General features: G+C 46.0%; 3 protein-coding genes across 6 annotated transcripts; 2 read left to right on the forward strand and 1 right to left on the reverse strand.

The window, feature by feature from the left end:
• The first annotated feature begins 17,349 nt into the window (after positions 1 to 17,349).
• ITIH2 (inter-alpha-trypsin inhibitor heavy chain 2) lies at positions 17,350 to 73,255 on the forward strand. Of its 2 annotated transcripts, XM_063134676.1 has the most exons (23): positions 17,350 to 17,571; positions 22,433 to 22,507; positions 24,114 to 24,149; positions 28,806 to 28,978; positions 30,789 to 30,893; positions 34,148 to 34,310; positions 35,107 to 35,214; positions 37,399 to 37,527; positions 39,692 to 39,808; positions 43,172 to 43,340; positions 45,478 to 45,603; positions 47,224 to 47,405; positions 49,466 to 49,651; positions 50,845 to 50,984; positions 52,482 to 52,654; positions 53,107 to 53,223; positions 60,539 to 60,661; positions 63,389 to 63,484; positions 65,796 to 65,909; positions 68,981 to 69,179; positions 69,950 to 70,122; positions 71,317 to 71,428; positions 72,708 to 73,255. In XM_063134676.1, the coding sequence occupies exons 1-23, from the start codon at positions 17,491 to 17,493 to the stop codon at positions 72,853 to 72,855; spliced, it is 3,045 nt and encodes a 1,014-aa protein (XP_062990746.1). In that variant the 5' UTR covers positions 17,350 to 17,490; the 3' UTR covers positions 72,856 to 73,255. The 2 variants fall into 2 exon arrangements, with proteins under 2 accessions (XP_062990746.1, XP_062990747.1); XM_063134677.1 differs by lacking the exons at positions 60,539 to 60,661; positions 63,389 to 63,484.
• A 2,270-nt stretch (positions 73,256 to 75,525) lies between these two features.
• On the reverse strand, positions 75,526 to 96,264 carry KIN (Kin17 DNA and RNA binding protein). Its single transcript, XM_063134678.1, has 13 exons — positions 96,089 to 96,264; positions 93,420 to 93,514; positions 91,489 to 91,532; positions 91,261 to 91,383; positions 89,705 to 89,886; positions 89,341 to 89,389; positions 89,078 to 89,135; positions 87,011 to 87,137; positions 86,513 to 86,563; positions 83,561 to 83,629; positions 81,341 to 81,440; positions 79,462 to 79,562; positions 75,526 to 77,567 (listed from the first exon to the last, which is right to left on the reverse strand). Exons 1-13 carry the CDS (start codon positions 96,200 to 96,202, stop codon positions 77,505 to 77,507), a joined length of 1,176 nt encoding a protein of 391 aa, XP_062990748.1. The 5' UTR covers positions 96,203 to 96,264; the 3' UTR covers positions 75,526 to 77,504.
• Positions 96,265 to 96,690: 426 nt separating this feature from the next.
• ATP5F1C (ATP synthase F1 subunit gamma) lies at positions 96,691 to 112,789 on the forward strand. 3 transcript variants are annotated; one of them, XM_063134679.1, is made up of 10 exons: positions 96,691 to 96,866; positions 98,923 to 98,957; positions 100,533 to 100,664; positions 102,399 to 102,603; positions 103,619 to 103,762; positions 104,320 to 104,384; positions 106,613 to 106,768; positions 109,216 to 109,312; positions 111,062 to 111,107; positions 112,643 to 112,789. In XM_063134679.1, the coding sequence occupies exons 1-9, from the start codon at positions 96,808 to 96,810 to the stop codon at positions 111,066 to 111,068; spliced, it is 900 nt and encodes a 299-aa protein (XP_062990749.1). In that variant the 5' UTR covers positions 96,691 to 96,807; the 3' UTR covers positions 111,069 to 111,107; positions 112,643 to 112,789. The 3 variants fall into 3 exon arrangements, with proteins under 3 accessions (XP_062990749.1, XP_062990750.1, XP_062990751.1); XM_063134680.1 differs by lacking the exon at positions 111,062 to 111,107 and having other exon boundaries at positions 96,692 to 96,866; XM_063134681.1 differs by lacking the exons at positions 111,062 to 111,107; positions 112,643 to 112,789 and having other exon boundaries at positions 96,692 to 96,866; positions 109,216 to 109,316.
• The last annotated feature ends 1,329 nt before the right edge of the window (positions 112,790 to 114,118 follow it).

Consider the following 114,118-nt stretch of genomic DNA (forward strand, 5'->3'; position numbering starts at 1 on the left):
GTATGGGAGAGAAATCCATTCAGGTCACATTCTGATACAAGCTTACCTGATTTCTTACTTTTGAACCACCCTGCAGACCGAAAGTGGGTTCTCCTTTGAAATTTGCACTTTGCCGAATTTTTACAATGCAGTTCTTCAATCAGAAAAGGGGTACAAAAATATATATATTAGGGGAAATCCTGTTTTAAAAGTGCCTTATGTTAGGAAAACCGCTTGCAAACAGAATGTGTGTATTAGGAAGCAGGGAATGCAAAAACTGCATTATTGGGAGAATTGTGCGCAAAAAGGCTTACGCATTTTCATACAAATGTTTACAAAACAAGATCTCAAGAATCGGAATGAACCGATCTTTAAAAAGAGAGACTAAGGCCTTAGCTAAACCTAAGGTTTATCCCGCGATCGTTCCGGGGTCATCCCTGTTCATGTAAATGACACACAGGATGTCCCGGGAGCAGGCAGGGACGACCCCGGGACAACCCTGGGGTAAACCTTAGGTCTAGCTAAGACCTTAGAGAAACTGAAATCAAGAGATTCACCCATGACAATTTGAAAGCCTTGGATTATGCAAAGTGAGACTAAGGGGTGCCTTTGAGCATGTGAAGAGTGACTTGTCTTCACATTGGTACCGCAACCAATACCAACACCCCTGAGTTTAAGGACCACAGCTGCTAGGTCAGCGGAAATGAAGCAGCACATATATTAGGAGTTACATTAAGGGTGCAATCCGATGTATGTTTAGACAGAAAAATTGCAACAACTCCCAACTATGCTGGCTTGGAAATGCTGGGAGTTGTAGGACTTTTTTCTGTCTTTAAAAACAAAAACAAAAAGGATTGCGTCCTAAGGCAGTTTAGCAATTCCCCTGATTCTTTTCTTCCACAGCAACAACTCTTTTCACTTGACACCTACCTTGCAGGGCTGTTCTGAGGATATGAGGGAGTGCACCTATGTATGCTGCCCTAATCAATTTTGGGGCAGTGTGAAATATATGAAAAGGAGGACAGGGCTGTTGTATCGGCAAGGGAATTTCAGCAGGTGTCATTTGTATGCCTGCAGCACTTGGGGAAATTCCCTCTTCATCACAACAGTTAAAGCTGCAGCAGCCCTGCCTAGCATGTCCAGATACAAAAGAAAACACCAATTTTCAAAAAGGGATCCGGGGGGGGGGGATCCAGGAAATTACAGGCTAGTTAGTTTGACATTTGTTCCAGGTAAATTGGTTGAAAGCATTATTAAAGACAAAATTAGTAAGCGTATAGAAGGGCAGGTCCTGCTGAAGAAGAATTAACATGGCTTCCACAAAGGCAAGTCCTGTCTCACTAATCTACTAGAATTCTTTGAGAGTGTCAACAAACATGTAGACAGGGGTGATCCGGTGGACATTGTTTACATGGATTTCCAAAAGGCCTTTGATAAAGCCCCCGTCAAAGACTCCTGAATAAACTTAGTAGTTATGGAATAAGAGGAGAGGTCCTCTTATGGATCAGTAACTGGTTAAAGAACAGAAAGCAGAGAGTAGGAATAAATGGTCAATTCTCCCGATGGAGGGAAGTAAATAGAGGGTCCCACAGGGATCAGTATTGGGACCAATTCTTTTCAACTTGTTCACAAACGATCTGGAATTAGGAGTGAGCAGTGACATGGCGCAGAGTGGTAAAGCAGCAGTTTCTGCAGCTGAAACTCTCCCCACGGCCTGAGTTCGATCCCAGTAGAAGCTGGTTTCAAGCAGCTGGCTCGGGTCGACTCAGCCTTCCATCCTCCCGAGGTCGGTAAAATGAGTACCCAGTTAGCTGGGGCAAAGGGAATCACGGCCAGGGAAGGTAACGGCAAACCACCCCGCTATAAGGCCTGCCAAGAAAACGTCACAAAAGCTGGCGTCCCTCCAAGAGTCAGTAATGACTCAGTGCTTGCACGAGAGATTCCTTTCCTTTTCTAGTGAAGTGGCCAAGTTTGCTGATGACACCGAATTATATAAGGTTGTTAAAACACAAAGGGATTGTGAAAAGCTCCAAAGGGATCTCTCCAAGCTGGAAGAGTGGGCGTCCAAATGGCAGATGCGGTTCAATGTAAGCAAGTGTGAGGTGATGCACGTTGGGACAAAAAAACCCAACTTCAAGTATAATCTGATGTTATCTGAGCTGGAGGTGACCGAACAAGAAAAATATCTTGGGGTTATAGTGGACAGCTCCATGAAAATGTCCACCCAGTGTGCGGCCGCTGTAAAGAAGGCTAACTCCATGTTAGGCATTATAAGAAAAGGAATTGAGAATAAAATGGCCAGTATCATACTGCCCTTATACAAATCTAATGGTGCGACCACACTTAGAATACTGCGTACAGTTCTGGTCACCACACCTAAAAAAGAATATTATAGAGCTGGAAAAAGTGCAGAAAAGGGCAACTAAAATGATTAAGGGCCTGGAGCATCTCCCCTATGAGGGAAGGTTACATCAACTGGGATTGCTTAGCTTGGAAAAAAGGAGGCTAAGGGGAGATATGATAGAGGTGTACAGAATTATGCATGGTATGGAGAATGTGGAGAGGGAGACATTTTTCTCCCTCTCTCAAAATACTAGAACCTGGGGTCATCCCATGAAACTGATTGATTGGAGATCCAGGACAAATAAAAGGAAGGACTTCTTCACACAGCACATAGTTAAATTATGGAACTCACTACCACAAGATGTAGTGAGGGCCACCAATCTGGATGGCTTTAAGAGGGGATTGGATAAATTCCAGGAGGCAAAGGCTATCAATGACTACTAGTCCTGATGGTTGTGTGCTATCTAGTAGGGATGTGCTCCGCTTCTAATCAGACCGGCGAATTAGAAGCGGAGCGGGGTGCTTCGCCTCCCCTTAAAGCGGAGGTAAAGAGGATTGGGGGGCCGGCGGAGCGTTGCGAAGAGGATCGAGGTGAAGGCGGATCCTTCGCTTCGATCCGGAGGTCCGCAAGAAAGGTAAGTGGGGTTTACCGGGCCCTGCCGCTGTCGCTGTCGCCCATGCGGCGACAGTGGCAGGACCCGGTAAACACCCCCTCCATCCTCTCCCTTACCTGCGTCCGTCTGCGGTCCCTCGGCTTCTTCAATTGAGCCCGCAGCTCAACCAGGAAGTCTAGGCCGCACGGCCTAGACTTCCTGGTTGAGCCGCGGGCTCAATTGAAGAAGCCGAGGGACCGCGGACGGACGCAGGTAAGGCCCCCCTCCCCCTTGGTCCCTTACCGGGCTCTGCAGGTAAGGGAGAGGAAGGAGGGGGGCCTTACTTGGCGCCACTCCCCTCCACTGCAGAGCTCCGATTAGGAGCCGGAGCTCCGCGGCGAAGAGGAGTAGACTATGGGCAGAGCGGCACGGAGCGGAGTGGGCTGATCCGAAATTTTCAGATCGGCCCGCGGGGCGGATCGGGGGGTCCGTGCACACCTCTACTATCTAGTCAATTTTGGGGTGGGTGGGGGTAAAAAAAAATGCAGTTGGAAATGCATTATATTAGGAAGACTGCTTGACAAAAATGTATATGCCAGGCAAATTGGTGCACAAATATGCATGTATTCAGGAAACACACGCACACACATATGTACACATTTTCATGTGATTTTTTTTTTAAGAAATGTGTCCGCATCTGGAATGAACTGAATTGAAGAACGGAAAAACGAGAAATAGAGAGAAACTTCCCAAGGGATTAAACTGTGTGACTTCGGAATGCTACCATACCCAGCGCTTAAATCCTTCGTGAGCTTCCCTCCCGCCTGCCTCGTTCTCTTTAATCTTTGAGGAATCCTTTCAAAGTACTTTGGGAAAACGCAGGTGAGCATTTATCCGTGAGCACTGGCTCCTTCTGAGTGAGGTTGTACCCAAAACGGACAGGTGGGTCTTCCCTAAGAGGGTCTGTGTTCAAACGCTGTGTTTTTGCCTGGACAGTCACTATAAGTGTGCCCTGTTTCATTCCGCCTCTGTAATGAAACCTCTGCACGTGGCTGCAGCAATGCGAGGATCTGGGCGGAACTACCTACGTCTGCTTTCTTGTGTTAGCAGTTGGCAACAGGGGACTCCTCCGCTAAGTCCAGACTGCAGCTGCCAACTGGCTCAGGGGTCAAATATGAACGCACGTCCTGCCCATATTGTACAGCCAGCTGCTGTTACTGCTTCAGTCATATCAACCGGGGGGGGGGAATTAAGTGGGGGGACCCCTTTCCTGAACCCAGCCTTATTCCAGCATGGAGCCAGCTGACCAGAACTGCACAGGCATACAGGCACACACACCCCGCCCCAAAGGCCTAGGCTTATGTCTTTAACAGCAGCATGACGTGCCCAAAACAAGCAGGCGACTCATGGAGACAAGCATGGTTGCTAAAGGTTCCGCACCAAGCCACTGTTAAAGGTGCAGGTGCGGCTGCTAATCCGAACGTTGGCAACCTTCATTACCAGCATGGCTCAAAGGACAGAGCGGATCAATGTAGTGCAGAGACCTGATGCGAAAGACAGATCCTTGATGGGACACCGAAGGGAAGCGATAACAGGCTGTGTTGTTGCTGACATTCGTCACTTCTGGCTTGGAAATCCCAAAGTTGGTGGCTTGAAATATTTGCCCCAAATACAAAGTGAGCGTAACAAGTGAATGCCTGCGTGCCTCACAGCCAGAGGCCCACCGCCAAACTCGTCCTTCCCAGTGCCCCAGTTATTTCCCTTGATGCTCTGGTGGCCGTGGAAGGGTCTCCTTTCCCCCTCCTTTTACTGATGCCAGGTATGCTGTTACAGTTGCGTGCCGGAAGCCCTGGGAAATGTAGTTTTTTCCAGGGGCGCTGGGAAATGTAGTTTTTTCCAGGGGCGCTGGGAAATGTAGTTTTTTCCAGGGGCCCTGGGAAATACAGTTTCCCCAAACTTCTTTTTAAAAAATATTTTATTACAAGATAAAAATATATTTACAGTTGTTTCTACAAAACATGATTACAGCCTTTAAAAATACTAAAACGTTTTAACAATAAAGCATTATCTTATCCTATATATATATATATATATATATATATTCCAATCCAGTTTCAACCTCATTGGAAAGTAGCAATCGTGAAGGAGAAATTAGTTATGTAGAATCTTATAAAAGGGGACCATATTGTTTCAAAAGGATCAGCTGGACATCAAGAAAAACTTCCTGACTGTTAGAGCAATACGACAATGGAAGCAGTTACCTAGGGAGGTTGTGGGCTCAAGGGTCTGGAAACAAAGCCCTATGAAGAGAGACTGAAAGAACTGGGCATGTTTAGCCTGGAGAAGAAAAGATTGAGGGGAGACATGAGAGCACTCTTCAAATACTTAAAAGGTTGTCACACAGAGGAGGGCCAGGATCTCTTCTCGATCCTCCCAGAGTGCAGGACACGGAATAACGGGCTCAAGTTAAAGGAAGCCAGATTCCAGCTGGACATCAGGAAAAAATTCCTGACTGTTAGAGCAGTACGACAATGGAATCAGTTACCTAGGGAGGTTGTGGGCTCTCCCACACTAGAGGCCTTCAAGAGGCAGCTGGACAACCATCTGTCAGGGAGACCCTACAGTGGTATGTTAACTTTTCAGAACAGGCTATGTCCCATACTTTCCTCTTCTTGACAGCGAGTCAGGTAAGCAGATGGGAGTGATTTGGAAGGAGAGAGGACAGACAGGTGCAAGGGATTGGGGGCTAAAGAGGTGGTTATTGTGGGAGGGATCATACATGATGCACTCCTGATGACATCTTCAGGACTACAGGGGGACCCAATTTGACTTGAAATTGGGCTTGGAATCATGGGGTCACAGAGCTGGAAGGGATCTTGGAGGTCACCATAGGCATGTCTAGATGACAGCTTATCCCAGGGATCACCCCGGGATCATCCTTGTGCATCCACATGATGCACAGGGAATCCCGGGGGCAGAGAAGGATGATCCCTTCCTTTCCCCAAGATAAGTGGGACGGCTTTAATCATGACTTTTCCTGCGGTTTTGGGATCATCCTGAGACTGCGGGATGTGTGGGCGGCCATCCCGGTTCCTTCTTGGCTCCTTGTGAGTAAATTTATTTATTTATTACATTTATATACTGCCCCACAGCCGAAGCTCTCTGGGCGGTTTACAACAGTTAAAAAGGGTAAACATTAAAAGTATACAAAATTTAAAAACCATCAAAAACATAAAAACAACAGTATGAAAACAACAGTATCCATTTTAAAAAAAACAACAATTCTGGGGTCCATTAAAAACAAACTTAATGTTGTTAAATGCTGTTAAAATGCCTGGGAGAAGAGAAAAGTCTTGACCTGGTGCCGAAAAGATAACAATGTTGGCACCAGGCGAGCCTCATCGGGGAGATCATTCCACAGTCGGGGGGCAACCACTGAGAAGGCCCTCTCCCTTGTTGCCATCCTCCGAGCTTCCCTCGGAGTAGGCACTTGGAGGAGGACCTTAGATGTAGAGTGTAGTGAGTGGGTAGGTTCACGTCGGGAGAGGTGTTCCATCAGGTATTGCGGTCCCAACCCATGTAGGGCTTTATAGGTTAAAACCAGCACCTTGAATTGGGCTCGGAAACGTATAGGCAGCCAATGCAAGCAGGCCAGAATCGGTGTTATATGCTCAAACCTCCCTGTTCCAGCTATCAATATGGCCACCGCATTTTGCACAAGCTGCAGCTTCTGAACCATGTGAGGAACCGGGCATGGGGTGGGAGGCGGGAGGGTTGTGTGTTTTTTTAAAAAGCCTACCTTTTCTTTGGAGTGCTCAAAAGCTCATTTTCGATTTTAAAAAAATCCAAAAGGGCTCCTGCAGCTTTAATGGTTGTGATGAAGAGGGAATTTCACCAGGTACTGCACACTTGCTGAAATTCCCTTTTCTAGACAACTATTAAAGATACAGGAGCCCTGTTCTCCTTTCCATATGGTCACCCTAGCATAGAAGCTAAGTAATTGGGGCTTGATCCTATACACAGTTCCCTGGGAGGACGCCCCACTGAACATTAAGGGATTTACTTCTGAGTAGACATACCTTATGCTGGAGGGCTGTGATCTTACCCACACTTACTTGGATGTGTGGCCTATACGTGCTTCCAAGCAAGCTAGCAGTATAGGGTCAGACTGTGCATTGCAAACTAGGAAGTTCCTTTCTTCTAGAACACACTTCATCAAAAACTTCTTGACGCTAAGATCTGTTCAACAGTGGAACAGTCTACCTACATAGGTTGTGGGTTCTCCATCTGCGGAGATTTGTGAGAAGAGGCTGGACAGACACCTCTCATGGATGGTTTAATTGGTTTTCCTGCACATTGCACAGGGTTGGGCTAGATGAAATTTAACACAACAGAATGAAATTTAATAGGGATAAATGCCAAGTTCTACATTTAGGGAATAGAAACCAAATGCACAGTTACAAGATGGGGGACACTTGGCTCAGCAATACTACAAACGAGAAAGATCTTGGAATTGTTGTAGATCACAAGCTGAATATGAGCCAACAGTGCGATATGGCTGCAAGAATGGCAAATGCTATTTTGGGCTGCATTAATAGAAGTATAGCTTCCAAATCACGTGAGGTACTGGTTCCTCTCTATTCGGCCCTGGTTAGGCCTCATCTAGAGTATTGCGTCCAGTTCTGGGCTCCACAATTCAAGAAGGATGCAGACAAGCTGGAGCGTGTTCAGAAGAGGGCAACGAGGATGATCAGAGGTCTAGAAACAAAGCCCTATGAAGAGAGACTGAAAGAACTGGGCATGTTTAGCCTGGAGAAGAGAAGATTGAGGGGAGACATGATAGCACTCTTCAAATACTTAAAAGGTTGTCACACAGAGGAGGGCCAGGATCTCTTCTCGATTCTCCCAGAGTGCAGGACACGGAATAACGGGCTCAAGTTAAAGGAAGCCAGATTCCGGCTGGACATCAGGAAAAACTTCCTGACTGTTAGAGCAGTGCGATAGTGGAATCAGCTACCTAGGGAGGTTGTGGGCTCTCCCACACTAGAGGCATTCAAGAGGCAGCTGGACAACCCTCTGTCAGGGATGCTTTAGGGTGGATTCCTGCATTGAGCAGGGGGTTGGACTCGATGGCCTTGTAGGCCCCTTCCAACTCTGCTATTCTATGATTCTATGATTCTATGATCCTTGTTGTCCCATCCAACTCAACAATTCTATGATTCTATGAACCCATGAACCCAGGGCTTTCAGGTGCAATTATCAGACTGCAACACCCATAATTCACCTGTCCCTGTCATGGGGAGTAAAAAAAAAAAAGGAGGGGAAAACTCCATTTGCTCTCTTGAACATTTTATGTCCTTCCTACAATTCTTTCATACTGTATCCTATTTAAAAAAATGTTGTTATTCAAGTGTTTTGCAAAAAAATAAAAATAAATAAAAAATAAACACTGCAAATAGTGTTTAAGCATCATGTGGCTGAAACAGGCTAAGCTGAATTAACGAACCACATTTCAAGGGGATCTCATTAGTAATTTTTTTTAATGGCTGCCTTTCTACATTACACATACCACGTCAACTGTGTTATTCGCAAGTTCAATTCAAATCAGTGGTGTTAGGGACAAAGTTTGGGACAGCTTTTGGAGTGGCATGTTGGTTTAAAACAATGGGAGTTGTAGTCCAACGCATCTAGAAGGCACCAGATTGAGAAAAGATGCTACAGATTCTAAATGCTGTTAAGTGTAAATGCATGTATAGAATTAAGAAAACCATTTCCCCACCTTAGATAAACAGAACTATAGATGAGCACAGCACGCCACCTAGTGGTGCTGTGGGGAAGTACTGTCATAAAAAAACCCAGCAAAAACTTTCAAGGACAATTCCCACGATACATATTTATTATATTTTTTATATTTGTATACCACCTAGTTGCTGAGACTTTCTGTGCAGTTAGGGCTGTCTGAAAAACTGGTAAACTCCAGATCCTGCCAAGCCATGCCCATAACACATGAGAGCTTTCATCTTCCAAGGTTCTGCTTTGACTTACCAACTTTCCTGAGATCCTTGTGATATAGGGCGGGATATCTCTATTTCAATAATTTTTTAATAAATAAATTCCTGGAGGAGAAGCCTCACAATGGCGACTATCTCTGGTGGCTATGTGCTATGGTGCCTGCCTGCTCCAGTCTCCCTTGCATCTTCTTCCCCTTCTTCTTATGTCCTGCTTTCTGGTCCCTGGTCAACAGCTTTGAGAACAGAGTGCTGAATTAGATGGACCCCTGGTCTGATCCAGCAGGGCTCTTCTTATGTTCTTACGTTCTTTGTTAACAATTTAGAGCCTGGATACATGTTACGTTCGTCATCATCAAGCCCAAAGTAACCACATTGGCTCTGACCATTGAGAATTCTGAAGCTTCCCTGCAGAATTAAAGATAAATTACAGGGAAGCAGAAACCCTGGTCCCTTTTTCTTCATCCATCGGTTTTGCTCAGCTTATCTTATGTTCTTATGTCCTTAACTTTCACCTCTTTCTGAGCTGGCTCTGCATGCTGCGTTTCCCCTTTGAACGCCAACTAGTGTGTCACAAAGTAAGAATGTAAGGAGCAATGCTGGTTAGAATTCATTGACCTGATTTCCACAACATGCCACGTAGGGGTGAAGCGAGACCCCAGCTGGCTCAGATTTGGCCCACATTGGCTGAGGTTCTGCAACTCAGCGCTATAGACATCTGAGGTGACTCTTGGGTGCCCTCAGCAGCCCTCAATAACATGGCAGAAATAGCTTTGCTGTAGTCAAGTCTGGGAGCCGTCGCGTGCCAGTGGATTGAGGTACCAGATACGGGCAGTACAGATCTGTGTTTTCAAATCCCAACTTAGTCAGAGAACGGGATCCTTCTTCTCAGTGCCCCTTCAGTTGAATGGACATTCTTGTGCCCAAAACAGCAATCTTTTGCTGGAGGGCCCCTGTGGTAACAGGCTTGGAGATTATGGTCTGAGACTCAGGGCTGGGAAGAGAGTGGGGGGGGGGGCAGTGGGGGCCCGTTGGCATGGGTCCATGATTTTAAGGGATCAACTCCAAGTCCCCCTGGGCAAAGTTGCTTGATTTTTCTGTTGTTGATGATGGATTTGCCCAAAGAAAAGCATCTAAAGCATTTCTGAATGGGAAGAAGTGATGTCTTAGAATCATAGAATCATAGAATAGAAGAGTTGGAAGGGGCCTACAAGGCCATCGAGTCCAACCCCCTGCTCAATGCAGGAATCCACCCTAAAGCATCCTTAACAGATGGTTGTCCAGCTGCCTCTTGAAGGCCTCTATGGTGGAAGAGCCCACAACCTCCCTAGGTAACTGATTCCATTGTCGTACTGCTCTAATAGTCAGGAAGTTTTTCCTGATGTCCAGCTGGAATCTGGCTTCCTTTAACTTGAGCCCGTTATTCCATGTCCTGCACTCTGGGAGGATCGAGAAGAGATCCTGGCCATCCTCTGTGTGACAACGTTTCAAGTATTTGAAGAGTGCTATCATGTCTCCCCTCAATCTTCTCTTCTCCAGGCTAAACATGCCCAGTTCTTTCAGTCTCTCTTCATAGGGCTTTGTTTCCAGACCCCTGATCATCCTCGTTGCCCTCCTCTGAACACGCTCTAGCTTGTCTGCGTCCTTCTTGAATTGTGGAGCCCAGAACTGGACACAATTCTCTAGATGAGGCCTAACCAGGGCCGAATAGAGAAGAACCAGTATCTCACGTGATTTGGAAGCTATACTTCTATTAACTCAGCCCAAAATAGCATTTGCCTTTCTTGCAGCCATATCGCACTGTTGGCTCATATTCAGCTTGCGATCTACAACAATTCCAAGATCCTTCTCGTTTGTAGTATTGCTGAGCCAAGTATCCCCCATCTTGTAACTGTGCCTTTGGTTTCTATTTCCTAAATGTAGAACTTGGCATTTATCCCTATTAAATTTCATTCTCTTGTTTTTGAATAATGCATTTTGCACTTATATGCATTTTGAATAAAAGTGCTTGCCATTACCTTTTTAAGAAATCATTCTAGTTCATATGTATTTAGAACTGATTAAAAAATACTTAATGAGCAGTTTGAAATGGGGCCTACATTTCCCATCTGGCCCGGGCCTATTACCAGCTTTGCCCGGCAGGGCTGTCTTAACAGCATTATAGGCCCCCGGGCAAAGCAGTGCACTGGTCCCTGCCTACACAACCACTCACAGGAATAAAAATGTAAATTATCAATAAAATAAACTTATAATTATTGATACCTTCAACAAAATCAGTGTTTTGACATTAAAAAAACCACTCTATACAGCAAAGATTATTCAATACAAACGTTTGGACAATATAACATGAGCCTTGAACTCAAAAAACAAAAAATTCAACATAGAAATGGTACTTAGTTGGTAAATCATACTGACAGGCGCACAGTATGAAATTACTATGAATTGTTTATCATTGATCAAATGTTGAACACAAACATTTGTGAAATTTCTTTGCAGAGAATTCCTTTAAAATTGGCTTGAAGTCAACGAAAGCCAGTTCAAACGCTGCTGCCCCGTTGTGCTGCGAAGCTGATTTTTTTTATAAGTTTCAGTCTTGAAAAATGAACGCTCTCCTGCACAGTTGGTCACCATCATGCACATGAACACTCTGAGTGCAATGTCAACATTGGGAAACACACAGATGTCAAGTTGTCCAAAATTATTTTTCTGTACAATGCAGGGAGAGTACCACAATTTTCATCAAGAACGATGTATTGCTTGAGATGCTCACTTTCATTTAAAAGGTCACCATAATCAAGGTCTTTGTGATTTGTGTGGTCTGTGCATAGATTAGCATGGGGGCCGTATGCTCGTGGGGGCCCCGGGCAACTGCCCAGGATGCCCATGCATTAAGATGGCACTGTTGCTCGGCCCTGCCGAGACTCTAAGCCCAAACTCCCAACCTTCCATGGGGCTTGAGGCCAAATTCTTCTGTCATGGTTGCCTTTCCCTTTGCACCCAACCTAAATCTGTTCAAGTGCCCCCGCATAAAAAACTGGAGCCAACTGTGGCTGTATGCAATATTGCCTTTTCTGCAGAAGTCTGCCTTCCGTTGATTTCTATGCTGCGTGAATGATTAACCAGAAGACTTGAAAAGCATAACAGTCCCATAATATTTATTTCTTGATTCGATCTACTTATGGCTTTGCTTCATCATGATGTCGTTGTTGTTGAGGTTATCAGTACGGGTGTGCATGGACCCCCCCGCTTCGGCCCGCTCCGCTCTGCGCCGCTCCGCCCATACTCCACTCCTCTTCGCTGCGGAGCTCCGGCTCCGAATCGGAGCTCCGCAGTGGAGGGGAGTGGTGCCAGGTAAGGCCGGGAGAGGAGGGCGGGGGGGTGGGTTTACCGGGCCCTGCCGCCGTTACCGCCCGTGCGGCGATGGCGGCAGAGCCCGGTAAGGGACCAAGGGGGAGGGGGCCTTACCTGCCTCCGTCCGCGGTCCGTCGGCTTCTTCAATTGAGCCCGCGGTTCAACCAGGAAGTCTGGGCCGCAAGTGCAGCCAAGACTTCCTGGTTAAACTGTGGGCTCAATTGAAGAAGCCGACGGACCGCGGACGGAGGCAGGTAAGGGAGACGAGGGCAGGGGGGTTACCAGGCCCTGCTGCTGTCGCCGCCCGTGCGGTGATGGCGGCAGAGCCCGGTAAGGGACCAAGGGGGAGGGGGGCCTTACCTGCCTCCGTCCGCGGTCCGTCGGCTTCTTCAATTGAGCCCGCGGTTCAGCCAGGAAGTCTGGGCCGCAAGTGCAGCCTAGACTTCCTGGTTGAACTGCGGGCTCAATTGAAGAAGCTGACGGACCACGGACGGCAGGTAAGGTAGAGGAGGGGGGGTTTACCGGGCCCTGCCACTGTCGCCGCATGGGTGACAGCGACAGCGGCAGGGCCCAGTAAACCTCAATTACCTTTCTGTCGGAGCTCCGGATCGAGGCGAAGGATCCGCCTTCACCTCGATCCTCTTTGTCACGCTCCGCCGGCCCCCCAATCCTCTTCACCTCCACCTTAAGGGGAGGCGAAGCACCCCGCTCCGCTTCTAATTCGCCAGTACGATTAGAAGCAGAGCACATCTCTAGTTATCGGTGAGTCATCAAACGTTCAAAATGCCCCTCTGCAGCTGAAAGACATGCTCAGAGTGTACATGTGCATGCATTAGCATGAATGTGCATTAAAGTTACATCTGTTCTCCACTGAGATTTAACTTCTCAAGACCGAAAGGAGAGAAGCGAGCACTAAAAGAATGACAAGGCTAGCAACACAATGTTAATAAAACTTTAACAAGGGATTTCGAAAAGTTAAAAATAGAGATTGTGATTTACCAAGGTGAGGGAGCAAGAACATGGGCCTTAGCTAGATGAGGCGAAATCCCAGGGTGATCCCTGGGATCGTCCCTGTGTATCCACAATATGCACAGGGGATTCCGGGATCAGGGAGAGATGATCCCTCCCTTGCCCGGGGATCTCGCCCTACACTTTAGGCCCGCTTTTTCCACGGTCTCGGGCTGAGCCTGAGACCGGGAACGTGTGTGCAGGTGTTGTGGTTTGTTCTGGTTCCTTGTGGTTCCTCACGAGGAGCCGGGACCTGCGCACGGGGCACAGAGCTCCATCGAGGTGGGGGTGGGGGGTGAGCAGAGGAAATATATTTTTAATTTTTAAAATATCTTTTGCGCACAAGTGCTCGTGCACATCTTCTTCTTTAAGAATAAAAAACAAAATGGCGGGCGCGACGCCTCTTCCTCTGAGGTTGTCACGTGCCACGTGTGAACAGAGGGGGCGATCTCGGGATAGAAATATTGCGAGATCTTCACCCCTCCATCCTGCTAGATCAGTAGGTCTAGCTAAGGCCATGGGCTCCCCAAAGGGACAACAGAAGTGTATGTTACAAGTCAAAAATAAACTGAATCATTCTTATCCCCACAACTGCCTCACTGTCTTGTACCAGGAATGATCAACTGGTAATTCTCCACTGAGATATGGTCCTCAGAGCAATTTTAGCTGGCCTCAGTGGCCTTACCAAAAAATTATTTATTTATTTATTGCATTTCTATACCACCCGATAGCTGAAGCTCTCTGGGCGGTTCACAAAAATTTAAACCATAAAGTACCATTTAAAATGTAAAACTTAAACCACAATATAAAAGCACAATATAGAAGTACAATCAGAATAAAACCGAGCAGCAATGCAGAGCTTTAAAATACAGATTTAAAACAGCAACGTTAAAAGACTAAGACGGTAAACTGTTAAAATACTGGGGAAATAAACAGGTCTTCCTCTGGCGTTGAAAAGAGTGTAACGTAGGTGCCAGGTGAACCTCTCTAGGGAGCTCATTCCACAGCCGAGGTGCCACAGCAGAAATCTGCAAGAAGTATTTCGGTTCTACACTAATATTTCCAGAGGTGTAGCCAGGTTAGTCTGTTGTGGTAAAATAACGAAGAGTCTTATGGCACCTTAAAGACTCTGACCCTGTTCAGATATCACAATAAGTCATGGTGGTTAAGCTCTTTGAGCTTAACATGATAGCTTAGCGTGTTGTGTGAACCATGACTTAGTATATGAACCATTTCTAACTATGGTGGCTACATAACCACGTTTTAAACATGCTCACTAACCATTTGCTACAAAAAGGTTAGCAGTCTAAACATGGTTTGTGCTGCCTAAACAGGCCCTAACAAATTTATTTTGGCATAGGCTTTCATGGATTATATGATATATCCACTCCATCAGATCCATGAAGTGTTAACCTCAGATTGGCAAATTTATACACCTTCCTATTTGACGTTAACACCTCGTGCATCTGATGACATGGACAGCATTCATAGAAACTGACGCCACAATAAATTGGCTGCGACAATGGACTGGATGCGACAATGGACTGGATGAGGGCTAATAAACTGAGACTCGATCCAGACAAGACTGAGATGCGGTTAGTAGGTGATTCCGCTGATAGGATTGGGGGGGGGGGGGTTCTACCGGTTCTGGATGGGTTTGCACTCACCCTGAAGGAGCAGGTTCGTAGCTTGGGGGTTCTTTTAGACCCATCATTGTCACTTGAGGCTCAGGTGACCTCAGTGGCACGGAGTGCCTTCTACAAACTCTGGTTGGTGGCCCAGCTACGCCCCTATCTGGACAGGGATAACCTGGCTTCAGTTGTCCATGCTCTGGTAACCTCCAAGTTAGATTACTGCAATGCACTCTACGTAGGGCTGCCTTTGACGACGGTTCGGAAGCTGCAGCTCGTGCAAAATGCAGCGGCCAGATTGATTTCGGGAACCAGAAGGTTTGACCATATAACACCTGCTCTGGTCCGCTTGCACTGGCTGCCTGTATGTTTCTGAGCCCAATTCAAGGTGCTGGTTTTGACCTATAAAGCCTTACACGGCTTGGGACCACAATTCCTGATGGAACGACTCTCCCGACATGAATATACCCGGTCACTACGTTCAACATCTAAGGTCCTCCTCCGGGTGCCTACTCTGAGAGAGGCTCGGAGTGTGGCAACGAGGGATAGGGCCTTTTCGGTGGTGGCCCCCAGACTGTGGAATGATCTCCCTGACGAGGCTCGCCTGGCACCAACGCTGCTATCTTTCCGGCGCCAGGTTAAGACTTTCCTCTTTGCCCAGGCATATGGCGGCACATCTTGATCACCCACATGTTTCGTTTTTTAATGGTTTTTAATGCTTTATGTGTGTATGTTCTGTGTTTTAGAATTTTAAACTTTGTATACTTGTTTTTATCTCAATTTTAGAATTTCTGTAAACCGCCCAGAGAGCCCTGGCTATGGGAGCGGTATATAAGTGTAATAAATAAATAATAAATAAATATTAAGGTGCCACAAGACCCTTAGTTGTTTTCACGTTTTTATTGTTGCATTTCTCTTTCAGTGTTGCATGCAACGTACAGATCTAGCTATTTGTACAGCATAAAGCAGTGCCTGCCCTAAATGTATCATAATTTTGATGCCATTGCTGTAAGATTTTACCCTCCTTCACGCATGACACTTGTGAAGGGGAGGCACATGGCCAACTGGCCTCAGACGTCACATTGCACAAGTGGGGTAGCCCTGTCCCAGATATCCAAGCATTGAACACCACTGTCTGAAAAGGAGCCCCTGAGTGGAGGTGGAGTCAGCCTAGCCCAGAGATGTCGGGGGTGGAGCTAGCAACCCCGCCCCCTCACTCATCATTCTACACATGAATGGGGCTTCAGGTGTCACTTAAATGGCTCTTCTATAATATTTGTAAATTATTGTGTATTTTCCCCTCAAATAAGTGCATTGTTTGGAACTTGTTTGGAAAAAAATAATAATTTACAAATTATAATTCAATGCCAGAATAGGGGACCAATCCACCCCCACAGAACCCACCAAAGTCTGCCCCCCTGCCCAAGTGAGATCAGCAACCCCTGATTTTGCAGAAAAACAAGGCCCATGGGGAGCACTCGCCTTGTTTTAAAGAAAAATCGCCAGGGCTTCTGCTGCCGTCACCGCCACAGCAAATGAGGTGGCGGCAGAAGGGGGGGGCAGGCCCACCGAAAAAGGCTAAGCGGGTCATGTGTAGGCCATGGTGTAGGCCAAGGCTAAGCGGGTCATGTGTAGGCCATGGGGCCATATGTGCCTACCTCAGATTTCATTAATTGATTTTTAAATAAATAAATATAATAGACGGGGGGAATTATATTATGGAGGGACTGCTGTCGGGAGAATCAGGTGTCCCCCTGACATAGGCAGAGGTTCATTGATCAGTGTTAAAGCCACTTGCTTTGCATGTAGGAAGCCCGAGATTCAACCAGTTTCTGGGGTACATGGGAGGGAGGGTGCTGTGGCACTCGTGCCCTGCTTACGCGTCCCTGGCCAACAGCTGGTTGGCGACTGTGTCAAAAGAGTGCTGGCCAAGATGGACCCCTGGTCTGATCCATCATGGCTCTTCTTACGTTCTAATCTCCAGTTGAAACTTGTCAAAAAAACCAACAACCCCAAGACTAGGAAAGATTTGTCTCAGCCTGATCATGCCAGGCAGATTTGGCAGTTCTGGGTAAGATCAACAGTTTTATACTAGGCTCAGTGTAGGAGAGCTTTCTCTGTTGGTATCTACTAGAAGATCATTTGATCAACGTTGCCAAGTTGGCCATCCTTGCTGTTTCCTGTGTTTTTCTCTCTCTTCCACCAGCCCCTGCGTATCCCCCACCCCTCAATGATTCCACCCACCCACCACATGGCCTCCTCCAAAAGTGATGTAGTCCAAAGGCACGGGGCAAAACTACAAAGCCAAATGAAACGGAACCTATCCGGGGCCGAGCCATTATCAGAGGCTACCAGAGGTGCTGTTTGCACAACCCCTGACCTTGTGCCCCCACTTGCGTTACCGGGCAAATATTTGCCTCAGCCCGAACAAAGTTAGCATTTCTAAAGAGCCTTTGAAATATACTACACAGTTCTCCCGTTGCTGTTTTCTCTGCTCCACTCCTTGACCTTGGTTCAGCACAGAAGAGCGATCCACCATCCGGTCTATGTACTCATTGCTTTCTGGAAGGCGAGAAGATGAAGCACTTCGCTTGTCTCCTCTTGCTCTTTGCTTCAGAAATATGGAGTTTCGACTTAATCGTGGAAGAAAACCCAGAGGTAAGCGTCCATCAAGAGCTCAACCGTCAGCCTCTACCAAGGCCTGACATTAATGTCACCTGAATAGCGAACAGGTGAAGAACAGGATGATGTATTTCTCCTCTTCTTCTTTTCTGGGAATTTTGATCAGCGTCCTTGCTTGAATTAAACCTTTAACCAGTTTTGTCAGTGTGTTAGTCAACTAACAGCACCATCCTGTACCTACTCAGAAGTAAGCTCCACTGAGTTCAAGGGGACTTACTCCCAGATAAGTGTGTATAAGATGACAGCCTAAGGCTTTAGTTACTGGTGGCCTGTTTTAGTTGCTTTGGGAAAACCTTAATTTGAGAGCACCGAGGCAACCTTAATTATTTACTACTCATATCTATCATACCCGTATTCCAAGGAGCTAGAGGCAGCACATATGTCCCCCCCCCCAATTTATACTCACAACCCTGTGAGGTAGGCCAGGCTGAGAAAGGAGACTGATCCAAGGTCACCCAATGAGGTTGAGGCGAGAATTTGAACCCGGATCACTCCAATTCAGGTTTTATACTACAATGTGTTATTGTAGCACAATGTGTTATTTTGATTATTTTTGGTTCTGGTGAGATGCTGTAAATGAGAATGAAATGGAAATGAGAACAATGTGTTTTGGGTTGTTGTTATTATCGGAGCCATCTTCCAAGGAGCCCAGAGTGGAATACAGGGGATCCCCCATTTTTTTTTTTTTTATCTCCAGAACAGCTGTGTGAGGTAGGCAGGCTGAGCGATCATGGATCAAGATCACCTTGGAAGCTTTATGCCAGAGTAGAGATACCCCAGTACCCTAACTACTGCACCATGCTGTCTTGCAAATGAAGTTAAATCAAATCAAATGGTTGTTTATCTCAGGCTTCTATCAGTCTCTCTCGCTCTCAAAAAAAAAAAAAAAAAAAAAAACCGCAACCTGTTTTGAGATCTTGGTAATACGCCAGTTGATTTACGGTTAACCACTTAACCACCCCTGTCCCACTCTGGGAGTCAGAGATGCTAGTATGGGGAAATAACCACGGCTCTGCTCGAGTAATCCTTCAAATATTAAAAAATGCTAAAATACTGGGAAAATAAACAGGTTTTCAGCTGGTGCCAGAAAGAGTAGAGTGTAGATGCCAGGCAAATCTCTCTAGGGAGCTCATTCCACAGCCAGGGTGCCACAGCGGAAAAGGCCCTCCTTCTGGTAGCCACCTGCCTCACTTCCCTTGGCAGGGGCTCACCAGTTAACCATCCCGGTACTGTCCCACTCTAGGGGCCAGAGATGCTTGTATGGGGAAGCAAGCTCTGCTCCAGTAATCCTTCAAATTTTACTGAAGAAAATCTCACACACACACCATTCCCAATTGCCCCTGATTATTATTATTATTATTATTATTATTATTATTATTATTATTATTATTTATTTATTTATTTATTTATTTATTTATATAGCACCATCAATGTACATGGTGCTGTACAGATTACACAGTAAATAGCAAGACCCTGCTGCATAGGCTTACAATCTAATAAAGTTGTAGTAAACAATAAGGAGGGAAAGAGAATGCAAACAGGCACAGGGAAGTGTAAACAGGCACTGGGTAGGGTGAAGCTAAACAGTATAGAGTCAGAACAAGCTCAATATTTAAAAGCTATAGGGAACAGAAAAGTTTTTAGCTGAGTTTTAAAAGCTGTGATTGCGTTTGTAGTTCTCAAGTGTTCTGGAAGAGCGTTCCAGGCGTAAGGGGCAGCAGAAGAAAAAGGACGTAGCCGAGTAAGGGAAGTGGAGGTCCTTGGGCAGGCGAGAAGCATGGCATCAGAGGAGCGGAGAGCACGAGCGGGGCAATAGTGTGAGATGAGAGAGGAGAGATAGGCAGGAGCTAGACCGTGAAAAGCTTTGAAGGTCAACAGGAGAAGTTTATATTGGATTCTGGAGTGAATTGGAAGCCAATGAAGAGATTTCAGAAGTGGAGTGACATGGTCAGAGCGGCGGGCCAAGAAGATGATCTTAGCGGCAGAGTGGTGGACAGAGACCAGCGGACTGATGTGAGACGAAGGAAGGCCAGAGAGAAGAAGGTTGCAGTAGTCCAACCGAGAGATAACCAGTGCGTGAACGAGAGTCTTGGCAGAAGAGACAGACAAAAATGGTCGAATCCTGGCAATATTATACAGGAAGAAACGACAATTGCCCCTGAGAACCCTGCTTTCTATTCTTGCTCCGTGTTTTCTTCTGCGGGAAGTTATGCGCAAGCCAGTTGTTACAAAATAATGTCTATCCATGATATCCCAATGATTTCTGAGAATCAAGGGCTCTCCTCTATCCTACTTTTGTTAGCCTCTTGTCATGTGACGGGGCTGTAGCTCAGAGGTAGAGCACCTACTTTGCATGCAGAAGGTCTCAGGTTCGATCTTCAGCATCTCCAGGTAGGGCTGGAAAAACTCTTGCCAGAAACCCTGGAGTAGGGTGACCATATGGAAAGGAGAATTGGGCCACTGTATGTTTAACAGTTGTATTGAAAAGGGAATTTCAGCAGGTGCCATTTGTATGCATGCAGCACCTGGTGAGATTCCCTCTTTATCACAACAGTTAAAGCTGCAGAAGCCCTGCCTAGTGTGGCCAGATACAAAAAAGGACAGAGCTCCTGCAGCTTTAACCTTTGTGATGAAGAGAGAATTTCACCTGGTGCTGCATGCCTACAAAAAGCACCTGCTGAAATTCCCTTTTCTATGCAACTGCTAAAGATACAGGAGCCCAGTCTTCCTTTCCATACGGTCATCCTGCCCTGGAGAGCCACTGCTGCCACTCAGAGTTGACAAAACTGGGCTAGATGGACCAAGAGTCTGAGTCTGTAAAAGGCAGCTTCTGATGTTGTTTCTTTTTCAAAGTCCTGTGTGCCGAGCAGCTCCTTCTCTTGAAGAGCATTGACAAGGCTTTGCTAATGGTGAGATGTCGATTTGCGGGGTGGGCAGGTGTTTTATGTAGCGTCCCAGGATAACACCCTCTGATCCTTGATCACATAGAGAGGCTTGATGTTTTGCAGTCCCATCTGTAATAGGAGAACATAAGAAGAGCCTTGTTGGATCAGACCAAAGACCTGTCTAGTCCAGAGCTCTGTTTCCATAGTGGACAGCCATTTGCTTATGTGACGCTCACAAGAAGGACATGAGTGGAACAGCACGCTCCCACTCATGTTCCCCAACAACTGGCATTAAGGTCGAAGCTACACTCTATGGGCTCATCTACACCAAGCAGGATATTCCACTCTGAAAGCGGTATGAAAGCGGTATATAAAAGACAGGAGCCACACTACTGCGAGGGAGACTGGAGCAGGCAGATACCATCAGAGCCTGCTTCAGTTGGACCCCCACCCCCCACAGGGCTAACTGCCATCTTCACCCTGTGGGGAAGAAGATGCGAGGGAGACTGGAGCAGGCAGGGACCATCAGAGCCTGCTTCTGTTGGACCCCCCCCCCCCACACACAGGGCTAACATCTTCACCTTGTGGGGAAGAAGGAGCTGTTGATCTGCCCCTCCATTGGGAGATGAGAGGACGGAGCAGGGCCTTCCCACCAGCCTAAGCAGTCTCCTTAATTTCTTTTTATTTTCTCCCTCTTCCCTCCCCATCCACTTTTCCTTGTGTGTCACGTCTTTTTTTAGAATGTAAGCCTGAGGGTAGGGACTGTCTTCTTTATTGATACGTTGTAAGCCGCTCCGAGTGCCTTTTGGCTGAGGTGCGGGATAAAAATACTCTAAATAAATAAATAAAATAAATAGCGGTACTGAAGTGCACTGACAACTGTTGGGGTCCGTGACACATCTACACCAAGCAGGATATAACACTATGAAAGTGGTATGAAAGCAGTATATGGTATGTGTCATGGGTCTCAACAGTCGTCAGTGCCCTTCAGTACTGCTATAAAGCAGTAGTGCGGTATATACCGCTTTCATATCGCTTTCATAGTGGAATATCTGCTTGGTGTAGATGAGCCCTAAGAGGCTTAGGCCGTAGCTAGACCTAAGGTTTATCCCAGGATGGTCCTGGGGGTCAAACCTGTTCATCTAAGTGCCACACAGGGCATCCAGCGCTCAGGCAGGGATGAACCTGGGATGATCCTGGGATAAACCTTAGGTCTAGCTACAGCCATATTGCCTCTGACCCTGGGATTGCACATAGTCATAATGATGAGTTCGTAGCCTTATCCTCCATCAAGTCCTCTAATTCCCCTTCAAAGCTATCTACGTAGGTGGCCATAGCCACACTGCAAGCTAGCAAATTCCATGGTTTAACTATGTGCTCTATGAAGTAGTCCTTTTTATCAGTCCAAATTCTCCTACCATTCATCTTCATTGAAAGACGCATTGGATCTAATATTATAAAAGAGGGAGAAAAATGTCTATCTATTTTTTTTTTTGGTACCATCCATAATTTAATAATCTTCTGTTATCATGTCTCCTCTTGGTATCCCCTTTTTTCAACTAACCCCCCTGTAAGTGTTGCAACCTTTCTTCGTAGGAGAATTGCCCCAACCACCTGATCACGTGGCATGTCCCTTTCTGCACATTTTCCAGCTTTACAATATACATTTTACGCTGCAGCACCCACTATAACCAAACTACATGTGGCGTAAACAGTATTCCACGTGTGGCCGTACCCTAATTTTGTTTAAGGGATTACAATATTGAAGTGCTGAATGTACATTTCTTCTACATCACGCCCAAAGCGAACCGCTGTAGCCTGGTCAACTTGGGCGGCTCACACTGTTGGCTGGACCATCTTTTCGCTTCGGCATGGCGAAGTCACAGGTAACGCTTCTGAATTAAGTACATATGCCCTGCTTTCCCTGATCTCGTCAGTGGCTCTCTTTACAGGATCTAGAAGAGCTGTTTGATTGGGAGGTGAATGGAATCCCTTTGAGATCAAGTCCACGAAATGGCAGATACCAGGTACAGTAGCTTATTTGTTGGGTTTTCAATACAGAAAAGGAGAACTGTAACAACGCTAAAGTGGAGTCCATTTGGCAAGTTCTGTTCTACTACAGTTATTACGAAGAGACCAGGAAAGACTTAATATGAGCTATTACACAGTTTTTCCCTGGTCGTTCTCCTGAGTCCCTTATGATTATTTTACCCCAGGGTACCATTTAGTCTATTACTGAGCAAGTGGCCAAATTTCTGAATCTGGTCAAATTCTCACTAGACCACTGGTGGATGTGGGATCATTTCTTTTAAATTTACTGATATGCATTTCCATAGATTTTGTATCCTTCCTTTTCTATCAACATGTATTTTTTCATTAATACGTGTGTACTTCACATGTTGTATTACTGGTCTGTTGACTGTAAATTAAGATTGGTTGCTTGAAATAAAACAATTTCAATGCTACACATAAATGATTACCGTATTTCTTTGATTCTAAGACCCCATCGATTGTAAGACGCACACTAATTTCAGTACCACCAACAGGGGAAAAAACCCTAAGACACACTCGCAATTCTAAGACACACCCCATTTTTAGAGATGTTTATATGGGGGGGAAGTGCGTCTTAGAATCGAAGAAATACGGTAATAGGGCACATTGCAAGCAATATATTTAAATAGTATAAACCAGTTAAAATATAACATACTGTATTGTTATAGCCCTTTGTAGAAGGCCTAATAAAAAGCAAGAGGATGAAATGCATCGGGCTTTTCGGTAATAAATTTGTTTATAGCATCTTGAAACTATTCCCTCTTTTTGTGTTCAGCTTGGATTCTCACTTGCTTTGCACCTTTATCCAGGTAACAGGACAGGGAGGAGGTGATGGGAAAGCTTCCCCCCCCCCTGAAGCCCTGCTACCATTCAGGGTAGACCAACCTTCCCCAAATCATGGACTACAACTCCTATCAGCCCCACACCATGGTGTCTGGGGATGATGGGAGTTGAGGCTGAACACATCAGGAGGGCGCTGGGTTGGAGGAAGCTGATGCCAACAATAACTGAGCTAGGGAATGTGCGAATCACTGAAACCCAAGTTCTGCAAATTCCAACTCAAAGTTCATTCTGACTTGAGTCCATATCAGATCATGAACTTTGTTTTTTTTTTTCTTTTCACATGAAAATCCATTAATATTTCTGTGGTTTCCCCCACCCACCCCCCAAAATGTACACATCAATTGTGCACATCTCTGGAAAGGATGTATTCATTTCCATTGACTTAAGCATATTTGTGCACATTTTTTGAAGGTACATATTTTTATGTGCATTTTTCAAATGCTGTTGAACACAAATTTTTTTTTGGGGGGGGGGGTGTCCACAAATTACATGCAAGCTTGGAAATATCTAGACTTCAACTGCATATTGTGTCTGAGTCCATGTTTTATCTGAAAGGTGCAAACCGGGTAAATCAAAATCAAAAACAAATTGAAACGAATTTCTCCTACATCCCTAAGATATCCTCCAATGATCCTGCTCAGTATGAGAAAGCCATTTATGTCCACGTTGAGTCCATTGTCTTTAATTAAATGGCTTCTGACTGTCTTTGTCTTTCTCTTTCTCTCTCTCTCTCTCTAGAGAAGCACGCCTGATAATGATGACTCCCGAGAATCAGTGAGCTTTGCTGTTGTTTATTTCTCTTTCCCTTCTACAAAGTGATCCCTTGCACCCTAGTTAACGATTAGCAGGAGATCAATCCCACCATTTGCTTAGAGGGTTTTGCTCTCCCCCTGCTTGCACTTGTTGAAGTACCAGGATATTAACCAGCTGGCTTTTTTAAAAAAAAAAAAACAGTTGCCTTCTACTGCCCAATATTGTCACGGAGGGCTGGAATGGAGTAGGGGTGTGCACGGACCCCCCCAATCCGCTTCATGGCCCGATCCGGAAAATCCGGATTGGTCCCAATCCTCTTTGCGCTGCTCCGCCCGTCTCCCACTCCACTCCGCGGAGCGAGATCCGGCTTTGCCGCCGTCACTATATGGACGGCGGCGGTGGCGACGCAAGATAAGCCACCCACCCACCCTACCCCCTTACCTTCCTCTGTCGCGGGCTTCAATTGAGGCCCTGGTTGAAGCCAGAAGAGGCCTCGGCCTTCACTTCTGGCTTCAACCAGGACCTCAATTGAAGCCCGCGACGGAGGAAGGTAAGCGTCCCTCCTCCCTGCTCCCTTACCTGGCGCTGCCGCCACCTCCGCCGCATGGATGGCAGTGCCGGCAGCGCCAGATTAGTCCCCCTCCCCTGCACTTACCTGCAGGCGAAGCTCCGGATTGAGGCGATCCTCTTCGCCTCGATCCGCAGCCCCCCTGACTCTCTTCGCCTCCGCCTTTTCCAGAGGCGAATTAGGCCGCCTCGCTCCTGCTTCTCTGAACCGAAGAGAAGCAGAGCACATCCCTAGAATGGAGGTTGACCACAAGTCTCAGCTTGGGGAAAATAAGCTGATAGCATTGCTGTTTTTATTTCGATTATCGTCCTGCAAAAGATTAATCCGTTTGCTTAGAAAAGGGTACCAAAATCTCAACGGTCCAGTCTTGGCTCTCAGGAATTTCTCAGCTGGCTGCCAGAATAGAAGAAATAGCCCCTGCCCCCAAGTAATTGGTGACTTGGGGGCTGTCAATACGCAAGGAAAGCCGCAGGGTGGGGCCGCGGGGGTGCTGCGTTGCCTATACAATGCAACAGCCACTGCGCAGCTACCCCAGACTTTCCCGTGAAGCTGTGAAGAAAAAGAGTCGTGGACTTCCTCCAACTTTTTTCTTCAGAGTGAGGCACGTACTGTGCATCCGCCTTCTAGCCTCGCTCTGGAGCCACGGCAGAGTCGTGGCCAGGTGGATGACAACCCCTGATTGGTCACCGTCCACCTGGGTCAAGGGCAGGGGGAAGGCCCAGCTGCCGGAAACCCTCCACTTTTGCTACAGCGTTGGGATTAGCTGTTGCCACCCCAAAGCAGTAAAAGTGTGGGGTTTTCTTATTGTGGTGGCAACCCGCTGTTGTATAGGCAGCACATAGGAGAGCATTCCGGCAGCTTCAGTCAGTTAAGATTTCCATCGGTGACTCTTCCTGAGAAAGGTGGGCCTGGCTTCAGTTTTACTTATTTATTTATTTATTTATTTATTTATTTATTACATTTTTATACCGCCCAATAGCCGAAGCTCTCTGGGCAGTTCACAAAAATTAAAACCATAATAAAACAACCAACAGGTTAAAAACACAAATTCAAAATACAGTAAAAAAAAAGCACAACCGGGATAAAACCACGCAGCAAAAATTGATATAAGATTAAAACACAGAGTTAGAACAGTAAAATTTAAATTTAAGTTAAAATTAAGTGTTAAAATACTGAGAGAATAATAATAATAATAATAATAATAATAATAATAATAATAATGTATTTAATAATAGGAAGGAAAGGAACCTCTCGTGCAAGCACTGAGTCATTACTGACTCTTGGAGGGACGCCAGCTTTCACTGACATTTTCTTGGCAGGCCTTATAGCGGGGTGGTTTGCTGTTGCCTTCCCCAGCCGTTATTACCTTTCCCCCAGCTAACTGGGTACTCAAATTTACCGACCTCGGGAGGATGGAAGGCTGAGTCGACCCGAGCCCGCTGCCTGAAACCAGCTTCCGCTGGGATCAAACTCAGGCCGTGGGGAAAGTTTCGGCTTCAGTAACTGCCGCTTACCACTCTGTGCCACACGAGGCTCATATTATTATTATTATTATTATTATTATTATTATTATTATTATTATTATTATTCCACCTTTTGTCCAATGCTGGGCCTCAAGGCGGCATTACAAAATTTAAAACATATACATTTAAAACCTATAAATAGAAATATACAAAGTTAAAAGTGTATTAAATACATTCCAATATTAAAACATTTAAAATGACAGTTTAAAAGTCCATTAGCACAGACAGAGGCCCCGATCATTCGCCAAAGGCCTGCTGGAACAAAAAAAGTCTTTGCCTGCCTACTAAAGCACATCAAGGAAGGAGCCAGTCTATCTTCCCTCCTTGCTGCTAGACTGCTGTAATGTTCTCTATGTAGGGCTTCCATTAAAGGCAGTTTGGAAATTTCAACTGGTACAGAGCGGAGCTGCCATGATGCTGATGGGCCCAGCCAGTTTGATCCTATTACACCAATACTGTGCCAATGGCACTGGGATGCCTATTAGTTTCTGAGCTCAATTGAAAATGTTGGTTTTGATCCTTAAGGGTGAGATCCTATGCATGTGTATATACAGAAAAAAGTCCTACAACTCCCAGAATGCCCCAGCCATGGTACAAAGATGCATAAGATTGCACCTTACAATAATATAAACATCTAAGAAACCCAGCATGCCCACGTGCTCCTGAATAAAGCAGAATAAAGCAGTCAGGAAAAAACTTCCTCACTGTTAGAGCAGTACAACAATGGAACCAGTTACCTAGAGAGGTTGTGGGCTCTCCCCACACTAGAGGCATTCAAGAGGCAGCTGGACAACCATCTGTCAGGGATGCTTCGAGTTGGATTCCTGCATTGAGCAGGGGTTGAACTCGATGGCCTTTTAGGTCCCTTCCAACTCTACTGTTCTGTGATTCTAATATTCTATGAATACTCCAAGGTCTGGCTGGGAGGCACCAGCATTGCCAAGCCTGAGTTTGACCTGAAATATGGACATTTAAAAGTTTTAGCTGCTGTTCTCAGGGTTGTGGGGGAAAGGAATAAAATGTTTGTGTGAGGGACACCCAGAATCGTAGAGGACAGGTTATTTTCTGCTTGGCTTGGGAGCTTTTCCTACTCACCCTGTCTCTCCTCTGGGCCACCAGACTTCATCCTTACCAGGCAGAATCAGGTTTGGTATTACCAAACTAGTAACGGTCCCTTGAAATAAGTGGGCAGCAAACCTTCTTGATAGATAAACACTACCCTTATTGCGGCAATATATATGATTTCCCTTGGGGAGCAATCCTACACTCCTGGGGAGAGCAGCTGAAAGGCTGTGGACCTCCCACTTCACAGCTGGTGGCTGCCCAGTGCCCTGGCCTATGGGTCCAAAAATGGGGCATGACAGGGACATGACAAGGGACTTATCAGGGGAGGTTTTGAGTCCGTCCCCCCCGTTCCCTCAACATCCCTCCCCTCCAGAACTGCCTGAAAAATATGCGAACCCTGGAATGGGTGAGCTAATTTCACCTTCTATAAGTATCAATAGGTGGGGAATTTTTTTAAAAAAGGCCAAATGAGAGGGGGATGCAAGATTAGGGTGACCATATGGAGGGCTCCTGCATCTTTAACAGTTGCATAGAAAGGGGAATTCCTGCAGGTGTCATTTGTAGATATGGGTAACCTGGTGAAATGCCCTCTCCATCACAACAGTTAAAGCTGCAGGAGCTATCCTAGAGTGACCAGATTTAAAAGAGGGCAGCTTTAACTGTTGTGATGAAGAGGGAATTTCACCAGGTTCCCCATATATACAAATGACACCTGCTGAAATTCCCTTTTCAATACAACTGTTAAAGATACAGGAGCCCTGTCCTCCTTTTCATAGGGTCACCCTATGCAAAATCTTCCCCCTCCCCGCCACCACTGTGAGTTTGACAACCCTTTCTTGAATCACCCCATCCTAGGGGCTGTCTAAATGTTGCCTTAGCCCCTCAGTGGCTGCGTATGGGACTTGCTTCGGTTATATGACGCAGCCACCGTGGGACAAAGAGACGAAGATGTGCAGCAGAAAAGTTGGGGACTCACCCTGACTTTTCCTTCCTGGGCAAGGTCAGCATGGCTCTTCTGTCATCTGTCCTTACTCCGGCGCCGCATAGGGGCGTTCCTGGGTGGAATGCCCCGAATGGCCTCCGGAAAGCCTGCACTGGATCCTGCGTCAGGATTACCTGATGCCACCCTGCAGCAGCAAAAGCATGGGGTGGGGTTTTTCTAAAAGCAGGAGCAACCTGGTGGCCCTTAAAGCAGCACCTATAGATCGCCATTAAAGCTGATCATGCCCCTGGTGCCATTTTACCAGCTCCTTTGCTGCCCCGCGACTGATCTTTGCCCGTCCGCCGTCCATACTGTCTCCCTGTTCATTTAACATAGACTGGAAGTCCTCTGAGTAGGGACCATGTGCCATCTTTGTTATGAACACCACCCAGCATCATTTCTGGTCCAAAAATTGGATCTACTTGATTAATACCAACAGTTTTTTTAAAAATGCATTTCTTGGGGTAACATCTGGGTGCCTATTTGGATTTGTATCTATTCCTTATCTGGATACTGCCACAATATTTTGATTATTCTAGGTTACAGGTGGTGACAGCATTCTCCTCCACAGCTACAAGGTCCAGTCCATCATCACATCTCGTCTGGCCAACACGATGGTCCAGACCAAGGTGGAAAATAACGCCAGGCATTCCCAGGATCTGGTCTTTGATGTCCAGATCCCCAAAGGGGCCTTCATTCACAACTTCACCATGTAAGTAAGAGCAGAGGTGGTCCGGGCACTTGGCACGTGCACAGGTGACTGCCTAGAGCAGTGCTCACCAAGGGGCAGCAATAGCATCCTTGGTGCAGAAGAACACCGTGCTTTCTCACCTTGCCTGGTGTGCACACATGGTCATAAGCCAGCATGGTAGACTTGGTAGGAGGCAAGTATTGTGAATATTTCTAACTTGATAGAGGAGATGTAGCGAGCAGGAGAGAGGGAGGGAAGGAGGAAGAGAGGGAGGGAGGGACAGAGATTGGGAGCTCCATTGGCTGCCGGTGGCTGCTAGGGTGCGCTACAAGGTCTTGTTGACCATGTATAAAGCCCTGCATTGCTTGGGTCCTGGATACCTGAGCACTCGCCTTTCTCCTGTGTCTCACCATTGGCAGACTTGCTCTCAGGAGCAGGGCGCCCTGATGGTCCCCCGCTACAAATTGGAATGTGCGGGGGCCAGGGCTTTTTCAGTGGCTGGCCCCCGGTTATGGAATAATGTGCCACTGGAGATTAGACAGGCTCCCACTCTCAATTGCTTCAAACGCCTTTGTAAGGCGTTTTTATTTTCACAAGAGTCTGGGGAGGGGGTGGTTTAAATTGGGGTTGAGGGCTTTTAATGGTTTGAGGGTGAGGGTTTTAATGGAATTGTCTTAATGTGGGTTGAGGGTTTAAATGGAATTGTTTTATATGTTATTGTAAAGCGCCTCGATGCCAAAAATGGTGAGGCGGCGCTATAAAAATGCTTTAAATAATAACAATAATAATAATAATAATAATAATAATAATAATAATAATGCAGAAGGATGAGAAATCAGATTAACGTGGTCATACCTCTCTGCAGTGAATAGAAAGTTCTCTTGTGGGGAATAAGATTGGTTCTGCTCCATGGCTTCCCTTCTGGATTTTAGCAGTGTTATTTTCACAAATCAAAATGAGTGATGGTGATGATTATTTCTTTTTTCTTGCTCATGGCGGACATGACGGGAGTTGCGAAGTCATGCTGTCTTTTACTGACTCAGAAACCTCCTTACTGTTGAACATGTTTTAAGTATGACTGCTTTCTGGATGTTGGTATGGATGTATTTTGGTAGGTCCAGTTTCTGAAGGTTTTCTGTATAGTTTCTTGATGTGATGCCAGTGACTGATGTTACTAACAAAATAATTGTGACCTTTTCCTGTTGCCATAGTTCTTTAACTTCCGTAGCCAGTGGTGTATATTTTTCTCTCTTTTCCTACAACATTTTTGTCATTAGGTATTGCTGTGTCAATGAGGTAAGTGTGTTTTCCTTTTTTTGTCTATAACTGTTATGTCTGGTTTATTATTATTATCTCTCTGTTCTCACCTGTGGTGGTTTTTATAGAAGGATTTGCCAGGTCATGCCGTCTTTTACTGATTGAGAAATTTCCTCGCTTTTTTTTTTTTTTTTTTAGCATTGCTATGTTAATTTAACACCTGTATTTATTATTTATTTATTTACAGTATTTTAAACCCACTCTTTACCCTGGGATATAAGGGTTGTATACAAAAGACATAAAAACCAAAATAAGCCACAACATAATGATACAATAAAACCACAAAAACACTCCATATAAACAAATCAGAACCATAAAACCAGCCAAGAAATGAAACAGAAGCCAGGTCATAGGGGAGAAAGCTATTTCTTTCTCCCAGGTCTAAATGAATGGGATCAAATGTACAAGGGCTGATGTAGTCATTTCAGTCAAGGCAATTCAACGGAGGTAATTACTTAGACAGGGCAGAACCAGAACCCAAACTCAACACAGCTTCCTTGTTTCCGCTCTACAGGAACGTCAACGGCATCACCTTCACTAGTTCGATTAAGGAAAAATCTGCCGCCAGAAGCCAGTATGCACAAGCCAGAGCCAAAGGTAAAGCTGCTGGAATACTGAGGTAAGATGAACCTGACTCTTCATCTCTGGGCTGTTGAATAGGGTGAACATATGGAAAGGAAGACTGGGCTCCTGTATCTTTAAAAGTTGTATAGAAAGGGAATTTCAGAAGGTGTCGTTGGTATGCAGGCAGCACCTGGTGAAACTCCCTCTTCATCTCAACAGTTAAGGCTGCCCCCTTTTGTATCTGGTCATGCTAGGCAGGGCTCCTGCAGCTTTACCTGCTGAGATGAAGAGGAGATTTCATCAGGTGCTGCATGCCTACAATTGACACCTGCTGAAATTCCCTTTTCTTTGCAGCTGTTAAAGATACAGGAGCCCTGTCCTCCTTTCCATATGGCCACCCTACTGTCAAATCGGGTGACCATATGAAAAGGAGGACAGGGCTCCTGTATCTTTAACAGCTGCAAAGAAAAGGGAATTTGTATATATGGGGAACCTGGGGAAATTTCTTCTTTATCACAACAGTTAAAGCTGCCCTCTTTTAAATCTGGTCACTCTAGTATAGCTCCTGCAGCTTTAACTGCTGTGATGAAGAGGAAATTTCACCAGGTTCTCCATATATACAAATGACATCTGCTGAAATTCCCTTTTCTTTGCAACTGTTAAAGATACAGGAGCCTTGTCCTCCTTTCCATAGGGCCACCCGACTGTCGAACCTCTTTCATATCAGGGCTATTGAACCTGAGGCCTGCATTCGATTTCAGAGGAGCACCTGGAGGTTGCGTTCCAGTGATGGGCAGGGCTAAATGAAAAAGGGGCATGGCTGAAGGCAAAAGGGGTGTGGCCAGAGATGCCAGCCTGTAGTACCTTCAAACTCTTCCTGCCAATAATTAAGCCTCAGGAGAGGCAGGTCAACCTTTGAGAATGGGGGGGAAGCTACATAAAATCCAGGAAAGCACCCAGTGATTGGTCGTTGGGGGAAAGGGGGTGTGGCCATCTGGGGAAACTCCAGATGGCTGAATTCAGATCCCAGAAGAGTCAGCTTGGGAGTCCATGGGCCTAGGATCCCATATCCAGTCTTCACCTTTCATCAAGGCAATCAGATGGTTATGAGGATACGTGGGGAAATTTTATTCATTTATTTATTCACTGCATTTTACTACGCTGCCAAACAGCCGAAGCTCTCCAGGCAGTTCACAGAAACTAAAACCATAAAATACAAGTATAAAATTTAATCCACTATATAAAATCACAGCATAAAAGTACAACCAGAATAAAACCCAGCAGCAATGTAGAGATTTAAAATACAGATTGAAAACAGCAGAGTAAATAAAGCAGGATGGTAAAATGTTAAAATGCTGGGGAAATTAAAAGGTTTTCACCTGGCATCAGAAAGATTATAACGTAGGTGCTGGGCGAACCTCCCTGGGGAGCTCATTCCACAGCCGGGGTGCCACAGCAGAAAAGGCCCTCCTCCTTGTAGCCGCCTGCCTCACTTCCTTTGGCAGAGGCTTCATCCATTTATTTAGGGTGACCATATGGGAAAGAGAACAGGGCTCCTGTATCTTTAACAGTTGCATAGAAAGTGGAATTTCAGCAGGTGTGATTTACATGCATGCAGCACCTGGTGAAATTCCCTCTTCATCACAACCGTTAAAGCTGCAAAAGCCCTGCCCTCTTTTGGATCTGGTCACTGTAGTATAGCGCCTGCAGGTTTAACTGTTGTGATGACGAGGGAATTTCACCAGGTGCTGCATGCATACAAATGACATCTGCTTAAATTCCCCTTTCAATACAACTATTAAAGATACAGGAGCCCTGTCCTCCCTCCAATATGGTCACCCTAATTTATTACATCTCTCTATTGCCCGATAGCCAAAGTTGTCTGGATAGTTTACAAAGATTAAAAACTTAAAAACAAAACACCAGTATTATGCAAATATAAAGAAAACATTTTAGCAGTGCATAAACAAAGAAAACCCACATACCCCCACACAAATCCAAACCATATCCCATGATTAAAAAGCTATCACAAACTGCCAAATCCCTGGGAGTAGAGAAAAGTCTTAACCTGGCACCGAAAAATTTGAAATGTTGGCTCCATTTGGGCCTTGCTGGGGAGTTCATTCCATAATGAGGTGGGGTCACCACCGGGAAGTCCCTGTCTTGTGTTGCCACCTTCCGAGCCTCCCCTGGAGGAGGCAGCTGGAGGAGGGCCTTAGATGAAGGGTGTAGTGTATGGGAAGGTTCGTACTGGGAGAGGCACTCCATCAGGTACTGTGGTCTAGAGCTGTGCAATAAACGGAAAGCAGAGCTATAAATGGAGCTAATGGGAAAGGTTTTTTCCTAAGCCTTGTAGCCACACAGTGGCTGAGTTCAGATGACGCGCTAATCAATGGCTGTTTCCCATTCTGTTCCTATTACACACACAAACCCTGTTGATCAGCGTGTCGTCCGAACACAGCCAGTGTGTGTGTGTGTGTGTGTGTGTGTGCGTGTGTGTGTGTGTGTGAGAGAGAGAGAGAGAGAGAGAGATTTTTATCTCTAAACGGTAAAACGGTAAGGAATACTGTGATCCAAATTACAATCCTGCTCCCCCGCACCTGTAATTCAGGTAATTCTCTCTGTAATTCAGAGAGAGAAGAAGAGAAGATTGAGGGGAGACATGAGAGCACTCTTCAAATACTTAAAAGGTTGTCACACAGAGGAGGGCCAGGATCTCTTCTCGATCCTCCCAGAGTGCAGGACACGGAATAACGGGCTCAAGTTAAAGGAAGCCAGATTCCAGCTGGACATCAGGAAAAACTTCCTGACTGTTAGAGCAGTACGACAATGGAATCAGTTACCTAGGGAAGTTGTGGGCTCTCCCACACGAGAGGCCTTCAAGAGGCAGCTGGACAACCATCTGTTAGGGATGCTTTAGGGTGGATTCCTGCCTTGAGCAGGGGATTGGACTCGATGGCCTTGTAGGCCCCTTCCAACTCTGCTATTCTATGATTCTATGATTAACGAAAAAATGAAGACTTAGCTGCATGCTATGTATTCAGTTCATGGTCCTCATCTTAATCTGTCTTTCGCCCCAGTCTTTAAAACCCCAGCACCCATCCTAGAAGGATTACACAAAATCATTTAACGGCAAATGTTTTAAGGGCTGGAGAACGTTAAGAGCCATTTGGTACCCACCACACACACCCCTCGCCCTGCCAAAATGCAAACCCTGTTTCCTGGTGGTGTTTTGATGGCACATTAAAGGTGTTTCGTTTGTTTGTTTGTTCTTTTCTTCTTGCTGCGCGTGTTGCTAACCGGACTCAGGAGCAATGCCCTCGACATGGAGAACTTCAAGGCTGAACTCAATGTCCCAGGAGGAACCAAAGTGCAGTTTGAAATCCATTATCAAGAGCTGATCCGGAGGAAGTTGTCAACTTATGAACACATCATCCCTCTCCATCCAGGCAGGCTGGCCAAACGGTTGGAGGTAAAGAAAAAGAAGCGTCTGGAAGGGGTGGCTATGAAGCAATATTTGCTGTGGGGGGGTGGGGGAATCCCTGCCCTGCCACTCCACGTGAGTTCCCTTTGAGTGGAGATTCTGGGAATGAAACGGGGGTACCTTCCTTTTCTATAGCTCCTCCCTGCAACAACATCCCTCTAGCAAGCTTTGGAAAGATGCACCCAGAGATGGTTTGTGGGGTGGGAGAGAGAGAAGAAGCTCCATCCGACGAGCGTTTTACTGCACGCTTGTTACTTGGCAGGGCCGGTGCCAGACTGTTTTGCACCCTAGGCAAGGCGGGCTACTTGCACCCCCCTCCCCCAAAAAATCCCAACTTCGATTCAGCTGTTCAAGAACAGTTTCTGAACTATTATATTTTCCTTTTATTGTGTTTTTTCTTAAAACAGCTAATTTGTATAAAACTGTGACCCTTAAAGGGCAGTGCTGCGGCCCTCGGAGGTCTGCACCCTAGGCGGCTGCCTAGTTGGCCTAATGGTAGTGCCGGCCCTGGTTACTGGGCACTCACAGATTGCTCAAATGACGTCATCTGCCTCTCTTGCGTCTCCCACTCCTTCTGGCCTTTGTTGTGCCACAAAAAAACTAGAAAAAATCTGGTTGCTGCTCTCTCCTACTGAACTGAATGGGTCTAATTACTTCCTGTTTTCAGACTGAGGTGATGGGGTTCAGAGAGAGAGAGAGAGAGAGAGAGAGAGAGAGAGAGAGGTCTGTTACTGGATTGTTCTATATACTGATTGCTGTCCTCTCTGTACTGGATTGCTTATAGGTGGACGTGCGCATCATTGAGCCACAGGGCATTAGTTTTGTCCATGTTCCCAAAACGCTTGGTGACACGTTTGCAGAGATCACTACCATCTCCAAAGGAGAGGAAAAGGTAACGCCAGGCAAAGCCACCTGTCCTGTGTGAAGAGCCTCTATCTCTTCCTGAGCGATTTGAAGCAGGTCTTCATTGGAGTTGGGGCTCACTTCTATCTGCCATCTCTTTTCCAATTCATTTATTTATTTATTGCATTTCTATTCCGCCCAATATCTGAAGCTCTCTGAGTGGTTCCAAGGCATCCCATATTTGGGATGTTTGAGCGTGTGTGAATTTCAATGCAATCTACCCTGATCAACACCACCGGGATTCATGTGTGGATCGGACCATAGGCGTCCTTCAGTTTTCATACTTCACCCAATGCTGTTCTCGGCTCAAAAACATTTTTTTTAAAAAAAAATGTACCGAAATGGTGTATTTTGAAAGAAAATGCATCTTCTAGAATTGTAAATTTTGAGAGAAAATGCATTCAGAACCATGTATTTCAATGTGAATTTTTCATGCAGTTGTTTTCTTAAAAATGCAGAAATGGGAGGGAACAGATGAATGAATGAATGCAGGTGAAAGTGACACAGATGGGAAGTATAATGATGCCTACATCCCCAAATATAGCACAGCCTAAGTAGGTCTCAGCTTGGTCAGTACTTTGCATTTTTATAAATTGTAAACCACCCAAAGAGCTTCAACTATGGGGCAGAATAGAAATAATAATAATAGACAAAAAGAAAAACACACGTACCTCATCGACATAGCAATACCAAATGACAAAAATGTTGTTGAAAAGGAAGAGGAGAAGAGAGAGAAATATACACCACTGGCCGTGGAAGTCAAAGAACTATGGCAACAAGAAAAGGTCACAATTATTCCGTTAGTCACATCAGTCACCAGCATCACATCAAAAACTATACAGAAAACCTTCAGAAACTGGGCCTACCAAAATACGCTCATGTTGATTAAGTCCTTGCCCTTTGTGCACACTGCCTGCTGCTACTACCAATTGGATGGTTTAGTGAGGTCCTTGGATTGGCCCCAACGGGGTCGGCCCTGGCCCTGGTGGAGCGCTGAGAAGATGGTCGAACTTGACTATCTAGAGCAGTGGTTCTCAACCTTCCTAATGCCGCGACCCTTTAATACAGTTCCTCATGTTGTGGTGACCCCCAACCATAAAATTATTTTCGTTCTTCTCTACACGATCCATTGTCATGGGATGGTTTGCTAATGAAAATAATACATAACAATAGCTTTAATAATACAAAAGATGATACATGACATAGTTCAGTCAATACAGTTTCCTAAGACCATCGGAAATATGTGTTTTCCAATGGTCTTAGGCGACCCCTGTGAAAGGGTCATTCGACCCACAGGTTGAGAACTGCTGATCTAGAGGAAGTAAAAGTCATAACACCAACATCCACAGAGCAGTCCTACTTAAAGGATGCTCAATTGTTAGGAAATTCCTGAATCAGTAAAAGACAGCATGACATGGCAAAGGTGTCTAGAAAAACCACCATGGGCGAGAAAGAGAGATAATAATAATAGATAGGAGACTGCCTAACCCCAGTCAAGATACATGTAACCTGTTTGTGTAAGTGTCAGACAACCCATACTGTACCTGTGGGCTACCATATTGTACCCCTGTGGAGCAAATAGCAATTTTTGAGGGGAGACTTTTTAATCAGTTAAACATCAGAGGGGGGAAATGGTTAAACCTTCTTCTCCAGCAGCACCTTCTTGATCTAATGTCTGGTTCTTACTGAATTAAACAACAACAACAACAACCACAACAACCCACCCACACAGGAGATCAAGTGATGGATCACCTGACATTGTGTCTACATTGTCTGTGATGGTAGGACTCTACTATGGTGCAGAAAGGATGATGAAAACCCTTATTTTCTTCTGGGTTACCAGAAGAGAATCTTTGGTCTGCAACAGGCAAACAAGTGAGGGATAGGAGAAAATCTAGGTTGGAGGTCCTGGAGAAAAGACCAGGAGGAAGTAGAAGAATGGGTAAGGGCGCAGTCATATTGATTGTACCCTTGATGATCAGAACTCCTGATCTTGGAAGTTTCTGATCATCCAGTTCAGGACAGGAGGAGCAGCGGAGATGATATTCTCCACCCTGTTCTCCTGCCCTGTGTTTTTTGCTAGATGGGCTTTTTTTCTTTTTGCCTGTCTAGCAATGGCACTTCGGCTTGTGAAAAAAATGCCTCACCTGTGCTGTTCTCTCCTCCCTTCCAGGCACATGTCTCCTTCAAGCCCACAGTGGCCCAACAACGCAAATGCTCCAATTGCTCTTCAACGGCAGTCGAAGGCAACTTCGTGGTGACGTACGATGTCAACAGAGACAGCAAAGCAGGTGAACTGGAGGTACGTTGGCTGCTCAAAGCAGGGCAGGCGAGGCGGAAGGGGGCGAGAAGGAACTGGGATGAGAAAGACGGCAAAGCGATGCTCGGCCTAGGACAATGAAGGCGACCCCAATATTTCAGGGTAGTAGTGGGAAAGGGATGTGGTGCCGAACCCTTTTCAGCCCAACGCCCAAATTTCATTTCAAAGAAGCTCTTCAGCTCCTGCTTTCCAAGGATGGGTGGTGCAAAGACAAAAGGGGGTGGATCTAAATACCAAAATTCATAGAATCATAGAATAGCAGAGTTGGAAGGGTCCTGCAAGGCCATCTAGTCCAACCCCCTGCTCAATGCAGGAATCCACCCTAAAGCATCCCTGACAGATGGTTGTCCAGCTGCCTCTTGAAGGCCTCTGGTGTGGGAGAGCCCACAACCTCCCTAGGTAACTGGTTCCATTTTCATACAGCTCTAACAGTCAGGAAGTTTTTCCTGATGTCCAGCTGGAATCTGGCTTCCTTTAACTTGAGCCCGTTATTCCGTGTCCTACAGTCTGGGAAGATCGAGAAGAGATCCTGGCCCTCCTCTGTGTGACAACCTTTTAAGTATTTGAAGAGTGCTCTCATGTCTCCCCTCAATCTTCTCTTCTCCAGGCTAAACATGCCCAGTTCTTTCAGTCTCTCTTTATAGGGCTTTGTTTCCAGACCCCTGATCATCCTGGTTGCCCTCCTCTGAACACGCTCCAGCTTGTCTGCGTCCTTCTTGAATTGTAGAGCCCAGAACTGGACGCAATACTCTAGATGAGGCCTAACCAGGGCTGAATAGAGAGGAACCAGTACCTCACGTGATTTGGAAGCTATACTTCTATTAATTCAGCCCAAAATAGCATTTGCCTTTCTTGCAGCCATATCGCTCTGTTGGCTCATATTCAGCTTGTGATCTACAACAATTCCAAGATCCTTCTCCTTTGTAGTATTGCTGAGCCAAATATCCCCCATCTTGTAACACTGCATTTGGTTTCTATTTCCTAAATGTAGAACTTGGCCTTTATCCCTATTAAATTTCATTCTGTTGTTTTCAGCCCAGCACCAGAGTACTTTATCTCAAAGGTCTTACTACCAATGGCTATGCTTTAGGATAGGCATTTCAACCTAAGCATAGATACTGGGAATCACTGGGCAGCGTTAACAGACTGCGTTCCTATGAAACTCAATAATGTGATTGGTTTTTTAAAAAATCAATTGCTGCTTGGGGAGTCCTGATTAGGACCCTGATCAGGGTGGAAGTCTGGGTGAGGGGTGCTTATCCCTCTGTTCCTTGCTGTGGTCTTGATCCAGATTGCCCCACTCCATGCCTGCGATTTAGTTTTAGAAGTCCAATCACGATTGCATGATTGGGTTCTTGCTTTGTTTTTGTTTTTTTATATATATATATTTATTTTTCTACATTACTTAAACATACACATTTACATTTCACATAAAAACAACAACAACAACAACAACTTACTGCATAATGTTGAATATTGAATACATAATATCTTATTTTAATAACATAATCAAAATTAACATACAAGTGCACCCCCCACCTCGGGATCTCATTCCTGATTCCAGAATCTCATACTTTCTTCTGCTGGTGGTTTCCCACTTCCTTTAGAAAACACAAATATTAGGAACTGTTTCCAAATTCCTTTCTTGCTTTGTTTGGGCCTGAGGGAGAGATCGTACATATGTTTAGACAGTGGGGGGGGGGGGAGTTGGCTGGGTTGGCTGAGGAATGTTCTGAGTTGTAGGACTGTTTTTGGCTGGCTGGGGACCGTTTTTCTGTCTAAAGGTGCACAGGATTGCACCCTAAATGTGTTGACGATTGAAGCCCTAATTCAGCCTTCCTCAACCTGGGGCGCTCCAGAAGTGTTGGACTGCATCTCCCAAAATGCCCCAGCCAGCTGGCTGGGGCATTCTGGGAGTTGTAGTCCAACACATCTGGAGCGCCCCAGGTTGAGGAAGGCTGCCCTAATTGCTTATGACTCAAGTTTCATGAACTTTGAGGACCAGACTTGACTGGTTGCAAAGTATTGTACTGTATCCGAAATTCCGTTGTTGTTGTTGTTATGTTATCACCATCCACCCTGTTTTATGGACACTTTTCCAGGAAATGAAACCTCTTGGGGTTTTTATTATTATTCTATCTTGCAGATCTTCAATGGCTATTTTATCCACTACTTTGCTCCTGAAAATCTGGATCCTCTGCCGAAAAACATCCTCTTTGTTATTGATGTCAGCGGCTCCATGTGGGGATTGAAAATGAGACAGGTAAACGGGGTGGGGTGGGGAAATGGAGCCCCTTATGGATAGGAGGCTGTTTGGGGTTGTTGTTCTTGTTTTTTTAACTTGAGTTTACCCATTGGATTCTGGGTAGGAAAGCCATTCTCGTGCTTCCCAACAATGGGTTTTCTTAATGGTCTCTGAACGACAATATGGAAAAGGTCAGCATCAGGTAAGGGATTTCTGTACTGCTTTGGGCAAAGGAATAATGGACCTTGGGATATGATGAGGCCGTGTAACCCAGGTGAGACTGTAGGTGTAGTGCTAGAGTGTCGGACTGGGAGTCGGGAGATCCGGGTTCTAGTCCCCACTCTGCCATGGAAACCCACTGGGTGTCTTTGGGCCAGTCACAGACTCTCAGCCCAACCCACCTCACAGGGTTGTTGTTGTGAGGATAACATGGGGTGGAGGTTTATGTACGCCACCTTGGGTTCTTTGGAGGAAAAAAGGCGGGGTATAAATGCAAATAAATAAATAAATATTTTATTTATTTGATTACATTTATATACCGCCCCACAGCCGAAGCTCTCTGGGCAGTTTACAACAATTAAAATAGTAAATATTAAAAGTATACAAAATTTAAAAACCATCAAAAACATAAAAAACTGTATAAAAACAAACAGTATAAAAAAACATGCTGTGTGCAATGTATTTGAACGAAAATCAATGGGGCTTACAGTGCAATCCTGCCTTATGGAGTTCAATGAGCCTTACTTCCAGAAAATTGGATATAGGATTTGCAGCCTTACCCTTCCTATGTGTTAGGTCTGGGCTGAGGAACGTGCAGCCCTCCAAATTGTGTCATCAGCCCCAGCCATCTTGGACAATGATCATGGTTGATGGGAGTTGTAATCCAGCAACATCTGGAAGCCACCTGTTCCCCACCCCTGCATACTTGCGAAGCACCTTGGAGAGCTTCTGACTGAAACCCAGAGCAGTTTCAGTGTCTCACTGACATCGGAGACGCCAGCCTCCACTGCCTGTACCCGATCCCAAAGGAGATACAAAAACAGATGTAGAACATCTCTCCAACCTGTCCCAGTTCCTACGCCATGCATCCTCCTACAATATGGGGAGGTTCTCCTTTGTTTTGGTTTAGGGATACACAGAAAGGAGGAGTGAGACCTGTCTGACCTAGGCCAGATCTACACCTTGTGTCAATTCATTATGGTCCCATCATGGTAATGCTACATCCCTCTTGCGCTTTTATACCTCGTAGGACCACACAGTGACATGTGTTGCATTTCTTTGGATAATGTAGAATTAAAAGCAGAGAATGACACTACGAAAGGGTATATGGAATACGTAAGGCACCCCAACAGTTATCGGAGCACTTCAATACCGCTATAAAGCTGTAGTGTAAATGCTCCATCCAATGAGCGTTTTACTTCATGCTTGTTACTGGGCACTCATGGATTACTCACATGACATTGTCTGCCTCTTGCACATCTTCTGCCCCTTCTGACCTTTGTTGTGCTGCAAAAAACCCCAGAGAAACTCCGGTTGCTGCTCTCTCCTATCACAATAAAAGAGGCCACACTCTTCTTCAGTGAATGAAAGAAAACAGTTTTACTCACAATATTGTTGCATACTGTGTTGTTGTTTATTCGTTCAGTCGCTTCCGACTCTTCGTAACTTCATGGACCAGCCCACGCCAGAGCTTTCTGTCGGCCGTCGCCACCCCTAGCTCCCCCAAGGTCAAGTCTGTCACCTCCAGAATATCATCCCTCCATCTTGCCCTTGGTTGGCCCCTCTTCCTTTTGCCTTCCACTTTCCCTAGCATCAGCCTCTTCTCCAGGGTGTCCTGTCTTCTCATTATGTGGCCAAAGTACTTCAGTTTTGCCTTAAATACCATTCCCTCAAGTGAGCAGTCTGGCTTTATTTCCTGGAGTATGGACTGGTTTGATCTTCTTGCAGGCCAAGGCACTCTCAGAATTTTCCTCCAACACCACAGTTCAAAAGCATCTATCTTCCTTCACTCAGCCTTCCTTATGGTCCAGCTCTCGCAGCCATAGGTTACTATGGGGAATACTGTTGCTTTAACTATGCGGACCTTTGTTGTCAGTGTGGTGTCTCTGCTCTTAACTATTTTATCAAGATTTGTCATAATTCAGGTACAGCATAGAGTTTCAAGCAAGAGTTTGTGTTCCATTACATAGGGTGTAGAAAAGGAAAAATCAGCAGGTGTCATTTGTATGCATGTCACACCTGGTGAAATTCCCTCTTCATTACAACAGTTAAAGCTGCAGGAGCTATACTGCAGCTATACTGTGACTAGATTTGAAAGAGGGCAGGGCACCTGGAGCTTTAACTGTTGTGATGAAGATTAAATTTCACCAGGTTCTTCATATTTACCAATGACACCTGCTGAAATTCCCTTTTCTATGCAACTTTTAAAGATACAGGAGCCCTGTCCTCCTTTTCATATGGTCACCCTACTATAGAGATCCTAAGACTAGCTGTGGTCAAAATTCTCATTAACTAATTGCAACACTGCCCCCTTCCAGTAAAGTGCAGGCGAGGTTGCAATATTCCCAGCAGTTTTCCCCGCAGGCAACCCCTTGGTTTGGGGAGGAGAATGGGACCTGGGTTCAAACTGTAATGAGATGGATGCAGGGGAAAGAATGCCAGGACCCGAAAAGAGTGTGTGGTTCCTTTAGCTCACCATGTTTCCTGAAAAGTGCTAGGGGAAATAACCTGCGAACACCTTAAAAGAATAGTGGGGGTGGGGAACAAGAGCTATATTTTATTTACGAGGGAGAAAAACAGAGAGGAAGGTGCCAACCCTAGAGCGGTCATATGAAAAGGAGGACAGGGCTCCTTTATCTTTAACAGTGGCATAGAAAAGGGAATTTCATTTGTATATATGGAGAACCTGGTGAAATTCCCTCTTCTTCACAACAGTTAAAGCTGCAAGAGCTATACTAGAGTGACCAGATTTAAAAGAAGGCAGGGCTCCTGCAGCTTTAACTGTTGTGATGAAGAGGGAATTTCTCCAGGTTCCCCATATATACAAATGACACCTGCTGAAATTCCTTTTTCAGTACAACTGTTAAAGATACAAGAGCCCTGTCCTCCTTTTCAAATGGTCACCCTAGCCAACCCCCTGCTCTTTTCTGTTACCCCTTATAACAGAGGTGTTAAAATCCAGCCCACTTGGGATCCTAAATGGGCCCTTCAAAATTCACAATATAGCTAGAGCATTTCCAGAATTGAATTTGGCCTTCAGGTGGGAGGGGCTCAACACCCCTGCCTTAAACTAAATATTGCGTATTACAACGAGGTGGTGTGAAGTTTACTCCAAGAGGAAGGCGATTGCTGTGGCTCTAAGCACATCCGCTCATTTTTCAGACTGTTGAAGCCATGAAGACCATCCTGGGAGATCTCCGTACTGAGGACCAATTTTCAATCATCAACTTCAACCATAACGTCCGGTGCTGGAGGGATACTTTAGTGGAAGCCTCCAAAATGCAGACAGAAGCCGCTAAGAAGTACGTCGAGGGGATCCATCCCAATGGAGGTGAGCAGAATTCCAAAGCAAGTGTATGGAAATGACCTTAGGGTGACCATATGGAATGGAGGACGGGGCTCCTGTATCTTTAACAGTTGTATTGAAAAGGGAATTTCAGCAGGTGCCCTTTGTATGCATGCAGCACCTGGCAAAATTCCCTCTTCATCACTACAGCTAAAGCTGCAGGAGCCCTGCCTAGTGTGACCGAATACAAAAGAGGACAGGGCTCCCCCATCAATTTCAGTGGAGGCCTGGAGGAAGAAGAACAACTTTAAATCACATTAAAGACACTTATTCCTGCATTCTTGTACATTCTTCTCCTTCTCTCTTTTCTTTTCCTTTTTTAAATTTTTAATGTCATTAAAAATCCCCAAAAACATTCAGAGAGGAGGAATCCAGATATAAACTCCAACACATTACAAGAATTAGTTGACAGTCTAATCTAAATTAACAAAGATTACAAATTATTATAAAATCATATGGAGGTGGTACCTAACCCCGGTTAGATTAAATAAGATAAATGAGCAGCACTCAGCAAATTGTTGGAGAGGTTGTGGGGGAAAAGGAACGTATTTACACATGTGGTGGGAATGCAAATTTGTGCAAAAATTGTGGAAGATGGTGTTCTCTGAGATTGAAGAAATTGTTGGAATGAAGATAGAAGAGACACCAAGAGTAGCATTACTTTCACTATTTGAAGATTTAAAGTGTAAAAAAGAAACTAAGGAATTGATAAAAAATTTGCTGACTGCAACAAGGTTAATTCTAGCTAGGAACTGGAAGATTCAAGGTGATTATTGTGTTGAAGAATGGTATAAAGAAGTATGGGATATTGCTATCAATGATAAATTGACGTGTAACATTAAAGTAAGAAGAGGTATAGCAAAAACGAACAAATTTGATGAAATTTGGAAACAGTTCCGAATATTTGTGTTCTCTAAGGGAAGTGGGGAACCACCAGCAGAAAAGGCATTAAGATTTTGGAAACAGGAATGATCCCGAATGGAAGGGGGAGCACTTGTTGGATTATGTTGGATTATGTTATGGATAAAGTATTATATGTTAACATTTATATATTCAAGTAATCTGTTATGTATCTGATTTTTTTTCTATGTATGGTATGTTAAATTGTTATATTTGTTTGTTTTTATTTAGTAGTCTAATAAAAAAATTAAAAAACAAACAAACCCAGTACCTAGAATGTTAATGTATCTAGTATATTAAAATATGAATAGGAAAAGAAAAGAGATAAAGAAAGAAAAAAGAAAAAAAACTACACATATATATTTACAATACAAACCACTCAGTGAAATTATACAAGACTGAAAGTTCTCTTCCTTGTCTTTGTCGAAAAATTACCAATCCAAGCATCATCAAAGAACACATATCAACTATCCGCTGCTGTAGGGCCAAGAGTGGATTTGTCCTTCCACTGCTGTATAATAATTCTCTTGGCACAGCCCCATGCCCCAAACGTCCGTAACTTTTGATCTGAAGATAGATTCCACATACTAGGGATATAGACTGAGCCCTTAGCTAGACCTACCTTTTGTTCTGGGGAAGAGGAGGGGAGATCTTGCATTGGGATTAATGCGAGATCTCTGTGCCATTTACACGTAAGGCGCGACGATCACAGGGAGAGAGGCGTCGTGCCCGCCATTTTTTTTTAAAGAGGAAGTAGCGCATGAATGCTCGTGTGTTAAAGGTACATCTTTTTTCAATTTAATTTGGTTTCCCCGCTCCCCCACACACACCCTAACCCCGATGGGCGCAGCTCTTGGCTCCATGCGAGTAATTGCACGGAGTGGGGTCTAGTCATGGAAATGGGCCACACGTTCCACGGTTTCGGCCCGAGACCACAGAAAAACCAGGCCTAAAGGGGAGGGCTATATCCCAGGGCAAGGGAGGGATGATCCCTCGCTGATCCCGGGATCCCCTGTGCGTCATCTGGACGCACAGGGATGATCCCGGGGTTCGCCCCGGGATATAGCCTGGTCTAGCTAAGGCCTGAGTGAACAGCTGTGTCTTTGATGAACAGCTCTTGTCGTGGAATCGTATTAACCATCCTGTGAATGTCAGTTCTACAAATGGAAGATTTGTAGAACAAGCCCAGACTTTAAAGTTGTCCTTTTCTGTTTTTTAACAGGAACAAATATCAACGATGCCATTCTCCGAGCAATCTTTATTTTAAATGAAGCGAACAAAATGAGAATGCTGGATCCGAGCTCCGTATCCATGATTGTCTTGGTGTCCGATGGAGACCCTACTGTGGGTAAGAATCATAGAATAGCAGAGTTGGCAGGGGCCTACAAGGCCATTGAGTCCAACTCCCTGCTCAATGCAGGAATCCACCTTAAAGCATCCCTGACAGATGGTTGTCCAGCTGCCTCTTGAAGGCCTCTAGTGTGGGAGAGCCCACAACCTCCCTAGGTCGCTGGTTCCATTGTCGTACTGCTCTAACAGTCAGGAAGTTTTTCCTGATGTCCAGCTGGAATCTGGCTTCCTTTTAACTTGAGCCCGTTATTCCATGTCCTGCACTCTGGGAAGATCGAGAAGAGATCCTGGCCCTCCTCTGTGTGACAACCTTTTAAATATTTGAAGAGTGCTCTCATGTCTCCCCTCAATCTTCTCTTCCCCAGGCTAAACATGCCCAGTTCTTTCAGTCTCTCTTCATAGGGCTTTGTTTCCAGACCCCTGATCATCCTGGTTGCCCTCCTCTGAACACGCTCCAGCTTGTCTGTGTCCTTCTTGAATTGTGGAGCCCATTGACTATTCAAGCAACGGTTGACTATTGTATCATAGAATCATAGAATAGCAGAGTTGGAAGGGGCCTACAAGGCCATCGAGTCCAACCCCCTGCTCAATGCAGGAATCCACCCTAAAGCATCCCTGACAGATGGTTGACCAGCTGCCTCTTGAATGACTCTAGTGTGGGAGAGCCCACAACCTCCCGTGCATTCAGGCTTGCATTTTGCATCACTAAAGCCAAAGAGGAGATAATAGCAAAGAGGAGATAATACCAAGCAGCAACTTGGGCCAGATCTACACCAAGCAGGATATAACACTTTGAAAGCGGTTTGAAACCTGTATATGTAATGTGTCCTGGGCTCAAACAGTTGTCAAAACTGTTATAAACCGTTATAAAGAGTAGTATAGGTCCTGCCTTGAATTGCTTTTGTTTCTGTTCACCACTCTGCCTCAAAGATCATCTTCTTGGCTCGCCGCTCCGACCATGTTACTCCGCTTCTGAAATCTCTTCATTGGCTTCCAATTCACTTCAGAATCCAATATAAACTTCTCCTGTTAACCTTCAAAGCTTTTCACGGTCTAGCTCCTTCCTATCTCTCCTCTCTCATCTCACACTATTGCCCCGCTCGTGCTCTTCGCTCCTCTGATGCCATGTTTCTCGCCTGCCCAAGGGCCTCTACTTCCCTTGCTCGGCTTCGTCCATTTTCGTCTGCTGCCCCTTACGCCTGGAACGCTCTTCCAGAACATTTGAGAACTACAAGTTCAACCACAGCTTTTAAAGCTCAACTAAAAACTTTTCTTTTTCCTAAAGCTTTTAAAACTTGATGTTGTGCAGACTTCTACTGTTACTTTCTACTGTTAGTTTTACCCTACCCTGTGCCTGCTTACCCTACCCTGTACCTGTTTGCATTCTCTTCCCCTCCTTATTGTTTTACTATGATTTTATTAGATTGTAAGCCTATGCGGCAGGGTCTTGCTATTTACTGTTTTACTCTGTACAGCACCATGTACACTGATGGTGCTATATAAATAAATAATAATAATAATAATAATAATAATAATAATCTTTTCTTTCTTCTTGAATTACTTTAATGGGGCAGCCCAGGAAGAATTTAACTCTCTCCTCCCTTTCTATTCCCACCAGGAGAACTTAAGCTGCCTACAATTCAGAAAAATGTGAAGAAAAGTATTCGCGATGACACCTCTTTGTTCTGCCTTGGTATTGGATTCGACGTGGACTATGACTTCTTGAAGAGACTGGCTCATGAAAACAACGGCATGGCACAGCGGATTTTTGGAAATCAGGATACATCTTCTCAGATGAAGGTGAATTCCCATTCCCTTGTATCAAATACAAGAAAGACAAAAATGATGTCATTGCTAAATCTATTTTTTTTCCCAATTTGGCAATTACGTTTTTGGCAGGTACATCCAAAGCACTTTCCACAAAAAAGGAAGACATTTATATTTTGAAATATTTTTTTATTTATTTTATTTATTGCATTTATACCGCCCAATAGCCGAAGCTCCCTGGGCGGTTCACAAAAACTAAAACCATTCAACGTATAAAACAAACAATATAAAAACTTGTTATAAAATACATGTTAAAAAGTGATTAAAAACATACCACACATGATTAAAACATCTTTAAAACATCCTTAAAACATCCTTGGAAAGGAAGGAAAGGAACCTCTTGTGCAAGCACTTGAGTCATTGCTGACTCCTAGAGGGACACCTGCTTTCGCTGACATTTTCTTGGCAGACTTTGTAATGGGGTGGTTTGCCGTTGCCTTCCCCAGTCACAGTTACCTTTCCCCCAGCTAGCTGGGTACTCATTTTACTGACCTCGGAAGGATGGAAGGCTGAGTCGACCTGAGCCGGCTGCCTGAGAACCAGCTTCCGCTGGGATTGAACTCAGGCCGTGGGGAGAGTTTCGGCTGCAGTAACTGCCGCTTACCACTCTGCGCCACACGAGGCTCCTTAAAGCATACTAAAATTTCACTGGATAGGCCTGCCAGAATAAATCAGTATTTATTGCTTTTTTAAGCTCTAAAAGACTGTAAAGTTGACGAATCTCCTCCGGCAGGCCATTCCACAATCTGTGGGCAGCAGAAGAAAAGGTCCTCTGGGTAACAGTTGTAATCTTGGATTATCATTGGTCGGGATGAATGTCAATATTATGGCCCTTTCTACAACTAAGGGTTATCCCAGGAAAATGGAGGGCTCATCCCTGCCTGCTCCCGGGATCCTCTGTATGGCATTTGGATGCACAGGAACGATCCTGGGACGATCCCAGGATGTGAACCGCCCAGAGAGCTCCGGCTATTGGGCGGTATAAAAATGTAATAAATAAATAAATAAATAAATATAGGGCTGGTGTAGACATGCCCACAGTTTCTCATTTTTCCAATAATTTATCCCAAATGTTATCCCAAATGTTCCAATAATTTATCCCAAAATTTATCCCAAATGTTGGGGATTTTTTTAAAAAAAATTGCATGAAAATTTCTGTGTGTTTTGTATGTAATTTGTCTAAAATACATTTTTGCAAGCATTTTTTCTAACATAATGCATTTTAACGTTATTTTCCCTACTATACTTTATTTTTTCTACTGTATACACTTTTTATGCATGTTATGATTGGAGATCTCCATTACAAAATTCAGGGAAGTGTGAACTTTGAAGAATAATTGGATTTTGGTTCGCATATTGGTTCAGAAGTGCAAAATTCGGTACATTTTCATTAAAAGCAAACTGAACAAATTTCTCCCCCACTCCAAATCATTCGTTCTTACTGAAATTTGTTCCACTACAACCTAAACCAATGTAATAATTAGAACTGTAGTTTCTTTCCTTCCTTCTGCTAGACTCATTTTTGCTGCTACTAATATAAGCAGAACCAATGTGTAAGTTCACATCCCATATTGTCTAGAATACATCCCAGTAACAGCATTTCAGGTGCATCTGATAGAGAATGCCCTCTCATGAAACTCATTATAAGAACTTCAGACCAAAATAGTCTCATCTTGGGACACTCTCACCATTCATGAAGGTACGTACAATTTTTGGTGGAGTATAGACATGGTGACATTACTATGAGTTGAACCTTTGGAATTTTTGGCCAATCTTATGAATACCCTGATATGTATGACTGTTTTGAAATCATGGCTTGTTGCTACCTAGAACAACCTTCAAAAAGTGGGTCAATCCATGATCTCATACTGCCATCAGTTTCCTACTTTTGTTATGAATGTGCTGCTATTCTTAAGACAGAGAGAGAGAAAACCTCCCAATATATCCAACACAGACATGAGTGTCTCATGCATGGCACAAGTTGCTTTTAAAACGAATCTGTCCTCATTTCGGTGCCTTTTTGGAATTTGCAGAAATTCTACAACCAGGTCTCCACTCCACTGCTCAAGAAATTGGAGTTCAACTACCCCCAGGGATTGGTGTCTGACGTCACCCACAACAGCTTCCAGAATTATTTTGGAGGGTCTGAGATTGTGGTAGCAGGAAAAGTTGACACCGAAAATGTGCAGCATTTGCAGAGTGTGATCACAGCTACTGCCGTGAGTACACAAGTTTGCCCACATCTCTCTTTCCCAAGCATGGTATATTTATGCAATGACTGAAGCTTTCTCAGACCCATTATGGAGAAACTGTGGACCTCCCAGGCAAGTCAATCTTCCAGAGATTCTCCCATAAGCCACTGGCCACTGCCATCACCCCCTCTACCTGGTTTAAATTCTATAGGGAATTCCAAGATCTTAGGGCCATTTTTCACATCCTAAGTCAAGTATATGCTGTATTGTGGTGAACATGTCTTCTTAACAGATCACCACATGGTGAAAACTAGAACAGCCTTCCCCAACCAGGGTTCCTTCTGATATTTGGGACGACAACTCCCATCAGTCTCAGCCAGCATGGCCAGAGTCAGAGATGATGGGAATGGTAGCCAAAACAGCTGGAGGGAACCAGGTTGGAGAAGGATGCACTAGAACATATACCTGAAGCTCATGTGGTAAATCTCAGAAGTCAGCATTTAAGGCCAGTTTGAATCAAGAGACCATGATTAACTGGGGTCTCTTTTCTTCACTGGCAACTTCCTTCAGTCTCTGATTGGATCCTATAAATAAATATCCAGCTGAAACCAGATGAAGGGCTAGGTAACAGATGACTTAAATTATTCCTGTGGATGTGTTTCATTGTGATCAATAATAAACTGTCTTCTGTGGAGATTTATTTGGACTTTTAGCTAATCTACTCCTTAAGGCTGAGGGTCAGTCACTAGTGTATAAAACACAGACAGTAAATTGTCCAACGAAAAACTTTGGTAAATCAAACCCACACTACTAATTTGAAGATAATGAATTAACCCTGAGTACCAAATGCCACCACAGGAAGCTTTAAAATAATTTACAAAAGAGCCTCAGGCTTTGGTGACTCTCCAAGAGAAAGGGGCCCTACAGATGTGGAGAAGCTACCTCTGTACATCTCTACCTGTCCTTGTTGTTCGGGCTAGGCACATGACCGAGACAACCATTTCAGCAGATCTTAAGACAACCTTTCCATACTGACTTCCCTCCAGCTGTGTTGGACTACAGCTCCCAGTCTTTTCACCATGCATGATGGGAATTGTAGTCCAGTAAATCTGGCAGGCAACAGGTTAGGGAAGACTGTCCTAAGCAAATGTCATAAAGCACCTACTTTGAATTGGCTCATATTTGCATTTGTATCTCTCTGGCTTCTTTTCACTGTTTAGTCCAATGCACAATTAGTCTTGGAGACCTTAGAAGATGTCGAGGGACTGGATGAATTCCTGAACAATGATAAGCACGCAGACCCCAAATTCACTGAAAAGCTGTGGGCCTACATTACCATCAACCAACTTATGGCTGAGAGGTGAGAAGGAAAGTATCCATTGGATTTCTTAGAGTCGAGGTGGGCAACTTGTGGCTCTCTGGGTGTTTTGGCCTACAATTCCCATCATCCCTCACTATGGATATGCTGGCTAGGACTGATAGGAGTTGTAGGCCAGACCACCTCAAGGGCTACCCCAACCCCCCATCTTAGAGCCTTCCCAGAAGAGAGAAAGAGAATATTTATTATTTTTAGCAATAAAGTAGTGCTAGCTTGGATCTGATGCTGGTTGGATCCCAACTATAGCAGCTTACCTAACCTGGTGTCCTCCCAATGTATTGGGCTGCAGCACCCATAATTCTCAGCCATGCTGGCTGGGAATTATGGGAGTTGAAGTGCAAGACTTCAGTAGGGCATGAGATTGGGGAAGGCTGCACTTTGGGCTCTGCGGGGTGGGGATATACAGTGGTGAAGGACATGTTGAGGGGTTTCACCTGTTTTCTTTTGACCACACACACACACACACAGGATAGATGTGGGATGGGGCAGGGGACACCCATAAGAAGTTGCCACCACCTAATGAAAACCTCAACCCAGCAACAAAAAACAGGCAGGGAGCAGCCTCAGTTAGGAAGTGTGGGTGTGCCTCACCCTCAGGGCCCTTTGATACCTAGCATCAGGGCTGGCCCTACCATTTGGCAGGGTGAGGCAATCACCTCAGGCAGCAGATGCTGGGGGAAACAGTGACAGCCACCCAGCTGTGCCTCCTGAACTGTTCCTCTCTGTTAGAGGACGGAATTGCATATGCCACAAAATTAGTGTACTCCCTGAGGACACTTTCCTATTGCTAGTGTTGAATTAAGGTTCAACTGCCATTCCAACTGAGTTCTGTACGTGGGATGGGAAGGGGGCGCCATCTTGTCCTTCACCCCAGGCAGCAAAATGTCTTGGGCCAGCCCTGTCCACCATTTTGTATTGACGTAGAAGAGGGCTCCTTATCGTCCCTGGCCCAGACTCAGCAGTTTCCCTTTATACTTACCCACACAGCCTCCATCTGAAATAGCTTTCATGCTTCTATCTGTATCTAGCAGTATCCAGGCTCCTGTGCCTACTCTAGAGTAAGAAATGGGGGGAATGTAGATGTTTGGCCCTCAGCATCCTTCACAGTTAAATCTGTTCTGGAATATTGGAAACTAGAACCCAGACAATATTTGATGGGTCTTAATGTCTTACAACAGGTGAAGGCAACCTAGTGCCCTCCAGGTGTTTTGAATTCCAACTTCCATAAGCCCCATCTAGCATAGACCTTGGTCAGGGATAATGGGAGTTGTAGTCCAAAACATCCAGGGAGCTCCAGTTTGCCTATGCTTGCCTTACAGTGTCCTCTATCCCACCCATTCCACTATTTTTCCTTTCCCAAATCCTCCCTGCTAGGAGGTCCCCCATATCACATCATATAAATATAATACAATCGAAATGCAATTCTGTTGTTCAGACTTTAATAGCTGATTGCTGTTTGGTTTTTTCGACACCACCTAGAAACTTGGCCACTACAGCTGCCCTAAAAAGGAACATCACAAAGACCATCTTACAGATGTCCCTGGACCATCACATTGTGACCCCCTACACGGCTATGCTGATTGAGAGCCCAAGTGGAGACGAGCTCATGTTGGCTGACTCCCCCCAAGACCGCAAGAGGACCTGCTGCCCAGGTGGGTCCCTTCGCTGTCTCTTAGCTCCATCAGATGAGTGGGATTTTTGCATGCTCGTTACTGGGCACTCACAGATTTTCGCAGGTCCCTCTCATGATGCCGTCTGCCTCCCGCCCCTTCTAGACTTCGTTGCACGACAAAAAAAACCCCAACAACCCCAGTAAGTCTGGCTTATTTTTAAAGATGAAATTTGCCGCTATCTCCTGCTATGTGCAGGAGAAGCGGCAGGATCAAAACGGCCCACTGAAAGGGCCACGTGCACGTTGTTTACTTCCTCTTTCGAAAGAGGAAGTAATGAGGAACAAATGCGCAGGCAGAGAAGCAAGGGTAAGCAAACGCGATTTCGCCCTGTGTGATGACGCTCTCTGTCTGTGGGTCCCACGCATCCGCCAGGAGTGAGACATGGTGTCCTTCGTCTCCATTCCAATTGCATTCCTTTCCTCCCCAAACAGGTGCGCTAACCATCGGCCAGCCAAAGCCTGACGGTTCCATCCCATCTTGGGCCAAAACCCCATCAAAGGATCCATTCTCTCTTGTCATGGGACCAACTGCAGCAGCTGTACACGAGGGTAAGAGAAGCTGAGCCTCTATTTTACACTCACTCTTTCTTCCGATAGGGAAGAGAATTCAAAAATCCAAGAACAGGGGAAGTTGTTCTTGCTGTTATTAGGAGAAGGAGGAGGTGCATTTGCAAAGCTTAGTCTAATAATCAATTAGATTAATTCCTTAAAAATATTCTCATTGACTAACAGTGTAATCCTATGTATATGTACTCAGAATTTATTTATTTTCAGTTCTATACCAGTTCTATACCCAATAGCCAAACAAAAGTAAGTGCTATTGAATTTAATGGACCGTATTCCTGCCAGTTAATGTTGTATAGGTAGACCTAGGGTTGTATCGCATGGGTTATATACAGCGTTAGTGTAATGCAAGTCCCATTCATTTCAATGGACCTGCTCTAAGTTGGACTAACATTGGATATAACCCCTACATGTCGGGAAGAAACGACCTTGAACTTAGTAGAGCTTATATTCAAACAGGCATACGTAGGATCAGGCTGCAAGGATTGCACCCAATTAATTGGGCAGCCAGTGTTTTTAAATGCCTAAATTGTACTTAATACAAGCACGTTATTTCGGAATTACATTTCTGTATAGTATGACCAACCACAATATATAAAATAGGGGTGTGCATAGACCCCCCGCTCCGCTTCACTTGCAGATCCGCCATTTTCCGGATCGGGCCGCTCCGCCCCGCCCCCGCTCCGCCCACTTCCGCTCCGCTCCGCCCGGAGCTCCGGATCCGGATCCGGAGCTCCGTTTCCCCCCCCCCATAGGCTTGCATTGAAAGCTAAAAAATTATACAACTTTTTTTCTGTTCAAGTTAGAAACCTCATGTTTGGCACCATGACACCTCATGGGGATATACACACGCATGCCAAGTTTCAAAGCAATCCCATCATCCCCTGATTTTTGGCGAATTTTTGAAAATCGGGCACCCCACACACAACATCCCTGCGAGGTGGGCAGGGGAGGAGGGAGGGAAGGCAGGCAGGCATGCAGCTGGCATTTCTGGGGGCATAAGGAAGTGAGCCAAGGATAAGCCAGTAATGCATATAAAATGGAATAAATCAATCAATAAACAAAGGAGGGGTGGAATTAAAAGCAGCAGTGTTGCTCAATAAACAACAAGAAGAACTTTTTTTAAAAGGCTATATCTGTCTTTTACCAGCAATAGGGGGACGTGCCCGGGGGAGGGGGAAGTAGCTGCCAGTTCAAGACACTGACAGCCACAGCTCCGAGAAGAAGTAAAACGCTCACTTCGACTCAGAACAGGCATTGCTCCACCACTGAAAAGTGACCATTCACTTCAACTCATGATAGGCATTGCTCCACCGTTTTACTCTCTTTGGAAGGCTCTAATGGCCTTCCAGTGCAGGAGAGAGTGGGGGCACGTCCACGATGAGATGCCCTAGGGGAGCTCATCCCCTTGCACCACATCGATTCAGTTGTTCCCCAAGGTTAGGGTGGGGAGCAGTGCTGTGTTTCTGTCTCTTATTCTTGGCTTAGTATATGATTTCAGGTTGTGTTTGTGCATTTGGTGGGGCTACTGTGTTAAAAAACACGGGGAAAAGCCCGTTCAGATGAAGAAAGAGAAGTTTCCCAGAATCCCAAGTTACCTGTTTTGCCTATGCCCTCCTCCAACTTTGGGATCATCATGACCGGGAGCTGACTCTGCCCCTCAGCCCTTTGAAAAAGGTATTTTTCCCGCCGATTTTTTAAAAACGTCTAGCCCGCGACCCGTACGATGCAGAAAGTTGAGAGTGGTCTCAAAATGACCCCCATCCACGACTCTCTGTGCACAAGAATTTTCAGAACGATAGCTTAACCCCCCCCCCAGTTATCCCCGATTCTTTCCCTCAATGCAATCCTATGGGCGAAAAGCCGAAAACGCAGTTTGAGCCGCGCGGTTGACCCGATTTTCACAAAAATATAGCCCGCGACCCAGACAACGCAGAAAGTTGAGAGTGGTCTCAAAATGACCCCCATCCACGACTCTCTGTGCACAAGAATTTCCAGAACGATAGCTTAAACCCCCCCCCCAGTTATCCCCAATTCTTTCCCTCAATGCAATCCTATGGGCGAAAAGCCGAAAACGCAGTTTGAACCGCGCGGTTGACCCAATTTTCACAAAAATATAGCCCGCGACCCAGACAACGCAGAAAGTTGAGAGTGGTCTCAAAATGACCCCCATCCACGACTCTCTGTGCACAAGAATTTTCAGAATGATAGCTTCAAAAACAACGTAGTTATGCGCGATTATTTGCCGCAATGCAATCCTATGGCGAAATGTTTTCAAGATGGCGACCGGAGCGCTCCGCCTGAACTCGGAGCTCCGAAAAATGGGCGCTTCTCTTCGCCTTGCTTCTAGGGGGTCCGCGGTCCGCTCCTACTCCGCCTCTGGGTAAGGCGGAGCAGGCCAATCCGCTACTGCTTCTACGCTCCTAATCGGAGCGGAGCACATCCCTAATATAAAACGTGATTGGTGCGCAACCTCTTGGAAGAGGCATTTCCTCCTGTGTGTGAGAGAAGGTGCGAGACCTCTTCTAAGAGCATGCATGCGCTGAGTGACACATGGGTGCATTGTCTAAGAGCATCTCAACATTAAGAGCTCCATCACAGCTATTTTTTTTTATCCGGTTTTCATCTGCGTTTCCCCCCTCCGTTTCCTTAACGAGCCGAACACTGGACACTTTCACGTCTGTGCGTTGTTGCGCTCTTTCAGCTCAGGTGTCTTTTCACCTGGACCACTACTATGCCAGCGAAATCTCCCACGCCACCCCTTACATTCTCCTTTCCCCTGCAGTTAACCTGGGAGTAAGTACTAACATGAACCAACAGAAAGAAGAAGAAAATAACTAAAAATAATCACATTGGATTGGGTGGAGGTTGGGGAGGTGGAAGACTGGATTTCCTTTAGGGGGTGGCGTAGAATTAATTCACTGTGCCTGAATACAACTCAGCAAGGATACACAGCTCCTGGGACCCCAGGACTTAATGTCATGTCCCTCCCAAGCCCTCCTATTTTCAATGGGAGGCAAATGATGAGGTTTGCAAAGTAATCCACAAAGTCTTTATTAAGCAACAAACGTCTCTTAACCTGAATAGAGTCTACCTCTTTGAAAAGACGCTCTAAGCAATTACTATGCAAACTAAGCAAGACAACTGTCTGTTCAAGAAGAGAGAGAGGAGTTACTTCTCAAATGCCTGTAACTTTAAGGCACCTGGTGCGCCGACTTTCTCACGGCCTCTTTATGCGCTGTGCATTTGAGCTTCCGGCGGACTCTAGCATCAGTTAGTGTTTCAGAATGCTCACCCCCGGAAGCTCCCTCATTTCCCTCTGAGGGTGTAGGATTTGGCCTTGAGGAGATAAGCTCTGGAGTGGGCTGATTTCCAGCTGAGGAATCTCCCTTGAAAGCTTTCTCCCCCACTGGTACGGTCTGGCTGGTGTCTGGTACTGCATCTTCTAGTTCTGAATCTGATTCTGATTGATTACCTGAAACCCCTTCTCCCGAAACAGGGGCAGTAGGGTTAGACATGACATTTAGGATGTATTTCTGCCCTACCACCCAGAACAACTTGCTCTTAGGGGAGGGGTGGGGGATCTGTGGCCTCTCTGATGTCGTTGGAGTACAGCCTCCATCATCCCTGACCTTTGGCCATGCTGGCTGGGGCAAATGGAAGTTGGAGTCCCACCCCTGCCTTCGACCAGTCCTACCCAGACTGTGATCTGCTCATCCCTCCCCCTTCTCATGGGTGCAGCTTCTCTCTTGCTCTGGTGTCCAGATGCGTGCAACTGGGACTTCTCTTGGCCCATTGGGGGGCTTTCCCCCATATTCTGTGTGTTTCTGTGGGAGGGGTTTGGAATGACTCCTGCGCTGGCAGAGTGGAGAAGCAGGACGCTGGTAACTGGCTGCTTGATAAACCAGTTGTATTGGATGCTGTAGGTAATCCGATGTAACATTATTTTTTTATTTATTTTATTATAGCACTTTTATCCCGCCTTTTAGCCAAAAAGGCTCTCAAGGCGGCTTACAAAAATATTTCTTCAGACAGTCCCTGCCCACAGGCTTACAAACTAAACAACAACAACAACAACATGACACAAAAGGAATGGGGATTGGGAGGGAGAAGGAAAAAAGCAGCAGCAGCAAATTCAAGCACTAGATTCTTAGTTGCAAAGTTCAGCAGCTGCTTCCTCTCCCTCTAATAGCCTCATACAGACCAAGGCACAATGGAAGGCTGCCTGGCTGCCGGTTCCTTTCCCTGCGACGGTCGGTAGCAGGACGGAGGGGGCTCTAACACAGGGAAATGTGTGAACCCCAACTTTTTTTTTTTACGCACCAAATTTGACCCAGGAGAAATGCAACCAAACGAGGATAATTGACTGCCACACAGGCCCATGCATTTGTAATCTGGAACATCTTTGATACCTGATTTCCAGATTTGCTGGGACTGGTGGTAAGGAGGAAGTTGCTACTCCATGCATGGAGCATCCTTGAGGCATTGTCTCACTTCTTTTTGGGGCGGCTCCTTCCATCACTTCTAGGTTTTCTTTTCCTTGAACCTCCAGATATTCTGGTTAGGTTCTGTAGGTGCGACCTGGGCTCTACTGATAAGAGCCATTCACGTTGCTCCTTATCTCCACATGCTGCCCCGTTTCTCCCTGAGGCTCCACCCCTTCTCTCAGAGGCACAGGACCGGGCTCCTGTATCTTTAACAGTTGTATTGAAAGGGGAATTTAGGCAGGTGTTATTTGTATGCACGCAGCACCTGGTGAAATTCCCTCTCCATCACAACCTTTAGAGCTGCAGGAGCTATAATAGAGTGACCAGATACAAAAGAGGGCAGGGCTCCTGCAGCTTTAACTGTTGTAATGAAGAGGGAATTTCACCAGGGGCTGCATGCATACCAATGACACCTGCTGAAATTCCCTTTTCTATGCAACTGTTAAAGATACAGGAGCCCTGTCCTCCTTTTCATATGGTCACCCTAGCTCAGGACCTCTCTTTATTTCTCCTCTCCTATCACCCCTGTTGTGGAGTGATGGATGCTCTAGCCAGACCTATCTATGCTCATCCTTCAGGGGCAATGCAGAGTCATCATAGAGAGTTTAGAGTGTTAACTCTTTGCTTTCTTTTTTTAATGGCTGTAGCCAACGCATGTGTGGTCATGAGATAAATCAGACTCCTACAACCTGGTGTTCTCCATAGGGGTTAGATTCGGTGGTGTAGCAGGGCCAGGGCTCACAGAAACGCAGCACCAGGACTCCTCCTCCTCCTCCTCCTCCTCCTCCTCATTATTATTATTATTATTATTGATTGATTGATTCTGCTGTCATCTGTCACCCTCCTCATATTTCCCTGTTTCCTCTGACCTTAGCTGCAACCCTCAACAGTAGCTGGGGGAATTAAATTTTCCAAACAACAATCTATTGTTCCCTGTTGCAATGCAAAGCCTTTGTGTGGGAGGGAAGGTTGGTTTTGAGTGGGAAAACTAAGACCCATTTGTTTTATCGAATACCTACTCTTGGCAAACACGAGAACAGCTAAAACTGGGGCTTGTCTGTATGGCCTGTCATGGCTGCGCAGTGGCGCTGCATTGTTTATATGACGCAACTGCAAACTAGTAAGCTATGTTGGGCTTCCCCTCCCCCTAAAACTGCGCTTTTTCGCAGTGTTGTTTCATTGCAACTTTTTCAGTTGCTCCGAGGTCACCACATTGTTTTCTCGTTTGTTGGTGGTGACTTCAGTCTGGGTTGAGAAAGTGGGCATAGCTCCAGTGCAAATCGACACTTCTATGGCAGGTAGTGACTCTGCTGTTTCCTCCTCCATGAGAACATAAGAAGAGCCCTGCTGGATCAGACCAAGGGTCCATCTAGTCCAGCACTCTGTTGACACAGTGGCCAACCAGCCCTCGGCCAGGGATGAACAAGCAGGACATGGTGCAACAGCACCCTCCCACCCATGTTCCCCCGCAACTGGGGCACACAGGCTTACTGCCTCAAGTACTGGATGTAGCACAAAACTATCAGGGCTAATAGCCATTGATAACCTTTGCTTCCAGGAATTTATCCAACCAACCCCCTTTTGAAGCCATCCGGATTGGTGGCCATCACTACATCTTGTGGTAGTGAGTTCCATAATTTAACTATGCACTGTGTGAAGAAGTCCTTCCTTTTATTTATCCTTGATCTCCCACCAATCAGCTTCATGGGATGAGCCCGGGTTCTAGTATTTTGAGAGAGAGAGAAAATGTCTCCCTGTCCACATTCTCCACACCATGCATCATTTTGTACGCCTCTATCATGTTTCACCTTAGCCTCCTCTTCTCCAAGCTAAACAATCCCAGTTGATGTAGCCTTCCCTCGTAGGGGAGATGCTCCAGCCCCTTAATCATTTTAGTTGCCCTTTTCTGCACTTTTTCTAGCTCGATAATATCCTTTTTTAGGTGCGGTGACCAGAACTGTACCCGGTATTCTAAGTGTGGTCGCATCATAGATTTGTATAAGGGCAGTCTGATATTGGCCGTTTTATTCTCAATCCCTTTTCTTATAATCCCTAACACGGAGTTTGCCTTCTTGACAGCGGCCGCACACTGGGTGGACATTTTCATCGAGCTCTTCCACCACAATCCCAAGATCTCTCTCTTGTTCGGTCACCGCCAGCTCTGATCCCATTAGGTTATACTTGAAGTTGGGGTTTTTTGCTCCAACATTCATCATCTTACACTTGGTTACATTGAACCCCATCTGCCCTTTGGACGCCCACTCTCCCAGTTTGAAGAGATCCCTTTGGATCCATGCCCCCTCTCCTTCTCCCTTCCTTCCTATTTTGGGGGTGTGGGGAAGAAAGGGGGAAGTTTAGCAGAGCGGCTGACATTTTTCCTTCTCAAGATCACTCCGGCCTGAAACGGGCACGAATGGAGCTGTTTTTTTAACCAGCGCTGTGATGGAACTGGGTGGCCCGCACTCACCCATGTGACTCTATTGCTGCCTTTTCACAGCAGCGATGCTGCAGGAGGTTGAGGAAATCAGGAGGAAAAGTGTCATAGTATAGGCAACAGTCTAGGTTTGTTGATATGCATCAACAACACAGCTGTCTGCAACTACGGCCTCTCCTTCGGGACTTGGCTATGAAGACTGTCATGATAAGCACCTGCACTTCAAAAAGTGGAAGTTACAAAGAACATTAATAATAATAATAATAATAATAATAATAATAATAATAATAACAACAACAACAACAACAACAACAACCCAAACACTCTGGACAATGCATTAATTACACATTACATCTATCTTCTTCATTTATCTAAACAGGATCCTTAGTTATTGGCCAAGCACCGACTGACAATCTCATCCCACCTTGGGTGAAGCCCACCACGAAACCAGGGGGTCCATTAGCTGTGGTCATGGGTCCAACTATTTCTGCCATACATGCAGGTAACAGACGTTGGACTGAGTCCCCTTTTTCACTTTCATCTGTGTTTCCTCAGCGTAACAACTCCGGAGGTATTTGTAAGAAGACAAAGTGGAAGGGTGTGGGTGACCGTGGCCTTCGTCCCATCCAGGCTTCATGACAGCCTGGTCTTGCCCAGGGAATTGGTCACTCGTGGCTGTTCTGCAGCTAATCCAACCTCAGAAAACATTTGTGTGACAGGAGAAAACTAATCTCTTGGAGAGAGGTCTAAACACAGCCAAAAAATCAGGATGGGGCAAGGTTTCTGAATGAGGATCTAGTTAGCTAGCATCATTCATTTCATTACTATCCGTCGCTCCAAATGACAGCCCAGATAGATGCGACAGCCAGGAGTGCCTACTATCAGCTTCGGCTGATATGCCAGCTGCACCCCTTCCTAGAGTTAGAAGACCTAAAGATGGGAGTGCACATGCTGGTAACTTTGAGGTTCAACTTCTGCAATGCGCTCTACATAGGGCTACCTTTGTGCCTAGTCCAGAAACTTCAACTAGTTCAAAATATGGCAGCCAGGTTGGTCACTGGTACATCTAGGGGTGATCATGTTACACCAGTTTTAAAATCACTTCACTGGCTGCCAATTAGTTTCTAGGCAAAGTATAAAGTGTTGGTTATTACCTTTAAAGTCCTACATGGTTTGGGTCCAAGTTACCTGCGGGATCACCTTCTCCCGTACAACCTGCCCCGCACACTCAGGTCCTCTGGGAAGAGTTTACTCCAGTCTGGCAACTGTTACCCAGAGGACCTTTTCTTCTGCTGCCCCCAGACTGTGGAATGGCCTGCCAGAGGAGATTCATCAGCTTAATGCTCTCTCTGAGATTCAGACAGCTGTAAAGACTAGTCTCTTCTGGAAGGCCTACCCAGATGAATTTTAAACCTAAGAATTTTAAGATGTTGTGATTGTTATTTTAATATTGTATTGGTTTTATATGTTCTTTTAACTAATTTTATGTATTATATTTTATTTAGTGTTCTTCCCCGCCTTGATCCAGAGGGAGAGGCGGGTACTAAATAAAATTATTATTATTATTATTATTATTATTATTATTATTATTATTATTATTATTATTCCAACCCATAGCTGAAGCTGTCTGGATGGTGTACAACAAGAAAGCTAAGGCATTTGGGATCCCCCCCTCCAAAAGGAATATGCAAGCACAGACTTGGGAATAAAGGAAGATCCCTGGGGGAAACAAACTGGAGTTCTTTGCTCTTCCTGACTCCAGTAGCCAGCATTTCTGGCTCAACATTTAAAATGCTTTTACACTGATCCATTGGCAGAGCAATCCTATGCCCATCCTACACTCTGCTGGCAGAGCAGGGGGAGCAATGGAGGCAGCGAATCTCTGCCACTCAATGCTCCTTTTGAGCGTATCTAGAGAAGTCAAAGGTGAGGACAGGAGCTGGGAAGCTTTAGGACCCCGAGGATCCTTGGTGCTTTTCCTCTGTGCCGCCTCCCTCCCTCATTTGCATCTTCACCCAAAGTCAGGACTCCGACCTCGGGTGAGGAAACACTGAGGTGCTTTCTGTGGCAGCTGCAAGGGGCAAGATGGTCCAAAGGCGTGAAATCCCCATTTGGATTTCTCCTTCCAAGGTCATAGCAGTGTCTACAGCCTCAGGGAGGGACTTCTGTACTGCCCTGTGGTCCTTGGGATGCTCTCCAAAGGAATATAAGGTTGCTCTCTAATTCTTCCAAATTCATATATATCATTTTTCGTGGGATGATAAGAATCATAGAAAAGTAGAGTTGGAAGGGGCCTACAAGGCCATCGAGTCCAACCCCCTGCTCAATGCAGGAATCCACCCTAAAGCATCCCTGACAGATGGTTGTCCAGCTGCCTCTTGAAGGCCTCTAGGGTGGGAGAGCCCACAACCTCCTTAGGTCACTGGTTCCATTGTTGTACTGCTCTAACAGTGAGAAGGTAGATCTAACTCCCATAAGCCTCTGCCAGCATGGCCAAAGGTCAGGAACGCTGAGAGATAGTCCCAAACATCTGGAGATCTACCTTCTGCCCACCCTTGACACAATTTATGGTCTATACATATACATGATAAGAAGGAAAAGCCAAACGGGAGCTAATAATGACCCAAATAAGTTCTGGTTTTTTGACATGCAGATTTTAACACAGATTTTCTGTGTGGTGCTGATAATGTCCAGGATTTATTTATTTATTTAAAGATGATAGACACCTTAACGTATTATGATGTGTTATGTTTCAATCAAATTAAGGCCATTTTTAATAAAATTGCAATTGCAGCATTTCAAGAGTTAATTTTATCTGTTTGGGTTTTTTTTTTTTTTACAAGAAACCAAACCAAACTTGAATTAAGGAATGCCATTGGAGACACACATCATACACGCATTCTTTGTTCTGCAATAAAGAAATGGTGATATTGACATTCACGCCACCATTGTCTCCTAGTTATTTCACAGCCTGCTGATGCCTTTGAGGCCTTTGAGATAGGGTAGGAAAGCCATCTAAAGGGCCTCATGCTGAATCAAGATGACGGGGCTGGTTTGACGCCGTTGTTATATGGATCTATCGCCAATCCTACCCCATTTCCACAGACAGATTGGGACAACCAGTAACTGAAACACATGTCATTCTCATTTTAACAGTATTGTCTTTTCCACAAGAGATCACAGCCAGTCAGTGGGATAACTAGATTTCATCCATCTTCTTCCATCACAGGTCCTTTAATTGTAGGGCAAGCCAAGGCTGATAATTCCACCCCATCTTTGGGCAAGCCCACAAACAACGCTGCTGGCACTAACCGCATTCATTCAGGTAGAAGATATTGTACTTTTTCTGTTTTACTGTCATTTACTTCCTTTGGTTTAGGGCAGGCCTGTACACAGTGTATGGGGGGTGGGCAGACACCTCCCATCTTCTTGAATCTGCTGTGTGTAGAGGCTTGCTTTTAGGTAGGGTGACCATACGGAAAGGAGGACAGGGCTCCTGTATCTTTAACAGCTGTATTGCAAGGGGAATTTCAGTTGGCATCATTTGTATTCCTGCAGCACCTGGTGAAATTCCCTGTTCATCACAACAGTTCAAGCTGCAGGAGCCCGGCCTTCTTGACCAGTTACAAAAGATGGCAGGGCTCCTGCAGCTTGAACTGTTGTGATGGAGAGGGAATTTCACCAGGTGCTGCATGCATACCAATGACACCTGCTGAAATTCCCCTTTAAATGCGACTGTTAAAGATACAGGAGCCATGTCCTCCTTTCCGTATGATCACCTTATTTTAGGTTGTTATATGCAGCTAGTGGATTAACACAGGCGTGCTGAATCTCAGTTCCCCAGAAGACCACACTGCTTTCCCTCAGTTTCAGAGCTTTTGTATAGCTTCCCCCCGCCACCAACTGTGGCCACTATGCGAACAAAATGTCAGACTAGATGGACCCTTGGTCTGAACCAGCACTACTCTTCTTATGTTCTATGAACATAATGTCCGGATCTGTGTCCGGATCTTCCTGTCCCCAAAGTTACCAGGTACCAACAAACTGCTGCAAGAGTGAATTGTTTCCGAGCCCAATTCAAGGTGCTGGTTTTAACCTATAAAGCCCTACATGGCTTGGGACTGCAATACCTGACGGAAAGCCTCTCCCGACATGAACCTACCCGTACACTGCGCTCAACATCTAAGGTCCTCCTCCGAGTACCTACTCCGAGGGAAGCTCGGAAGATGGCCTTCTCGGTGGTGGCCCCCCGACTGTGGAATAATCTCCCCGATGAGGCTCGCCTGATTTTCGCCTGAGGCCAAAAGGCATCGTATTTCAGTTTCTACCTCATTCCAATTAAGGTGCTGGGTTTGGAATAAGGAGTCCTCATGTTTGTGTGTGTGTGTGCTTTTCCTTGCATGGGAACCACTTGACTATGGCAAAACGTTTGCCTTGGTGAGTTACAACTTGGCGGGCAGGAGAATGAGATGGTGTTTGTGTTGTTTTTCAAAGGAAGGATGTGAATGTGGAATTGGGGAAGGGGGAGTTCCCCTGGCAAAGGAGAACCTTTCTTTCTGTGGTTCTTTCATCCTTCCTTCCTTTCTTGACTGCTTTTGCTTTTGTGTGTGTTGTTTTATAGCTGTATGTTAGTAATAAAGTTGTATTTTTGTGGCTGTAGGTTTGTAATTAAGTTGTTAACCCTGTTGGAGGTCTAAAAGGAGAGACAGAAATATTTTAACAAACAAATAAACTAGATTAGGGTGACCGTTTGAAAAGGAGGACATGCCTCATATATATACCTATATCTTCTCCCAGGCTAATAGCTTATGCTGAGTTTATTTATTTATTTATTTATTTATTTATCATATTTATACCCCGCTCCTCAGCCAAAAAAAATAAAAGGCTCTCGGAGCAGCTTACAATTAGTTAGCAACTTTCTTTTATCTGTCCTGAATCTCCCACCAATCAGCCCCATGGGGATGACCCCTTTGGGTTCTAGTATGCTGAGTTTTTTAACTGACTCCAGAATAGTTGTTTTTAATGGATATTATCTGTTTTTGTTTGTACTTTATGCTTTTTATGGTTTTAAATTTTGGATATTTGTTTTTAACGTTCACTGTTTTTAACTTTTGTAAACCGCCCGGAAAGTTTCAGCTATGGGGCGATATATAAATGTAATATATATATATATATATATATATATATTCTCGAAAGAGATGTATTAGCATATGCCCTTGACCTTCTTCATATAGAATCATAGGATCATAGAATAGCAGAGTTGGAAGGGGCCTACAAGGCCATCAAGTCCAACCCCCTGCTCAATGCAGGAATCCACCCTAAAGCATCCCTGGCAGGTGGTTGTCCAGCTGCCTCTTGAATGCCTCTAGTGTGGAAGAGTTCACCACCTCCCTAGGTCACTGATTCCATTGTTGTACTGCTCTAACAGTCAGGAAGTTTTTCCTGATGTCCAGCCGGAATCTGGCTTCCTTTAACTTGAGCCCGTTATTCCGTGTCCTGCACTCTGGGAGGATCAAGAAGAGATCCTGGCCCTCCTCTGTGTGACAACCTTTCAAGTATTTGAAGAGTGCTATCAGTGCATATAGCACTCTGGTAATATGAGTCTGGTAATATGCACTGCTTGTTTTTGTTTCCAGTGGACAACGATCCTCATTTTATCATCAACCTTCCAAGGCAACAGGAGAACATCTGCTTCAATATAGATTCTGAACCTGGTGCAATCCTGAATTTAATTTCAGATGCTGAGTCTGGTAAGATATATAAACTTCTCTTGTCGACCTACAAAGCTTTTCACTGTCTAGCTCCTTCCTATCTCTCCTCTTTCATCTCACACTATTGCCCCGCTCGTGCTCTTCGCTCCTCTGATGCCATGTTTCTCGCCTGCCCAAGGGTCTCTACTTCCCTTGCTCGGCTTCGTCCATTTTCTTCTGCTGCCCCTTATGCCTGGAACGCTCTTCCAGAACATTTGAGAACTACAAGTTCAACCGCAGCTTTTAAAGCTCAGCTAAAAACTTTTCTTTTTCCTAAAGCTTTTAAAACTTGATTTTGTTCTGACTTTATACTGTTAGTTTTACCCTACCCAGTGCCTGTTTACCCTACCCTGTGCCTGTTTGCATTCTCTTCCCCTCCTTGTTGTTTTATTATGATTTTATTAGAATGTAAGCCTATGCGGCAGGGTCTTGCTATTTACTGTTTTACTCTGTACAGCACCATGTACATTGATGGTGCTATATAAATAAATAAATAAATAATAATAATAATAATAATAATAATAATAATAATAATAATAATAGAAAATTACCATCTTGTGCGCTTAGAAAGAACGATAAAACGGTGGAGTTTGGGGGGGCTGGAATTCTGAGAATCAGAGGGTTGAAACAAACAAAACATGAATGCCGTGATTCCAAGCCCTCCCAACGAGATGTGAGATAATAAAGAGGCCTGCTGTGCAATCCACAAAGCTTTATTTAGTAAATAGACGTCTCTTCACACCTGAAAGGAGTGTGAATGCTAGGAGCTATCCTCTAAGCTTAATTAGCTTAACAAAGCAAGGCAGTTCCCTATCAACTAAATAGACAGTCTCCTGCAGTGCCCAACAGGCTTTAACTGAACCCCTCTTTCAGGGAGGGTCTTCAGTTTCAAACCTCTGTCAAGTGGCTAACCTAGTGGACTGCCTCCCACCTACTCTCAACTCCACCCTTTTGACTCCGTGATGGACTCTAGGATCTGTCAACTCTAATGTTCCCTCCTCCTTTGACAAAGACTGAGTTCCTAGGGAGGGGGAGAAGGGGGAGCTGGGTGTCCTGTTCGATAAGCTTCTGGGAAGATACTCCTTGACTCCTGGAGACTCTTGGAGAATTTCATTCCCCACTTCCTGACTTGACTCATCTACTTCTTCTTCAGGCTCTGAGTCTGATTTGGCGTATATACCAGGGAGACCGGGCCTGATCCTGACATTGAATTAGATAGGGTGACCATATTTTGGAAACCCCCAAGGGGGCGTGCCCACCAATATGTCCAGCAATTGCGCAGGCCAAGTAGAAGGCCCTATCGTGGCAGTCAGGGGGTTAGGGATGTGCTGGGCACCTGTTTCTCCCAGAATTTGGGGGCCAGGCCTGGTTGCCCCGGAGACCCTTCCTCTTACCAGAGGTCTCCAGGGTTTTCCTGGTCATATGGTCACCCTAAATTATTAGAGTAGAAATTGATTGATTGCATTTCTATAGCACCTTTTGGCAAAGCCACCCAGGGCAGTTTAGTTTTTAAATACCCAAACACAGAAATGTTACTAAAAACCAAAAATTCCCCACCAGAATACAGTTCTCTTAGGCCAACTGAAGGTTTGTTTAAGAGCTGATGGTTCAAGCTCCCCAGCCTGGGCTTCGAATTGAAATCAATTTTTGCAAGCCAGTTTTACAGGAGGACCCACTCACCTACCTGTTGTATAAATAACTCGTTTCAGGTGTACACGAAAGTCTTCTTTGTATGAACCAGTGGAATTTTAGGATGTTTTTAGGATGTTTTAATAATGTATACTATGTTTTTAATTCAGTTTTATGTATTTTATACGTATTGTTGTTCCCTGCCTCCATCCAAACAGAGAGGCGGGTAAGAAATTATTATTATTGTTGTTGTTGTTGTTATTATTATTATTATTATTATCCTGGAATCCAGAAGCAGCACTTATATGGGAAAACCAATTCATGTGCACTCATACTGCCATTCAAATACTCCAGAAGACACGCTTCATCAACCCAGAGATCATAGAATCAAAGAATAGCAGAGTTGGAAGGGGCCTACAAGACCATTGAGTCCAATCCCCTGCTCAATGCAGGAATCCACCCTAAAGCATCCCTGACAGATGGTTGTCCAGCTGCCTCTTGAAGGCCTCTAGTGTGGGAGAGCCCACAACCTCCCTAGGTAACTGATTCCATTGTTGTACTGCTCTAACAGTCAGGAAGTTTTTCCTGATGTTCAGATGAAATCTGGCTTCCTTTAACTTGAGCCCGTTATTCATAGAACCATGGAATCAGAATAGCAGAGCTGGAAGGGGCCTACAAGGCCATCGAGTCCAATCCCCTGCTCAATGCAGGAATCCACCCTAAAGCATCCCTGACAGATGGTTGTCCAGCTGCCTCTTGAAGGCCTCTAGTGTGGGAGAGCCCACAACCTCCCTAGGTAACTGATTCCATTGTTGTACTGCTCTAACAGTCAGGAAGTTTTTCCTGATGTTCAGATGAAATCTGGCTTCCTTTAACTTGAGCCCGTTATTCATAGAACCATGGAATCAGAATAGCAGAGCTGGAAGGGGCCTACAAGGCCATCGAGTCCAACCCCCTGCTCAATGCAGGAATCCACCCTAAAGCATACCTGACAGATGGTTGTCCAGCTGCCTCTTGAAGGCCTCTAGTGTGGGAGAGCCCACAACCTCCCTAGGTAACTGGTCCCATTGTTGTACTGCTCTAACAGTTAGGAAGTTTTTCCTGATGTTCAGATGGAATCTGGCTTCCTTTAACTTGAGCCCGTTATTCATAGAACCATGGAATCAGAATAGCAGAGCTGGAAGGGGCCTACAAGGCCATCGAGTCCAATCCCCTGCTCAATGCAGGAATCCACCCTAAAGCATCCCTGACAGATGGTTGTCCAGCTGCCTCTTGAAGGCCTCTAATGTGGGACAGCCCACAACCTCCCTAGGTAACTGGTCCCATTTTCGTACTGCTCTAACAATCAGCAAGATAAATGTAAATGTCTGATAACGTGTGAAAACAATCTAAGATATCGTGCTGAACATTGCAAGGACATTGAACCATTACCTTTTTCACAGGGATTGTTGTTAATGGGCAGCTTGTTGGGGCTAAGAAATCCGTGAACAATAGACTGAGCACCTATTTTGGCAAGATTGGGTTTTATTTTGAAAAAAAAGGCTTAAAGGTCGAAGTCAGCACTGAGTCCATCACCTTGAAGGACGGTATCTCCAGCACTTCCCTCTCCTGGTCGGACACCGGAACCCTCATTAGGAGAAGGTAAAAGGAAGACTAGGCTATGGACACATTGGTCCTTGTCTGGGCGTACTGAACTCTTGATGGGGGAACACCTTCTTATCACATTGAGTTAATTTTGGCAGCCTTCCCCAAACCGGGTGACTTCCAAATGTTTTGGACTTCCACTCCATCAGCCCCAGGCAGCATGGCCAATGGACAGGGATGCTGGGAGTTGTAGTCCAAATCATCTAAAGGGCACTGGTGATGTCCCAACTAGTGATGCTCAACTCTTCCAATTTGCACCTTGTTTCTGTGCTGTTCTGTGCTTGCTGATGTGTGCAAAGGTGAATGCAGAGATACTTGTGGGGACACGCACTAGCTTGCCTTGTTTACTTACTTTCATTTTATTTATTTACAATATTTATTTAGCCCAGCCTTCCCCAATCAGACAGGTACCTTACAGATGCATTGGATTACAACTCCCATAATCCCCCAACAAGCATAGTGTGTGGGAGCTATGCTTCAATGCACCTGGTTTCAGTTCAATCATAGGAACAGAGGAAGCTGCCTGATACTGAGTCAGACCATTAATCCATCAGACCCAGTGTTGTCGACACTGACTGGCAGCAACGGTCCTCCAGAGTTCCAGGCTGGAGTTTTTCCAGCCCTACCTGGAGAAGCCAGGGCATCGAGCCTGGGACCTTCTGCATGCAAGCAGGAGCTCTACCATCGAGCCACAGGCACCAAAGACTTCTTTGAGTTGAGGTCTAGGAACGCTGCCCATCTGATTCTCGGTTCCTTACTACCCTTAGACTGGTTGTCTCTGTGAAGAAAGACAGCAATGTTACGATCACTGTCGACGGCGACCTGTCCTTCATGGTTTTGCTTCACCGCGTGTGGAAGAAACATCCCGTCAACGTTGACTTCCTGGGGATCTACATCCCACCTGCAAACAACTTCTCATCCAGCGTGCACGGCTTAATCGGTAAAGTCCTCCCGGGGGGGTGGGAGGCAGTTCGACTTCTGCCGTGTACACACGGCAGAGTGTGACCGCAGAGAGCTGTTAGGAAAAAAGGAAATAATAGTAATTTAAAAGCAGGAGCAGAGAAGAGGATTTATTAATCCTGTATGGCTGAAGGTGGTAGTTTCCCTTCTGAATAACGGAATTGTACCATGAACCATTCTGAAATAGTGGGGTGAGTTCTCAGAAGGTTGTAGATACAGCAGTGGTAGCTGTTGTTCTAATCGCATCACAGGTGTACATTGTACACAGGTAAGATAGATCCCTGTTTTTAAGGAGCCTTACACAGAGCCTGGGGAAAGAACAGCGGGAGGGAGGGAGGGACCAGGGATAGAGAGCAAGGTTGCTGGGGAACATGGGCAGGAGGCATGCTAGTGCACCGTGTCGTGCTTGTGGGTTTCCCATCGGCAGCTGGTTGGCCACTGTGTGTGAACAGAATGCTGGACTAGATTAGAGTGACCATATGAAAAGGAGGACGGGGCTCCTGTAACTTTAATAGTTGCATAGAAAAGGGGATTTCAGCAGGTGTCATTTGGATGCATGAAGCACCTGGAAAAATTCCCTCTTTGTCACAACAGTTAAAGCTGCAGGAGCCCAGCGCTTTTTTGTATCTAGTCACTCTAGTATAGCTCCTGCAGCTTTAACTCTTCCGATGAAGAGGGAGTTTTACCATAAAAACGACACCTGCTGAAATTCCCTTTACTATGCAACTGTTAAAGATACAGGAGCCCTGTCCTCCTTTTCATATGGTCACCCTAGACTAGATGGACCCTTGGTCTTATCCAGTGGGGCTCTTCTGATGTTCCTATGAGGGCAACCAGGATGGTGAATGGACTGCAAACCAAGTCTTATGAAGGAACGGTTGAAAGTGCTGGGTATTGTTTAGCCTGGAGAAGAGATGGTTAAAGCGAGAGAGGATACAGGTGTCGTAATATCTGAAGATGGAGCCAACATATTCTCTGTTGCTTTGATATTCTTCCCTCTATATAGAATGGCAGGGTTTGTAGTTCTGTGTGTGTTGGAGAAGTCTCTTCACAGTATTTTCAGGCGTGCAAATGAGATGGGGGAAGGGTGTTGTGTAACCCACAACCCCGAGACGACGTAATGTCAAGCTAAAGATTAACCTCCTCAAACGTTGGCCAAACTCTCCTTCCCCAGGTCAGTTCACGCTTGAACCAGATGTCGTAATTTACAACGAACGTCCTGGCCGGGAACCAGGGAAATCGGAAGCTTCCATGGAAGTGAAGGGTCACAAGCTCACGGTCACCAGGTAAAGCAGCTGCTGAGCCCAACTGAAAACAAGCCTTGTACATTGGCAGCACGGGGCCTCTCTCTGCCCAAGAGGTGGACTCCATTGCAGAGAAGCTCTCAGGGGCCGCATTCCGGAAGTGGGTTGGACTGAAGGCAAAAGCGGAGGAGCCAAACACGCCAGCATATTCGAGCTCAAAACTCTTAAGTCCTAGGAGAGGCATTTTAACCCTTCAGAATAGGGCAGGGGCAGGATGAATTGCACAGAACCCAGGAAACGCTTTCCCCAAAGATTGGTTGTGGGAAAGGGTCATGGCCTTTAGGGACCTCTGGAGGGTTGGATTGGGGCCGTCAGAGGGCTGGATTTGGCTTCTGGGACTAGTTTTGCACCCACGCTGTACATGCTCCGAGAGGGGTGTGTGGGTGCAAAATATGTAGTTTTGCTTATACTCCAATTTCAGTATGTTGTTTAACCTCAAAGAAACCCAAGCGTTTTATTCAGGATACATTATGCCACAGGCCAGGGGCAATCCCCGAAACAGTCATTGCCCTTAGAGGAGGAGCGTCATTTCACTACTAGTGCAGTGCCCATAATTTCAAATATTCCATTTTCAGCATTTCATGGGGTGGGGGATAAAAACTCTGGCAAAAGAGGCTCCGAAAGGTGAGAATTTCAGAGAATTTTCTCCTTGGGGAAGGGAACAGGGTTTCTACATACTTTTTTTAAATATAGGAAGTTTTGAAGTGTCTTCTAGGTTTGTTTGTTTTTTTAAAAAAAACCTGCAGGAGCCCAGGAGTTCTTCCTGAATGCCCATTGGAGAGGGAGAGGTCACATGGTCTCCAATAGGCATTCAGGAAGAACTGCTGAGCTCCTCCAAGTGCCAGGGGTGTGTGTTTGTTTTTAAATAAGAAATAGGAAGAAGACCCCCTCAACAACCAGCCACACTTTTAAAAGGTATGTGGAAATGAAGTCTCCCACCCCAAGGATAAAAATTCTCAGAGATTTCCCCCTTCCCTGTGAAAGAGGCAGAAAAAACAATGTCTCTTTCACAGGGAGAGAAAAAGTCCCTCAAAATAGTGGGCAGGATTTGGCACAGCTCGACTCACTACTAGCCTTTCAGCGCTGGTGACGGTGGGACAAAAGAAACGAGCTTGCATATCGCAGAGGAAAGAACGCTTCTGTGATTCTACCTCCAGTTTGAGAAAACTTTTCCGTGGTCCATCTGTTCTCCAATTCCACTTTGTCATTTGTTATAACAGTGCTTTTGTTTTTATCTCCCCCTTCCCTCCCCACACGCAAGAGGCCTGCAGAAAGACTACCGCTTGGATCGTGTCTTCGGAACCGGCGTTCATTGCTGGTTCGTGCACAATAACGGGAAAGGTTTCCTTGACGGCTACTACAGCGAATACCTCGTCCCCACTTTGTACAGCTATCTGAAGCGTCTCTGAGGGGGCCGGGCCGAACGCACGGGTAGGAAACAGCCCACATCTGATTGGCCAAGGTTTTGATTCACACAGCCCTTTGCAGGGATTCATTTGTGAGCCCGTCGTTCCAGGTGATCAACCTTTTCCAAGAGGAACGCCTTAGCAGGGCCTCGGCATAACAAAGCCCCCTTTTTTCCTGAAGAAGACAAATTTCTCCGCTCACATCTGGAATCCTTCGTGACCGTTCTCCATGCGATCGACAGAGGCCACCGCTGCGGAAGTGGGAAAGCTCAAAACCAGCACGTGGGCAATATTGAGTTTGAAAGTAAGCCCGAGTAAGGGTGGCTGTCGGACATCAAAAATTCACTCTCTTGGTAGGGCAAACGCCATGTTTTCAAATAGAATAAAAAGCTCTCTGTTGGGATCTTGTATTCTGTTCAATTCGCTGGGTGAAGCTTCCAGGGCCCCAAGGAACACGCATAACTTACCTGTTATAAGATCTCACACAACCATGATGAATAAAGCAAAAAGGCTTATTCACTGTGGTTAAAGCCATGGTTTAAGGTGTCTTCTGAATGGGCCCACTGTAACTTCCACCACACGGTGAATGGCAGCTAGATGGGGAAAGGCCATAGGTCAGTGTTAGAGCACATGCATTGCCAGCACAGGTACACAGGAAGTCAGATCATTGGTCCATCTAGCCCAGTACTGTTGATCCTGATTGGCAGAAGGTTCCTGGTCCAATCCCCAGCATCTCCTGGTAGTGCTAGGAAAGAATCCTGCCTGAAACCCTAGAGAGCCTCTGCCAATCAGTTTAGACCGTATTGGGGTAGATGGACCAATGGCCTGATCCAGTATAAGGCAGCTTCCTATAGAATAGTAGAGTTGGAAGGGGCCTATAAGGCCGTCGAGTCCAACCCCCTGCTCAATGGCAGGAATCCACCTTAAAGCATCCCTGACAGATGGTTGTCCAGCTGCCTCTTGAAGGCCTCTAGTGTGGGAGAGGCCACAACCTCCCTAGGTAACTGGTTCCATTGTCGTACTGCTCTCACAGTCAGGAAGTTTTTCCTGATGTCCAGCCGGAATCTGGCTTCCTGTCGCTTGAGCCCATTATTCCATGTCCTGCACTCTGGGAGGATCGAGAAGAGATCCTGACCCTCCTCTGTGTGACAACCTTTCAAGTATTGGAAGAGTGCTATCGTGTCTCCCCTCAATCTTCTTTTCTCCAGGCTAAACATGCCCAGTTATTTCAGTCTCTCCTCATAGGGCTTTGTTTCCAGATCCCTGATCACCCTCGTTGCCCTCCTCTGAACACTCTCCTATACATTCCTTCGTACATGGATGCACACAGAACTTCCCATTCCCTGCACTGGCCCAACCTAGAACATAGGAAGCTCCCGTCTACTAAGTCAGATCATTGGCCCATCTATCTTGATACTACCTATGGAAGCGGGTGAGCAACATGTGAGCCCCACCATCCCTATAATTCAGCGGGAACCCCGTAACTTTTTGTTTTGAACAAACAAAATGGTGTCCAGAGCTAGTACAGATGCCATCATGGTCAAAATTGGCTTGCAAACAAGTTGATTTTGACCATTAGGGGACTCCGTAGCAACTACGGACGCCATTTTCTTTTTAATTTCCCCCCGTTTTCTGCACTTGTGGAAGTGGGTGTGGGGGTTGCAGTTTGCAGGAGCTGTCTAGGGTGTGTGTGAAAATGCCCCCCCCCCACGACCTCCACACACTCCCCACCCCTGATCCACACTGACTAGCAGACAGAATAGAACCCTGGATCTTTGGCTTGCAAAGTAGGTGCTCCATCACTAAACCGGGGATCCTTCCCCACCGCTTCTTGTATCTGTGCAAGGCTGCCTGGTGGGTGGAAAAGAAGGCCCTAATGCAGCCTTCCTCAACCTGGGGCGCTCCAGATGTGTTGGACTACAACTCCCAGAATGCCCCAGCCACCTGGCTGGGGCATTCTGGGAGTTGTAGTCCAACACATCTGGAGCGCCCCAGGTTGAGGAAGGCTGCCCGAATGGCTCAAACAGTGTATCATAAACCCGGATCGCTTCCTAACTCTTGAAGCTCAAGCCAAGCAACTCTCATACCTGCCGTGGCAACCATCTGAGGAAAGAGTGCCCAAGCCTGTAGATATCACACAGGCCCTGACAGATATTTTAAAAAGAGAAAAAAAGCACATCCGACTTTTCAATCTGAATAAATTAAATTAAAAACTTAATCAGATTTCCGAACAAGAAAGTTTAGCTCCAAAATTCAAAAGCTGAAATTTCCAGAGTGAATCTAGGAACTGACTTTACAGTGTCAGAAATGGGTGCTCTGGCTTCAGTAACACATCTGAATTTTTCGTGGTCCTTCCCCACCGAATGATATTTGTATTTCATAATCTGAACGTGGAAACTTTAAATCCTTGAAGGCTCTGAACTGAAATCGCTCATGGGGCTACTGCCATCTTCATTCACGTCAGGAAGGGCTTATGGATGCCAGTCAAGCTATTGAGGACCACTCCTATGGTCCGAGCTGAACCCGGGGGGGGGGGGGGGGGAATAAAACAAATCTCTTTCTGAAATTAAATTTAGACTTTCCAGCTCTTGAGGCTGAGTCATTTTACACTTCCCTTTGCTGTGTGAGAGACTCACCGGCAGACGCAGTGTTAAAGAAAACATCACACCCACGAAGGTTTACTTGTTCATTTCTAAACGGCAATAAAAATTCACTGTACAAGTCATTATACATTTTTTTTTTTTTTACAAATCTACTGAAGATGATGCCTGCGCTCTGGAAAAGCAGTGGGATGGGATTGTGGAGGACCAGATGCAGAAAACAGGATGTTTAAACACGTGCCCTGCAGCTTCCTCGGCATATTTTCTATTTTTCAACCAAAAAATATCTGTATTACTGTTTGTTCACAGATGTGTCCATAGATGGGGTGGGGTCCAAGGGGAAGAGGATCCAAATAGCTATGGGGCAGCCCTTCGGACCACATATGGGAAGTTCTGCACAGGCTCTAGGGCAGCCTTACCCAACCTGGCGCCCTACGGATGTTTGGGACTTCAACTCTCGTCAGCCCTAGGCAGCATGGACCCAATGGTCAAGAAAGTTGAGCGTTGTAGTCCAAAATATCTGGAGGACACCAGATTAGGGAAAGCTGCTGTAGGGCTGATGAGTATCCCATCCAACTCCTCCTTGAGCTTGACAAAAAGCTCCTGTAGAAACTGAGGGGTCCTTTCGTAGCCTCTGTTCCAGCAGGAGGTAATGTCAGAAAGGGAAAATGGGAAAGGCTGTAGGGGTGGCCCTGCTCGGGCACATGACTACGGCCATTTGGATCACGGGTAGATTCTCCTATTGGCTTCTTCTAGGTATACTTCGCTGACACAGCCAGAATCAGCTTCAGGTTAGACCAGCTTTCCCCAGCCTGTTGCCCTCCAGATGTTTTGGACTACAACATCCAGGATTCCTGACTGTTGACCATCTTGGCTGGGGCTGATGAGAGTTGAAGTCAAAAACCTCTGGAAGGCACCAGGCCGGGGAAGACTGGGTTAGACCAACTCAGAGCTGCTCTGGAACAGATTTTTCCCAATTCTTGTTCATTAATCGGGGGCGGGGGGATGGGAAAAGGTGATGAAAATAAAGGGAGAAAAAGATGGAGCCATGCCCCAACTGGGCCTCTCTTCCTTGAACACCTCTACTTGGGCCTACGAAATCTCCATCAGGACTAGCCCTGCACTGACCTGGCTAACACGGTGCAAAAGGCCTAGCTCCCCAGCAGGTGGCTGAAGGCCATCCTGGGCCAATTGAAATGCTGCCTCTTCCAATCAACTCTCTTCTTACAATCCCCTCTATGACTTCCTCATCTTCATACACACAGTAACCAAAGGGTGGTGGTGGTGGAGAGGAAATGGTGGCCAGGAATATGGCACCGACAGCCCTCGTGCACAGGATCAGAGAGGTGGTGACCGCACGTCCTCCAGGGCAGCCGGAAAAGGGGCGAGCCGGCCAACTAAAGCCTAGCTTTGGGATTTAGTGGGAAGGCATTGCCAGAAGGTCTTTGTGAGCTCATAGTCCTCTGGGATTATCGGTGAACTAATGAGATGGGAACTTAACTTAATATCGGAAGAGATGAGCACCGGCTTTCCCCAACCTGGTGCCCCATGGGTGTGTTGGACTACACTCCCATCATCCCCAGGCAGGCAGGTACCAGGTTGGGGAAGGCCAATATGAATGAAGTTAAGCTCTTCCCTGGCAAGCCTAAACCTTTATCCATAATCCTGAACTCAACCCTGCTGGTACTCATAACTACTCCTAGTAGCTTATTGGCTTCCGCTTTTGCAAGAAATATCAGCTACCAAGATTTCCACAGAGCATCTGAAAGGGCAGGACGATCTGCAGCTTGCAATATATTATACAGAGGGGTCAACTTAATGAAGGCTTCCAGAGAGTCAGCGCCAATGGAAATAAATATGGAAAGGACTTAGGAATGAGATCTATCTATCGGCGTCTAACGATACGTTTTTTTTAAAAAAAAATCCTGCTTGCTTTAGAAAGTATACAAATATCAAAACTCCGACATAGTGGAGTCTAGCGCAGAGGTGTCCTGAATCAGGGAATTCTACTGATGGGATGTATCCTGGAGTGCATCAGGTCTTCCAGTCATCTCAGGCCAACTTGGAAATATCTTCGTATGGAATCCCTTCAACCTGACGCCCTTTCAGAGGTCCCTGGAGGAAGAGATCAGACCAAAGGAAATCGTAAGACAGACCCATCTTCCCAAATGACGGCTTGTGTCAACGGGCTGAAACACTCGGGGATGCATGCAATGGAGAAAGGGTACGGTGACCTTTTGGAAAGGAGGACAGGGCTCCTGTATCTTTAAGAATTGTACAGCCAAGGGAATTTCAGCAGGTGTCATTTGTATGCATGCAGTACCTGGTGAAATCCCCTCTTCATCACAACCGTTAAAGCTGCAGGAACCTTGTATCTGGTGACTCTAGTATAGCTCCTGCAGCTTCAATGGTTGTGATGAAGAGGGGATTTCACCAGGTGCTGCATGCATACAAATGACACCTGCTGAAATTCCCTTGGCTATACAACCCTTAAAGATACAGGAGCCCTGTCCTCCTTATCATCTGGTCGCCCTATAAGTTAGAGTAATGGGAGACTTCAATCACCCTCACATAGATTGGCGAACTGCTTGTTTTGGTCATGCCAACAAAATAAAATCCCTAGATAACCTACGGGTCTGTTCTGGAATGGAACCAAAGGGAGTTCTAGTGTTTACTTAGAAGTGGGTGGGGAGCATTTTAATCTCTGGCGAACATTCTCAAACCAAGGTTCAGGCTGCAATCTTTATGCACATGTACTTGGGAGTAAGCCCCATGGATCACAGTGGGGCTTGATTTGAAATAAACAGTTGAGGACTGCCCTGTTAGCTTCCAAACAATTAAGCACCGACGAAGAGCCCTGCCGGATCGGAAAAAAGGGCCCCTCTAGTCCAGCAATCTATTCAATGAGTCGAGATCTCTGTGCTAGCAGTGGAATGGCGCCTCTAGAGGAGGAAGATGAAGGAGGCCACGTTTCTTGAACAGCTGACACCTGATGCCAGTGTAAAGGATGGGATGAAACAAGCCATGATGTCAATTAATGCGGCTTGATTGGCTGTTGAGTGCAGGCACTCACTGTTCAATCTTTGCTCCCCTCGCTGAGGTTGGGCTTGTTTCTGATTGGTTCTGGCTCAGCTTACAAGTGGTACTGTAATATAATCTTACTTGTAACTGAAGGAGGCAAGTTAGATTGAAACACTTAGGAACAGAGGAAGCGGCCTCATTCTGGCCCCGTTCAGACGACACCATTAACCATGCTGGTTAAGGGTCTTTGGTTAAGCAGCAGGGTTAAAGATGTCGCCAGACGTGTGTTTTCCTTAACCAGGTGCCTCCGTTAACCACACTGTGGCCGGCTTTACTTACCCTGTTCTGCAGTAGGGTTCATGGCACGACCTTTGGCTTCAGGTGTCGTTTGTCGTGCGCCTGTGGTTAAGGGGCCAAATCATAGAGCTAGCAGTATAGAGCGGCCTAAATCACGCAACTGCCGGCTCTCTTAGCACAAGGGCTGATGGGATATGGGGCGGAGCATTCGGAGGACTCAGGCGCTCATCTAACGCTTTGGGGTTAGCGTGTGGTTAAGGGAACCGGGAAGCGGACAGGTTTAAGGGTGTTGTGTGCGAGCGTACGGCTTGCGGTAAGTGCTCACCACAGAGCCCTCGGTGTCGTCTGAACGGGCCCACGGAATCAGACCCTTGGTCCATCTATCCCAGTATTGTCGACACTGACTGGCAGCAATGGCTCTCCAGGATTTCAGGCAGGAGGTTTTCTAGCCTGGGTTGGAGAAACCGGGGTCTTGAACCTGGGATTATCTGCATGCAAAGCAGGGGCTCTAATCACACTGAGCTACGGTCCCTCCCATTTTAAAATCTCTCTTTGTCTGCATGTATGTTTACAAATATTTAAATCTAGAAATTTTTAATTTTAAAAAAATATATGAATGTATAAACTGGATACACGACTGGTGGGCATTTGTTTTGTTTCCAAACAAAAGCATCTGATAGACATTACTTACGGATTCAATGAGTATCGTTGCCGAAAAGGTTTTCTCGCTGATGCACTCTAAGGTAGCTTTGCTGCCTCTGTAACCGCCGTTTAAGACCAACACCATTTTGCCTGAAACGTGAAGATAGGGGGAGTCTGCCTTATATACCGAGTCAAGGCATCGGTCGACCGAACCCACGGCTGCCTACTCTGGCTGGCAGCAGCTTCCTAAGGTCACGGGCACAGCCGCCCCCCCGGTTCTCCTACCTGCGATTCTAGCATCAGGAGATCCTGGGGTTGACACCTAGGACTTTCCGCGTGCAAAGCACGTGTTCTAACCACTGAGACAGCCTTCCTCAACCTGTTATCCTCCAGACTTTGGGGACAATTCCCAGCATTCATGACCATTGACCAAGCTGGCTGGGGCTGATGGGAGTTGTAGTACAAAACAACTGGAGGTTGAGGAAGGCTGCATTGAGGAATGCTCCCCTTCCCTTAATTTTGTTTTTGTTTCGTTTTACTAAAGGTGCACACACACACCTGTCTCTTGGCATCACATATGCTTAATAATGCCTGGGTCCAGCTCCTGCTGAGAGCCCCCTCCCTCCTGCTACCAACTGTCTCTGCAGAGGCCACCAGTGGGGGAGGAAGCAGCAGCCAGGCACCTCTCCACCGGGCCTGGGTCCAGCTCCAGCTGAGAGCCCCCTCCCTCTTGCTACCAACTGTCTCTGCAGAGGCCACCAGTGGGGGAGGAAGCAGCAGCCGGGCACCTCTCCAATGTGCCTGGGTCCAGCTCCAGCTGAGAGCCCCCTCCCTCCTGCTACCAACTGTCTCTGCAGAGGCCACCAGTGGAGGAGGAAGCAGCAACCAGGCACCTCTCCAACGTGCCTGGGTCCAGCTCCAGCTGAGAGCCCCCTCCCTCCTGCTACCAACTGTCTCTGCAGAGGTCACCAGTGGGGGAGGAAGCAGCAGCCAGACACCTCTCCATCGTGCCTGGGTCCAGCTCCAGCTGAGAGCCCCCCTCCCTCCTGTTGCCAACTGTCAACTGTCACTGCTGAACTTTGCAACTAAGATTGTAGTGCCTGAATATGCTTTCCTTTTCCCCCTCCTCCTCCCTCCCAATCCCCTTTCCTTTTGTGTCATGTCTTTTAGACTGTAAGCCTGTGGGCAGGGACTGTCAAGAATTATTTTTGTAAGCAGCCGTGAGAGCCTTTTTTGGCTGAATGGCGGCATAAAAATGCTTAAATAAATTAAAATAAATAAATAAATAAAGAGAGGAACGGAAGCAATCCAAGCAATGACATTTACAGCAACCTTGCAGGAGATATTTCACAGCACAATCCTACAGATGTTTCCTACAGACGTTTAAAGTCTCATCCTGCTTAGCAGGACTTCCTGCCAGCTAAGGCTGCAGGCCTAATAGCCCTGTGGATAAATATTTGCAAATGTCCTTGGCTGGACAAAAGGATAATGCTCACCCCCTAGTGGTCAAAAGACACAGATCTATCTTTATTGTGGCTGAAAGTTGGTTTTAAATGCATGTTGTCTTTGCATGCTGCCTGTTTTGCATTTTCATGGTTTTAAAATTTTGTATATCAATTTTCAATGCTTTACTCTTTTGTATACTGCCCACAGACATACGGCTATGGGGTGGTATAGAAATGCAATGGCTGCATTTCAAGTTTTTGCCACATTATCATGAGGACTAGAATTATTTTAGCTAAAGAGAGATTTCAGATCCTGACAAATATCCTAATTAGCTGAGCATGGCTTGCAAAGTCACATTTATGCAGGCTTTCATTTGGGGTTGGGGTAGCCACCAACCCCAAATGAAAAAAAGGATGAACAATCGTCCACAAATCAGACGTTTAAAATCGCTGCTCTGACAACCAGCTTGCAAGACGGCTTACCTGGTGCTGGGATCACCGTCTCCAGGTGCGTCTGGTCAAGTTTCAGTTTATCTCCGGAACCGATCAGCTTGACAACTGCTGTGTATTTGTCAATGACCTCCTGTCACGGGAATACACATTGATTAAAGGGGAAATCCATCACGGTTCACCCTTGGTGGGGAGAAAAGGTCACAGTGACAACGTAACCTAGAGCTAAATCTGCTTCTAAATCGAGCTCAATTTAGCAAATTCTCCGCAGGTGGTAGAGAACACCCTGTGATGGGCAAGGGGAACACAGACTTCCTCCTTCATCACTACAGAAGAGCCACAGTTAATCACAGCTAACCAAATATGCCTTGGGAACACCAGAATCTACATGGTTTGGGTCCAGGTTACCTACGGGATCGCCTTCTCCCATACAATCCACCCTGCACACTCAGGTCCTCTGGGAAGAATTTACTCCAGTCAGCGAAAACGAGGCTGACAACCGTTACCCAGAGGACCTTCTCTTCTGCCGCTCCCAGACTGTGGAATGGCCTGCTGGGAGAGATCCGCCAGCTTAACAGTCTCTCTGAATTTAAAAAAGCTATAAAGACGGATCTCTTCCGGCAGGCCTGCCCAGATGAATTTTAAGTAGTCTTAAAAGATTTTAATAATGTATCGGTTTTATGCTTTTGATCAGTTTTATGTATTTTATATTTTTGTATTCAATGTTGTTCCCCGCCTCGATCCAGAGGGAGAGGCGGGTAAGACATGGTGATGATGGTGGTGATGATGGTGATGGGGATTATGATGGTGATGATAATGATGAATCTGCCCAGTGGAGGCTGGTGGCTCCAATATTGGTGGGGCTATGGATGCATTCTGGGATTCAGTCAAAACCAGCCAGAATTCTAAAGAAGCTGCCCAAGGTGCTAAGCCCTTGCTCCAAAATCGGTTCAGCACTGTGGATAACTCTTTTAGAGGAGTTCTGGCTGGTTCTGACAGACCTGGATTGGATTCATAGCCCCACAGAAATCAGAGCCATCAGCCTCCACTGAATCTGTGTTAGACCACTTGATGCTAGTTCTCCATTCAGTCCAATCTTGTCTAGTCAAACTGGTAGTGGCTCTCCAGGGTCTCAGGCAGGGGAAGGTCTGTCCGCAGGGGCTCTATCACTGAGTTACAGCCTCTCTTCCATTGCACACACGTAGCCTCGTGCACAGCTAGTATATCCTGAGGACACTCTACGTACCTGCCGATTCTGTAATGTGTGGAATGGCCCTTGGTCCCACTATAACCAACTAGATCAAAGTGTGTTAAATTGCAGCTAGTGAAGTACAAAAGCCATGCTGCTGCATCACACAGCTGCACATAATAATAATAATAATAATAATGATGATGATAATGATTCTAATCTGCCTCTCCATCCTGATTGAGGCAGGGAACAACAGGTATAAAATATATAAAATATTAATCAAAACACAGTATACATTGTTAAACTTCCTAAAAAACATCCTAAAAACAACTTAAAAGCATCCTAAAATTCCACTGGATAGGCCTGCCAGAAGAGATCAGTCTTGATAGCTTTCTTAAATGCTAAAAGACTGTTAAGCTGACGAATCTCCTCCAGCAGGCCATTCCACAGTCTGGGAGCAGCAGAGGAAAAGGTTCTCTGGGTAATTCCTGTCAGCCTAGTTTTGGCTGGCTGAAGGAAGTTCTTCCCAGAGGACCCGAGTGTGCGGGGCGGATTGTACGGGAGAAGGCGATCCCGCAGGTAGCCTGGACCCAAACCATGTAGGGCTTTAAAGGTGATAACCAACACTTTATACTTCGCCCAGAAACTAATCGGCAGCCAGTGAAGAGATTTTAAAACATGCACTAGCCACAGCCTGTTGGGTGACGGCAGCACTGCTGTCAAAACTGATAGTTACAAGGACTGACCGAGAGCCCCCGTACCCACTCCAGGTAAGAGAAGACGGGAGACTTTTTGTGCCCATTTCTAGAGTGTGGGTCCCAAATACAACTTCCCGAAGGCCACTTGGTGCAACTTTCCCAAAGCCACCCAACTTTCCCAAGGCACGGCCGAGCAGTGGATCTGAACCCAGCCCTTGCTGGTCCAACACAAGATCTCACAGGGTCTCCCAAGCCATTGCAGCCCAGAGAGACTCAGAGCAGTGCCTGAGAACATCTTTTCAGTCCTCCCCTCTCCCTCAGCCACAACAACTTGTTCATTGATAAATAAAAATCTAAAGTGTTCACCTTAATAATTGCCTTCTTTTTATGGTATTTCTCACCCAGTTTCTTTGTTATGATCTTGACCACAATTTCCTGGAAAAGAGAAATTATAAGAAAAGACGAAATACATTCAAGTAGATCAATGTTCTCTCATTTCTAGCTCATCTCAGTTGACACTTCCTGCAATGAACTGCCCAACAGAGTTGATGCACTAGAATGCAATTGCGGGTACTCTGGCTTGGTTCCCACGTAATGACAATTATGGGTTGTTGTTATGTGCGGACCCTGCACTACCCCACAGTTTGTTGCTGGATTGTGAACTCTGGGTTGCTCATGGTTAACAACCCGTACTTATTTTATTTATTATTTTATTTATTATTTAGGATCTCAGGGCGGCGTACAGATAAAATCATACAATACAAAACAATAAATATACACAACTAAAAACAAATTAAACCATTAATCAAGTTAAAACCAATATATAATTTAAAAGCAGTAAAAACAATTAAAGCAATGTGCAAGCCAGGTGAATTTAAACAAAGGCTTTATTAAAAAGCCATGTTTTTACTTGGCGCCGGAATAGAGACAGCGTTGGCGCCAGTCGGGCCTCCAAGGGGAGGGCATTCCACAGTCGGGGTGTCACCACAGAGAAAGCCCTCTCCCACGTCCCACCATAGCGTATGTGTTGTGCCGGTGGGATGCGGAGATGGGCTCCTCCAACAGATCTCAAGTCTCGGGCAGGCAGATATTGAGCCGCTCCCTCAAGTATCGAGGTCCCAAGCTGGGTTCGCACGTAGCAACAAACCACGATTCAATGACAACCCATACTCAACCTGTACTCTGGGCTGTTGTGCCATCAGAACCAGGTCTTGTTTCTTTAACAGTTGTAAACGAGGATAAAAGCATGCCCCCTCCTGCCCTGGTCCTGTGTTGCTCCCCCTCCCCCTACACATACAGAAATGTAGCATAGGGGGGCGGGAATTCTAGCTCAAAATATTTCTGCCTGACTTGCAGTATACAGGAACTGTGGTGGGGAGGGGGTTTCTGGAGAAGAGTGTTCATTCATGCAAGATCCCACCTGCACTCTGAAGTGGTACAGTCCAGGGACAGTTTTTTCCCCACTCAAATTGGAAGAGAGGTAGAGGTTAGGGTTTGTTTGGTTATCCCGGGGGTGGGAGACAGGGGACAGTGAAGTGGGTGCAAGCGCTACAGTTTTGACTGCTAGCCTTTGAGACAGAGGCCTAATCTACATCAAGCAGGATATGGCACTAACGAAAGCGGTATACAAATGGCAGGAGCCACACTACTGCTTTATAGTGGTATTGAAGTGCACTGACAACTCTTGGGGCCCATTGACCTGTACCATATACCGCTTTCATACTGCTATATCCTGCTTGGTGTAGATGAGGCCCTAGAAGCATTTATCGGCCGCACCAAACTGTAATCTACACAGACTCCAAGTCTCTCCCTTAAACCAGGTTTGCAGAATCTCAGGCCCGGGAGCCAAAACTGGATCTCTGGGGTTGCCCGGTTGGCCACGCCCCCTTCCTTCGGCCCCTCCTCCTTCCCTACAACCATTGACTGCTTGATGGTTTCCCAGCTTTTGTACAGCGTTTTCTTCCATTCTAAAAGGTCAATTGCGTCTCCTAAGGTTTAGGAGTCCTGGCAGCAAGAGCTTTCAGCTAAAACGCGCTGCTGTCTTTGGATTTCTGTCCTCGCCCCTTTTGCCTTTAGCCCCAGACACCCCTGGAACGTGGCCTCCAAAAGCTTCTCCAAAATGGAACCTGGTCCTTGGCCGAAAGAGGTTCTGCACCCATGACTTAAACCACGGCTGAGGTTACAGGCTCTCAAATGGTGGTTGGGTTCCATCTAGATCAGCCTTCCTCAACCTGGGGCGCTCCAGATGTGTTGGACTGCATCTCCCAGAATGCCCCAGCCAACTGGCTGGGGCATTCTGGGAGTTGTAGTCCAACACATCTGGAGCGCCCCAGGTTGAGGAAGGCTGATCTAGATGGTCTGCAAAAAAGGCTGCAGTCAGGTGTAACTCCCATTGGCCCTGGCCTTTACAGCTTTCCCGATGACAAAGGTCAAGGCCGTACGGGCCAGGTGCTCAGAGAGGCTAACAAGTTTCTGCTCTTGACAATGGTGTTGGTGCGAAAGTAAAAATAATAAAATATGAGCAAAATAAATCAAAGTTTATTAACTGAGGACCAGTGTAGCATTGCATTGGACTGAGGCTGGGGAGATCTGGGTTCTAGTCCTCCCTCGGCCATGGAAGCTCACTGGGTGACTTTGGGCCAGTCACAGACTCTCAGCCTAACCTACCGCACAGGGTTGTTGTTGTTGTGAGGATGAAATGGAGAAGTGGCCCATGTCAGTGGACTTGGGTTTCTTGCAAGAGGGGAAAAGGCAGGATAGAAATCTAATAATAAATACAACTTTTAAAAAACAAAACGGGTTCTGCCAAAATGCACAGAAATTTTCAAAAAATGTCGGAGAACTGCTGCTTTAAGTGATTGGGAAAGAGCTGCAGGAATTATCAGGTCTGCATGTTTCCTCTCCTGTTTTGCATGTGAGACAAGGAAGCTGAAAGTTTCTGCTTGAGAAGGAAAAACAAGTTGTGTTACATCTGAAGCCATGAAACTCTGGTTTGTTAGCTGAAACAAACCAGGATGAAACCATGGTTTCAGATCCTGGTTTGTTAACAAGCTTTGATTGAGGTAACCATCTGAACCAGGACACAGGATCACGGAATGGTAGAGTTGGAACGGACTTGGAGATCATCTTGTCCAATCCATTGCTCAATACAGGAGCTACAACGCAGGATTCAGCCACAGCGTGGGCCGCATCATTTAGTTCATACACAAAACCAGCACAGGGGCAAATCAGTTGCCCATACAATAAAGCAATATCTTTTTGTTACAACTGGCCTGAAGGTTAAAACGACAGAATCCAGGTCACCATTTGGATACTTACAGGCTGTAGCCAGTGGTCTGTTCGGGCAGACTTTTTCTTCTCTTCTTCAAACTAAGAGAGGAAAGAACATGTAAGTTTGACCTTGAGAGTAAAAACAGCAGTAGAATGGCATTAGGCACGTTTGCTGCAACCCTAAAGGTGAGCTTCCCCAACCATGGCCATTGGCCATGCTGGCTGAGGATGGGACAATACTGTTTTGGGGAAGTCTGCCTAAAAGAAATGGACAAGAAAGAAATTTCAAGATTTCCAGAAAGGCAGGGGAATATCACCAATAGAGAGCACATATCCCCATTTGAGAAGGATGCCCCCCACCCCCAAATTTCAACAACTAGCACCTGGGCTTCTTTAACAAGATGATATTTAACACAGCTTCATGCTAAAATGCCCTTCTTCTATCAAAACTGGACGGCACTCTCAAATTTTAGCCAAGGTGCCATAAACATTTTGCCTAGTTTCTCGGGGGGGGGGGGGGGGGACGACACACGGGTCTTACTGCACCTGCATGATCTCATCGAGGGCCGATTTCTTCTTCTTCTCTTTAGACTGCCCCGAACTTGGCGGCGTTTCTTTGCGCTTAACTGTCAACGCCGTCCCTGCCGCCTTCAGTGCGCTGGATCCAAGCAAACTGGAAACAGAGAGCCGAGGTTCATAGGTCTGCGGCAGGCCTTCCCTCACGGCCTTGATCTCGAAGCCACGCCCCCTCACGGCCTTGAGCTCGAAGCCACGGGAGGAACTGGCTGCAGAGCGGGTCCCTGAGACCAACATGAAGGAGGAAGCAGCAGCCAGGCACCTCTCCATCGGGCCTGGGTCCAGCTGCAGCTGAGAGCCCCCTCCCTCCTGCTGCCAACTGTCTCTGCAGAGGCCACCAGTGAGAGAGGAAGCAGCAGCCAGGCACCTCTCCATCGTGCCTGGGTCCAGCTCCAGCTGAGAGCCCCCTCCCCCCTGCTACCAACTATCTCTGGAGAGGCCACCAGTGAGGGAGGAAGCAGCAGCCAGGCACCTCTCCATCATGCCTGGGTCCAGCTCCAGCTGAGAGCCCCCTCCCTCCTGCTGCCAACTGTCTCTGCAGAGGCCACCAGTGGAGGAGAAAGCAACAGCCAGGCACCTCTCCATCGTGCCTGGGTCCAGCTCCAGCTGAGAGCCCCCTCCCTCCTGTTACCTACTGTCTCTGCAGAGGCCACCAGTGGGGGAAGAAGCAGCAGCCAGGCACCTCTCCACCGTGCCTGGGTCCAGCTCCAGCTGAGAGCCCCCTCCCTCCTGCTACTAACTGTCTCTGCAGAGGCCACCAGTGAGGGAGGAAGCAGCAGCCAGGCACCTCTCCACCGTGCCTGGGTCCAGCTCCAGCTGAGAGCCCCCTCCCTCCTGCTACCAACTGTCTCTGCAGAGGCCACCAGTGAGGGTTCCAGCAGCCAGGCACCTCTCCACCGTGCCTGGGTCCAGCTCCAGCTGAGAGCCCCCTCCCTCCTGCTACCAACTGTCTCTGCAGAGGCCACCAGTGAGGGTTCCAGCAGCCAGGCACCTCTCCACCGTGCCTGGGTCCAGCTCCAGCTGAGAGCCCCCCTCCCTCCTCCTACCAACTGCCGCTGCTGAATTTTGCAACTAAGACTGTAGTGCCTGAATTTGCTTTCCTTTCCCCCCTCCTCCTCCCTCCCAATCCCCTTTCCTTTTGTGTCATGTCTTTTAGATTGTAAGCCTGTGGGCAGGGATTGTCAAGAAATATTTTTGTAAGCCGCCGTGAGAGCCTTTTTTGGCTGAATGGCGGCATAAAAATGCTTAAATAAAAAATAAAAACATTAAGGCTAGTGGACCAGAACCTGCAGGACCCAGGCCAGGACCCTAGTGGACCCCTTCTCCCAGACCCGGCTCGCCTGAGAAGTAAGAGGACCCCCAGCAAGGAGAAGCCACTGTCTTTGCTGGAAGTAAGAGATTTAAGCTAAAACATGCCTGCATCATCGGCGTTTTTTTGGTCCCTGCCCCTTTTGACTTCAGCCCAGACCACTGCAAGAATGCAGTCCCCAAGACTTTCTCCAGGAATTCTGGGAGCTGTAGTCCAAGACAGGTTGCAATTGCCAGGGAATGTGATGGGCCCTCCCTGACCCTCTGCCGGGAGCATCCTGACTGGGCCAGCAGAGCGCCAACACCACAGCTCCTGAGAAATCCCGGTGCTGCGCTCAGAAATAACAACTACATTCAGCGCAGCTACGAAACTGTGCCGATTTTGCTCAGTTGGTTTCGTTTCCCGGATAGCGACGGTGTTGCTTTTTGTTTTGAAGTCATTGATTCAATTTTTGGACAAGGGGCTGAAAATGAAGGGGGTGGGGAGGCAGGAAGGACTGACTGGGTTCAGAAGGCCGTTCAAGTCCACAAAGAAGGAAATGGAAGAGACTGGGAGGGGTCAGGGCATCCCGGGTGTTGTTGTTTTTTAAAATGAAAGCTACACAATCCCAAAGGATTGTTTTTCTGAGCAAGCCCCAGTGAGGTGTGAATAGGAGAAGGAGAACAAGAACTCAGGGGTAGTAGACAGGTAGGCAGACAACAAAGACGAGCAGGCTGACATGCACTCACCTGGCCTTCGGATGTGCAGCTGTCGAAGTACTCGCCCCTTTGTTCAAATTAAATACCACTAAAGGAAAAGGAAAGGTGAACGTTCGCTTTTTCGCGTTTTAGACACTGGGCCTGTTCAGAAGACACCTTAAACCATGACGTTAAGCCAGATCCTGTGTGTGATTGCGGCAGGAGGGGGGGGGGATCACGTCATGACAACAGCTCTCTTTTCCTCCTGCCCCACATAGTTGTCTAACAATACCCAGGACAACGTATCTATTTACCTTTCTCCTCCTCATTCTCTCGGTTTAGTTCCGTGTAGACTGGCTCTCCCTGCAACAGGAGATCAGAGCAATTTCAGGGCTTGGGTACACAACAGTTGAATGCCAACCGGTACCGTGATGCTAGTTTAAACTCGTTGCCGCTGAGGATGAAGAAGGGGAATGAAGCCCAGCTTCACAGAGAAAATGGAGTTGTTTAAAAGAACAGGGGAATTTTGGGCAATGGACGGCATAAGGGTGGCAGCAGTAAATGTCATAACCTTATTGGGAAACAGTGGCAGAAAGATGGCACCAACCTCAGCTAGCATTCTAGCAATGCAAGATCATCTTTGTACATGGCATCTGATGCTTGAAAGCCTTTGCTCACCTGTTCTTTCCCCTCTAAGCCTCTCTTGACTTGCTCTTCAATGAATCTGGCTGTTTTCTCTTCATCGTCAAGGTCCTGCTTTTTCTTCTTCTCTTGCTCTTGCTGCCTACGGATCGTCTCGGGGTCTCTGTCAATGTACTGGATGTACCAGCCTTTGGGCGTTTCGTCCACTTTGCAGAAGCCTTAAAAACACACACACATTGCAAAGGTGGTTGGGGTCTTTACAGAAGCAAGAGAGGGGGAAAAGAATACAGCTAGAAACTGAACACCCCTCCTTGGTCCAAGTCCAATACTTGCTGGAATAAGGTGACTACCTCTGGAGAAGTGACAAAGAGCCAACCAGAAGCACAAGAAAGTTTCTGCAGCCACCTTTCTGGCTTCAGAAATCTCAGCAGGCATTGCTCACACACTTTCAGGCACAACTTTGAAATCCTAGGGACTTGGATTCTAAGAAAGGAGATGCAGGCATGCAGTGGAAGAAGCCCCGATTTGCATGTCTCCCAGTTAAAAAGGGATTGGCTCGCAGTGGGTACGGACATTTTATCCTCATAACAACCTCGTAAAAGCTCAGCTAAAAACTTTTCTTTTTCCTAAAGCTTTTAAAACTTGATTTTGTTCTGACTTTATACTGCTAGTTTTACCCTACCCTGTGCCTGTTTGGTGCATTCTCTTCCCCTCATTATTTTATTATGATTTTATTAGAATGTAAGCCTATGCGGCAGGGTCTTGCTATTTACTGTTTTACTCTGTACAGCACCATGTACATTGATGGTGCTATATAAATTAATAATAATAATAGTAATAATAATAGTAACGTATTGGCTCAGTTCAGACAAAACGTTAGTTAACACAGTGTGAAAACTCCACTCAATGGTTGAGTTTTTAGGAGGTACTCCCCACACAACATGTTCTAACTCCAATGTTGTGTGACTGTGGGCTACCGTGGAGTTGAGTAAAATCCATTGCAACGTTTGATTGACAGTTCCTCTGCCCTCCCTCCTCCCCCAGTCCTCCCAATGGTATCCCATCAGCCATTGCTGCGAAAAAAACAATCCCGGCGGCTCTCCTAGAGTGGCACTCGCTCCTTTCGCCCTCTTGCCAGGGAACTCTGTAGCCAGTGGGAAAAGTCAACTCAACAAAACAGAAAACGCCACAGAGCCCGCCATACAACACGCAACACAATGGTTGTGCAGGAACTCTCCTCTGCACAGCGTGGATATTCAGCGTGGAGTGTTTTCCAAAAAAACTTCACCGTAGGGTGGAGTTTTCCTGCCAGACAACACATTTCTCAATGGTGGTGTAAAAACTCCATGGTGGAGTTCTAAAACCACCGTTGAGAAACGTCTTGTCTGAACTGAGACATTTTGTTTCTTTTGCTTGTCGCTTTTTTTTAATACATTTTTGGGAGATGAATTTTGCGCTGAACAACACCTTATTCAGGAGTTTGGAAGCCTGTGAATAAGAGATTCGAATAATTTGCATCAGCAAGTTGTTATTCTTGGCCATTCCTATTGTTGGGATCCGAAAGACACGCATCCGTCCAAGAACAGAGTTACCTTCTCTCCCCAGCCACTTGGTAAAATCTGTCAGCGTCTCCCATTGGGTGGCATTCATATGGATGTGTTCCCGGTGACTAATATATTCATTATATACTATATTATTGTGGACCCTCTTCGTTCCTAGAACAAAAAAGATTGCTGTTAGTTACAGGTCTGTCGTCGGATAGAAAGCACGTTTAAGTAAATGATCAGAAACGTGATGTTCTTACAACCAAAATGATTTACCAAATCGTCTCCTGAGTAGTTCTAGGAAATCGTTCCGGAATTCCCTAGGGGAATACGAAAGAGAGAATTGCAGCAATTGGGTGGCTTGTGATAAAATACATTAACGGAATTAGAGTATCAACATAACTGCTTCTGTTTATGTACAAGTGTGTTAGGTTTGGAGCAACACAGACCTCGTCTTTGGACAGAGTAGAATAGTGCTCTTCACTGCAAGGCCTGAAGGCCATTGGTGGCTCCCGGTCACCTCAGATGCAGCTCTCTGCCTCTCTCCCATTCACTCCCTCCCATCTCTCTCTAAGCAGTAACTGCTCACTCTCGTAGCTCCTCATTCTCACTGGCTTTTAGTTGTTTGCTTTAGTGGTTGGCTGGGATCTGGGCGACCGGAGAAGGTTTCTGGGGTGTGGATTCAGGGGACCTGAGACTCATCAGTTGCAAGGTGGCCGAGGTGGGGAAAATACAAGAGCATTCAGCTGATTAGCTGTGATGGACGGGAGCCCAAGAGGCAAAACGCAATGTCATTGGCTAGCTATAGTGGTGCGCTGTGCAAGCTTTGGAGGTGGACAGGGATGAATGCACACTGAATGCACAGGAGAGTGCAGTTGGAATAAGTACATAAGAAGAGCCATGCTGGATCAGGCCAAGGGTCCAACTAGTCCAGCACTCTGTTCACACAGTGGCCAAAAAGCTGTCGAACAGGGATCAACAAAGCAGGACATGGTGCAACAGCACCCTCCCACCCATGTTCCCCAGCAACTGGTGCACACAGGCCTACTGCCTTTAATACTGCAGATAGCACACAACCATAAGGGCTAGTAGCCATGGATAGCCTTCTCCTCTAGGAATTTATCTAACCCTCTTTTAAAGCCATCCAAATTGGTAGCCATCACCACATCTCATAGTAGTGAGTTCCATAGTTTAACTATGCACTGCTTGAAGAAGTCCTTCCTTTTATTTGTCCTGGATCTCCAACCAATCAGTTTCATGGGATGACCCCATTGGGTTCTAGTATTTTGAGAGAGGGAGAAAAATGTCTCCCTAGCCACATTCTCCACACCACACATAATTCTGAACACCTCTATCATGTCTCCCCTTAGCCTCTTTTCTTTTCAAGCTAAACCATCCCAGCTGTTGTAACCTTCCCTCATAGGGGAGATGCTCCAGCCCCTTAATCATTTTACTTGCCCTTTTCTGCACTTTTCCCAGCTCTACAATATCTTTTTTTTAGGTATGGTGACCAGAACTGTATACAGTATTTTGAGTCTGGTCGCACCATAGATTTGTATAAAGGCAGTATGATACTGGCAGTTTTATTCTCATCCCTTTTCTTATAATGCCGAACATGGAGTGCGCTGGGAGATCTTGCAGCACTGGGTGGAGCAGAGCATTCTCTCAGTGGTGGGAAAAAGATCCACCCCAACCCAAGGAACATGTGAGCCTGTGGGAACGTGCCTGCCCAGTGAGTGACTTACGAGGCCTTTCTTGGACGACATAGAGGGGGATGAGAAAGAGGGACCCGAAAAGGCCTCCAGCCAAGTCGGGTGCGCAGCGTCACCACTTTATGGGGGTGGGGGAGAGCCCCTTACAGCCCAGGAAAGGCCCCTAAGCATAGGGGGCAGTTCCTGGAACTAAAGCAGCTCCTGTCTGGAAAATAGTGAAGATCACTACACTGAGCTGAATTAATAACCTTACCTATTCCGACCTGCTTCGATAGTGAACTGCCTCACCATTCTGTACACGTTTTTGTAGGCACAAATCTTTGCAAGAAGGAGAAGCTGTTATTTTAAAAACAAGGCTGGTACTTTATGAAGTCTCAAAGGACAGAATCCAGTTGGGACAGTTAGTTTTGACGAACCTGCCAAATGGCAACGAAAGGCGAGCGAATGCATCAGAAGCAGCAGGAAAATCAGTGCCAAGATATTGACCAAACTCACTCTGAAAAGTAATCCATGAATTGCTGAGGATCTTCAGAAGCCAGCAGCAACTGTCGCTGGTGAGATTCTGACATGCAATGGCATTTAAAGCCGTTCTAGGGGGAAACAAAACAAGAACACCACACTCACGGAAACTGGCAAATAAATAGCAAAATTACATTCTAACCCCCCGTCACAAATCCTTAGGTGGGAATTCGAAATGGGTGAAGCTGTTTTCCTGGCATGGAGATGCAAGGATCAAGAAACCTTGTGGGTGGGTGGCTTTCTGCTGCTCAAGTAGGTACAAAAGGCAGAACCCTTCTATCCATAAAACCACGGCAGCAACCTGAGATATCTCCCATTTGACTGAAGTGTCCCTCCTGAACCGTAAGGATTTCCAGATCCCTGCCAGACACGTCATGGACTAACCACTCCCCAACCCCATCTTCAGGCCAACCCTCCCCCCACCCCCACAGCACTGCCTGCCTCCATAAGAATAGAAGAGCCCTGCTGGATCAGACAAAAGGCTCATCTAACCCAGTATTCTGTTTCCATTTCTGGACAGCTAGATGTTTCTGAGAAAGCCCACAACAAGGGCATGAAGACAACAGCCCTTCACTGTTGCCACCCACCCACCTCACACAGTCCCCTGCAACTGCTATGCATATGTTCGTATGTCTCTGAACATGAGGCCTCCATTTGGCTTTCGTAGCTAACCACCACAAACGTGACCACGGATTTATCTAATCCTCCTTTAAAGCCATCCAGGCACTTAGCTGTCACGGCATTCTTGTCATAGCAAATTCCACAAGCTAAATTATGTGTTGTGGGAAGAAGCCCTTCCTTTTTCCTGCCCTGAATCTTCGGACTGTCAATTTCGTTTTACGAAAATGTATGATCGCACAGATTAGACTGGGGATCCATCCAGTCCAGCGCTCTTTTCCCCAACAGTTGTTAACCACGAGCTTATGAGCAGGGCAGGAAGAAAACAGCTTAGAGTAAACCCGCTAAAATCAATGGGATTTCCGCTAGCCATTACAGATTAGAGCAGACCCACTGGAATCAATGTGACTTCAGTTAGGGCTCAGTCACACTTAGGGTAGACCCATAGGCAGGGCCGGTGCCACCATAAAGGCCAACTAGGCAGCCGCCTAGGGCGCAGATGTCAGAGGGGTGCAGAATGCCCCCTCTCCCCACTCCTGGGGTCGGAGGTTTTGGGGTGGGTGGGGGCTTGGCTTGTGTGCGCCCCCGCATGGCCAGCCTTTTCCTGCAGCTGCAATCCGAGGCCCCGGAGAGGCGCTACTCATTTCTGCTGTCTGCGGGGTGGGTGGGTGGGTGGTTGCTTGTTGCAAAACCCTCGGAGATGACATGGAGGCGATGGAAGAGGAGCAGGCTGGGGAACAGCAGAAGGCTCTGTGGGCCAGGGAGATGAGCGATGAGGACACAGAGGCAGGCAGCCCCGGTGAGCTGCCTTCCCCATTGGGGGCTGCAGCCACTGGAGGCCGAGAGGGGACTGTGGGGCAGAGACCACCACCCCAGCCAGCCAGCCAGGGCTCGTTCGTAGCCCCTCCTCTCCGGGCGCGCAGAGGTGCAAGGAGCAGCCGCACGCTTGGGGGCAGAAGCGGGGTGCCTGGCCTTGCCGCTACCGCCTCAAAGGAGGCTCGGACGGGCTGCGTGGAAGAAGTGCATGGTTGGTGCTATATAAATATAACAATAATGTAACATATTCTGTTTTTATTTTCATTTTATCTTGTACACCGCTCCGAAATTTTTCAATGGGGAGCGGTATATAAATATTCTAAATAAATAAATAAGTGGCGCCCACGGGCTGCCCCTCAGAATAAGGGGCACAGCTGCACCCCCAATAAGTTCTGGGGCAGTGCAAGTGACACCTCCTCACACACACCACCGTGAGGTAGCCCCCTGCTCATGCCCAGAGTGCAAAATAGCCTGGCACCGGCCCTGCCCATAGGAACCAATAGAGCTCCAGGTAGTCATTACAGATTTGGTCGTGCTTTTCTTCTGTCGCCCCCAGATTGTGGAATGGCCTGCCGGAGGAGATTCGTAAAATTAACTCTCTGTGTGATTTTAAGGCAGCTTTAAAGACTAACCTTTTCCGGCAGGCCTACCCAGATCAATGTAAAATCAAGAATTTTTAAGATGTATTGATTCCTGTTCTAATGTTGTTCCCCGCCTCGATCCAAAGGGAGAGGCAGGTAAGGAATAAATATATTATTATTATTATTATTATTATTATTACAAGAGAGCCGTTGGAATCAATGGTTTTTTGTTTTCCAGTTCATCACTACAGACTTGGTTGCACTCAGAGTAGACCCACTCAAATCAACGGTATCCCATCCAGCTAGTTGTTACTGTTTGGGTTGCAGTTAAGAGTAGACCCACTGGGGTCAGTGTGGCTTCAGGTGGCCATTCAGGACTCGGTTGGGCTCTAGAGTAGACCCATTGGGATCAGTGTGGCTTCAGGTGGCCATTCTGGACTCGGTTGGGCTCTAGAGTAGACCCAATGGGATCAGTGTGGCTTCAGGTGGCCATTCAGGACTCGGTTGGGCTCTAGAGTAGACCCATTGGGGTCAGTGGTTGGATCCCGCCCCTGTGAGGAGGAGGAGGTGGTGTGTGTGTGGGGGGGTCCCGTCCCCCGTCCCCCCCCCCACCGGCCGCCCCTCTCTCACCTCATCGCGGCACTGCTTTTGGCACATCTGGCAGTACCAGCGCAGCTTCTGCAGCCCCTTCGACTTGATGCGGTTGGCGATGGCCTTGGGGCTCAAGAAATCCGTCTTCCCCATGATGAGAGACCGGAGGGAAGTCTAACCCCCGCCGGGCGACGACAGCAACAACACGGCCACACTTATTTCCTGGTTTCGAGGCGACCCGGAAACGGAAGCGGCAAGGACGTCGCGCTCTAACCATAGAAGCTAGAAATTTAGAGTGTCCATGAGAGACAGTTCTCATCTCGCTGCACGTCTCTAATATTTACTAGCTCTATGCATTAATCTAGATGCGGCGCCGCTCTAGACTCTGCTCTCTATGGCGCAAAGCCGTATCCGCCTGGCATTAGAACCATAGAGGCGGGAAGACGCGCTCCGTTCGGATCCCGGAAGCGCGGTTTCAGTCCGGCTAAGAGAGACCAGAGAGAGAGAGAGAGAGAGAGGCGGGGAGAGACGGGCGCCCTTTCACCCGGAAGTGTCCTCTGCTCTTCCTCCCTCGCTTTTCGCTTCGGCTGCCAGCGGGCCTGGGCTCGTCTGAGGTGAAGGGGGCGGCGCATGCGCGGTGCGCGCGCTCTGACCTTCAGCAGCCGGGGCCGGGCGGGCAAGGCAAGGCAAGGCAGGCAGCTCGTGAAGGAGGCTGACGAGGCCGCAGCAGCTGAAGAGACCCCGCCGCCGGAGCCAGGATGCTGTCCCGAGGAGCCGCCCTGGCCGGTGGCGTCGCCGCCTTCTCCCAGCCGCAATGGTACCTCTGTGGGGAAGGGAGGCGGCCCTGGCCGGGGTGGTGGTGGTGGTGGTGGGAGGGCCTCAGGGAAGAGGTGCCGGGGCTCAGCGCTTCCCTAGGACGCCCTGGCCCTGCTCAACCCCACCCCGTCTGCACACCTACCTCCCCTGGCCCGATGGTGAGGAGAAAACACTCTGCACATGCTCAGAGGTGCCGGGGCTCAGCGCTTCTCTAGGACGCCCTGGCCCTGCTTTACCCCCCCTTGCACACCTACCTCCCCATGCCAGGTGGTGAGGAGAAAACACTCTGCACATGCTCAGAGGTGCCGGGGCTCAGCGCTTCCCTAGGACGCCCTGGCCCTGCTCTACCCCCCCTGCACACCTAGCTCCCCTGGCCAGGTGGTGAGGAGAAAACACTCTGCACATGCTCAGAGGCGCCCGCCCTGCGTGATAACAGTTTGTTTGCAGGATCGATGGGAAGGGGGGGAGCTTTATAATCATTTCTCCCTTTAGCGTATCTATTATTCCCACCCCGTCTTTGTAGAGCAAAGCAGTCACGGAGGGTCCATATAAAGCAAAGGCCAGTGGCCCTCCAGGTGACATTGCACTACAGTTCCCATCATCCCTGGCCCTTGATGGCCTAGCAGGAGTTGGAGTTCAATGACAGCCTCAAGTTCCCTCTTGGTCTTGTTTCTTGGTCAGGCCCGGGGTGCAATGGGTGTGTGTGTATTTATTTATTTATTTATTTATTTAAAATATTTATATCCCACCCTATATCACCAAGATCTCAGGGCGGCGTACAGATAAAAACATATAGTGTAAAACAATAAATATACACAGTTAAAAACAAATTAAACCATGATCCAAGTTAAAACAATATGTAATTTAAAAGCAATAGATATTATTTAAAAGCAATAGAATGTGTTGGGAACGGACATTGCGCTAATGTGCTTATATCCACAAAGGGATCCAGAAGGCCTAGGAAATGTCAACGCTTTGATGTATGGTATAGTTAATGAAAGTCAAGGGTGTGTTTGTCCATTTGTTGTGAAGGACAAGCGTGCGTGGAAGTGGGGAAGCTTGTATATTGCAAGGATCTTTGGAGGTGCAGTGACTGTCGATGTTCTTTGCACACACCCATCCTAAACACACACACACACACACAATCCTATCAATGAGGGTTTCAGGACACTCAGTTAAAAATGTTAGGGTGGAGGGCACATTTTCCCCTAGAACCTAGAAAGAACCATGCAGGATTTATTTATTATTTATTAATTACATTTCTATACCGCCCAATAGCCGGAGCTCTCTGGGCGGTTCGCAAATGGCCGTTTAGTTTAGCATTCTGTTCACACAGTGGCCATGGGAAACACACAAGCAGGACATGAGTGCACAATGTCCTCCCACCCATGTTCCCCAGCAACGGGTGTACATAGATTTACTCCTTCAGCTACTGGAGGTAGCACATAGCCATCAGGACTAGTAGCCATTGATAGCCTTCTCCTCCGGGAATTTATCTATCTCCCTTTTAAAGCCATCCAAATTGGTGGCCATCACTACAATTTGTAGTGAATTCCATAGTTTCGCTATGCACTGTGCCCTCCGTGTATGCATTGTGAGGTGCTTTATTTCCCCTTGGAGGAGGGGGAGAACTGAAAGGAGTTTTCCTGGTTAGCCTGCTCTTAACTGCATTGCCTCCCCTGGGTTCTGTGTGATGTGTAGACTAGAGTGTAATCAGACCTTGGAAAGTACACATCCACATCTATACGTGTGCACCAAAAATTCCCTTTTATGCTCCCTATTGAAAAAGGAACACTGGTGGCCCACAACAGTCAAGGCTTTTGCTGACTCCCACAGGCTAGAGTTGGTAGATCTGCAGCACGATCGCTCAGAAATAAGCCCGAGTTCAGTGGGCATAGCTGTCTACTTGTAACTATATACAATAAATTAATTTAACATTAATTTTAAAAGGCAGTGGCCTTCTATAGCCAGTTCACCAAGCTGCAGCCATTCTATGCGTGTATTATTTTAGTATTCGGAAGTAGCTGATAAACTGCAATATGTGTTTACTTTTTCAGGGTCCAAGTTAGGAATATGGCAACTTTGAAAGACAGTAAGTATGTTATCCACTTTTATATATCCATTTATTCTGGGATGGCAGAGTAGGAAGGACAGGCACGAGTGAATTCTGAATCCTTGGACATGTCTACACCAGCCCTATATCCCGGGATCATCCTGGGATTGTTCCTGTGCATCCAAATGCCACACAGGGGATCCCAAGAGCAGGCAGGGATGATCCCTTCATTTTCCTGGGATAACCCTTAGGTGTAGAAAGGGCCCTTGGCATCTATATTCATTTTCAAGGCCTTGTTTGTTATACTGGTATGTTGATCTGAAAAGAATGCCCTTCTCTGTCTGCATACAAGTCCAAATTAAAAATGGCTTCTCCATGCTTTAGAGCGATTTCAGTTTAAATGGTTATGAACCGTGGTTGTGAACCACCCAGAGAGCGCCACCTATTGGGCAGTATAGAAATGCAATCAATCAATCAATAAATAAATATTAACATGTTTAGGATGCAATCTTAGGGTCTCTGCCTGCAGAGAGGGAGATCTACTCTTGTTAGCCTCTTCGTTGTGAGTACAGATATCTTTGCTGTCCTTGCTTCTCTGCTGGTAGTGTGTTAGTGGCGATAATAGCAAAAGGGGTGTTGTGGAGGTGGGTCAAAAAAGTCTTTGAAACTGCTGTATCCAAATTATTATTATTATTATTATTATTATTATTATTTATTTATTTATTTATATAGCACCATCAATGTACATGGTGCTGTACAGAGTAAAACGATAAAATAGCAAGACCCTGCCGCATAGGCTTACATTCTAATAAAATCATAATAAAACAATAAGGAGGGGAAGAGAATGCACCAAACAGGCACAGGGTAGAGTAAAACTAACAGTATAAAAGTCAGAACAAAATCAAGTTTTAAAAGCTTTAGGAAAAAGAAAAGTTTTTAGCTGAGCTTTAAAAGCTGCGATTGAACTTGTAGTTCTCAAATGTTCTAGAAGAGCGTTCCAGGCGTAAGGGGCAGCAAAAGAAAATGGATGAAGCCGAGCAAGGGAATTAGAGACCCTTGGGCAGGTGAGAAACATGGCATCAGAGGAGCGAAGAGCACGAGCGGGGCAATAGTGTGAGATGAGAGAGGAAAGATAGGAAGGAGCTAGACAGTATCCAAAGCCATTTGGTTGCCCTGACAACCCTGTGAAATGGCAGGGAAAGTTCACTGGCCCTGGAGTTGGTGTACTTACTTTCCCTCCTCCTGTCCTTCCTTACCCTGGTCCACTCTGCCAGTCAAAGCCCAGTATAGAATTGGATTTGATTGTTCCTCCTCTCCTTTCCTGCCCTTACTGGATTGTTCTATTAGCCATGTTTCTTACTTTGAATATATAATTGGATGAATTAACCAATTAATTCACTCCAATTATTCCGAGTACCATGTTATAACTTGTATCTGAGTACCATATCTTCTGAACTGGGGCTGTTCACTGAGTTGGCTGCCTAACAAATGCATACCGCTGTTCAATGGATAAATTGGGTTTGACCTGTTGAAGATACCGGTGCTTACGCCCCTGTTTTTCCCCAAATCTCTGCTTGAACTCCTGCCTCAGTTCATACTCTTTCATCTTTGCAGTTACCCGTCGCTTGAAGTCGATCAAGAACATCCAGAAAATCACGAAGTCCATGAAGATGGTTGCTGCAGCGAAATATTCCAGAGCGGAGAGAGAATTAAAGCCTGCCAGAGTTTATGGAACAGGGGCATTGGGTAAGGGACATTGCCTCTTTTGAGTTTGCAACAGCAGCTTTTAATCTCACTCTTCTGGAAAGATTTTTTTTATTATTAAAAAGGCAAGCCACAGTTCTTAGTAATTGTTAACTTAGAAAATTATTATTTATTTATTTACCATATTTATATACCACTGCCCATTGAAAATTTCAGAGCGGTGTACAAGATAAAATAAAAACAGAACAAAACACTTTAAAATAGATTTTAAAAGATGCAAATTGTACAGTAAACCATGGTTAGTCATTAAGGAAAGGCTTCCTGGAATAATGACTTTTTCAGGCACTGCCGAAAGGAATACAGAGTTGGCGCCTGCCTGACCTCCAGAGGCAGGGAATTCCATGGGGGTGGGGTGGGGGGCCACCACGCTGAAGGCTCTTTCCCTGGTGGACTCCAATTGGACGATGGGTCTATGTGGAACCACCAGGAGCATGCCCTTGGATGACCTCAGTGATCGGGCAGGTTGGTAGGGGAGAAGGTGCGCTCTCAGGTATCCTGGTGCCAAGTTGTTTAGGGCTTTGTACACAAGTACAAGAACCTTCAACCTGGCCCGGTAGCGAATAGGCAGCCAGTGCAGCTCCCTCAGCAGAGGAGTTACATGCTGGAAAGGGGCAGCTCCAGACAACAGCCGAGCTGCAGCATTCTGCACTAGCTCCAGCTTCAAGGGCAGCCCCACATAGAGCGCGTTGCAGTAATCCAATCTTAAGGTTACCAATGCCTGAACCACCGTGGCCAAGCTATCCCTGTCCAGGAGAGGCCGTAGGTGGCGAACCAACCGAAGATGGAAAAAGGCACTCCGAGCCATGGCGGCTACTTGAGCCTCCAACGACAGAAATGGGTCTAAGAGTACCCCCAAACTACGAACCTGATCTTTCAGAGGGAGTGCGACCCCATCCAGAACAGGCAATGAGCCTGTCTCCCGGTATCTGTGCATGTGCAGGATGTACACTGTATTCTTTATGTTTTCCTTGTTTGGATAAAGCTCCTTACCTGTTATTTAAGCACACACAACACTCATTTCAAGCTGAAAGAAGCATGTGGACTGTAACTTCATCCCCGGTGGTGTGTGCTCTAGTTTTGCTAATTCAATCCATGGGGGTTCAAAGAACTTTCAAAATACAGGAAAGTAAATAGTGCTGAAGAAGCTTGATTAATATTTTGATTTGCTCATTGTAAATGGATCACAATAATGAGCAAAGAATTGGTGCAAGATGATCTCCATGTAAAAGTGCCTGTTGCTAGGGGAATTTCTTCCTGTTGTATTTTCTTGATACCAGCCTGTTTTGATGGTTGCTAATTATTGTTTGCTGCTGCCTCCCCGCAACCCATGTCATCCCATGAAGCTGATTGGTGGGAGATTCAGGACAGATAAAAGGAAGGCCTTCTTCACACAGCGCATAGTTAAATTATGGAATTCACTACCACAAGATGCAGCGATGGCCACCAATTTGGATGGTTTTTAAAGGGGGTTGGATCAATTCCTGGAGGCAAAGGCCATCAATGGCTAGTAGCCCTCATGGTTGTGTGCTGCCTCCGATATTCGAGGCAGTAAGCCTGTGTGCTGGGAAACATGGGTGGGAGGGTGCTGTTGCACCATGTCCTTTGTTGGTCCCTGGTCGACAGCTGGTTGGCCACTGTGTGAACAGAGTGCTGGACTAGATGGACCCTCGGTCTGATCCAGCATCAGGGCACTTCTTATGTTCTTATCTTTCCTAGCTCTCTATGAGAAAGCAGAAATCAAGGCACCTGAGGACAAGAAGAAGCACCTCATCATTGGGGTGTCTTCTGACCGTGGTCTGTGTGGTGCGATCCATACATCTGTTGCTAAAATGATCAAGAGCCAAGTCTCCAGTCTCACAGATGCGGGTAAAGAAGTCATGGTGGTCGGAGTGGGTGACAAGCTGAGGGGCATCCTTCAAAGGTAACTGGACCAACAGCCCTCCCTCTGCCCCTGAGGCTTCCTCTCCAATATCAAACGTTGGTGATTTTGAATTAACCCCACAGGCTAATGTCACTTTCCGAGAAAGCAGGGCTCAGGATTTTAATGTGAGGCATCAGTACCCACTCCAAGGCTGATGAAGGCAAATGTACATAAAGGGCATGTTTGACAGGGCCACAGATTTACCGCATCCTTAGGACTGCCTCGTGTGGTGCAGAGCGGTAAAGCAGCAGTTTCTGCAGCTGAAACTCTCCCCACGGCCTGAGTTCGATCCCAGCGGAAGCTGGTTCTCAGGCAGCCGGCTCAGGTCGACTCAGCCTTCCATCCTCCCGAGGTTGGTAAAATGAGTACCCAGCTAGCTGGGGGAAAGGTAGTAACGGCTGGGGAAGGCAACGGCAAACCACCCCACTATAAGGCCTGCCAAGAAAACGTCAGTGAAAGCTGGCGTCCCTCCAAGAGTCAGTAATGACTCAGTGCTTGCGCGAGAGGTTCCTTTCCTTTTTTTCCTAGGACTAGGGACCAAGGCTTACCACACTAAGGTCCAAAGGCCTCCCTAAACTGGAAGGTCTTTACCATGGCAGCAAAGGAGGGGGCAAGGCGAGCATCCTTCAGGAGGGAGCTCCAAGTCCAAGGCACAGCCACTGGGAAAGCCATTTCCTTAGTCCCAACCAGATGTATTTCAGAAATTGTTAAAGACACAGGAGGGCCTTGGTTGATGGTCATAATAAGCAAGCCGGAGGCTGGTTCATGCACGAGAAAGTGGTCCTTCACATATCTCCTTTCCGAACCACAAAGGGCTTTAAAGGCCATCACCAGTACTTCGAATGGAGCTAAGAAACAAATTGGAAGCCTGTGTAGTTGATTCAGTAAGGGACTCACCTACGTCCAGTAGCCATCCCGACAGAGAGCACATTGCAGTTTTGCGACATGACCTATCTAAAGCAGGTGTCACCCTAGCAAGATCTGCTTTATATACTGCTGGTTACTTTTATTTTAGGACGCATAGCAAGAACTTCCTGTTGAACTTCAAAGAAGTGGGAAGAAAGCCCCCCACCTTTGGAGATGCCTCAATCATTGCCCTGGAGCTTATGAATTCTGGATACGAGTTTGATGAAGGAAATATCATCTACAATCGGTTCAGGCAAGCTGGGTTGTTTTGAAAGGAAACCGATACCTTGGGGTGAGGGTGGGGGTTTAGCACAGCTCAAGGTGGCAAGCCAAGGACTCAGGAATGCAAGTCTGAGATGATCAAGTCCTTTTGGTGCGCTCGTCGCTGCTGCTAAGAAGGAAAACAGAAACCTCAGATGAGCAGGCAGATTTCGGTGGGTCCGGCCACATGGCATTGAACCAGAGGTAGGATGCAGGAGTAGGTTGGGTGCAACAATAAATTTAAAGGTTCCGGATAATTCAGGCAAGTGAGCAGAGTTGCAAGCTGCAGGGTGAGGCAAGCTGTTAAGTAGGAAGAGCTGTAATTTTGGACAGGAATGAGGGCTGTCATGTGCTGCCTTCTATCTCAGCACACCAGTAGATACTTGAACTGTTTGAAAATGGATTCCTTCTTGAGATAACCAGCTTAAAGTCAATGGGAAGAAACAAACTTACTATTTAAGCGTGTCTTAGCAGAGATTTCAAAATTTGGCAGGAGGGTTCTCTCAAGTCCGTAAAACTTGTTTGGAATCCCTTTCTTTTTCCCTTTAGGTCTGTCATCTCCTACAGGACAGATGAGAAACCGATCTATTCTCTTGAGACTGTTTCAGGCGCTGGTAAGTCTAGCGACAGAATGGCTGGTTCGCAAGTACATACTTGCAGCGTCGGTCTGTCTGTTGCTTTTCAGGGGCAATTCCTCACAAAGCAATGGACACTGAAAACAGAAACGGAACATTTTAAAAAAGCTTTTAAAATTTGATTTGTGCTCTGCCTTTCTACCAAAGAAATGGTACTCAAGGTGGCTTACAGGCATAGCTTAAAATTGATTAAAACAATAAAATGCATTACAATACAATTTCAAAAAAACCTAACAGTTACAGAAACAAAAATCAAATATAGAGCCCCCAGCACAACAGACCACTTACAGGCCAAAGGCTTTCTGGAATAAAGTGGTCTTTGCCTGCAGAGAGAGAGACAGAGAGACAGAGAGCAAACTTAGCCTCCCTTGTGAGGGAGTTCCATACAGGCAGAGCGTGTTAGCATAAAGTGGACACATGTAGACACATGAGAAAGTGCTTCAATCACACACTTCACTTCAGGAAATGAAGTAGTCAAGAGTAGTCTCTTTGGATGCCAGAACTGAAGAACCGAATGTTAATTGGAAGAGGGTTCCTCAGCTGCAGTGCCACCACCAACAAGGCATTGTCTCATGTGCTTTCCAATGTGATGTAGCTGCATGAGCAGGACCTCTTGTGCAGATCTTAGATGATGGGCAGGGTCATCCAGATGGGCCTTAAGATAATCTGGTTCCAAACCATTTGGGTCTTAATGGATAATACCAGTGCTTTGAATTAAGCCTGGAAACACTGGTAGTCAATGCAACTGTACAAAAGTGGTGTTGCATATTCAGACTTTCTCCTCCATCCCCATTAGCATCTGGGTGGCCATATTGCAGGAACTGAGGTTTCTGAGCCTTCTACAGGGGCAACCTTAATCATGTTCATTGTAGTCATTCAGTTTATAGGTAATAGAGCAAGGCTAACTGAGGCAAGGTCCTGCTCCCCCTGATAAAGCTGCAACTGGGGTACAAGCACAAGCTGCTTGAAGGTACTCCTGCCCGCTGCCGCAACCTGTACTTCTCCAGACAGCAACTGGGCCTTTCGTGAAGCACAATGCTATCCAAAAGCAAATTAATGTCACTATCCAGATCGACAGCTCCCAATCTACAAGAGCTCTGTTCATTTTCAGCTTGTATGTCCTCATCTGTCCGAAAACTGCATCAAGGCACCTGTTTCCATCCCTGAGATTTGTTGGTGGAAAAGAGGTAGAGCTGTGTGTCATCAGGTATTGATGGCAAGGCAGCCCAGACTTCCATAGTTTTCTGAGCGGCTTCATATAGGACGTGAAGAGTGAGGGATAAGAATAAAACCATGAGGCACCCCAGACCTTGTCCAGCACCATCTTCTGGGAATAACCATCCAAGAAGGACAAGTCATTGCGGCTCTATGCTTCCTAAGCCCAGCTCAGACAGATGGGACAGAAGGATACCATGATCAAATAGCATCAAAAGCCACTGAGAGGTCCAGCAGGACTGAAAGGGCCACACTTCCACCCTCCAGTCTCTGGCTTATGTCATCCACCAAGGCTCTGTCCTGAAATCAGATCCTAGCCTGGATTGGAATGGATCCAATTTATCAATTTATTCCATAACCACTTTGAGCTGAGAGGGTAGCATCCTCTCCATCACTTTGTTCCAAAAATGAGAAATTAGAAACTGGACAGTAGTTATCCAAGTTCTTGGAGTCTTAAGCTGAAGTTCTTTAGCAGGAGACACCCAACTGTTCCTTTAGGAGCAGCTGGAGTCACACCCACCCTCAAGGAAGCAAGGTGTTTGTATTTATGTGTATGCTGCAAAACAGCAAACCATCATTTTTATCTTCTGACACGCTGTGGGTGGAAAGCACATTTTGGGGGGCACTAATTTGTTTTCATTATTATTATTATTATTATTATTATTATTTATTTATTTATTTATATAGCACCATCTATGTACATGGTGCTGTACAGCGTAAAACAGTAAATAGCAAGACCCTGCCTCATAGGCTTACATTCATGCACAGTATCTTTTATTGTTATGCTTTTAAAAAGTGAAAGTTAACACTAAAGATGTGGATGTGGTGGTGGATTAATTAATCTTTGCAAACAGAAGTTGCTTACAGTTAGAAAACTAAGAATCGGCTGGTAACCTGGAGTAATGTTGAAATTCATACTAACCCGTAGCTGGTTTTGACATTTTATGACTGTAATAACCCAGCTATATTTGTTGTTGTGTTTCATTTTGCAGAGAGCATTAGTGTGTATGATGACATTGATGCAGATGTCCTGCGAAACTATCAGGAATTTACCTTGGCTAACATCATCTACTATTCTCTGAAGGAGTCTACTACTAGTGAACAAAGTGCTAGGATGACTGCCATGGACAACGCTAGCAAAAATGCCTGTAAGGAAAACTCTGTGGAGTTTATAGTTAGCAGTAATAGCAGAAACTTAAGATGTAAACAAGAGGTCTTAGCAGAGAGGATGCCTTTTAAGTATAACTTTAGGAAGGACCCTGGCTTTTTTCTATTTAACCCAAGTTTGATGCTGCAGTCTTGTGCACACTTACTTGGGAGTCAGCCCTATTGAACTTAACTGTACTTGCTTCTGAGTAACATGGCTAGGATTGCATTGCAGATGTCTGATGGTGTTTCAAATAGTTTCAACCGTTGAGACTACTTCCAAACTCAAGTACTGATTGGACTAGTTTCCTCCTTCTGCTGTTTTTTATATCCACTGAAAACAAAATAGGTTTAAGGAAACTGGTAAAAACAATATATCAAATTTTGGTGTAACTATGCCTGTCAAAATAAAATCATATGTTTGTAGAAAATATATTTAATCTTAAAACAAATATGTATTAAATATAATGTTTTAAGATTAAACATATTTTCTACGAACACATGATTTTATTTTAACAGGCATAGTTACACCAAACTTTGATATATTGTTTTTACCAGTTCCTTTAAACCTATTTTGCTTTCAGGTTCGTTTTTGGTTTAAGATAACACTTTTTATTAGACTTCTTTGATATCCAGAGTGTCTTGGCTCAAAATCAGGGCTGAGGAGTCGGCACATAAAACCTCCAACTCCTTTATTCATGGCACCTCCGACTCCTTTAATTATATATCAATATAGGAAATAAATTTCCTATATTTCCTACATCGACTGCAAGCACACAACTTTTTAGAACCCTGACCTGATAAAGCCCGGGCTTAACGGCTATAGCTAAGACATTCTATTTTTTTAAATTATTATTTATTAAAGAAGCCCAAAAATGAAAACAATGAGGTTATATTTTTATTATTTATTTAATTGCATTTATATCACCCCATAGCCAAAGTTCTCTGGGCGGTTTATCAAAAGACTATAGAGTATAAAGTAATAGGATATAAAAGAAAGAAACTATTAAAGAAAATCAGGAACAACTTTCTCTACTAGTTCAAAAATCTAAAGTATATACTTTGATATCAAAGTCAAAACTACAAAAAGTAAAAAAAAACAATTGAACACCTAAAACAACTTAACAAATGACCATTTTAAAAGAAATGAACTCAGTTAGGTACATAAGTAACATAAACCTTTTTTGAGATTAAAGTATCATTTGAATATGAAATTCAAGTGAATATACATTTAATGAAATAAACATTATATTGTAGAAGATTGAAGACTAACATATTGCTCTTAGAAACAGAATTGCTTCTGCCAAATCCTCCCTCATAGAAGCCCTTAAATCTGATTTGACTATTTTCAGTGCCGAAAACAGTCTTTCAACACTGACTTGGGTGGGCGGCATTGCTGTTACAGTTCTAGCTGCATCGCTGGATAACCACTGGATAAACTATAGTCAGGTTTTCAGGGACATATCGCAACTCTATATACAATTTAAATTTATTAGGAGTCGGAGTCGGTACATTTTTACCGATTCCGACTCCAGTAACCCAAGAATTGCTTCCGACTCCACGACTCCGACTCCACAGCCCTGCTCAAAATGCAATAAGACCTTCCTTTAAACCATGTTTGAAACCCACTTACTGAAGAACGCCCTTGTCGTTCTAGATTAGGGGTGATGAACCCGTGGCCCTCCAGAGGTTGCCCTACAACTTACACCATCCCTGACCATTGGCCATGCTGACTGGAGTGGAAATCCAACAACATCTGGAGGGCCACAGATCCCCTACCCTTGTTCCAGATGTAACTGCAAAACATCCTGGAATCATTGTAGAAATTGCTGAGCTGGCAAATTGGCACATAGAATCTGGCGCCAGGGCTGCTATGCTTACCAGGTCTGAAAGAGATGGTCATGAGTGAATATAGGCATGTAGAGAAGGACCAATAACCAGCATAGCTAACTGCCATGTCATAGTAGGTGCATCAGTATATTGCTAAATATAACCTGTTGACATGTCACATAGCACCAGTGACCTTGTTCTGCAGTAACTAAAACTCTTTTAGAGTAATACGCAGGTGAATAATTTCTGTTGTTTGTCCTGTCATGCTTAATTCTTTTTAACTGACAGTTTACACGCATATTGACAGAAGTTATTTTGTGATGCAGGGTGGGTGGGGAAATGCAGATATTAGCCCATGGTCCGAACAGTGGCCAGTAGAGTGCTCGAGGCTGTATCTTTTTATAGTCATCCTTCGTTTAGCAATTCTCAATAATCAGAAATGTTGATTTTGGTTATCCCCAAATCCTTACTTCTGAGGAAAAGAAGATTTGAACAGTTTAGCAAAGTAATCCAGACCCTTTCGTACTCCCAACTAAAAGACACGTGGGACCTTTGAATAGCGCCGACATTCTGGTCTTATCGCAAGCTGACTTGCCCTTTTTTTTGACTCTCTTTGTAGCTGAGATGATTGACAAGCTGACTCTGACCTTTAACCGCACCCGCCAAGCTGTCATCACCAAGGAACTTATTGAGATCATCTCTGGTGCTGCTGCTCTGTAAGTATTGGCACGCCAAGTCTCCTTATGTTCAGACCTTTTATTTCTCCGTTGGGGCAGGAAGCGTAAAAGAATGACAGTGAGTTTGCAGATTCTTCTGCTGTGCTTTGAAAATGCCAGTGATGAATGATGCATGGCAATGGTTGAGACTCACATTAATCCCTAAGCTACTGCAACTGCTGAAGCGGCTCTGAGGAGATGGGCGTTTTCTGTGTCTTGCCCCTGAGGAGATGCTCAGGTGTCCCGTATTTCTCTCGATGTATTTATCTGGGCTACACTCAACCAAATCAAAAGCTCCCGTTAATGAAACTCGTTTTGGGGAGGGATGGAGGCGATAATGTGAGAACAGCTCCGCTGGATCAATCCATCTCGTCCAGGGGTGTAGAATCTCAGGCCCGGGGGCTAAATCTGGCTCTCTGGAATTCCCCGTAGGGCCACTCTCCTCCCCTTCGTCTTTCCCCTGACCACCAGTCATTGCCTGGCTCTTGTGCAGATTTCCCCCCGTTCTGAAACGTTGAAACGACCCTCCTAAGGGCTTAGTTAACTGGCAGGAAGAGCTTTCATCTAAAATAGGCTGATATTTTGACCCCATCACCCCTTTTGCCTTTGGGCCCACCCACCACTGCAATATGCCCCCCCCCCCGAAACCTTCTCCAAAATGGAGCACATCCCTCGGGCTGAAAGAACTTCTGCAACCAGTCTAGTCCAGCATCGTGGTAATCATCATGGCCCGATGAGGTGCCTTGGGTGAAGCACGCAGGCAGGACTAGCCTCAATCACTCCTGCTTTCCAGCAACTGGTAATCAGCGGCACACTGCCTCTGAACATGGGGGATCCTCATTATCACCATTGATAGCCATGTAAATTGGTGGCTACCACCATATCTTGTGGCAGTGAATTCCATAGATTGTACAATCATAAAATAGTAGAGTTGGAAGCGGCCTATAAGGCCATCGAGTCCAACCCCCTGCTCAATGCAGGTATCCACCCTAAAGCATCCCTGACAGATGGCTGTCCAGCTGCCTCTTGAAGGCCTCTAGTGTGGGAGAGCCCACGACCTCCCTAGTTAACTGGTTCCATTATCGTACTGCTCTAACAGGATGTTTTTCCTGATGTCCAGCCAGATATTATGCTGGTTATTTAGCATATGCCCTTGGCCTTTTTCATATAGAATCATAGAATAGCAGAGTTGGAAGGGGCCTACAAGGCCATCGAGTCCAACCCCCTGCTCATTGCAGGAATCTACCCTAAAGCATCCCTGACAGATGGTTGTCCAGCTGCCTCTTGAAGGCCTCTAGTGTGGGAAAGCCCACAACCACCCTAGGTAACTGATTCCATTATCGTACTGCTCTGACAGTCAGGATGTTTTTCCTGATGTCCAGCCAGATCTTATGCTGGTTGATTGACCTGTTTTCTGAGACGCTCAGATTGCAATTTACTTTTGGATCAGGCTCTACAGAGAAAGCAAAAGCATTTCTTCACATCGTGCCTGAAAAGGTTACCTTTCAGCCAGAGAAAAACTGTAATGTGTAGAATGGGAATTGGAATGCTTTTAATTGATGCATTAAACAATATATCTCATCGCCTGATTTGACTTTGTAATTTAATTTTAACTTGGATAGTTCATGTTTGCGTTTTGGCTCTGCATTGCATGTTCGGTTAAATCACATCAATAATTTTGCCTTAATTTACTTGCTTAATGCTTCACTGCTTATTTTGTGTGTGTTTTTTTAACAATTCCACAACTAGGAACTAAGGGGCTAATCAGAAAGTGAGTTTCATCCAAAGTCAACAGGTAAAGTGGTGCTTAAAACATTAAGAAAAAAAAGTACAACAAGATGGTGTTGGAAATGTAGAAATTACGGTACTTTGTCTCTGTTTTAGAAGTGCTTACTTGTGAATGCCTGGTATTGCATGAATACTTTGCACTCTACATGTTTGTTTAAAATCAACGCCACGCATGGAGCAGACATGCAAATAAATTGCAGTCTCTCTCTCTAGAGAACTTTGATGCTTATGGTGGAAGGGTCATGTAGGGTCTTCTTGTTGCTTGTTTTATTTATCAGAACATTTTAAACCTGCCCTTCATCCTTGCAGATACGAAGGCAATATACAAGAGTATGATTAAAATCACACAAAATGCAACGAAAACACTAGAACAACGTAATCATAATCAAGCAAAAATGCAGCAAATAAAATAGGACAGATAAAACATAACTAGTTTTGAAATACCTGGGCAAATAAAAAGGCTGTTGCTGAAATAATTACAAATAGAATTAGAGAGCAATTCTGTGGCCCCTTGAAAGCATCTTGTGTGCATGCGTGCATGGCGCGGAGGAGGATTTTTCAGATTCCTGGATCTGAGGAGACTGTGCTCCCTCCTTGGACCCAGGAGTCCAAGCTCCCTGCCACCTCAGAGAAAAGGGTCAGTGGGCCCTGCTGATAGGAGGGGACTGAGGAAGCAGGGATAGGAGCTATCATTAGGCTCTATCCCTTGCCCTCCACCTCCCCAATGCCTCAGCTAAACAGGCGAAAACACCCATTTAGCTAAATTGCTCTGCTTTGGATACTCGTCAGCCTCTTGAGTTTGGAGGCTTAGAAGTATGGGCGGATCTAATAGGATTGTGCTCTCAATTGATTGTTTAAAGTCGCATGCCTAGTTTTTACTTCAGTAAGCTGTGGGATGAAGATGGAACTTGGTTGTCATATAGACCTCCTTTCCCCAACCTGGTTTCCCCGATTTGGTATGCTGCGAATGCTGGGAGTTGTAGTCCAACACATGGGAGGGCATCAGGAAGGGGAAGGCAGGTATTGAATGACAGTCTGATTCTGTGGGATTTTTACACTGTAGTTGTATTTGATGGTTTAGATATCAAATCCTCTACAAAACTTTAAAAATAGGAAGGAGGAAGCTTGAAATGAGAAGTTATGCATTTATTTATTGAATTTGTATACCGCCCCATAGCCGAAGGTCTCAGGGTGGTTCACGTAAGATAAAACATTTAAAAACAATATACAAAAATTAAAAACCACAAAGACATGCAAATTGCGCATACAATTAAAACCACTGTAACTACTTTAGAAACGATGAGCCAAAAAACCCAGACCCAGGCTCGTTACATATTGCTAAATGCCTGGAAGAAGAGAAAAGTCTCGGCCTGGCGCCGAAAAGATGACAATGTTGGTGCCAGGCAGGCCTCATCGGGGAGATTGTTCCACAGTTGGGGGGCCACCACAGAAGGGTTGGCAGCTGTTTAAAAGGTAGTAAAAGTGGCAAATTCAGTCAGAACGATGTTCAAAATGTGCTTAATATTATGTTTTTGTTTGTAGGTAAAGAGAAGCTCTTCTGGCAAGCAGTTTATCCTGCTTCCTTTCTAGAGAGAGAAGATGGTTGGTCCATCATTCTGTGAAAAAAATTTCAGGCAAAGAACCCCAACTGTTTGTAAATCATATTTCAATAAAGTCCTACATGAAAGAGCTGGCTTGCTGCTTTGTGAATGTGGAGATGATTGGAGTGGAAGGCAAGTTAATGGAAGTGTGTTATGCTTTCAGCCAGTATTTCCATCTTCATAAAAAGGTGCTGGGAAATGCTGGTGTGTGTGTGTGTGTGTGTGTGTGTAACTATATTTAAAAAGGACTTCTTAGGCACAGCTCTCCAGGAAGTTCCTTGTATGCAAGCCTCGTTGAAGTTAATGGAAGCTGTTGAAAAGTATGCAACACACACACACACACATACTGCAAATCTCTCTATTTAAGTTTGTGAAAAGGTCTGGGAAATGTTTTGATGCCAACAGATCAAGGGTGCAATCCTATACATGTTTAGACAGAAAAAAAGCCTTACAAATCCCAGCATTCACCAGCCAGCCATAGGATTGTGCTCTAAATGATCTACTATAGTAATCTTTGACTGTACAATTGTTAATTACACTATTATATAGGGAATCAAAATATAAAGTCGGTGGCTACATGTGGTTCAGCAAGGCACTGAATTCGGCAGCAATAGGGGAAAACTGCAATTTTAGCGCTATAGAGTGCTAAGAGTTCACTTTAGCTTGAGAAACATCTAAATGGATCCCCTGTACCAAATCTGGCAACCAACTGCAGATTTCTTCCTGGGTACCCTGAGGGGTGGGTGTGTGTTTCTGCCTGGTGAAAATGATCCCTATAGCTGCCAGACTTGCTACTCCTGAAAAAAAAGGATAGTGTGGAAAATGGTTAAGTGCTTGAATTGCAAAACTGACTTGTTTGAAAGTGGTATAGAACTTGTTCCCATATGGAGGTACTGTGTAGCATGTCTTTGCCCTTCACCCTTCCGTTTTACAGTAGGGGTGGACTGAGGATGAGAGACTAGTCCAAGGTCCCACACAGAATCCATGATATTGGGGGGCATTTAAATCCACATTACCCACATCACATTTGAACATAGCATCCCCTCAATTCCATTGGCTCAATCTTGAAAGAGCTATTCGTAGCCGAAGTTACGCGGAAGCAATGTGGTGCCAACTTGTTGCTATGTCTTAAATTGTCCCTGAATGTGTGGCTTGGATGAATATGTACTGCATGTATTATTCTTTATTACATTTATATACTGCCCCATAGGCGAAGCTTTCTGAGTGGTTTACAAAGGTTAAAAACAGTGAACATTAAAAACTATACAATTTTTTAAACCATAAATACAAACAAAAACAGACAATATCCATTCAATGGGATCTGTACCGAAAGTGCTTGGAGTGGGGGATGGCAACCTGGTGCCCTTCTGATGTTTTGGACTGCAATGCCCATTAGCTCTACCCAGTGATCCAGGAT

This window comes from Elgaria multicarinata, chromosome 9 (assembly GCF_023053635.1).
Source record: "Elgaria multicarinata webbii isolate HBS135686 ecotype San Diego chromosome 9, rElgMul1.1.pri, whole genome shotgun sequence".
Lineage (NCBI taxonomy): Eukaryota > Metazoa > Chordata > Lepidosauria > Squamata > Anguidae > Elgaria > Elgaria multicarinata.

Bases quoted from the DNA above. Each gene is read 5' to 3' on its own strand.
- ITIH2 (XM_063134676.1), top strand. From the start codon at position 17,491: ATGAAGCACTTCGCTTGTCTCCTCTTGCTCTTTGCTTCAGAAATATGG. The intron at 34,311-35,106 runs GTAAAGAAAAAG...GATTGCTTATAG, and splicing joins GGCTGGCCAAACGGTTGGAG to GTGGACGTGCGCATCATTGA. The intron at 45,604-47,223 runs GTAAGAATCATA...TATTCCCACCAG, and splicing joins CGATGGAGACCCTACTGTGG to GAGAACTTAAGCTGCCTACA.
- KIN (XM_063134678.1), bottom strand. From the start codon at position 96,202: ATGGGGAAGACGGATTTCTTGAGCCCCAAGGCCATCGCCAACCGCATC. The intron at 91,533-93,419 runs GTGAGTTTGGTC...GTATTCCCCTAG, and splicing joins TTCATGGATTACTTTTCAGA to GGAATTCCGGAACGATTTCC. The intron at 89,136-89,340 runs GTAAATAGATAC...CTTTTCCTTTAG, and splicing joins AGAGAATGAGGAGGAGAAAG to TGGTATTTAATTTGAACAAA.
- ATP5F1C (XM_063134679.1), top strand. From the start codon at position 96,808: ATGCTGTCCCGAGGAGCCGCCCTGGCCGGTGGCGTCGCCGCCTTCTCC. The intron at 98,958-100,532 runs GTAAGTATGTTA...TCATCTTTGCAG, and splicing joins TATGGCAACTTTGAAAGACA to TTACCCGTCGCTTGAAGTCG. The intron at 104,385-106,612 runs GTAAGTCTAGCG...TTCATTTTGCAG, and splicing joins TGAGACTGTTTCAGGCGCTG to AGAGCATTAGTGTGTATGAT.